At 40.4% G+C, this 144,179-nt stretch overlaps 4 protein-coding genes across 8 annotated transcripts in view; 2 read left to right on the top strand and 2 right to left on the bottom strand.

Annotated features, from left to right (window-relative positions):
- Positions 1–745: 745 nt before the first annotated feature.
- Positions 746–20,629, top strand: acta2 (actin alpha 2, smooth muscle). The gene is made up of 9 exons (XM_003224366.3): positions 746–825; positions 7,008–7,179; positions 10,156–10,284; positions 11,139–11,249; positions 13,601–13,685; positions 13,777–13,938; positions 14,698–14,889; positions 19,274–19,455; positions 20,233–20,629. The coding sequence occupies exons 2-9, from the start codon at positions 7,051–7,053 to the stop codon at positions 20,374–20,376; spliced, it is 1,134 nt and encodes a 377-aa protein (XP_003224414.1). The 5' UTR covers positions 746–825; positions 7,008–7,050; the 3' UTR covers positions 20,377–20,629.
- A 4,640-nt stretch (positions 20,630–25,269) lies between these two features.
- On the bottom strand, positions 25,270–72,430 carry stambpl1 (STAM binding protein like 1). 2 transcript variants are annotated; one of them, XM_008116284.3, is made up of 11 exons: positions 71,838–72,430; positions 52,370–52,454; positions 50,500–50,717; positions 42,818–42,893; positions 41,551–41,646; positions 40,361–40,703; positions 38,115–38,197; positions 28,918–29,055; positions 27,902–28,014; positions 26,625–26,724; positions 25,270–25,597 (listed from the first exon to the last, which is right to left on the bottom strand). In XM_008116284.3, the coding sequence occupies exons 2-11, from the start codon at positions 52,448–52,450 to the stop codon at positions 25,541–25,543; spliced, it is 1,305 nt and encodes a 434-aa protein (XP_008114491.1). In that variant the 5' UTR covers positions 52,451–52,454; positions 71,838–72,430; the 3' UTR covers positions 25,270–25,540. The 2 variants fall into 2 exon arrangements, with proteins under 2 accessions (XP_008114491.1, XP_003224415.1); XM_003224367.4 differs by having other exon boundaries at positions 38,073–38,197; positions 71,838–72,422.
- An 18,450-nt stretch (positions 72,431–90,880) lies between these two features.
- Positions 90,881–115,241, top strand: ankrd22 (ankyrin repeat domain 22). 2 transcript variants are annotated; one of them, XM_062976193.1, is made up of 6 exons: positions 90,881–91,261; positions 106,846–107,037; positions 108,491–108,598; positions 110,461–110,538; positions 113,175–113,273; positions 114,289–114,832. In XM_062976193.1, the coding sequence occupies exons 1-6, from the start codon at positions 91,241–91,243 to the stop codon at positions 114,334–114,336; spliced, it is 546 nt and encodes a 181-aa protein (XP_062832263.1). In that variant the 5' UTR covers positions 90,881–91,240; the 3' UTR covers positions 114,337–114,832. The 2 variants fall into 2 exon arrangements, with proteins under 2 accessions (XP_062832263.1, XP_003224416.1); XM_003224368.4 differs by lacking the exon at positions 114,289–114,832 and adding an exon at positions 114,839–115,241 and having other exon boundaries at positions 90,891–91,261.
- Positions 115,242–121,226: 5,985 nt separating this feature from the next.
- Positions 121,227–144,179, bottom strand: part of LOC100553655 (lipase member M) — a 29,676-nt gene continuing 6,723 nt past the window's right edge. For all 3 annotated transcript variants that reach the window (XM_003224375.4, XM_008116287.3, XM_016995706.2), the window contains 7 exons: positions 143,559–143,757; positions 140,570–140,679; positions 133,763–133,899; positions 132,978–133,118; positions 126,254–126,325; positions 124,678–124,749; positions 121,227–123,621 (listed from right to left, as the gene is read on the bottom strand). In XM_003224375.4, coding sequence (XP_003224423.3) covers positions 123,388–123,621; positions 124,678–124,749; positions 126,254–126,325; positions 132,978–133,118; positions 133,763–133,899; positions 140,570–140,679; positions 143,559–143,757 — 965 coding nt within the window. In that variant the 3' untranslated portion in view covers positions 121,227–123,387. The remainder of the gene's footprint in view (positions 123,622–124,677; positions 124,750–126,253; positions 126,326–132,977; positions 133,119–133,762; positions 133,900–140,569; positions 140,680–143,558; positions 143,758–144,179) is intronic.

Consider the following 144,179-nt stretch of genomic DNA (forward strand, 5'->3'; position numbering starts at 1 on the left):
TGGGAGCAGGCCTTTGAGAAATAGTACAGTGCAACAAATTTACTGGAAATCATGCAATTGATTATGGAACGGCCTTAGATCTTGCCTTTGGATGATGTGTCCCAACATTGGATTGTATCTTAACTATGTCTTTTTGTATGTTCAATTTTAATTTAATCTTATTTCATGTTTTATGTTTTAGGCACCATGTTGTGCTCTTTGTAAGCTGCCTTGAGTCCCCAAGGGGTAGAGAAAGGTAAATAAATAAATAAATGCCCTTTTGAAACACATCTTTTTTCGCATGCAGCATGTGCCATGAGTTCTTCTTGTTATTACCTTCCATGCCAGGCATCTACTGACACAAAGGTTGGAAGGCATTTGGGAATACAAGGTATCAAAAGGCAAGTAATATCTAGCTGCCGTTCTTCTTCTTAGACAGCCTCTGTGCGTGTGGCAAACACAGCATGGGGCATGTTATTGAAGCCTGTGTTCCTTGCCAGGAGCTACCAACCGCTCGTGTGCAATCCCACATCAGTCTTTCTGCAGCTCCTAAAATTTCAATGTTGATCTGACAGGCAGCTGCAGCCTCCTCCTGCCTTGCAATCTCCGGAATGGAATGCAGCGTGGAAGAGACCCAGGGCCTGGTGGCCACCCAGATCAGAGGGTTTTGTGTAGAAGCCCCTATATGGCTCTGTTTGACAGAGAGACAGAAACGGGGCCTGGGTTTGCTCCTTGTTTGGGAAGCTGGTGGGAGGGGAAGAGCCCACAGAGCTATAAAACGGGAGTTTGCTCCGTTTCCCAGTGCACCATCCCAGAGCAGCTCTCCCCAGCCAAAGCACAGACAGGGTAAGTGGCAGTGAACCAAAGGAGAGATTGCCAGATTTGCATGATTTGTTTAGATAGGAATAGCTTCCTTAATGAAGAGCTTTGCTGCCTGAAAAATCTCACTCTAAAACACAGAAGTAACCCTCACACATTAAAAGGCACTTGCTCTTTGTGACCATAGGATGTGATGCCCATCCTTAAGCCCTGCTGCCTTAACATTGGGCATCACATCCCATCTTTAAGGCTGGGATGTGGGACTGGCTTCCAACAAAATGCCATAAAACTTCTTTTTGAGTTAACACACATTGGATCCAGTTCTTTAGAATAATCCAAACCAATGTTTTAGTTTTCATATATTTGATGGGAGAGTTTAGGCACAAACCCAAGGGATTGAAGGGTTTTTTTTTCTCTGTGTGTGGATTTGTCTTGTTCCCTTAGCTTTGCTGTTTCAATTCATATTAAAATTAAAAATTAAGCAGCTAGGATAATATCACCCTTCGTCAAGATTTTGTACAACCTTCCTGTCAATATAGGCATTGCAGGAAATTCAAAGGGAGAAATCTACTTTGCAAGAATGCTTTTTAATAGCGTTTCAAAAACAGCTGTCGTGTCTGGTAGATTCCAGTAGATGCAAAGTGCATTCTCCTCATTCAATTACTATAGTCCACTTTCTTCTTTCTTATGTGCATCTTCTTTTTGGATGCTGTATCCTTCTGTTGTTCTTGAACTTGATCTTTATTGTTTCCTGGAAATTCTTTTTTGTAAGGTTTTTGACAGTTTTCTGAAGACAGAGCTTTTGAAATACTATTAAGAATTGATTTAGAGCCAACAGAGATATGTATGCTCTATATTTTACCTCATTGTTGCTTTACCAAGAGGAGATTCATTTGAATTTAGTGATGAACTTGAATTCAGAGCAAGCTGAGCTACCAGAGCTTTTGGGGGTCAAAGCTTGTGTTTTTGTTATTCACATTGATGATAAGGATAATGTTTATTTGATTCTCTAATGCTTATTGCTGTTACCTCTGAGTAATATCTAAGGACCCTTCCACACAGCCATATAACCCAGAATATCAAGGCAGAATAACCCACAATATCTGTTTTGAACTGGGTTATCTGAGTCCACACTACCATATATCCCAGTTCAAAGCAGATAATGTGGGATTTTATTCAGCTGTATGGAATCCTGTCGGGGCATTATAATTTCTCGCTGTTTTCAATTTAGCATCAATTGAAGCTGGATCTACACTTTCATATAATCCAGTTTCTAAATCCAGATTATCTACTTTGAACTGGAGTATATGAGTCTAAATTATATGAGTTTATATGAAGTAGACAATCTGGATTCAGAAAATGGACTTTGTCATCTAATTTCATCTAACTCTAAGGAGTAAATGCTGCAAAAATACCCATTGTTCTAGATTCTCAAGGACAAACATTTGGGATTTATAGGGAGTGGAAGATACAGAATCCTATTTCTGATACTGGCGCTGAGTAAAAGAGTCTTCACTTTATCTCCATTTATTAGAAGTCCAAAGGCACCGTTCTATATCTAGAGACCTATTGAGGGAACAACAAATGCATAAGACTTTCTGTCAAATTCACAGATATTTGGAGCAGACTAAATAGAGTGTGATTACATGTGTGTAGGAGCCACGGTGGTGCAATGGGTTAAACCCTTGTGTCAGCTGGACTGCTGGTCTGAAGGATGGGTTGCTGACCTGAAGGTTAACAGTTTGAAACCATGAGATGGGGTGAGCAGGGACATGAGAGAAGCCTCCCAGCAGGATGGTAACACACCCGGCCATCCCCTGGGCAACATCTCTGTAGACAGCCAATTCTCTCACACCAGAAGCAACTTGCAGTGTGTTTTCAAGTTGCTTCTGACATGATAAAAATGTGTGTGTGTCACAGTATTGAGTTTCATCATTATAAAGTTGGTATTTTCTCCAAGATCTGACTTGGCACTTGTTGAATTGGGTAAGACCTGCTTAATGTAAAATCTTTCTATGTCTTGGCACTAGAGAATTGTATGGTTGATGTAGCTGCTTTTTTTTAATGAAATGTTCATTATAAGAAGCCTACTATTGGCTTTTCCTGCATGGGATTCCTGTCAGTGTCTGTACAGCTCCAAACATCCTTGCCTCTTAGAAGTCTTTCAGGGAAGACCTGGTCTACAGATGTATTTTCAACTCATATTAGTGTTGGTATGTGAGTCTTCAGTCATGCTATCTGATCTTGGAAGCCAAACAGGATTACCCTTGGTTAGCTCTAGGATGAGAAAGTTTTATGATTTTATTTTCATAAGTTTAAAATGTATTTATGTGATTGTATTTTATTGTGTATTGCTGGGCTTGTCCCCATGTGAACCACCCCAAGTTCCTTAGGGGTGATGGGCTAGATATAAGAATAAAGTTATTATTATTATTATTATTATTATTATTATTATTATTATTATTATGACACAGCAAACAAGATAGACATGCTGGATTTCGTATGACAAAATTACAAGTCGAACACTTCCCAAGTGTCTAGGACTGTGTGATGTATTTTCGGATGATGCGTGCAGATCCCAGTAGGGTGGCCTTTTGCAGTTGGCAGATCATAATTTTGTCAATGTCTATTGTTTCCAAATGCCTGCTGAGATCTTTTGATACGGCACCCAGTGTGCCCATCACCACCGGGACCACCTGCACTGGTTTCTGCCAGAGTCTTTGAAGTTCAATCTTGAGGTCCTGATAGAACTTATAATAATAATTATTGTAATTATAATACCAGAGGCTGTTGGCTATAACTTAAAGGAAGAAACTGACAAAACCACTTCTGAGTCTTCCTTGCCCAAGAAAACTCTATGAAATGCATGGGGTTGCCATAAATTAACAGGTGACTTGTGGGCAAGACACTCTTCAAATATAGTGGGACCACTACATTTGAAGAACATCTTGCCATGAAAACATAATCTAGCTAGTTCATTTCACAACTTTCAGGAAGGCAAGGTACAAAATTGTTGTCTTTTTCATAAGTCAGTTCAGAACAGCAGTTTTTGAGATGCTAATATCAAGTCATTGCTAAAGTTGTGGTGTTTTAGGTCTTCTTGTTGCTGTTGTGTTGTTTTCTGAGACAGTGGGGTGGATTCCAGTTTGTATGTTGGATACTTTAACACGTTACAAACCTGAATCCAACTGAAATATTGCATAATATCAGAAGGAAGCAATCATAGTAAAAATAGTAGTGGTGGCTTTAGGTGAGTAAGGAGTCTCTGCTTGTACAGAGCTTACTATTCTTGGTTGCAACTCCCAGAGGTCAGTGACTGGGTTCTGGGAGATTTACAGACCCTAGACTCACAATGTTCTGAGGTTACTAATCCAAAACAGTAAAATTTCCAAACTCTGGATTGCAAGCAGTATATTTTGAATGAGGTTTGCTTTTGCTCTTAACATCCTGTGCAATACTGTGCACTGGGAGCATTTTTAGTCATGTCTGGGAGCAAAATGATTAACAGCTAATGGCATACCTTAATCATCTTTGGAGAAATACACATGCCAGGTTTATTGCCAAGCTTGGAGTTAAAGGAGCTACTGCAAGATCATCATTTCAGCAGTCTGGAGCAGCTCAGGATTTTAAATCACTGCTTTAATGCCATTAGAGGACTTGATTTAAAGGTCTGATTTTCTCGAATTTCTCACATTTGCTACTTACTAAATATGGCTTTCATTTAGAACTCACCATGCACAGGCAGAAACGCTGCCTCCCCTCCTCCTTCCTCGAAGGATTCCTTTTGGCTCAGTTGACTTGAGTTTGAGGGGGAAAAAACTTGACCGTTCCAGCTCAGTTCCAAAAACAGACTTTTGAAAGACTTTGCTTCCTAATTAGGAAATGGTTTGTTCCAAACGGGCTAGAGAGACTCACGTTAGGTAATGTTTCTGTGCTTTCGAATAAATGCTGAAATAGAACTATCCTCTGTCACTCTTAAAGATATGCTTTCAAACATTTCGCATATTTATTTTGCCCTTCCTCAGTGCATTTCATTTTTAAAAATTAAAATAAATTTTCTAACTTTCTTCCAGAAGTTCAGAAAAACTATGCTTAATGCTCATCCAGATTGAGCCTAGAAGCAGTCAATGAAAGACAGAAAGTCCCCAAAGCACGCAATGATGATGTCTAGATAACATGTTTTGAGGGGTTCACCTAAAAGAGCAATATTAAAATGTAACAAGATGGGAATATATGGGAAATATCTCTTTTTATTTCTTTTTTGAAAACCCAAACTTATATTTAAATTATTCTTTTGGCTGGAGAAATATTTCAAACACTAGCCAAAACAAGTATTTTTTGCTTACTGGATCATGACAGCAATAGTTAAGCATTGCCCCTTGCATCAGATTTCTGTGTCCCAAGGTATATATTGATTAAATCCAATGGAGTCACAGATGGACTGGGACAGGAAGAGAGATCCTATAGATGCCATTTTAAGGGCAGTGACAGAAGAAAATGTACTGAACCAGCAATAGGAAACATGCCTCTCCAGATGGTATTGAACTACAGCACCCATCATTGGCTATACAAAATCAAGGCTGATGAGAGTTGCAACTGAACAAATGGAGGCCAGCTGCTCCCCATCCCTATACACTACTGGACAGACAGGAAATAGGCTCTAAGTTTTCCTAGGATAAAATTGTGTTGGGCTATCCTGGCTAAGCTCTTTGGAGATAAGATGGTATCTTAAGGTAAACCACTACCACCACCATCTTCATCGTCATTGAAGCCAGAAAGGATTAGAAATATTCTGTTTTTTAAAGCGGAGTTTTACATGGAGATGTATTATGTGCACCATGTTTTGTACTCAATAATTTCAAAGACAAATCTGCAAACTGTATTTTTTTACCACTTTTCTCCAAAAAAATGGCACAGATAATCGCACCACAAACAACTTTTTGAGCTTTGGCAAAAGTCTTAGTACTTCATCCAGGCATAATCCTTCTTTGGCCCCTTCTGTACTGCCACATAATCCAGATTATCAAAGTAGATAATCCGCATTATGTGCTTTGAATTGGATTATATGAGTCTACACTACCATATAATCCAGTTCAATGCAGATAAACTGGATTTTATATGACAGTGTAGAAGGAGCCATAGAGCAGACTTGTTGACATTAATGGGATTTAAGTTATTCATGACTAACTGAAATTCCACTCATTCCAAGGGAGCCGGTTTTGCTCTAAGGCAGTGGTTCTCATCCTGGAGTCCCCAGATATCTTTAGTCTTCAACTTCCAGAAATCCTAACAGCTGGCAAACTTTCAGACACTTGGCTTTGCTTTGTGAGGTGTATCTGCAAAGGTGGTTGTCATTTAGCTGTCAGCTTGTTATTGTATGCCTTCAAGTTGTTTCTGATTTATGACCCTAATGCATGCTGCTTTTCCAAGAATATCTAGTGGGTTTCCATGGTCAAATGGGAATTCAAACCCTGGGCTCCAGGCTTGTAATCCCATGAAATTGCTAAATTCTGCTGTCAATAGGGCAGTGCAATCTATCAAACAGTTCTGAACTGCTAAGAAGTTCTTAGATGGATACCCTGTACAACTGTAAATAAACAAGAACCACTGAAATGGAGTGGGAAGCAAACTCCATACTTGTGAAGGACCTGGGACCCTTTGAGTCTGGACAGAAAAATAAGCAACACATTACAAATGTGTAAATGTTGGTGCCCCAACAGCCCAGAGACAATCTGTGACATCCCTGTGACTAAATTTAGAGAGGTGGGCCCCATCAAAACTATTGCCTGGGGCCCAGCACTAACTTTCAGTGGCCTGGAGATCCATATTTGAAGGTCAGGTCTATCTTAGTCCCTGAGATTTCAGAGCCAAAACCTGAGACTCAAGGAGAGCTCCTTATGATGTAACTGATGGGCAGGCCTTGATGATATTTCAAGAGTAATATTGAAAGGGGCAATTCCTGGTGATGCCACAATCCAGATTATCTGATTTGAACTGGATTATATGGCAGTGTAGATCCATATTATCCAGTTCAAAACAGATAATGTGGATTATTTGTTTTGATAATCTGGATTATATAGAAGTATAAGTGGTCTCTGTGTGATACCTTAGGCATCAACCACAGATGCTCAAGAACCCCAAACTGCCTTTCATTTTCTGAAAATGAACATCTGTTTTATTTTATTCGGTCACCTTTGCTCTCTTGACAGGATTGTTACCTGTGTGAAAAGCCTAAGAAAGTCATCATAGAAGATGTGTGAGGAAGAGGATAGCACCGCGCTGGTTTGTGATAATGGCTCAGGCCTTTGCAAGGCAGGCTTTGCTGGGGACGATGCTCCGAGAGCTGTTTTTCCTTCCATCGTGGGACGTCCCAGGCATCAGGTAAATATTTAATCCACTTCCTGAAATATTATCTTTGTAAGTACTTGAAAGACCCTTCAAACTTAATTATGCAGAGGGAATTCAAAAGAGTGAGTCAAAAATCATTTAGCATTTCCTTTAGATGAATCCAGATGATGGGGCATCATCAGACAGTATATTGTATTTTTGTTCATTTATACACATAATAAAAGTGAAAATAAGTATGTGTGTGTGACTGGGGTGTACACTTACACCAGTGGTTCTTAACCTGGGGTCCCCAGATATTTTTGGCCTTTAACCCCCAGAAATCCTAATAGCTGGTCAACTGGCTTGGATTTCTGGGAGTTGTTGGCCAAAAACATCTGGGGACCCCAGGATGAGAACCACTGACTTACAAAGACAAGCTCCTGCCTCAACAAACAGCTATAGCTCCCACTACTCAGGGGACACCAATGGCCCTCCCTCCAATGATATTGCAGGTTATAGAGAGCGCCAAAAACATGTCCAAGGGCCCTGCCAGTGTCCTCCGGAAACACTATACTGCCTACCAACCAAGTGAAGGTTTTCATTCGGTTACAATTTCATTCTAGATTTTATGTGTTTCCTCCACCACAGGCATGTCAGTGTTTCTTACTCTCTCAGTTAGTGTGGAATTTGCATGATCCCACCCACTGCCTCTCCCTTAACCCTTTCCTATTCTTTTCTATGGCACAAGCAAACAGAGGAATTGATTAGCAACTGAATATACTAGAGGGGTTTAGGGAGAATTCACTATGATTTATAGGAGTTGTAGGTACTGGGATGTATAGTTCACCTGCAATCCAAGAGCACTTTGAACTCCACTAATGATGGACCTGGAACTAACTTGGCACACAGAACCCCCATGACCAACAAAAAATACTGGAGGTCTTTGGAGAGTTTTATAGGAGTTGTAGTTCACCTACATCCAGAGCACACTATGAATCCAAATAATTATGGATATGGACCAAACATGGTACGTATACCTGATATGCTAAAATTTGAATACTGGTGGGTTTTGAGGGGAAACATTTTGGAGTTGTAGGTATTGGGATTTATAACTTACCTGCAATCAATGAGCACTCTGCACTCAACCAAAGATGGAATTGGACCAAACTTGGCACACAGAGCCCCTATGACCAGCAAAAAATACGGGAGGTCTTTGGGGAAAATTCACCTTGATTTGAGGGAGTTGTAGTTCACCTACATCCAGAGAGCACTGTGAACCCAAACATCAAGGGATCTGGACCAAACTTGGCACATATACCTGATATACCAAAATTTGATTACTGGAGGGGTTTGTGGGGAGGTGACCTTCCTTTCTGGGAGTTGTAGTTCACCCACAACCAGGGAAACTGTGACCTCCACTGATGATGGACCTGAACCAAACTTGGCACACAGAACCCCTGTGACTAACTCAACCTACTGGAGAGGTTTGAGGGGATTGACTCAACATAGTAGGAACTGTAGTTTACCCTACAGTCATAGAACACACTGAACCCCACCAATGATGCATCTAGAGTAAACTTGCACAACATACAAAACTTTAAGTATTGATGGAGTTTTTTTAGGGTTAACCTGACGCGATGTGAGTTGTAGTTCAACCACAACCTTATGCATTTTGTACAATTAAAAACCTACTTTTTCAAATAACCTGGGCAATGCCAGGTACCCAGGCTAGTTTTCAATAAAGTCTTGAGCAGCCATCCAGGAAGTTAGCTACCTTCCACAGGAGATTGGAAAGTCCATTTTGTTTAAGCCAGAGAATTTTTAAAAAGATACAAGGCTTTACTCAGACTAATCAGGTATCTTGATGTATATGTTTCACTGGGGGTAGCAAGAGAGGCTTAAATGAACCAACTAAAATGAAATAGACCTATAGTGAAGTGGAAATTACTTATTAATATTTTGGAGATTTTAAATCCCGATAAAAGCATAAATTACTACAGATATGAGTCTTTGAAGTCCAGGAAAGAAAATATAATGGCCAATTTGACATATACTTTATAGTCTTTAAAAGCCTAAGAAGACTTTGAAACTGCTGAGACTCCTAAACAGGAAGCTCTTAGTAGAGATTTTTGGTCATAAATCCTATCAAAGGAACTGTGACTTTGGTCACATAAGTCTTAGAAGAAAGTATAAATTATTTTGTTGTTTGCGAAGTTATAGTTTTATTTACTATAACTCTGCAGTTCTAAACATACAGTAGCACAACTCCTGTATTCACAGACTGTTCATTCCTGGACTGTGTGTGGCTATGCAAGACCATAGATAATAGCGAACACTATTGAAATGAAGGATTTCCAGCCCAAGAATACCATCGGGTAGTTCAGGAAGACCTAGAAAATGCCTTTAGATTAAGACCATTTGTGTTGGAAGTGGATAAATGAACCTATGGGTTCTGGTCTCACAGATAGGCAGTCATAATGTATTTGCTTGGAACTAAATTCAGTGACGCTTTTTTCTAGTAAACATGGGGGTATTGTTCATTCAGATTATATCTGCTCTGAAATAGTGAACTTGGGTTATATACTGTCCAACATCTGCCAGTAGATGGCTCTCTGTTAGCATTACCTTCACATAGTAGTAGATTTTGATGGATTGTTGCGTAAAATAAAAAATTCTCCAGTTTTCAAAGGAAATAGGAAGATATTCTATTTCAGTGGCAAAACATATTCTTTGTATGCTGAATATCTTAGGAACAAATTCTGGACTTTTTCAGCAACATAGGGACCCAGGACTCTAGAGAGAAAAAATACTACTTTAAATGGATGCAAGATTTCACTCGGGGCAATGGAGCTTGATATATTAATATCATGCAGACGAATTTTCTATTTGCTTGTTATGCTTCAGGAGAAAGATTTTTACCCTTTTTTAAAAAACTTATAATGACACTGAAATAATGTGCCACCTTATTTGCATATTGCCATGGCTTGCTTATGAACCTGAGGCAGTTGTCTTTTTCTCTTAACTTATTAGGGTGTGATGGTAGGCATGGGCCAGAAAGACAGCTACGTAGGCGATGAAGCTCAAAGTAAGAGAGGGATTCTGACACTGAAATACCCCATCGAACATGGAATCATCACAAATTGGGATGACATGGAAAAGGTATATTAACTCACAAATATGGAAGATTTCGCATAAAATGAATAGGCAAAAATGGCTTGACATTTTATATCATCCTTCTGCACCGTAGAGAAGATATTGTTAGAATTTCTTGATGCCGTTCAAATATTTTGTTGTTGCACCAATTTCTTTATTTTTGGAGACTCGAAGTGCAATATTTGGGACTATTGTAGTTCTGAACCTTAAAAGGATGATGATGATGATGATGATGATGATGATGATGTGTGTGTGTGTGTGTGAGAGAGAGGGGGGGTGGTGGTAGATTGGTCATCCTTATTACTTCACACTCCTAGTAACATCTGCATTGTCTCTTCTGGAATGAAACAGCCACAATACAGAGAAGAAAAACAGCCCTAAAATATATCACATGAGACCGTCATGCTTGCCAAGTGTGACTAATTTGTCTAAGTCAATGGCCTCTTCCATACTACCCCTATCTCCCAGGATCTGATCCCACATTATCTTCTTATCCCAGATTATCTGGCAGTGTAGACACATATAATCCAGTTTAAAGCAGATAATGGGATATATTTAAATGCCCTAGGATATAGGGCAGTGTAGAAGGGGCCAGTGTTTCTATATTTTAAAAGTTAGGGGTGTTCCAGACATCCAAATAAAAAAGATATTAAATCATTAGCCCACCCTATTACTACTTCGACTGTAGTATGTTTTGTTCACCTATACATATTGCCTATTTTAGTGTCTTTAATTTTTTTGTACTTACTGCATCTTTTGAAGTATTTTTGAAGCATAGTACAGCAGTGTAGTATCTTAATTTTAGCTGTGGTGGTGTTCATCATAATCATCCAGATATTTCTGTTTGGCTCTTACTACAGATTTGGCACCATTCATTCTACAATGAGCTACGTGTTGCCCCTGAAGAGCATCCAACTTTGCTTACAGAGGCACCTTTGAATCCCAAAGCTAACAGAGAGAAAATGACACAGGTAAAATTGCATCTCCAGTGCTTCAGTTTTTGATCTGGTTTGCCTGGTTTCAGCCACTATGTTCACAGACACTGTGATCCCTATCAATGTTCTCCTTGGCGTGAAACATGATGCCCAGTGATTCCAACAGTATTACTGTTTCCCTGTTGTTTTGTAACTGTGTAAAATAGGTTGAAGGAGGTTAAAAAAGTCTAATGAAATAAGCTAGCTGCTTTAACACAGTTATATACAAATAAATAATAGATTTGGGGATTTTTAAATTATCTGATCTCAGAGCTGTATTAGCACCCCATCATTTTTACAATGATATTACAATGTACTTATGATTTTGATTTAAAGTCTGGTATCTTGAATCGTGTATACATCATTTACGCCATTTCTGGAGTTTGTTTAGATGAAATAATTTCTCCTATGTCTGCCTTGTATAGACCTGGGGGAGATACAGAAGCCCAACTCTGTCAATAACCAAGCTTCTGTTGTTAAAGCCCTCAAATATTAGTTCTACCCACCTTAATCTTCTTATTGTGGGTTCAGAATACTCTGTCACTCTCTTTATATCTTTGACTGGTAGCCATGTAACCATGTTACATTGCCAGAACTTAACCTCACATGTGAAGTAACAATGATGTCAGAAGTTTCTTTCATGCTGTCAATATATTATATATCTACCTGTACATTCTTACCTATGATTAACTAGCATGTTTCTCAAAGTAATCCTGGGAAAAGTAGCTCCATAAGAGAAAGGTAATGACCGCATAGTATAACTTGAACCATTGTGGTTTAATGGTTTGAGTGTTGGATTAAGATTCTAGGAAAATAGGATTTGAATCATGGAAACCTAGTGGGTGACCCTGGAAAAATCACACTCTCTCAGCCTTAGAGGAAGAAATAGTGAACAACCTCTAAATTAATATTATGAAGAAAACCAAATAGTGGGATTATCACAAATGACAATTGAACTGAAGATATATGGACAACAAAGTAGGCATTTATTTTTACAAAGTACTAGCTGTACCTGGCCATGCGTTGCTGTGGCCCAGACTGGTTCAATTGGAAAGAAAGGATAGAGAATCATGTTATTTTCCTGCTAGGAGGGACCATAGGCCTTTCCCGGGGAGTGACCTCAGTGCTTCCTCCTTCCTACTATTGAGAGTGCTTGGCGGTTGCTTGCTCCATTGCTAAGGGGAGGAGCTGTCTGTTACGTCGGTTGCTAAGGGAGGAGGGGACTGATTGGCCATTTCTAAGAGGTATGGTTTTACCTGTCTCTGGTGTGACAGGTTTGTGATAGTTGGTATGTGAATAGCTTAAAACACCTGTCAGTTCAAATGCTACATTGTGTCCAAATTTCGTAGCAAGTGGTGAAATAGTTTGGAAGATATGAGGTCCTCACAAACTGACATTACATTTTTATTTATATAGATTATCACATTGTGCAAGGCATATTCTAAATAATTGACACTGTTAAGAGTTATGTTTATTTGTAAACTGGACTGCTCACAACCCATTACATTTGTTTGTTCTGAATATATGAGAAACATTTGGCCTAACATAGGCTTTGAACTACAATTCCCATAAACTCCTATCATTGGCCATGCTGGCTAGGATTTCTAAGATTGAAGTTCAGAACATCTGGAATGCTAAAGGTTCACTACTCCAGGATTAGTAATGGAAAAAACATTATATTATGTGCTGATAATAATTAAACATACCTAGTATTGATGTGTTATCAAAGGTTTTCGTGGCCGGAATCATTGGGTTGCTGTGAGTTTTCTGGGCTGTATGACCTTGTTCCAGAAGTATTCTCTCCTGCCATTTCATCCACATCTATGACAGGCATCCTCAGTAGTTGTAAGGTCTGTTGAAAACTGGAATGTTCAGGGTGGGAGCAGGAACTCCTGCCTGTTTGAGGCAAGTATGAATGTTGCAATTGGCCATCTTGATTAGCACTGAATAGCCTTGCAGCTTCAAAGCCTGGCTGTTTCCTGCTTGGGGGATCCTTTGTTAGGCAATGTTTTTAATACTGGTAGCCAGATTTTGTTCATTTTCATGGTTTTCTCCTTTCTGTTGAAATTGTCCACATGCTTGTGGATTTCAATGGCTTCTCTGTGTAGCCTGACATGGTGATTGTTAGAGTAGTCCAGCATTTCTGTGTTCTCAAATAATATACTGTGTCTAGGTTGGTTCATCAAGTGCTCTACTATGACTGACTTCTCTTGTTGAGTTAATCTGCAGTGCCTATCATGTTCCTAGTATTGTATTGCCAGTAGTTAGCCTTTCAGAGGGAATAACAAATAAGATATTTTCATTTATCCAATACTTCTCTTGTTTTTTCTTTTGTAATTGCCTTCCAGATTATGTTTGAGACTTTCAATGTCCCAGCCATGTATGTTGCTATTCAAGCTGTTCTGTCCCTTTATGCATCTGGACGTACAACAGGTAAGAAAGTTATGTTAGCTTTGGGACTTCTGAAAATGAAATGGGGTTGGTTGACTTTTGGCCAAATGTTGCCTTTTTGTGTTTTCTCAAGGCATTGTGCTTGACTCTGGGGATGGTGTCACCCACAATGTGCCAATCTATGAGGGCTATGCCCTGCCTCATGCCATCATGCGCTTAGATCTGGCTGGCCGTGATCTTACTGACTACCTCATGAAAATCCTGACAGAACGTGGCTACTCATTTGTTACTACTGGTAAGAGGATTACATACACCCCAATTGTTTTTCTCCTATAATATTTGCCAAAGAACTTTGTTTGTAAACATATGGCTGCTGTATGCTGTATGAACTACTTCAAACCAAGCAGATTCTGAATGTTTTTCTTTGAAGGAACTCTTCAAAGAATTCCAACAATTCTCTGCTGCTTGGTTTTGGAGAATGAAATAAATGAATTTCTGGATGCATGCATTATACTTGGGATTCCAGTCCACAATATTCCAGGACATTCCAATTGTAGATCCTGACCACTGCAAGAAGAACCAAATAATGGTGCCATTCAGAAATGAATTCTAGTTTTCCTGTAAAAGAAATGTGAAAATGTAGTGCTCCCTTTAAAATTCTGACATGTAAAATGGAATGAAAATATCTTGTAATTTTGAAAATTTCAAAAACAAAATTCAAAATTTGGTTCCATATTAAAGCTAGTTATATCAACATACACAATATGGCCAGAAATGGTGAAAGTGGTCTCCCAGGTTCTTCTACAAACTCCATGGCAAATTTTCTGAAATAACATTTTTAATACACCTGAACATTGCTGTCTTTTAAAATAAGATAAAACCTTCTTTACTGATGATAAATATGTAATGTCTTCAAAATATACATTTAGATAATGTAGGCTATTCTGCTGAATTACAAACAAGTATGCCCAGAAAGAATCCCATATTCTTCCTTCTTAGCTTCTTGTGATCAGTAAGACCATAAACGGATCTTTCTTCTCCATCCCATCCACAGCGGAGCGTGAAATTGTTCGTGATATCAAGGAGAAGCTCTGCTACGTTGCCCTGGACTTTGAAAATGAAATGGCCACAGCTGCTTCTTCGTCATCTCTAGAAAAAAGCTATGAGCTGCCTGATGGTCAAGTGATCACAATAGGGAATGAGCGCTTCCGCTGCCCAGAAACTCTCTTCCAACCCTCTTTCATTGGTAAGTTGCTGTATACTCCTAGCCAATAACGTCATTCTCCAGTCCAACATTTGACTGGATCTACACTGCCCTATGTCCCAGGACCTGATTCCAGATTATCTGCTTTGAACGGGATTGTATGAGTCTACAATGCCAGATAATCTGGGATCAGATTCTGGGATATAAGGCAGTGTAGATCCAGCCTATGCAGATAGCAATGCCTAGCTAGCCCTTATTCTACAGTAGTGGCTCCCAACCATTTTTTGACCAGGGACCACTTTGACCAGGGACTACTTTGACCAAGGTCTACATGATCAGGGACCACTTTGACCAGGGACCGCTCTTCAACATTAGTACCAAAAGGGTTGCTAATCAGTTTTTGGTCAACTTTAGATTTGATTTCGTTATTTGGGGTGTTGATACAGAAAATTGCATTGAATAGACCATATCAGCTCTAGTTTCTGATACAGAACATATGCCATCCAATAGTTGCTATCTGCTCAGCCACAGAAAACTATATTTAATAATCTAGAACTGATGTGTTCTAGCCAATGCAATTTTCTGAATCAGCAGTCCAAATAACCCCAGGAACAGGCCTAAAAACAAAGACACCAAGGCACCCCCACTTTCAGGCACCATATGGAATGGCTACTCTGAGGGGGAGGGAGGAGTAGGAGAAGCAGAAGTCAGGAAGCTTGTTGTCACACCTTTTGTGAGTAGTCAGTTTCTCCCCTCCCGATATTCCCATTGTCTCGGGATTATAAGGTTTCGCGAGACAAGTCACTCTCGTTGCAACAGTGTAGTAATGGTGAGACCATGGACCATATTTTAGTTCTTGGGGACTTCACGGACCACAGGTTGGGAACCATTGCTTTACAGTAGAGAACTAGTATTGCCCCAGATGGTTTTGGACTTCAGTTCCAAACAGCCTTGGCCAGCATGCCATGTTTAGGGATTATGGAAGACGGAATTCAATATATTAGGACACATACCCTCTGTCTACCCTGCATTAGATAGGCACAAAAAATTATTCTTGATGTATATCTACTAGGCTTGTCCGATCGATGGAAAAAATGTTTCAATTCTCGTTTCTAAAGTAGGGGGTGCCGGCGCTTCGATATAGAAATTATTTCCGAATTTTTCACCCAAAAATTTCGGATATTTCCGAAAATTCGTAATGATTCTTAATGTTTCTAAAATGGCGGATGCGCATGCGCAATCGCCAAAAAAAAAAAGGAAACCAGGGGGGGACATTTACAGAGCTCTCCCGCCCTCATTTCTTGAGCTATCCTCCTCAAATTTGGTACAGTGGGAGATCACATTCAACACTCTTTGCTCAACAAATTGCAGAACATTTCCTGTCTCCTATGATTTTTGGCGAATTTTCATAACTTTTTATAATACACTATTTTTCAATATTTGAAGAAACCTGTTCCTGGTTTGAAAGTCTTATTTCCTGTTCAATTGGGTTCTTATCACTGTAAAAGTCCCTCTTCTACTTGTGTAGACTTTGGATTAGAAACGCAGCACACGCCAAGCAATACCTTGGCAGGAGTGCCATTGTCCTTTGGAAACTATAAATTGCCTTGGACCTTATTGATTGATGGTGCCCCTGGCTGACCTTGTGATGGCAAAAATAAAACTCTGGCTGAGGACTTTGGATTAGAAACGCAGCACACGCCAAGCAATGCCTTGACAGGATTGGCAATGTCCTTTGGAAACTATAAATTGCTGTGGACCCTCTATTGAATCAAATCAATGTCTGACTTTGTGATTGCAGAAATAACACTCAGCCCAAGGCTTGGGAATAGAAACGGAGCATCAGGAAAGCAATGCCTTGGCGCCCACGTCCTTTTAAAAATAAAAATTGCCTAAAGCCTCAGCAAGGACTCTGCCAGATCCCACAAGCCCCAAGCCAATTTCCCAAAAAATACACACAATATTGAACCAGCAACAAAAGCCAGCCCTTACCAGACCCAACCCTCTCTCAGCCAGAACACTTCGCCCTCTCTCCCCTCAATGCAGGCGGCTTGATTCCTAGCCCAGCGCGAACCACCCTCTCAGCTCAGTAACCCAGCCCAGAATGGCTTGCCTGGGTTAGAGAGAGGTTTTTTATGGAGATCTTCCATGTGGACGCGGAGGACGCTAGCCCCCACCTTTTCCAGCCATCGTGGAAGTCTCTGATTGGCCAGGGAGCGGCAGCCATTTTAGGCTGCGCTAGGCTCCCATTCAAGTTAGGTTGCAGAAACAAAAAATAAAATAAAAAATATTTTTAAAAAATATAAAAAAAATTGGGGGGGGGGGAATTTAACAAAACATTAAGACACAATTAGAGAATGGGCCAACGATGGTTCGAATTACATTGCCAGTTGCGCCCAGGGAAAACGTCTCAATAATCGGTTCAAAAAGCAAGAACAATCCGAAATCAATCCGAATTAAGAATCATTATGAAATTTTGGACAACCCTAATATCTACTCTTTAGAATGTATACAGTTTGACACCACTTTAGCTGCCATGGCTTAATGCTGTCTAATCCTGGGTGTTGTAGTTTGGTGTGGCACCAGGCCTTTGACAGAGAAGGCTAAAGACATAATAATAATAGTAATAATAATAAAAGATCTCAGCCGGCATTTGGAAACAATAGACATTGACAAAATCACGATCTGTCAACTGCAAAAAGCCACCCTACTGGGATCTGCACACATCATCCGAAAATACATCACACAGTCCTAGACACTTGGGAAGTGTTCAACTTGTGATTTTGTGATATGAAATCCAGCATGTCTATCTTGTTTGCTGTGCCATACAATAATATAATAATAATACTTTATTTTTCTATCCCGCCTCCATCTCCCCAAAGGGACTTGGGGAGGCTAACATGGGGTCAAGCCCAAAGAACAGACAATGAAACAAAAAATTAAAAAACATATGTAAACAACACCATCAAATAGATAAAATAAATTAAAAACACAGTAATACGATATAATACAATGATAATATAATAAAATTGTAATATGATATAAAGCAGAGACCACCACTTAATGGTAAAATGGATAAAATGGAAGGGTGGTCTGGACAAAAGTGCAAAGATATGTAATTGTAAACCCCATTTAGTAAAGTGAATGGACAAAGTGCTGAAGTGTTCTCTAGGAGATTTGGGTGGGGTGAGAGGTCAAATTATTTCCAATAAAGGAGCAGAATAAAGTGCAAAATGTAGTGATTTTCATTTAGGAGGGGTCTGTCATGGGGATTGACCTTGTAAAACTACAGCTCCCGTGATTCCATAGCATTGAACCATGGCAATTAAAGTGGTGACAATCTGCCATAATCCTAAAGTGTAGATGCACCATTGGACAACCAGTCCTTGATTCACTCTTCTTGCTGGTTTCTCTACATGTTCAAAGTGATGAGTTCCATTTCGCAGAAATGTGGTTTTTCCAGCAAGTGTAACTATCAGATGACTGTCATGGACATTCTTGGCTCAACAATGGTACAGAAATAACACAAATAACATAGCAATATTGAAGTGCCCCTCCTGCCTTCAGGGGAATGAATATTATTGCAAGTAACATTTTTGGATTTTTTAAAAAGAAAAACCAAAAGTGGGTGCAGGGAAGGTCACCCTGCAAAGCAAACAGTCCAAGGAGTTGCATACCTACGGATTAGAGGGCATGTTTTGAGAAGCTGAGCTCAAATTGTATTTGTAGTGTTTTCGAAGACAGTTTCAATAACCATATAAGGAATTCTTTGCCTGCTGGAAGCTATATTTTAAGACACTTCTCTTCTTTCATCACGGTCATTTCCTTCCAAATACACTGCATTTAAAATATGATTAGTTGTGCTTCAAGTAATCTTTTCTTGAATTTAATCTGATGCAATATATTTGTGCATTGTTTACATACGTACAGTGACATTACAGTGTACTTATGGTATTGATTTAAAGGCTGGTGCCTTGAATCGTGTATACATCATTACGTGCATACATGTTGTACAATGCTTGGGACTTTCTTGGAAGGATGATGAATAAAACACGAGCTGGCAAGCTGGACTTCAAATAATGATTACTCTTTAATGCTTTTTAATACTTTCATTTTATCATTTTGACCATCTCTTTAATAAAAAAACCTCTGTGGTGTTCCCATCCTTTGTCTAGCATTAAAGAGACCCTGACAGATGCTTAAATTATTGTATGTTAAAACTATTCTATCTATCCAGACTTGTAAGATTAGTTGAGCTTTAACAGTATATGATATTTTGTGTGTTGGAACTATTTGGCACAGTATTTTCTGTTAGATTTAATGGGCTGATTTTTTGCATTTGACTATGAACCAGCTCAAATGGTGAGGAAATTGGAAATGTGCTTAAATATTTCAGAATATTTAAATATTTTCTGAAACTTCACAGGCATGGAATCTGCCGGCATTCATGAAACCACCTATAACAGCATTATGAAGTGTGACATTGATATCAGAAAGGACCTCTATGCAAATAATGTTCTATCTGGTGGAACCACTATGTATCCTGGTATTGCAGACCGAATGCAAAAGGAGATCACTGCCCTGGCACCTAGCACCATGAAAATCAAGGTATTGCATTATTGACCATTACCTAGTTGATAACAACAAAGGAAACTAACTTCATGCAGGTAGGCCTTAAAATGACTGAGGATTGAGTCTTGGTTTCACATAGTAACTTCCCAGTAAACAGAATGAGGGGCTACCTGAAAATGGACCCCGAAACGGCATGCCTTTTGGCCAAATTGCACAAGCTTAGTTACAAAGCATTGGTATTATCATGTTGTAGGGCTGATTTGGAAAAAAAATATCAGATGGTTTCCTTCACCATAGCATGATTAAAAATATTCTGCTGAGTTTCCCCTCTTGCCGGAAATCTCTTAAAAACTGAACTGCCTTTAAAAGCAAGGCAGAAATGTAAATCAGACCATTAAGAATACCTTGTCAGGAATGCCAAACTGCTCCAGGTTAAAGAGACCAAGTGTTGACTTTTTTGTGTCAAAGAGTTACATAAGAAAAATTCTGTAGATGTGCCCTGCCTAGGTTCACTGTTTGTTGCACGCAGAGATTGCAGAAGCAGTTTCATCTATTTATGTGCAGATTAGAGTTGGCAGAGGGCTCATTAATCAGGTTGGCTGGGGACTTCTGAGAAGCATATTTTATGTGGGTTGCAGTCCAATCGTGTAACTTTTCAAGCTCTGGTGCATATATAAATCCTTTGTTTACTTTTTTTGGCCATAAAAATAGTGTACAACATCCCAGAAAATAAAAATTCTTTATTTGGTTCATAGCATCCTTGCCTTATTGTAGTCTCATTGGAGCTTTAATTTTCTCCCCAATTTTTTGCAGATTATTGCTCCGCCTGAGCGCAAGTACTCTGTTTGGATCGGGGGCTCTATCCTTGCCTCTCTCTCCACCTTCCAGCAAATGTGGATCAGCAAACAGGAATATGATGAGGCTGGACCATCCATTGTTCACCGCAAATGCTTCTAAGTTACTTTCCCTTCTCCTGTCTCTCTTTTCTCTCTCTCTCTCTGAGCACACTACTGTGAATGTATTCAGGAACAACAACATTCTTCTAACTCCATTCCAAATGCCTTCACAACAATGTCTCTGGCTATATTTCTAGTTAGATTTGTGTGTCATTTAGGGGACGTTGGGGTGGGTAAGGCAAACTGTAAACATGCTATCATTTAGGTGCTTACAATTTTTATTAATAAAACACCTTCAGTTTTTCTTACTCTGATTACTGCAAATTGATATCCCTTTTTTGGAGACTATTATGAGAAGACATGGCTTATCAGAAACAATAATAATACTTCATAAGTTAGAAGATTGTAGGAAAAGAGGATGACCACATTCCAGATGGATAAACTTTGGGCGCATGCAGATAGGGCGCAAAATGTACTCTCCTGGATGTTCGCGACAGGTGTCCAGATAACACCTCACAAAATTGCAAATGCTTTTGGTGCAAAGTAGGAAAACTGCTTTGCACCGAGATTATTAGTGGGTTTGTTCTGTGCCTTCTTGAAAGGTGCAGGGCAAACCCACTATAGCCGCTGTCTGGACTGGCCCCTCAGAAGTCATGGGACTTCTGAGGGGGCCGTCCGTACAGCCGTCTCACATTTTCTGGACTGAATCAAGCCTCTAAAACCTTCCCAACACCCCAAATCCTTAAAAAATAAAAACTTAACTGGCCACCTTTAGTGTGGTGCTGGAGCTTTCCTGGCACTTACCTAACACAAATCTAACTAGGAATGATGCATCAGGAAAAGGGGGCAGGAGGAAAATCTCTTCTGGCCCCCCTTCTCCTGGTGTGTCATTTCTACATGCCAAGAGACCTCCGGCACCACGCTAAAAGTGGCCGGATAATTTTTTTTTCATTTTTAAAGGGTTTTTGGGGGGGGGGGTTGGGGAGGGGTCTGAGTGTATTGCTGTTCTCCTGGTATGTACCAGGAGGACATGTAGACAACAACCACAGAAAGCGCGGGCTTTTGGGGTGGTGTGTGGACTACAGTCCGCTCTGACACAGGTTTTTAAATCCCAGGTTGGGGCAGATTTTACCACTGTCTGGAACCGCCCTTAATTAAGGTAGCTACAGCCTTGGCTTTGCAAAACCTGAGCAGGGCTCAGGGCTCGGAGTGACTTGGTGTTCTCTCTTTCTTTAGGTGATGAGCTGAAATGTACGTGATGCCAATTAACAACAAAAAATATTCTGGCAGTAGATAAACAGAACACTATTCAGTACAGGCATCCCCTGCTTATTCAGTGGTTTAAGGACCAGGGTGCTCTAAAAGATTTGACCAGAAATTGAAATTGCAGTACAAGTGGTCTCTGAGTTACAAACTTCTGACTTACAAATGACTCATTTAAGAATGGGGGTGAGACAACAGGAAATGAGAGAAATCTGCCCCTTGAAAGGGAAATTCACTCCTGAAAGAGTTATCATGGGGAAAAGGTGCATCAATTGAAGCTTTATCACAAATCCTTGTTTCCACACAAGTCAATTTTTTCAAAATCCAATGATCACAGGGATGGAAAGTTAGGTGAAATCATTTGAACAGGGACACAGACAGCAAAACAAACACCACAGGAGTATTAACCCTTCCCTATGCTATCCAAAGCTAATATATGAATATTTGGCTGGGGCTACACTTAAAAATACATCTGTTCCAACTTACATACAAATCCAACTTAAGAACAAGCCTACAGAACTATCTTGTTCATAACTTAGGGACGTGTATATATGTTGAAGCAGTGGAATGTCAAAAACCCCAAGCAACTGAAAAGTTGAAGAGGCCTGTATTTGTACGATTCATTTACATTAAAGAGGTGGCGCAATGGCTATTATCCAGGATAGCTAAATGGAATAATGATCAGTGAAAGGACATAATGGAATACCAGTTTCAGGGGAGGGAGGACACAGCTATGATGAACTATAGCCTCTAGGCCAGGCATGGGCAAACTTTGGCCCTCTGGGTGATTTGGACTTCAACTCCCACAGCTAGTAGGCTGTTAGGAATTGTGTGAGTTGAAGTCCAAAACACCTGGAGGGCTGAAGTTTGTCCATGCCTGCTTGTGGACTTCCTCAAAACAGTTTCCTGGTCACTGCTTAAAAAGAGATGGAAATCAGTTGAGGTTGTTTTTCCACAGGAAAATAATTTCACATCCTTCGAGACTAGCAGTGGAACAGAAGACACATCTTGCCTCTGAAATCTGCATATGCAAGGCTTGTACTTTGGTTTACTTAACCATATATCTGTTCTAAATACACCCTTTATTATAATATGTACTTTAAAAAAATTGCACCAATTTAGCCCCTTAAAAATGTGCACAAAATGTAGTTTTTGGGGAAAAAATAGCAAACCATATTGTTCATATGCTGCAATCTTGAAGCCCAATACAGACACAGACAGAATAAGAATGATAATGGGGTAATATGAAACACAGTGAGAACAAAATGGGAAGCTTTTCACATCTTTGAGAAACAGGTTTGACTGGCTTCAGTCTGCTCTAAAAGGGTCTCATGTTATTTTAACAATAGCAGGATGTCACTGGGACTAGCTTTAATAACATCAATAATGCTTCCTTTGATACATGAGCATACATATGCGGGCTTTGAAGACAGGAAAATCTGTCTTGTGGTGGTGACTCAGTTGCTGTGAGTCTTGCTATTTGAGATAGCTGCAAGTATAGTTCTGCTAGTATTTCAGATTCCTTTCAAAACTAGCAGTATTAGTGGAATTCTGAGAAAAGCCTTTTTTAACGTTCACTACTACCTTCCCTGCCCAAAGCAAAAATCTTCCATGGCCACAATCCTATGAATAATATATTAAAGCAAAGAATCATGTAAATTAATTATCATAATTAATTCTAATAAGACATTGTAAAGTTCAAGAATGTGCAATTGCCAGGAGATTTTGGAGGGTCGCATGTTATGCTAATGATAGAATTAACATTAAATACACACATCCTATTACAAATATAGATGTCTTGGATATAGATCTTAGATGACACACATAAGGGAATTTTCAACCTGTTTTCCACCACCACAATAGTAGCAAAACCCAACCATTTCATTAACATTATGAAAATAACACCGATTAGTGCCAAAAAAAGTGCTGATTGCTTGCAAGGAAGGCTTATAGTGTAACGCAACATGGAAAGGATGCATAAAACTCCCTATATGCTGTTTCAAAGAGCAATTTATGATAATTCCTTTTTTTCCAAAAATGCGTTAGCTAATCATGTCATAACCAGCACATACACTCAGGTCCTTATTTTTTTAAAAGGAAAAGCACTAAGAGCAGATTTTAGAAGGTTCTACAGTCCCATATTTCCTTTCCTAATCCTAAATATGTCAAAATAGTCAAAACCCCATGAAAACTATTTGATTTCCAAGTCAGCACAGCCGGCGTAGGGAAGCCTTTTGCCACCCCCACTGAGGTGAGACCAGCCCTGTTGGAAATAGTCAGTCAGAACTATTTCCAAGGGGGAAGGGCTGCCTTAAGGAGCAGCTCACCCCTCTTAGCTCACTTTGAGTCTTTCATTGACCTGCCCTCACACCCATTAACAGTATAATAGATTGGTCGCCTATTGTGGCCGGGTAGGATTTTTTCCCCCCATACGTTTACAAGGGAAAATTGGGAGTGAAGGGATTTAAATAGGCCATCTCACAGAAAGCAGCCACAGGTTTACATTTGGTGTATACCTAAGGCACCCCTTTCTGGTGTGGGCCAGGAACAGAAACCCTCACCTGTGTTTACGTAACCGGGTGAGGGCGAACGGAAATGGCCTTCAAATGGGGAGAGTTCTGGCTCCGTAACATCCTTTGGACTTGGGGCAGAATTCTTTGAACATTTTCTGAGCAGTCGCCCTGGAGACATTAAAGTTGACTATATCCAGGGACAACCTTAGATATGCAGATGATACCACTTTGATGGCTGAAAGTGAGGAGGAGCTGAGGAGCCTTCTAACCAAGGTGAAACAAGAAAGTGAAAAAGCTGGGTTGCAGTTAAACATCAAGAAAACCAATATTATGACAATCAGATTGACTGATAACTGGCAAATAGAGGGAGAAAACGTAGAGGCAGTGACAGACTTTATATTTCTAGGCGCGAAGATCACTGTAGATGCAGACTGCAGCCAGGAAATCAGAAGACACTCACTTCTTGGGAGGACAGCAATGTCCAGCCTTGATAAAATAGTGAAAAGCAGAAACATCACACTGGCAACGAAGGTCCACATAGTTAAAGCCACATCATGAGAAGACAGGAAAGCTTGGAAAAGATCATGATGCTGGGGGAAATGGAAGGAAAAAGGAAGAGAGGCCGACCAAGGGCAAGATGGATGGATGGTATCCTTGAAGAGACTGGCTTGACCTTGAGGGAACTGGGGGCAGTGACGGCTGACAGGGAGCTCTGGCATGGACTGGTCCATGAGGTCATGAATAGTCGTAAACGACTGAGTGATTGAACAACAAAAAATATAAATTTTTTGCCCATCTTAGCCGAGGGGTAGGTCAGCGAGGGCCACTACCTTAACTTAAAACACACACCAGGTTCATGCCCCTTTAGTTATATGTTCCAAGTCACAAAAGGTTGAGGTAACGTTTTAAATACAAGTTTCCCATATTTCAATCTACATTGTTGTCTGGTCTCTTATTACGGTGGTGGGCTGGCAATGGTTTTTTTAGACCCCTTCTACAATGCCATCTGACCCAGATTAACAAAGCACAAATTCCACATTATCTGCTTTGAACTGGATTATGAGTCTACACTGCCATAAATTCCAGTTCAAAGCAGATAATATGGATTTTATTTGTCAATATAGAAGGGCCTTTAGACCATACAATCCAAGTCAAAATAATCAGAAGCTTTAGAAATGTTTAGTTTTTCTTCCCTTTTTCAAGTTCATTTTATTTTCATAGTATTCCAGTATAATAACATATCCTGATAGAATGCCACTGTGAACTTTATTTTGACAGAACAACAAAATAACCTCAAAATGGGAAAGGGTAATAAATATCAAACTATTAAATCTAAAATGTATAAATATAAAATGTCAATAACATTTGGAAAACACTAGGAAAAATCTGGCAGCCACAGAGTCCTTTGGGTGTTGGTTTTCTAGAAAGCTTCTTTTCTTCCCATCTGTATCACCTCAGATCCAATACAGTTATGTTTACATCTTTCCCAATTATATGTTTGCACATCTGTAAAAGAAATAAATACCATATCATTAAACGCCAAAGTCAGATTCATCCAGTATCTCTGATTTCTTCATACTGTTATGAAAACTCAACAGCGAAGAAAGCTTACAGGAGGAAAATTAACTCATTTGAGCTGGAGAAGAGTTCTGTAGATACCAGGGGCTTCCAAAAAGATAAATGTGTGGGTCTTCGAGCAAATTGAACATAAACTCTCCCTAGAGATTATTATGGCTAACGTAAAGCTTCCCTATTATGAAAATATTATGAGGCAATGTAATTTTCTGGAAAAAAATGATAATGCTGGGAAAAGTAGAAGACCTCTCATTTGGTGATTTGAATGTTATATTAGTATTTTGGGAGAGAAATGTTCAAATCTCCACTCAGCCATGAAAACCTATTGGGTGATTTTGGGCAAATCACACTCTCTCAGCCTTAGATGAAAAGGCAATGGCAATTCCTTCTGAACAAATCTTTCCAAGAAGACCCAGAGATAGGGTTGCCTTAGCCCCCTTATGCAATTCAGATTATCAAAGCAGATAATCCACATTACCTGCTTTGAACTGGATTATATGTGTCTACACTGTCATATAATCCAATTCAAATCAGATAATCTGGATTTTATATGGTAGTGTAGAAGGGGCCTTAGGGTCACCATAAATCTGAAAAATTGGAAAGCAAACAACAAAATGGCTTTAAAAACAGATACAGGTTGAGTATTTGGAAATCTAAAGTGTTCTAAAATTGTCCATATGGATGATTGTGATAGTGATAGTTCAATAGACACAAACTCTTGTTTTATGGAAAGAATTATTAAAAAATATTGTGCAAAATTATATTCCAATTATGGTGTTTATGAAACATAAATGAATTTCATATTAGATTTGGGTCTCATCTCCAAGAGAACCCATTAAGAATATGAAATATTCCAAAATATGGGGGGGAACAAAATTCAAAACACTTTTGGTCCCAAGCATTTCAGATAAGGAGAATTTAACCTGTATAGAAATACAAAGTGATTTTTTTCCCTTACATTAAATAGTCTAGGGTCCTTGGTATGGGGATGAAAGCCCTTCTTCTTACAAGCAGAAACTTCCAACATACCAGCATTAGTAAGTCGGAAGACTCCCGTGCTAGAAAGCAAAGCAAAAGTTATGTCACTTTCAGTACCTAGCACTGAAACTCTTCAGTGTAAGAAAATCAAGTGAATCTTTCATGCAATAATAGTCATAGTAAAATACTATCCACAGGGACATCGTTTGTATTTATATAGTTCTTGGTACAATGCTGCACCAGCTGAACTGCAGTGCTACAAAGAGGCAGAGTTACTTCAACAGTTAGTAGGTCACTATGGAAGAATAATGTGTTTCTTTGTGGTGAAAAAAAATCACATTTACAGCTGCATTGTTTATTATTTAAATTCTACTTCACACATTGGGAAGTATGTGATACTGCTGACATTATTTTACTACTGTAGGTTAAAACCATAAGTAAGTTCAGCTGGTAGTCTCAATATAGGTCCAGTTTAAAAAAAATAAAAAATCTTCCCTCCTTCTATTTCATACTATGTATTGAAACGAAAAGAAGATGACAATATAAACAAGCATGCTTAAGCTTTTCAGAGGCAACAATTAAATTGAATAACCCTACAAGCCAAACTATCCAACTCAGAATTTTAAACCTGTGAAAGAATGAAGCCAGGACAGAAGCCAGGATAGGAAAATGCAAAGGACCTACGTATGTCTTCAGAAACAACCTGTGAGTTGTGTCGTGGAGCACAAACTTCCTCACTGTGAGAGCTGTTCGACGATGGAACTCTCTCCCCCGGGCCGTGGTGGAGGCTCCTTCTTTGGAGGCTTTTAAGCAGAGGCTGGATGGCCATCTGTCGGGGGTGCTTTGAATGCGATTTCCTGTTTCTTGGCAGGGGGTTGGACTGGATAGCCCATGAGGTCTCTTCCAACTCTACTATTCTATGATTCTATGAAATGGCTCAAGGAGAGCTTGCTTGAACACTATACACAAACAGTAGACTATTCACCCCTAATACCAAAACCACAGTCAGTACACCTTCACACTTAACAGAATATAGTAAGTAAAAGCAGAGTTTGAGGCAAACAAACACACAAATAGAAAAGCCACATTCTAAAATTAAACTGTCATCTAACACCAGCTTATATAAGTTAACAATACAAATGCTTCATGTTTCAACTTTTCCTCTTTACCTTATCTGACATCTAAGTGATTTTGTGGGCAACTGGACTCTAGCATAGTAACTGATAGTAATACAAAACAGAAAATGGGAAAACTCACTCATTATGTTTTGGTGAACAAACAATTGCAATAGCTTCTGGTAGCATTAGCTGATAAGAACAATGTGTGTGAAGATCAACACTAGATAAAAATGCAGTCTGTGTTGGATGTGTCTACAAAGTAAAAAAAGAGGAAAATCAAGGTCAAATACAAACCAAGAGCAGCTGCGATTAAGCTGTGCATTTGTTTTATGAACGTCCAGCAGAAAAAGAAACCATCAAAGCTCTTTTTTCCTTTCATCAGAAAGGACTTCAATTAAATCAATAAGTACAAGGAACATCAATGCTAGTACTAAGGCACTTTCTGAAAGTCACTTGCTTCATTATACATGTGTTGTAAACATGAGGGAGAAAGGGAGAAACTCTGACATAGAAAACAAAGGCTTTCCCCATGCAATTATTTATAAGAAATGAAAAAAAATGCAAAGCTACTACCCACAGTAGTATTTTTTTTAAAAAAGTTCAAAACAATTGATCAGGGTTTATAAAAAAGGAAATAAAAGGAACTGGCCATATATGTTTTAATAGGAAAGATTTGATTTAACTGTCAAGATTTTCGGGGCAAAAGGCTAGCGGGAGCCCATTTGAAGCATGGGAGCAGAAAAGATAAAATTACATTATGTAACAAAATTTGAAAAAAAATCTGTTCCTGGTTTGAAAGTATTATTTTTTGTTTAATTGTACAGTACATACTTTGAAAGTAGTTGTTATACTCAAGAAACTTCATTTTTGTTGAACTCCTATAGCAAAATGTGCTGCAGGATGTCCTGCAAAAACAATTTTTTTTCAGTTTAACAAACCTTTTCCATTTGTTTATAACAGAACCAATTAGGAAATGACATTTATAACCCAAGAACAAAAACTGTGTTACATAGTGTTATCACTGCTACCACTGGCATGTGACCCCCAGAAGATTAGCTTAAGAGGGTTGCAGCTTGTGGGCTAGAGATGTTCCCTGGCCCCTTTTATAAGAAATGCTCATTTCCTACTTTTCCACCAAGGTTTATATGTACTTACATGGATCCAGCCCAATGTGAGGAGATCATGCTGATCTTGGACACTGAACAGCTCTTCCACATTCTCCATGTCACAGTAGTCTGGGCCAGCAGACTGCTTTGGCACTATCACGTGAGTAATAGTGAATTCATTATGGGTCTGAAAAATACATATGATGGGTTTTAGAAGAAGCATTAACTTAAAAACCCTGAAATTATCTTTCTTATTACTAATTTTCATATGAACTGCCACAGAAAATAATATGGATATTGCATATAAAAATATTAAATACATTGTAAAGGGATACAAGGAACACAGGAAATGATCTCATCAAGTTATACTATTTGTAGTGTTATCTCCACAGGGACAGAAATCATGTAGGCACACATATGTTGTTGTATTACAACTCACAAAATTTTCAATGAGAAGGAACGCAGGGGGTTGAAGTACAACAGACTCCAGAAGACTGTGTGATTCTCACACCTTGTTTACACCGACTGGCAGAACACTTTCCCAAACCTATTTGGAAATTCCAGAGACTGAAACTGTTTTTTTTTTTTTTTTCATGTCAGGAGCAACCAGAGTTGCTTCTGGAGTGAGAGAATTGGCCGTCTGCAAGGACGTTGCCCAGGGAACGCCCAGATGTTTTGATGTTTTACCATCCTTGTGGGAGGCTTATCTCATGACCCTCTCGACAGCAGTACGCATGAAAAAGACCTTGGAATCCTTGTGGACAACAAGTTAAACATGAGCCTACAATGTGATGCGGCAGCTAAAGAAGCCAATGGGATTCTGGCCTGCATAAATAGGGGTATAGCATCTAGATCCAGTAGAGCCATGTCATCTGCAAATTGCAGAACAGCAAATGACTATGTCAGGCATGGGCAAACTAAGGCCCGGGGGCTGGACGAGGCCCCCTGGCTGCTTACCTCAGGCCCTCGTTGTTTTCCCTGTCTTCTCAGCATAAGGACATGGTGGCTCACTGCATCCTTATGCAGAAAGGATGGGGAAGGCACATAGCAGCTGAGAGCCACAGCATGTCTCGCCCTCCTCCTGGCATAAGGACTATGCGAGGATGGCTCAAGGAAGGTACACAGTGAGTGAGAGACTTCCGGAGTACTCTTGCCCATCATCTGTCCGCCCTCCTCCTGGCATAATGCTGAGAGGACAGCCTGAAGATTCGTGGGAGGAGAATTGGGGCAGTCCCCATGTGACTCATTTTCCTCCCGGCATAAGGATGGAGCAAGCAGCCCCGGGGCTGGGCTGTGGCGCAGCTGGCTAGTAACCAGCTGCTATAAATCACTACTGACCGAGAGGTCATGAGTTCGAAGCCCGGGTTGGGTTAAGCCTCCGACCATAAAAAAAAAAATAGCCCCGGCTTGCTGTTGACCTAGCAGCCCCGAAAGACAGTTGCATCTGTCAAGTAGGGAAAATTTAGGGACGCTTTATGTGGAAGGCTAATTTAACTAATCTACAACACCATAAAACTGCTCACGAGGAAAAGAAGAGGAAGAACAGCCACCAATGGACGGTGAAGCAACATCTCCCCCTGTGGCCGGAATCGTGAAGCTGGAAAGATGTTAAAAAAATGCCTCTGTGTCTGTCTAAAACTGAATGTTGTTTGTCTGTTTGCATTGAATGTTTGCCATATATGTGTTCATTGTAATCTGCCCTGAGTCCCCTTCGGGGTGAGAAGGGCGGAATATAAATACTGTAAATAAATAAATAAATAAGTCATGTTACCCCGGTATTCTGCCTTGGTCAGATCACACCTGGACTACTGTGTCCAATTCTGGGCACCGCAATTGACAAGCTAGAATGTGTCCAGAAGTGTCACGACCCAGGCGGCAGAGGCACCAATAACCATACACAGAGGCCAGAATCTATCTAATATCTTTATTGAAGGAATATATAAAGTTAGTAAAAGCAAATGTAAAAAATAGTCCAGAAGCAGACCTTTCAGGAAAGGTCAAAATTAGTCCAAGGAAATAATGTCCAATATGAAATATTAAGGTCCAAAGTTGTAATCCAATAACCGAAACACTCACTTTGCCAAGCAAAGTGAGGGGAGATGACAAGGTCCTTTAGTCCATAAAACTTGAGCGTGGCTAGGAAATAACTTGATACTTGAAACAAGGCTTGAACGTGGAACAAGGTAACTAAGAACAAGAACAAGGTCCGTGGAATAACTTGGTAAAATCCGTGAAACAAGGCAAGGTTTAGTCCTGGGAAACAAGGCAAGGTCCGCAGGTAAACAAGGCTGGGAAGCAAGGCGAAGGCTGGATAGCAAGGCAAGGCTTGAGCAAGAGCGAGGCTTGAATCGGAGCGCGCTGTCCAGACACGACTCGCTCCGTAGGCTGACGAATTGACTCCGCGAAGTTGCTACGCGGGCAAAACACCTATATAGAGTCCAACTTTCTCACCAAAGCGGTTCTCTGGGAATCAGAAACGAAAGCTAAACTCTGAGACCAGATGTTAAACTCCTTAAAGATTCTCACGAGAACCAGTGTTAATTGGCAACATTCTTAGCTGCTATCCTCGCACTCCTGCGCGAAGCTGAATCCAAACTTCTCTGTTGTTTACAAAACTCCCGGCGCAAGAACACGGGAGAAGTAGGCTCTGGGGTTGTTTGACATACTTCTGGGAGACAACTTTCTTGCAGGTGCAAGGTTCCCAGATCTGCCTGGGAAGGATCTGGCTGAGAGAAATCCAGTTCAGACTGGGAAGGTAAAAAACCCAAGTTTTCATCTTCATCAGGAATAACCATGTCCTGAGCAGGACTACAAGGCCCATGAGACATCACACTATCCCCCTCCTCAAGGCCCCTCCCAAACTGGGGCCCTCTCCCCGAGGCGCGAGGTCGCGGTTTGGTGGGATAGGTCTGATGAAAGCGACGGGTTAGATCAGGAGCATGGACTGTGGAGGCGTCTTCCCAAGAGCGTTCCTCAGGGCCAAAACCCACCCAGTCTATGAGATATTGTAGGCGGCGGCGGTGAAAGCGAGAATCCAAAATGTCCTCAACCTCGAACTCCTCCTCCCCATTCATCAAAACAGGAGGGGGGGCCGGTTGGTCTGTATCAGGACGCACACCATCCGCCGGAAGGAGCAGGGAACGGTGAAACACTGGGTGAATGCGCATTGAACGCGGAAGTTGGAGTTTGAAAGTCACAGGGTTTAATTGCGCCACCACTGGATAGGGACCAATGAAACGGGCATCTAACTTCCGGCAAGGACGGTGGGAGGGCAGGAAGCGAGTGGACAGGAAAACCCGATCTCCTACCTTGATTTCGGGGCCCGGCTGGCGATGTTTGTCAGCGTGGCGTTTATAGTCCTCCTTGGCTTGATCCAGTTGCTGGAGCAAAAGTTGTTGCACCGCTGTGAGTTCCTGCAGCCAATCCTCTGCTGCGGGAACCTCTGAAGTTTCAATGACAGGGGGGAAGAAACGTGGATGGAAGCCGTAGTTTGCAAAGAACGGCGTTTCTTTTGTAGAAGCTTGAATTCCATTGTTGTAGGCAAACTCAGACAGTGGTAACAAAGAAGCCCAATTGTCCTGTTGATAGTTTACATAACAGCGAAGATACTGCTCCAAAGTGGCATTGGTGCGCTCCGTTTGCCCATCTGTTTGGGGATGATGAGCTGAAGATAAGCGAGAGTCTATGCCCAATAGTTTTTGTAGTGCCTTCCAAAAACGAGAGGTGAATTGAGATCCACGGTCTGTGACTAAACTCTTGGGCAATCCATGTAGTCTGAAAACATGTTGAAGAAATAGATCCGCAGTTTCCTTGGCCGTGGGGAGGCCTTCGCAGGGAATGAAATGGGCTAACTTGGTGAATAGGTCCACCACCACTAAGATCGTGGTGAATCCACAGGAAGGTGGTAGGTCAGTGATGAAATCCGCGGAAATTATTTCCCATGGGCGAGATGGGGTAGGAAGGGGGTGTAATAGCCCTGAGGGCTTCTCCCTTCGTATCTTGGAGCGCTGGCATACTGGGCAGGTGTTGACATATTTTTCCACATCCTTGCGGATCTTGGGCCACCAAAAATCTCTTAGAATCAAATGCATGGTTTTAAATAGTCCGAAGTGTCCTGCTGGTTTGCAGTCATGACACAGACGAAGCGCTTTTTCCCTGCCCGGTCCGGGTGGGATATAAACATGATTTCTATAGCAGAGCAGCCCATCTTTAAGCGAAAAGGGAAAATGCAGACCTTGGCGAAGTTGGTCCTGCGCCCAGGCATCTGCTTGCTGACTAGCCCTGATTTCTTGAGCACAGATGGGTCCTGGAGTAGGGGAAGTTGAACCAATGGGACTGGATTTGGTGTTCCCCACTGTGAGCGTGGCATACCTTGGCTACGAGGCAATGGTTTTGGCAGTACGGTGAAGCAAACTGCAGTTCTCTGTTGGACCAGGAGATGTTAGGGTCGTGGAGTGTCAGCCATGGAATTCCCAAAATCACAGGGAAATGGGGAACCTCGGTAACAAAGAAGGAAATCTCTTCCATATGTTCCCTTATCCACATCCTGGTGGGTTCCGACCACTGGCTTACGGGGCCCGTCTTGAGGGGACGGCCGTCTATGGCTTGCACCACACGGGCATTCTTGAAATCATGATATTGTAATCCCAGAGAGTCGGCATACTCTCTATCGATGAAATTGTTGGTAGCTCCAGAGTCTATCATGGCGTGGATCATGACGGGTCCCCTTTTTGCTGACCATAATGTGACCACGAGAAGGAACAGGACCCCGGTTGGCGGCTCTTGGATGGATTTTTTGACCGGGTTGGCGAGCCTCTCTACACCCGGTCGTTGGCTTCCCCCGCCGGCTGTGTGCCAGTCGGCTCAGACGCCTTCGACTCCGTGGAGGACGCCGCCGCAAGACGGGCGGCAGGCTTTCCTTTGGCTGGGCACTCTCTGGCGAAGTGGCCCCCGTTCCCGCAGTACCAGCAGAGGTTCAAGCGTTGACGACGGGCCTTCTCGGCGGCATCTAGTCTGGGACGCACATTGCCCAACTGCATCGGCACCTCCTCGCCTCCTCTGGGGTATGGGGTTGGCGGTGGGGGTCTCCACACCGGACGTGGCTGAACACTGGCGGGAGCGGGGGGTTTTGCCCCGGCTCTACCGCCCTGGCCTCGAACCCATTGTTTCCTGTTGGCAATCATGACTTCAGCCCGTAAACATTGATCAATGAGTGCCTCGAGGGTCTGGGGAGGATCCACCTTGGAGATTTCTTCCAGCATTTCAATGTTGAGACCCTCCCGAAATTGTCCTCTGAGGGCTACATCGTTCCAGCCGGTGTTGTGGGCCAGCACGCGGAACTCGGCTATGTACTGAGACATGGGTCTGTCTCCTTGAAGGAGGCGCCGGAGTTTGTGACCGGCTGCCTCCAAATTGTCCTCGATTCCCCAGGTCTCCTTAAGGTGATCCAAGAAGCGTTGTGCTGAACTTAGGTGAGGGGAGGCTTGATCAAACAGGGCCGTCGCCCAGCTAGCCGCTGGTCCGTCTAGAAGACTGTAGACCCACGCCACCTTGATGTCTTCTTGGGGAAACTCGGCATCACGGGCCTCTAGATAAGCTTGACATTGGCGGCGGAAAACATGAACCTTAGCAGCTTCTCCAGAAAACTTGGTAGGCAACGCCATGGCCGGGAGGCGAACTCCGCGCTCCCTCAACCCTTTTATTTCTCCATCCTGCGCGTTGAGTCTGTCACGGATGCGGTCCACTTCGTCCTTGCTGATGGTGTAGCTGAGCGGCTGCCCAGCCGGCGCGGCTCCGGTAGACATCCTGGCCTCGGTTAGTTGGTGCTTATGGTTGGCGGAGTCAAACTGTCACGACCCAGGCGGCAGAGGCACCAATAACCATACACAGAGGCCAGAATCTATCTAATATCTTTATTGAAGGAATATATAAAGTTAGTAAAAGCAAATGTAAAAAATAGTCCAGAAGCAGACCTTTCAGGAAAGGTCAAAATTAGTCCAAGGAAATAATGTCCAATATGAAATATTAAGGTCCAAAGTTGTAATCCAATAACCGAAACACTCACTTTGCCAAGCAAAGTGAGGGGAGATGACAAGGTCCTTTAGTCCATAAAACTTGAGCGTGGCTAGGAAATAACTTGATACTTGAAACAAGGCTTGAACGTGGAACAAGGTAACTAAGAACAAGAACAAGGTCCGTGGAATAACTTGGTAAAATCCGTGAAACAAGGCAAGGTTTAGTCCTGGGAAACAAGGCAAGGTCCGCAGGTAAACAAGGCTGGGAAGCAAGGCGAAGGCTGGATAGCAAGGCAAGGCTTGAGCAAGAGCGAGGCTTGAATCGGAGCGCGCTGTCCAGACACGACTCGCTCCGTAGGCTGACGAATTGACTCCGCGAAGTTGCTACGCGGGCAAAACACCTATATAGAGTCCAACTTTCTCACCAAAGCGGTTCTCTGGGAATCAGAAACGAAAGCTAAACTCTGAGACCAGATGTTAAACTCCTTAAAGATTCTCACGAGAACCAGTGTTAATTGGCAACATTCTTAGCTGCTATCCTCGCACTCCTGCGCGAAGCTGAATCCAAACTTCTCTGTTGTTTACAAAACTCCCGGCGCAAGAACACGGGAGAAGTAGGCTCTGGGGTTGTTTGACATACTTCTGGGAGACAACTTTCTTGCAGGTGCAAGGTTCCCAGATCTGCCTGGGAAGGATCTGGCTGAGAGAAATCCAGTTCAGACTGGGAAGGTAAAAAACCCAAGTTTTCATCTTCATCAGGAATAACCATGTCCTGAGCAGGACTACAAGGCCCATGAGACATCACAAGAAGAGGGCAACTAAAATGATCAAAGGTCTGGAGAACAAGCCCTATGAGGAGCGGCTTAAAGAACTGGGCATGTTTAGCCTGCAGAAGAGAAGGCTGAGAGGAGACATGATAGCCATGTACAAATACGTGAGGGGAAGTCATAGGGAGGAGGGAGCAAGCTTATTTTCTGCTGCCCTGCAGACTAGGACACGGAACAATGGCTTCAAACTACAGGAAAGGAGATTCCATCTGAACATAAGGAAGAACTTCCTCACTGTGAGAGCTGTTCGGCAGTGGAACTCTCTGCCCCAGACTGTGGTGGAGGCTCCTTCTTTGGAGGCTTTTAAGCAGAGGCTGGATGGGCATCTGTTGGAGGTGCTTTGAATGTGATTTCCTGCTACTTGGCAGGGGGTTGGACTGGTTGGCCCATGAGGTCTCTTCCAACTCTACTATTCAATAATTTTATGATTCTATGATTCCCGCATGGAGCTGGAGCTGATAGAGGGAGCTCATCCACGCTCTCCCCAGGTGGGATTCGAACCTGGCAGCCTTCAGGTCAGCAACCCAACCTTCGAGTCACAAGACTTTTATCTCCTAGGCCACCGGAGGCCACTGAAACTGTGATCTTATTGATACAAAGCAAGGACCCTTCTACACAGGTCCTAAAACTCAGAAGAAACTGGGATAAAAGGAATGGTGGTGGCTAAATGACATTTAAGGGAAATGCACACTGATTCAGATTAATAGCTAAAAAACACATGTTAAAATGTGTGCTTAAAAATTATTTTGCCCCCAAAATGCACATATTTGCATGATTGTATATCCCTGCAGTCAAGCAAATTTGTGACTTCGTTCCTATACCCTGGTGTGGACTGCTCCAGCGCATGTCCACATTTTAAAAATCCTGAAACAGCTGATCAGGGCTGTAAACAAATTGAAGCATGGATATACAGGAGGCTAAATGGAAGCATAATTGGAAAGCAATTACAATGAGAACACTCTGCAACCTCTCCTTTTTCTGATCTTTATGAAATTAAATGGTGTGAATGTACATTAGGGTGAGGAGAGATAATAAGAAATCTGCTTGCGTGCACACTTAGATATCTACATCACTGCATATGAGGTTCAGCGCATGTCAGTGGGTCTATTTTTTAAAAAATAAATATTTGCCGGATGTCCCCTGTCCAGCTTTTAGATTTAATAATAATAATAATAACTTCATTTATACCCCGCCACCATCTCCCCGTGGGGACTTGGGGTGGCTTACAATGAGGATATGACAAAATAGCATACAATGCACACAATCAACTAAAACAATGAAATTTAAAAACAATGCAATACAAGATAAAAACAATATAATAGTTACTTAAAAACCGGAACATCAAATTGTTCTGCACAGCAGAGGGTGACTAAAATCTCCATTTGTTTCAAAGGTGCTACAAGATCCCTGCACATACGGATTCAAACTAGTATGGTCATGTCTTTGAATTCTACCACATCATTTCAATGTATCTGTTCATTCTCTTGTGGGTCAGGTTGTGTTTTAGATACAATCCAATAGTAAATTTGGGCTGTAAAATGAATAGTATGCATTTTAAGTAGAAAAGGAAAACATAAACATTATGCAATAATACTTACCATATATTCTCATGTATATGCTGATTTTTTAAAATAAAAACACCAACCCTCTAAAACTGGGACAATGCTGGAATAAGGATCCAGCATGAAGACAAGGGGCAATGCTGGAATAGGGACATAGCCTGAAGACAGTGACAAATGGCAAAGATGAGAAGCTCCCACTTCATTACCCCTTCCTTGCTCAAACTGGAGAAGGAAAGGCAGTTCTTCCTCCTTCCCTCTCTGCCCTCAGAAGAAATGGACTCAGAAATCTCCACAGAAAGGCTTATGCACTAAACCCTTCTTTAAAATTGCTGTGACATTCAACTCCACTTCAAATCCCCCAAATGGTGACATCACTGTATTCCACACACTCCTCACGTTGCTGCTGAATGGCACTTGGGCTGCCTTTCTTTGTCTGGTTTGGGCATGGGAGGAGTAGGAACTTCTTTCTTCTACTTTCTGTCACTCTCTTAGTGCTGGGTACCTATTAGTTAGTATGGTGCTCCCCTTGCTCTTCTCCTCCCTCCTCCCACACTAACTTTTTAATCAGGCCAAATTCTCATTCTTTTTTTCTCATTTATATTCCTTTCACTATCCGTATTTGTATAAATACAGACATTGGAAGATCAGCAGATCACAGTCCAAATAAGAATTTCTGAACAGACCCATACAACAGCACACTTACACTTCAGATCTGCTTTTGCTCTGATACCAGTTCATTACAGGAAAATACAGTACTATCAAAAGAGACATCCCCATACAAATGTGAAGGTTCAACTGTACCAGTTTTCCACAGAGAATCCCACATGTCTCTATTCCTCTTACTGTATTTGCCTCTGCTAGCAGCAGAAATTTGTGACAAAGATCCCTTGGCAGTACCACACTTCGTAGCCCTTCAGCCACATTGTCTAACAGAAAGAGAGAAGTGGGAGAATGTGATCAAGAAAGAGAGATTTATATAAATGTTCTCATACAATATGATTCGAAAAGCACACAATTGCCTATCTGCATAGTCTACTGTGGGAGCTTACTTCTCAATAAGCACTGTTCAGGTTACAGAAAAAGTCCTCTATATGTGACGGACTAACTCATAATAATAGTTTCTCTATATTGCCAGTTGAAACCATCCTCTGCTCATGACAATTGGTTTGTTTGACTTCTGTGTCACTAAAAGAAATTGTAATTTATGTTATACAGGCAGTTCCCAAGTTACAAGCAAGATAGGTTCTGTAGGTTTGTTCTCAAGTTCGATTTGTATGTAAGTTGGAACAGGTACAATATTAAGTGTACCTCCAGCCAAAAATAGATACACATTAGTTTTGGATTAGATACATATTATAAATAGATGGATATTAACTACATATTATAAATAGGTACATAAATAAATACATATTAGCTTTCGATAGGAGCCCCTGATGGCACAGTGGGTTAAACCGCTGAGCTGCTGAACTTGCTAACCAAAAGCCCAGCAGTTTGAATCCAGGGATCCGGGTGAGCTCCCACTGTTAGCTCCAGCTTTTGCCAACCTAGTAGTTTGAAAACATACAAATATGAGTAAATTAATAGGTACCACTTCTGTGGGAAGGTAATGGCACTCCATACAATGATGCTGGCTACATGATCTAGGAGGCGTCTACGGACAACGTCGGCTCTTCTGCTTAGAAATGGAGATGATAACCACCCCCCAGAGTCGGACTCAACTACACCTAATGTCAAGGGGAAACCTTTATCTTTAACTTTTTAGCTTTGTATGGCATAGGTAAGGGTTAATACCCTTGTGGTGTTCATTTTGCTGTCTGTGCCCCTGTTCAGAAAATTTAACCTCACTTTCTGTCCTTGTGATCATTGAATTTTGAAAAATTTGGATAGTCGTGGAAAGAAGGATTGGTGTTAAAGCTTCAGTGGAGACACATTTTCCCCCTTGGTAACTCTTCCAGGGGTGAATTTCTCTTCCTATGGATAGATTTCTCTCACTTCCTGTTGTCTCACTTCCATTCTTAACTATGAGTCATTTGTAAGTTGGATGTTTGTAACCCAGAGACTACTTGTACAGACTTTCAAATATGCCTGAAAGAAGAGGCAAAGCATTCATGTGAAACAAACCAGGAAAAAAGAGTATCTAGCAAATCACTTCCACCACTAGACACACCCACAGACATTTCTGTTCTATTTCTGAGGAATTCTTTTGGACCACTTCATTGAGTTCACCTTCCATCCATTGTTTGTTTTTTTATAGTAAAGGGGTGAACAGCTGCCATAAGGTGGGGACTAATTGTCGTTGTACAAATGTTCAAGGGCTGCACATTATGTTTTCATTTTTCTTTAAAGTTAAAATAATAAAAAATAGTAATATATAAATGTAATTTTTCAAAATCTAATGAGTTTGAATATTGAATCCCATTCCACTACTACTTATTACACTTTTAGTTCCATATAAATGAAACCAAATGTTGAATCCAAATAAAGTCTAGCCAATAACTGTACTACCCATACACATCACTACATCTTGTACTGGATACTAAAAAGTATTAAACTTTTAAAATATGAAAACTAACAAGATGAATGTTTGTGTGCTTATATCAAACTTGAAGGGGATAGACAATTGCATTTGGGGGTCATTTTTCCTTCCTGTGCTCAACTGGCGGGCTTCACCAGCATTTTTTGATATGCCCAAAGACACATTACATTACTTCCAGCCATTATTTTGGCCAATTTATGCATGCTTTTTGGTGGTTTGAGAAGTTTGTAGGATTAGGAGGAGCAAACTGCTGCATTGCAAGAAAGATTTTGGCTAAGTGTGAGGCAAAAAGAAAAAAGCAAGACTGAATTTTTAAAAGACAATACAAGAAGAGGTCCGGGAGCTTTGCAGAGCTATACTTTGTGCACCCCTGTTTTAGAATATATAGTAACACTGCTTTTTAAAGGATTCTAACGATCAACACAATGTAGGTTTTAGATCAAATATCTTATCAGTTTTGATATATAAGGGATGTCATCTACCCTGAACATTTGAATTTCAAAATAACATTGGAACAACATCAGACGAAAACAAAAAGAAGGCTCTTTCTTACTCTGTACAGCACTTAGTGTAGCAGCTGGCTTTAAGGCCCGACTTATAGGAGGAGACTGACCAGCAGAGGCATCACTCTTGTTTGCTTTTGTTGTGGAGAAAGCACTGTTCAGATGTGCTGAAATGCATGATGACAGTACACTTCCATCAGTCTGCTCAGACATAGCTGAACCATCCTTCGTTTTCAGATCACGGGCTAATTCTTGTTTCTTCAACTGATCTTCAAAGAACTGAAATTGTTCCGTCTCCAGCTGCTGTTGACGTAACTGCGCAATCCGTTTTTTCTCTGCATCAATCAATTGCTGTTGCTCCAGCTTCTTTAGTAATTCAGATTTGCATTTGTTCTAGAAAACGTATTAAATGAAAAGAACTGATTGAGAGATGAAAAAAAAAGCCAAGCACTCTAGATCTATTGAGCAGGTCCACTGGGGCTCAAATTGCATGTGATGAAATAGACCCAATTTTAAAATGACTAAATATATTCAACTGTTAAGTTGACCTCATTTATAAGTTAAGGAAAAGTTTGGGGCCAAAATTATAGATTTTGATATGACCCATGGATAAAGGGACAGAGAAGGGAAAGCACCAAAGCTGCTTTATGGGGCCATCCGCCCTTAGCCACCACTGGTATTTCCCGGTCCACTCATTTGAAAATGCCAGAAGCAGTGCCATAGCAGAGAAAGTAGAGAATGTCAGTGCTATTTTTAGGTTCTCTAGAGATGGACTAGGCTCTTGCTTTTTGCCAATCTCCTCAGAGAATGGGGTGGTCCCTTAAAAAAAAAAGAGATAAGGTGCTTCACATTGACCCACAAATAAACTGAACCAGGTTTTTGGGGTTGATTTTCTCGCTAAAATTTCTAAACTTATATGTGAGTATACTTGACTGTATCCCCTCATGTGTTCAAGGCAGCATACGTGGTTCTCTACTTTCCCAGTTTATCCTGAGAAACTTGGCTGACAAGGAGATCATTGACCAAATATTATCCAGTAACCACCATATTTCAGTGGGGACTTGAACTCAGATGTCCCAAGTTGTAATCCAACAACAATCTAGCCATGACATCACATCTATCACATATACTAATAAAGATATAATTAATACAGTTTAATACACAACTGAATTCATCATTTGCCTGTAGGTGCTTCCCTCCACACAGTGAAGTTCACTTTTAGCCACTGTCTTGCATTTACCTTGTCTTGCATATATTCCTGGTATTCTGCATTGTATTTCTTTAACAGAGCCTTCTTTAGTTCATCTGTCCTTGGAAATGCTACATCTTTCAGTTTCTTTGTTGGGGGAATAAAAATGACAGTCCGGTCATATGTGCAAATAATGATTTGTTTTCCTTCTGTTCCAGAAAATGAAATTGGCCCCATGACTGAAGTAAATAATCAACTAGCATAAAATTAAGTGAAATGGTACATGGAACCAGTTTAAAAGCAATGTCACTCTCAAATACAGATGTAATTCATTGCCAATTTCATTCTCAAAGGAAGAAATGAGTAATTTTAGCAATTTTCCTCTGGCTATATAAAATCTTCAAAAACAGCAGAGGTATCGAAGATGATTTGCAGTTCAGGACTTATTCTGTGCAAAATTCACACACACCCATCTATGTGCCTTTCTTACACAGTGTAAGCTCAGGACTGAAAATTCTCATTCGTCCATGCTTCTTCATATACTTGGAAGGCATTTTCAACCATTTTCAAATAATATTTTCAAATATTCTTACCACCCTTAAATACTTTTCTTCTGTTCCAAACAATCAGATTGAAGCCCTGAAGTGAACCATTCCCTAGCATAAAATGTTTTATAGTTTAGGATTTATTCTTCTGAATGTCTTTACAATATTATTATCATACATACTATCCAAATAGTTCTGTGGCATCTTAGGATACATTTACACTGTAGAATTAATGCAAGTTGATAGCACTTTAGCTACCATGGCTCAATCCTATGGAATTCTGGGAGTTGTAATTTGATGAAGCACCAGTGCTCTTTGGAGGGAAGGATGAAAACCTTAAAGCTAAAATTCCCACTGAATGATGGCTATTAAAGTGGTGTCAGACTGCATTAATTCTACTGTGTAGATGCACCCTTACCATGAAGAATAGAGACCAAATGATTTGACCATGTCACCCAGAAAATCTAACTAACTACAGACCTACACATCAAAAGGGAAAGCTGAATTCTGAACTCTGTGCCATACCATTCAGACTGTCACTAGATAGTGGCACCCATAAGCATCTGCCAAGGCCATAGGCAGATCATAGGTATCTGTCAAATAACTTAATAGCACCAACCAGAATTGCTATTAGTTATCAGCAGAGGTATTACTTTTTGGGATTACAACTCCCAGAATTCTTTAAGCAGCATAGTACCAGGAAAGAATGAAAGAACAAACATACAAACAGAAAAAATTTCCTCTGAAATGATGGTAAAGAAGACCAACTCTACCTTCAAAATATCCTGTTTTTCTGGAACTGCACATTGCTGGTAGTCTCGATGAGAGGGCAGCTTTTCTACAAACAAACTAGAAAATGAGACACACACATTTTTCCCCTTTCATGTCTGATGAATGTCCACCACATCATTGTTTTTAATGCTGGGACAAAAGCAGGTTGCATAAATCATATGAGGCTCATTCACAGCAGCTTTCTAAAGCCTCGGCATACAATTGTTGTACATTTCAAGTCAGTATCACCCATTCCAATGGAACTATTCTGGAAGAGGTGGTTGATCAATGATTGCCAATGCAAAATATTTTAAGCAATATAAAAAAACAAAACACCGGAATCATCCCTTTGTAAATTCACCTTGGCCTTTATAAAAACCACAGCACCTCTCGCTATTATTCTTCAGTGCAGTCTATTAAAATATTTTAATTTATATGATGTATGTCATTTGACTCTTTAGTAAACAGCTTTCTGAAAACCAATTAAAGACAGCCCCTTGTTACTGAATTTGGGTTATCTTATGAGTAGAAAGCTCATAACATATTGCTTCTCGGTTCTTAATCTAGTTTGTGGCTAGGCTTGGTAGACAACAGAAGCCACAAACGTGATTCTATTTTTTTCTTTCTCCTGAGGAAATGCTGATTGGACCTTATGATCTTAGTGAAAGACATGGAGAATGCTTTATTAAGCTCTTGTAGCTCTTCCTCTCTTTAGAACTTCAACTTTGCTTTTGCAAGTACAGGCAGTCCTCAAGTTATAATCAAGATAGGTTCTGTAAGTTTATCCTTAAGTTGGATTTGTATGTACTGTAAGTCTCTATCCGCCCCCCCCCCCTCTCTATAAGCTTTGAATAGCATAGATAAGGGTTAACAGCCCTGTGGTGTTTGTTTTGCTGTCTGCTCCTGTTCAGAAGATTTCACTTCATTTTCTGTCCCTGTGATAATTTGATTTTTTTTTTAAATTGGCTTGTTGTGGAAACATGGACCGGTGATAAAGTGTCAGTGGAGATACCTTTTCCCTATGATAACTCCTCCAGGAATGAATTTCCCATCCTGGAGCTATATTTCTCTTACTTCCTGTTGTCTCTTCCTGTTCCTAACTATGAGTCATTTGTAAGTCAAATGTTTATAACCCGGGGATTGCCTGTATTCTAAAATCAGTTCAAGAAAGCAGGCTCATTGATCAAACAAACAAATGGGAATACTTTTCCCAAGCCTTTTTCTCAAAATATCCTACTGCTTTTCACAGTCAGCTCCTTTGCTGAGATAAGGAATTTTCCTCCTACCTAGGGCCTTTCCAGAAGGGTCCTATATCCCAGGATCTGATCCCAGGTTTTCTGTCTATTCCATATTATCTGGCAGTGTGGACTCATATAATCTAGTTTAAAACAGAAAACCTGACATCTGATCCTGGGATATAGGGACTGTCTGGAAGGGCCCTTAGAGTTATTTTTGTTATCCCTGCAGCCCAACAGGGATCACTTTCTGATTTCTGTGATTTTCTTGCTTCTTGGCAAGGGGTTGGACTGGATGGCCAATGAAGTCTCTTCCAACTCTATAATTCTATGATTCCTGAACAAAATATGGATCTAATGTGCTATAACTAATAATTCTAGCCATAACACATGGCTTTTTTGGGGGGGGGGGATTAACAAAGGCATGATGAATTTATTTTCACAGATAAATGATCTGCTACATTATTTTTTCTAGCATAAAAAAACTGAGGATGTCACTTTGTGGCAATTATGATTAAATCCCCTTTTTCCTATTTAAGTATACTTTTGTTCTGTTCTATAAAAGGGAAAACGCAACATATCTATCTATCTATCTATCTATCTATCTATCTATCTATCTATAATGTACGTTTGTAGGACCGAGTAAACAACAAAACCACTGAACCAAATCACACCAAATTTGGCCACAAAAGACATAGTCATCCAATCTATGTTTTTCAAACAAAAAAAGATAGAAAAATAAAGTCCAAATTAGAAGATGAGGAAAAGCCATTTTCAACCCTGGCTACCGGTTAGAAGGGTAGACCCTGCCCCCTTTAGGCCCCACCGACTTCATCTCCTAGCAACCCCCTTGGCCACAATGGCACTGAGGAACAACCAGCGTTTGGGCCCAGGGCACAGGCAGAGTGCACTTAGGCCTCATCCACACTGCCTATAAAATACAAATTATCTGATCTGAACTGGATTATGGCAGTGTAGGCTCAAGGCCCTTCCACTATATAACCCAGAATACCAAGGCAGATAATCCACAGTATCTGCTTTGAACTGGATCATCTTGAGTCCACACTGCCATATAATCCAGTTCAGTGTGTATTTTATACAGCTGTGTAGAAGGGGCCTCATATAATCCAGTTCTAAGCAGATGATATAAAATTATAAATATAATATATAATAAGTACCATGGTATAGTAATACAGATCAATATAATCTAAAATCAGGACAGTAAATAAAGAGCAACACTCTGAAAACAGGGAAATTCCAGACAGGAAACAACCAGGGCCAGCTAACACCTCCCAACAAAGGATTCCCCCAGGCAGGAAGCTGCTAGGCTTTGAAGCTGCAAGGCCATTAAATGCTAATTGAGGTGGCTAATTGCAGCATTCATGCCTGCCGCACTGAGACTATTAATTGCTATTCAACATGGCCAACCAAGGATTCCACAAGGTAAAAAGCAGACAGGTTTGCAAGCAGCAAGGCTATTCAGTGCTATTCAACCTGGCCAACCAAGATTTCTCCTAGATGTAAAACCCCCAGGCTTTGAAGTCATGAGGCTACTCTGTCCCATTCAACCTGGCCAAGAAAGGATGCCCCTATGTAGAAAGTGGCCAGGCTTTTAACCTGCAAGACTATTCAGTGCAAATCAACCTGGCCAAACAATGATTCCTCTACAAAGCAAGTAGCCAGGCTTCAAAGCGGTTCTTTGATTGAGGGTACTATTCCAGCTAGCCAAACAAGGATTCCCCTTGGTATAACACAGTCAGGCATAGAAGCTGCAAAGCTGTTCAGTGCAATTCAACTATACCAGCAAAGGATTAACCTTGGTAGAAGGTGGCCAGGCTTTGAGGAAGTGATACTACTCTGTACTATTGAAACTAACCAACCAAAGATTCCCCTAGGTAGCAAGCAGCCAGGCTTTGAAGCAGTGAGGCTATTCATTGCAATTCTAGCAGCCCAAAAAACCATTCTCCTAGAATGCAAGTACCCAGGCTTCCAAGTAGCAAGCCTATTCCATTGTATTCCACCTCATCAAACAAGGATTCCCATAAGAAGAAAACAGCTAGGCTTTGAGGCTGCAAGGCTATTCATTGCTATTTCATCTGGCCAACAAATGATTGCCAAAAGCCACAGCAATGCGTGGCTGGGCACAGCTAGTAAATATATAAACTTAATGTGGGTGTAATACATTGTGTATTGAGTTACAGCCCCCCTTTTAAAATAACGACTCATTATTTTGCAAAATAAAACAACCTTCCCTGCTCTTTTCCTGATTATATTCTTTCCTTCTACCAGTGAAATCTCTTCCATGTTTTTCCTTCGTCTTTGGAGAAACTTTCTTTACCAGCCCCCCCCCCCCAACACAAAACAAAAACCAAAAAAGGCCTCTATTCTGCTACAAAGAACTGCTATGATGAATTATCTAGGGATTCTGTTTCCTGTCTTGGGAATGGTGGTGTGGATTTAGCTTGTGTGCAACCAGGGCCGGCCGGAGATATTTTTTTATGTAAAGCGGGGGTGCTGAAAAGCGCCCCCGCCACCGGCGCCCTGGCCCCGCCCAGCGTGCCCTGGCCCCGCCTCCCACGCTGCGTGGGAGGCGGGGCCAGGGCGAATAGTGAGGGGGCGGGGCCAGAGTTGGCCCCGCCCCCCGTGCCCTGGCCCCGCCTCCCACGCAGCGTGGGAGGCGGGGCCAGGGCACGCTGGGCGGGGGGGCGGGGCCAGAGTTGGCCCCGCCTCCCACGCTACCCCCGCTCGCCCGTCTGGCCTTTTGTAGCAGGCCAGACTCAGTCTGGCCTGCTACACAAGGCCAGACGGGCGAGCGGGGGTAACGTGGGAGGCGGGGCCAGCTCTGACGCCGCTCCCCCCCCCCGCCCAGCGTGCCTTGGCCCTGCCTCCCACGCAACGTGGGAGGCGGGGCCAGGGCACGCTGGGCGGGGGGGGCGGCGTCAGAGCTGGCCCCGCCTCCCACGTTACCCCCGCTCGCCCGTCTGGCCTTGTGTAGCAGGCCAGACTTAGCGGAGGTTTCTCCAGGCCGCGATTGCGGCCTGGAGGAACCTCCGCTAAGTCTGGCCTGCTACACAAGGCCAGACGGGCGAGCGGGGGTAACGTGGGAGGCGGGGCCAGCTCTGACGCCGCTCCCCCCCCCCGCCCAGCGTGCCTTGGCCCTGCCTCCCACGCAGCGTGGGAGGCGGGGCCAGGGCACGCTGGGCGGGGGGGGCGGCGTCAGAGCTGGCCCCGCCTCCCACGTTACCCCCGCTCGCCCGTCTGGCCTTGTGTAGCAGGCCAGACTTAGCGGAGGTTCCTCCAGGCCGCAATCGCGGCCTGGAGAAACCTCCGCTGAGTCTGGCCTGCTACAAAAGGCCAGACGGGCGAGCGGGAGTAGCGTGGGAGGCGGGGCCAGCTCTGACGCCGCTCCCCCCCCCCCGCCCAGCGTGCCTTGGCCCCGCCTCCCACGCTGCGTGGGAGGCAGGGCCAAGGCACGCTGGGCGGGGGGGGGGGAGCGGCGTCAGAGCTGGCCCCGCCTCCCACGCTACTCCCGCTCGCCCGTCTGGCCTTTTCTAGCAGGCCAGACGGGCCAGGGCGCACTGGGCGGGAGGCGGGGCACCGTCAGGGCGGTGCCCCGCCTCCCGCCCAGCCTGACGGCGCCCCCCCGGGCCTGCGCCCGAGGCGGCGGCGTCAGCTGCCGCATGAGTGGGGCCGGCCCTGTGTGCAACCATAAATCTAATTTTCATCCGAAGACCAATCATGTTAAAGCGGTGGATTCCTGAAGTGAGATAGAGATTACCCAGGTGCAATTTCTTATCAGTAGTGTCCTTGACAGAATTAAATTCATGATTGTCATGGTGACAGTGACAGCTGCAATTGTTGACTATTCACTGACATATGCCTTGGCAGATTGCCCTGGTATATGGCAGAATTAACTGAAAAAGCCAAAATAAATCACAATAATAGAGTTGGGAAAACATACTTTTCACATAGCCAGAGCTGCACCTCTGATTAAGTCAGAGTCCTGCACAAACTCCTAAATCAAGCCTGAACCCTGAGTTTAGGAAGTCCTGATCTCAACAGTGGATGTCTGAACCCTCTTATTACACTATGTAACAAAATTTACTGTTCCTAGTTTGAAAGTGTTATTTCCTGTTTAATTGTGTGGTACAGTAGAGTCTCACTTATCCAAGCCTCACTTATCCAAGTTTCTGGATTATCCAAGCCATTTTTGTAGTCAATGTTTTCAATATATCGTGATATTTTGGTGCTAAATTTGTAAATACAGTAATTACAACATAACATTACTGCATATTGAACTACTTTTTCTGTCAAATTTGTTGTATGACATGATGTTTTGGTGCTTAATTTGTAAAATCATAACCTAAATTGATATTTAATAGGCTTTTCCTTAATCCCTCCTTATTATCCAACATATTTGCTTATCCAAGCTTCTGCCGGCCCGTTTAGGTTGGATAAGTGAGACTCTACTGTACTTACTTTGAAATTAGGTGTTATACTCCAGAAACTTTCTTTTTGTGGCTGCCACAAACTATGTGTAATTGGTTGAGACTCTATGTGAGATATTCATTGATAAACTATAGAAAATGTGCTGCAGGGTGTCCCACAAAAACAAAGTTTTTGCAGTTTAATAAACCTCTTCTATGTTTTTTTTAATGATAGAGCCAATTAAGAAATGACATTTATTACCCAGGAACAAAAATTGTGTTACATAGTGTTATATGTCTTTCATCTTCCATTTTTCTTGATTTTTATAAACTCCAGTTACAGCAAAATTCCAGTGTTGCCCGGGCAATTCCAGTATTGCTCTTACACTAGCAGGGCGTTGTGAATCCTATACCTAATTCACATCATAGTGAAACTAACATTTATAACAAATTCAAGATGCTTCTGAAAACAACAGACAAGTGGCAACTAATAAACTGGAAATTGGCAGGCTGCCATTGTTTTGCATTTTGGCAAGCCATCATCTTTTATGAAGGAGAAAGAAGACATGGTTCTGGTTTGTATTGGCAAGGCTCACTTCTATATATTGTTTTGAAAAGAGGAATGCATGCATTTACTCTAAATTGGCAATTAGTACAGCAATGATTACATTGTACGTTACTAGTCTCAAATATATATTGGAACAGACCTCTGTGGCACTACTTTAGTTATGCTCCACAAAATATTCCAGACAAAACTGGCTATTCAGGGACAAAATCAGAACCAGTTTCGCAAAGGTGACGAAAATTATGAGTAGTTATAGTATGATCCTTGTGTCTATCAAAGAGGGGCTCCTTTCCTCAACTTTGCATGGATTGTATACATAAAACCTGAAATAACTGTAAATCCTATTGAAATGAAGGGCTTAAAAGAATTCCATAGTTGCACTGGAGGACCTAGAAAATACCCAAAGAGGCCAATTATAGGATTGTTGTATGTCTTTCGGGCTGTGTGGCCATGTTCCAGAAGTATTCTCTCCTGACGTTTCGCCCACATCTATGGCAGGCATCCTCAGAGGTTGTGAGGTATGGAATAAACTTACCTAGTTTATTCTATACCTCACAACCTCTGAGGATGCCTGCCATAGATGTGGGCGGGACGTCAGGAGAGAATACTTGTGGAAGATGGCCACACAGCCCGAAAGACATACAACAAGCCTGTGATCCTGGCCATGAAAGCCTTCGACAACACATTGAGGCCAATTATGTTGGATGTGGATAAATGAAACCATGAGCATCCAACCCATGTAGATGAGGCCATACTGTACTTTCAAAAAATCTGTGTGCTACAAGCTGCTGACTCTGTGCTACACTCTACATCCCCTTGTTCTGATCTCAAGACCCACTACAAAGCATGAGATAGGTGCAAGTTTGAGTACCCCAACCATAGGATAGTCCTCCATCTTTTTATGATGCTATACCCTTGGAAATGTAAAATAGCAAAAATGATACTTTTACACAATAAAAGGAAAGTGAAATTATCCCTCTTTGTTATGCTTTAGTTGTTAATAAGGATTAAAATACAAACTGTAAGTTATTTTAATTAGCTATTTCCAAGTTGTAGAAAAAATCGTAAATATTTGTGTGAAGGAAAAAGCAGTATCTTTGAACAGCTACCAATATGTTCTACCCCTAAGAACATCACCTGAATGTCATTTAGCAAATGAGCCTGTAATGTGATTCAAGTCACCTTCAACTCACGGCATATCATTCCTTTCTTAGGTAAGAAATACTTAAGAGGTGCCGTTGCCAAATCTTTCCTATGAACTATATAGCCTATAGCATCTGGTATTCACTGACAGTCTTCCATCCAAGTACTAACTAGAATTGGCACTGCTAAATATACAAAATCAGAAACAATATGTTGCTTTTAGGACCCAACAAATGAGTATGTTGTTCTTGAATTTCAAAGTAATTATTTTGGATAATCAAGGCAAAAAGCATAATCTCTAGATCGGTTCTTACGTTATAAACTTATTGTAGAGAACAAAGGCATTTTCAAGATTTCCTTCGTCCATGTATACAGATGCCATGCGCTCCATCTCCACTCCAGATCGAAAGTAGCGCCGTGGTGTAATGTCTTCATTTATTGTGATGTTACAACCAAGCTTGCTTAAGGCACGAACACGCTCTTCTGGGCTCAGCGAAACATCAGTGTGGTCAGGTACAGCTGCTAGCCTTTTCTGTTAAAACAGAATCACAAACTGCCTTTCACTTTGATGACTGACTCTGTTTGTTCATTCATTAATGCATTCTTCTCTCATATGTGTGTTTGCATATATGTGTATATGTGTGTCTATGATCTTATTTAAGGAAATGGTGTGAAGTCCTGAGGTACAATTTTAATTAATCTTCCTTGAAACCAATACACAACGATGGAACTTTACATCAAAATAAACCTCAATTTCAAAATTACATTCCCTCCAATGTCTCTTGCAACTGATTATTTATTTATTATTTATTTGTTTACAGTATTTATATTCCGCTCTTCTCACCCCGAAGGTGACTCAGGGCGGATCACATTGCACATATAAGGCAAACATTCAATGCCATAACATAGAACAGAGACAGAGACAAAATGCAGGCACGGGCTGGCCTCGAACTCATGACCTCTTGGTCAGAGTGATTTGTTGCAGCTGGCTGCTAACCAGCCTGCACCACAGCCCAGCCTGGTGAGCTCCTTTTAATGCTCATTTTGCTGCATTTCCTGCCTTTTAATTTAATTTTTTATTTTTCAATAGGTTTTAACTTTTAAACCTTTCAGTCAGCATTTTCAAAACCAAACTTAGAATATTATTATTATTATTATTATTATTATTATTATTATTATTATTATTATCTTTAGTTATATCCCGCCTTTCTCCTCAAGGGAACTCAAGGCAGCTGGCAGCCACACACTTGATCTTACAAAAAGAAGAACAACTGAACACATTTGAAAATGTGACCCTGATTAAAACTTGAGATGGGTCCCATCTACACTGCCCAATTAGGTTGGTTTAGATGAAGATCTGTCCTGCCGTGATCAAACACCACATGGGACTGATTTGCAGTAACACTGGGCAAGACCATCTTAACGTGGCATTGCCCCATGTTACCCAAAGTCAGAGGGAAATTCCAAAGTCTGCTGTAGAATTCGGACTTTCCCCCAACTTAGGGCTTGTGGGTAAAGGGGCCTGTCGGGAAAATATTTTTGTATTATACACTTTGTATTATTGTGAAAAGGGGATGGAAGAGGAAGTGTAGATTAAGACCACATAGTCTCAAAAGCAACCACTAATAATCAACTATCATGTGTCCAAATGAACCCTAAAGAGCTTTAGTGATCTCTATTGAAGATTTGTGGCCTTATTACTTGAGACATATAAATTGCAATTACAGAATAATAGCGAGACTCCTTTCATTTACAAAAGGTCATTAATGGATTATTTGTGTTTGTAAAAAGAATGCTTTCCAAACAGTCTCCCACAGGGAGAACAACAGAAGAGGATAAGTGGTAAATCTCAGCCAAAGATGCTATTATCCTACTGTAATTGCGATTTACCTGTGATAAGCTCCTTAGCCTGAAAGGCTGCCAGAGAGTCATGTAAGACAGGTTTGATAATTGACAAGGAAAGGGGACATCAGAAAAACTCACAGAAAGAGCAGTTGAATTTTAAAAAAATGGAAATTATTTACATGCTTGCAAATTTAGAAACAGAAACAATAAGGTTCACGATACATTGATAAGAAAACAAACAAAAGTGCTCACACCAGTTTCTATTCCATCTAAACAGATGTGTTGTCTGATTAGCAGCTTTCCATGCATTATGAAGCATTTGTCCTCAGTACTACTTACCAAGGAACTCACAGTGATTGGCTGCTCCATGTTACTTGGCGCTGGCAGACTAGGCTTACTGTTTCTTTCCAGTCCTTCCATCTGGCTACAAAAACAGAAGAGGAAAAAATATATGTAGCACTCAATAGCAACAGTAATCAGATCTGATGTATTAATCACCAATTATTAGCCAATGAAGGCATTCCACAGAAAGATAATGATGATTTGTCATATGCTGATGATCTGTCACCGATTCTCTCATCAACTGTACCAAAGCAATATTTGTTTTCAGAAACACATAACATTTGCACTAATTCATAATCAGGACTACACTAAGCTATTTTGACTCCCCAGATAGAAAACTAAAAGGGTAACCATGAACTTGCACAACATATGCTGGATCCTCCATTGACTTGACCATGCACATAAGCCTGTTGTACACTGCTAGGAATTTGTCTGAATTGTACTAGATTAGTAGTTCCCAGCCTGTGGTTGTGGATCACCAGTGGTCCCTAAGAACTAAACTATGGTCCATGGCCTCACCGTTACTACACCACTGCAACAAGAGTGACTGGTTTCACAAACCCTCTTACAGTGCCAAGGCAACGGGGATGTCAAGAGGGGAAAGGCTGACTACCCACAAAAGGCATAACAACAAGCCTCTTGACTGCTGCTTCTCCTCTTCCCCCCTCACCGAGTGGAGCCGTTCCATGTGGCACCTGGAAGTGGGGGTGCCTTGGTATCTTCATTTTTAGGCCTGTTCCTGGGGTTATTTGGGGTGCTGATTCAGAATATCATTGGATAGACCACATCAGCTCTAGATTTTTAAATATGGTTTTCTGTGGGGAAGCAGATGGTGAGTATTGGATGGCATATGTTCTGTATCAGAAACTAGAGCTGATGTGGTCTATCCAATGCCATTTTCTGAATCAGCACCCCAAATAACCAAACTGAATCTAAAGTTGACCAAAAACTGATTCGTAACCCTTTTGGTACTAATGTTGGAGAGTGGTCTCTGTCCAAGTGGTACCTGTTCAAGTAGTCCCTGGTCAAAAAAGGTTGTGAACCACTGTACTAGATGGTTGTGTTAATTTTAAAGATATTTACTAAGGTCAACCAAGTCACCAAATGAACAACATGTATCTTCACTCCAGGTTGAGCAACCCTTAGCTTGAAATCCAAAATACTCCACAATCCAATACTGTCTCTACATGGGTGGGTAAGTAAGTAAAACTTTATTTCTATCCCATTGAGATACTGATGAGATACTGATGATAGATGAGATGCTATGAGATACTAGTTGAGATACTGATGCCTTTGTTTTTTGATGCCTCAGTGCACACAGACTTTATTTCATGCCCAGAACTATTTAAAAGGTTATATAGAATTATGGTTCACTATGAACATATATGCAAATACTAGTATTCCAAAATCCCTAAAATCCAAAATCCATAAGACTTTGGTTCCCAAGTCTTTGAGATAAGGGATACTCAACCTGCATAAATAAATGCAGTATATGTGAGGTTAACAGCAAGAATAAAATAGAGAATTAGACTATCCAGTTTTGATCAGTAGCTATTGATTTGAACACATATCAATAGTATGCCTATAGACCTTCAACTATCTTATACGGCAGAAACAGCTCTTCTAGATATATTGGTTTCCATAGTATCTCTAGCCAAGAAAGTGTCGTCTAAATCAGCAAATTGTTGGAGATGTAATACTGCTAATGTTTCTTTAATTCATATATTTTGTAGCTGATACATAGTAGTTACAGTTCAAGATAACATAATTACATGAGTAAATTTACTTTTGGAAAGTTCTTTGATGTTCAGGGACATTCACATTCTTTTGAATGATTTACCCTTGGAAATTAAGAAATGGTCAAAGGAAGTGAATTTTTGTTTCCTTTTGACTGCTAAAAGATTAATACAACACTTCATTACTGGCAAGATAATTTTCTCCATCTGTGATCCAATAAAAAGATCAAATAATGCTTGCAACATTAAAAAATGATATATAGAAAAAAATATAAAAATAGACATATTTGGTCATTTGGTCAGCTTTTATAGAAATGTATGGATCATGTGGTTATTTTTTTCTCCTTTTGTATTTTATTTGCCTGCTTTTGTTATATTGGAACATCATTGTAAATGTATATCACAAATTTCTTTTCAATGTGCAGTTCCCACTTCTCTTCTGAAACCTGTGACTCCATATCTATGATTTTTATCGCTTTTTCATATAAAGGGTTGTTATCATAATTGAGAAAATAATTCTTATTTTGTAAACAAGACCTGTAAGCTAGGCAGCTCCACTCTGACCCCGAGACATCAAAAATGATTTTCTCAAGGATTTGAAAAGGGGAACTTCATTATATGCAAAAGGTTTCAATTTTCAAACCACATTTGTTCCAACACCTGCAACCCACAGGTTTAAGGAAATGATTAAGAATTGGCACATGAAACTAAAAACACAAGAAGTGGTAAGATGAAGGGAAAATATAGCTATTTCTCAGACATTAAGATAAGCACATACATACACTTTCATGGCCATCGACAAAACTGGAGTTTGACAAGGAATGTTTTTCCCAATTTCATGTTCTGCCATTGCTTAAGCAACGAGAAATTGCAAGGGCAGTGCTACCAAGGCTTTCTTTTCTTACAAACAGGTCATTTCTCTCCTAGAACAGGGATAAGATTCTTGCAAGCTTCCAAATGTTATTGAACTACAACTCTCAACATTTTTCATTCCTGGCTATGCTGGTGAGAAGGCGTAATTGGAGTTCTAATCTAGCAAAATCTGGTAGGTTACAGAATTATTTTGCAACCACGAGAAAAACAAGCAAGCAAGCAAACCAACAAACACACAAAGACACACAACTATCTTACAAGCTTCCTTAGTTATGGATTAGTGATAGATTTTACTTTTCCAGCTCTGGCAGCTACCAAAAACACTATTTCCTGATTATCAGCTCCATTTACAGAAACATCTATGAATCATCCTAGCAGCTGCATCAATACTGACCAAGATTTGATTATGTCTGAATAATTTTCCAGGATTTGAAGGGAATGAAATTAAAAATTTTGCTTTGGGGTAAAGGTGCTCAGGCTGTTATTAGGATGGTAGCATTACACCTTGTGCAGTGTTTTGATGTGCTTATAATTGTGCCACATTTGTATAGAGCAGAGTTTCTCAAACTGTGCTCCTTCAGATGTTTTGGACTTCAGCTCACACAATTCCTATCAGCTGGTAAACTGTATGGGATTTCTGGGAGCTGAAGTCCAAAACATCTGGAGGGGCACAGTTTGAGAAACACTGGTATAGAGTATGAGCCCTTTATCCACGGGATTGCTATGTGTGGTTTAATTTATCCATGTCTGATAAATGTCCTCTTTAGGCATTTTCAAGTTCCTATAGCAGTGGTTCCCAACTTTTGGGCTTCCAGGTGTTTTGGGCTTCAGCTCCCACAGTTCCTAACAGCTGGTAAGATGGCTGGGATTTCTGGGAGTTGAAGTCCAAAACACCTGGAGTCCCAAAGGTTGGGAACCGCTGTCCTATAGCAGGACTCTATGGTATTCTTTGGCCAGAAGTCCATAATTTCAGTAAGGTTCCCTATTATTCATGGCATGTCCAAGAATATACCCTCTGGAGATACAGGAGCTGTACTGTACTAGGGTTTTGGTTTGATGTTGTTTTTATTTCATAGAGGCATAGAAAAGTTGTGCAATGGGTTAAACCCTTGTGCTGGCAGGCCTGCTGAACAGATCAAATCTGGGGAGAGCGGGTGAGCTCCCCCTGTCAGCTCCAGCTCCCCATGCGGGGACATGAGAGAAGCCTCCCATAGGATGGTAACATCAAACATTCCAGCATCCCCTGGGCAACATCTTTGCAGACAGCCAATTGTCTCACATCAGAAGAGATTTGCAGTTTCTCAAGTCACTCCTGACACAAGAAAATAGAAACTCTAGCAAGATACCATATACTTGGAGTAGAGTAAGTATACAAAGGTTTTGAATAATCCTTTTATAAACAGCCATTTTCTTTCCATTTTCAATGGAAGCTAAGTATCTTACCCAACTCCAGCAATCAAAACTGTCAATTTCAATGGAAACTTACATTATTGTTTTGCTGCTTTTGAAAAGTGAGTCTAACGATAGATTATTTATAGGCTGTACAAGAATAATTCCAGTACAGCCTACTTACATCATCTCTATTCTAAACAGAAGACATGTGTCAATAAATTGGCACGTTGTTTTCAAAAGGAACTGACAATTAGCATCCTTCAACTACCACAAAAAGGACATTATCCAATTATCTCACTATGCACCATCTTTCTCAAAAATAATACAATACTGAACACCCAGTAGTCCAAATAATCTGATGGTGGAGAAGGGGCTGAGCAAGTTACAAACTGTGCCCAAGATGCTCTCATGGTAAGTCTATTACCAATTCTGCTGCAATACATACATGTATTTTATGAGATAGCATTTTGTTGCTGCCTTAGACAGAGCCCCCGGTGGTGCAGCGAATTGAAACGCTGAGCTGCTGAACTTACTGACTGAAAGGGTGGTTCAAATCTAGGGAGCAGGGTGAGCTCTCGCTGTTAGACCCAGCTTCTACCAACCTAGCAAATGTGCAAATGTGAGATCAATAGGTATCACCCAGAGGGAAGGTAACGGCGCTCCATGCAGTCATGACCTAGGAAGTGTCTGTGGACAACGCCGGCTCTTCGGCTTAGAAATGGAGATGAGCACCAACCCTCAGAGTCAGACACAACTACATTTAATGTCAAGGGGAAACCTTTACTTTTACTAGACCAAATGGGTCTCACTAGGAGACCATGAAATGCTGCATACTCCCCCCCCCCCCATACACAGTTTTGCTTCCTAAAAGCCCTCAGTTAACGTAAGGAACTTCCATCACTTTCCTCATCATTTTAGGTGTAGGATAGACCTGTGTCCAGCACAAAGTGACTACAAAGATGACCAGGATGGTTAAATGTGGTGGAACTACTCCACCCCCCAAAAGCCCTATGGAGTGTCTAGGAAATTTTGCAGTGAAGATTTTAGGAGCACTGAGGGTCAAACGTGGACTTTGCTTAGCTTAGAAGAAGAAAATGGTTTGGCATTTGACTAAAAAAGCATACTCACATATTTGAAAAAAATATTTATTACAAGGGTAACAATGGAAAGGGGGAATTCTACTAATTATACGTAAAAAAATTATCTTCTGGAACACCCTACATTTCTCCTTAGAAGCTCTAGTTGTCAGATCACATGAGCAAATCTCAACACATCAAATGCAATGGGTTTTACCAAGAATCATGATTGCTAATCAAGGCTTTCTTCTCTTGTGACAGTTGCTTGTGTACTTAGAATGCCAGTTGTGCACTAGCCACTTTTCCACAATCTGGAATAGCAGGAGCCCATCCATATTTTCTTTTATGAGCTTTTAAATAATGAATGAATAAATAAATATCTTTATTTGTATTATACCCTATCTTCCTGAAGGGACTTTGAATGAAGTCATTGTAAGGAAAAAGCATCCATGTAGGGAGGCAACAAGCTTATGATTTAACAGACCAGGCGGTGAAGTTCTGGGAGAACAGCATGTCATCTGAATGCTTTTTCCTATCAGCCTTTCCTTAAAGTTGCCATGAGCAAAGAAACAGCTGGCAGGGAGAGGGGGGGATGTTGCATGCTTTTCAACTAGTATATAAAGAAGTGAAACTTTGAAAAATGATTTTATCGGCAGGTTTTTTCTATCAGCCTTTGGTAAAAGTTACCATAGCAAAATAAAACATCAAAAGCAGCAAGCTTTTGAAATTAGACAAGAGGTAAAGAGTTGCGAAAGTTTGCAAGTTTGGTTTTCACCAGACTTTGCTGAAGTCATTGTGAAGGAATAAAATCAACCAGCAGGAATAAGGCAACAGGACTTTAAGCCAATATATTTAAGCCAGTTTTAGGAGAGTATGTGCTCACTTGCATAATTTCTATCATCAGACTTTGTTGTTTGTGGGTGCAAAAAAAAAAGCCATCAGGCAGAAGAGGCAACTACTGAGCAAGGAGAAGAAGAGACAAAAATGTAGGCTAGTCACATCTCATCTGTGTTCTATTTCTCATCAGCTTTTGCTGATTTATGAGCAGCAAAGTAGCCATGTTTGGGAAAAACAAGCAAAGAAGGAACACTGGGATGTGTAAACTATATGAATATAATATCACCTGAGGACAGTGCTAGGAAAATAAGCGATGAAGATGTCACTTGCACTTCATAATCTCCAAGAACCAGAAGCCTCTCTCTAAGAAGTGATGCAACCAGTGTATTATGGAAGACTGGATGTATGAGTCCCCTAATAAGTTCTGTCACTCTTACCACTAACCCATACCACCTCTTCCCTTTAATCTGTGCACTTTCTTCATGTCTGGATTGCTTGCCTCACCTTTGCTTCCCACACTTTAGGGCTTCTTTCATTTTTCTCTTTTGTCGAAACCCAGGTGGTAAAAGAAAGTCTTCTTTTGCACCATTTCCTCATTTCCTTAAAGGATATGCATACATACATACCTTTGCCCAACTCTGAAAAATTCTTGCAAAATTAGCAGGAAACAATGGCTCAAAAACAAAAGTCCTTGTTTCATTGGAGAGTGCCCTCAGACTTACTGCCTTACTGCATAAAGTGAGCCCAGGAATCTTCAGGGAAGGAGCGAAACTGGACTTTGGACCCATTTAGGGAATGATTGGTGGGAACTTTGGATTGTGAGAACAGCGTAATGCCAAACTGGGACTTCTCTGGAAGAAGACTGGGAAGCTGAGACAGTGATCTCTTTGGAACCATTCCTATCCTTTCTCCTGACGAAAAAAGATGCACTGAATCAGTCAGATTTACACCAATAAGATTTCAGCCTTTGAAAATACCCCCCCCCCCAAGTGCAAATTGGAATCATAGAATGGAAAGGGCTGTCCAAAGAACATCTACTCCAACTCACACTCTCATGAGGTGGTCATGCAAGCTCTCCTTAAGATTCTCCAAGTGAAAGGCCATGCAAATGCCCAGGAGAGATGCCTGGATGTGGAGAAAGGCGCAATCATTGATCATGGCAACTGTCTGTCCTGACACATATATTCCCCCAGCAGACTTCATCAAAGATTACTTTTTCCTATACTCAGGCTCTTATTTCTAGTACGCTTTCCAGTACAAATATGCTCAGAACAATTTTAAATTGTGGTTGCAATGCATTATTGAAAATGATGGTTGTGTCTTCTAGTTCTGTCTGGTGTACACATAGAGTTAACTTTCTAGTTCAAAAGTCACACAATGAGAAAATGTATCTGACACACCTATTATTTGAATGCAGTCAAATATTCCTGGAAGCCAGGAATGGCAATGTGTACCTTTATCATTTATAATTATACAATGTAACTGCTAGCAAGGAAAGAACTAAAATTGCTCCTCAATAGCCCTGCAGCAATCAGGGGAAAATCTAGCAGCATAGCAAAGGTTTTCCTTTCAATTACCTGGTGTAAGAAGTATCTTCAAACAAGAATGCTGCCAGTTCTCAGTGGCAAAGGTCCACAGCCTAATACTGTACTATCCAATAGCACTACCTCACTTGCTAAATGGATTCATATCACTACATTATTTGTCAATAGTTACTGCAACTTTGTTTGACTGTTTAAAATGTAATTCTGGAGTTTCAGAGTAAAAGCCAAAAGAACAGTATGTTTCCATGCTGCGTATTTCAAAATATCCGTTGCTAATTACTATAATTTTCAAACCTGTTGATGATCAAACCACCTTTTTTTTACTATTTCAATCAATTTAGTGTTATAAAAGTTGTATCATAATATTTTACTGACAACTTTGAACAGTCAAATAGATGTTCTATATAATTTATTTACAGAAGCACTCCATTGCAAATGAAAAGCAACAGGTATTTCTACTTTTTGGCAGCAGTAGATCACATTTAAGAAAAACAGTAATTTGCCTAGTTATAAATGCAAAGGTTTGTTATATATTTGTGGGCTGCTAATGTGCCAGAAATAGCCCATGATGTTTATGTGTGGAAAGATGCAGTAATAAAATAATAGTAGTAACAGACATAATTAATGAATGAAGTAACCAAAATACATTCAAAATTATTGTGGTTTCATTCAAATCAGTAACCGCACATAGTGAACAAGAGCATCTATACTAATACTTAAACAAAAGATAACACCCATATTTTACAATAAAGAGATGTCATATATCATGACCATTAGTGGCAAATAACATTTGAGTGCAGTTCTGATCATAAGCTCAGATGTTGCTCTGTGCTTTCAAGTTGTTCCTGAGAAGTTTTTCTGAGAAACTACACATTTTTGTAGAGTGGGAAGGGAAATACTTTATCCATGCACGTTACTATTGTGTATTTCCCTTTCTTCCTTGTAACTCTTAAATAAAACTGAGATATGCTGAACTTGCTGACTTAAAGGCCAGCGGTTCAAATTCAGGAAGCAGGGAGAGCACCCACTGTCAGTCCCAGCTTCTGCCAACTTTGAAAACATGCAAATGTTAGTAGATCAATATGTACCGCTCCAGCAGGAAGGCACAGTACTTCATGCAGTAATGCCGGTCACATGACCTTGGAGGTGTCTACCTTTTGTATACGAGACACATAGTGAGACAACAAAGACACAATTCATAGTGAGAAGTCTGGAGTGTTTTGACAAATAAAGTACTGGTAGATATGATAACTAGAGGTGAACAATGTGTGGCCTTCCAGATAATCTTGAATTCATCTCTCATAAGGATTAGCTGCAAGAGATGATGGGAGCTGCCATCCAGCAACATCTGTGTTGTTTATCCAAACATTACGCCAGTGCAAAAGTAACATGGCTTTGGAATTTTTTAATAAAAACAATAGTAATAATAGTAATTTCTAATTTCTAAACGTCTTTTGTTTTGAGCAAAATCATCTATAACATCATATATGGACACACATATAATAAGTAAAGGTAAAGATTTTCCCTGACATTAAGTCTAGTTGTGTCCAACTCTGGGGATTGGTGCTCATCTCCATTTCTAAGCTGAAGAGCCAGCATTGTCCAAAGACACCTTTAAGTTCATGTGGCCGGCATGACTGCATTGAGTGCCGTTACTTCCCACCGGAGCAGTACCTATTGATCTACTCACATTGGCATGTTTTTGAACTGCTAGGTTGGCATAATCTGGGTCTAACAATGAGAGCTCACCCTGCCTTCTGGATTCGAACCAGATTCAAACCGCCAATCTTTTGGTCAGCAAGTTCAGCAGTTCAGCAGTTTAACCCGCTGTGCCACCAGGGGGCCCACACATACAATATTGGTTTCTAAAAATATAATTGGTTTATCCAGTTTCCCTCCACCTCACTAGGACAAAAGGATTCATCTGGTTGTACTCACTACATACTTATGAGAGATAGATTAGGTTAAAACAAAAAAAGAGGACCCTTCCACACAGCCCTATATCCCAGAATATCAAGGCAGAAAATCCCACATTAGCTGAGTGTGGACTCAGATAACCTGGTTCAAAGCAGTTATTGCGGGATTTTCTATCTTGATATTCTGGGATATAGGGATGTGTGGAAGGGCCCAGAGAGAGGCTCAAGGTTACACATCTGGTTGCACATCTCAGAAAAATTATAACCCAGAATTCCTTAATGAATCACCAACTTTAGTTTGTACTCCACATTCATTATATTTACTTAATCTTAATGCCATACAGAAAGGTACTTTCACTTAAATACGACTAGCATTTTATTTTTTATTAAGACAGCTGTATCAACAAATGAAAGATTATGCTTTTTGCTCACAGCTTGTTTTAAATATGACCCATGTCTAGATATGTATTCTCAACAGCATGCTGTTTATGCACTGCTACAGTTATACTGTAAAGTCTGACAGAGCAGATCACCTACTCAGTAAGTAGGTTCAGTTTCGCTCTTCTTCACAATGGGAAACAGGAAATAAGCAGAAAAGTAATTCTGTTGCCCACATATGAAAGATTAAGGCTTTGTGCGGTTCCTAAATTGGAATCAGGCATTCTATAGAGCCCTGGACTGCCCAATTAATTATGGCATTAACACCTCCACCTGGTTAAACAGGCTATGTATGTAATTAATCCAGAATTAATTTTCTCATTAATCATAAGGTAAAATATCTTTGAATGCCAGACAGAAAATAGAACTAATCCTGATCAAGACACTTGTACTGAAGTACCAGTGAAATCAATGGGACAAAATCAATGCTCAGAGCGAAGGGGAGATGTTGTGTGGTTGCCACTGGCACACTGAGTACCATTAGTGTATTATGTCAAGCATCCATAGTTGCTTATGGCTGTGCCAACATGCTAAATGACTAACTATACTGAACTTAGCACATGCTGGCAGCAGACTCACAGCCCTCTCAGGCCAACTCATCAGAAGCTGAGTATTTTCTAGAGATGACAGAGAGCTGAGGGGGTGTATGACTCAGGTTTCAAGCACATGCAAATCTAAGCCAAAATTACTTAAATCCATGTTTTTAATGGAGTGATTAAACTTGAGTGGCCCCAAGCGCCACTGAATTAAGGGCATCACTTTTAAAGGAGACACTTAAGAGTGTGGAGAACAATTTGTTACAACCTGAAATGTTGCCTGGCACTGAACATTAGCATATTTCACTATACACATTATAAAAGTGAAAATATGTATGTGTGTGGTTGGGGTGTCCACTTACATAGACAAGCTCCTATTACCACAAATAGTTACAGCTCCTACTGCTCTAGAAACACCAAATGGTCCTCCGTCCCATGCCATAAACATGTCCAAGAGCCCTGCCAATGTCTTCCACAAACACCATACTTCCCATCACCCAAGTGATATATTTCTGATATAGAACCTTCTATAGAAAACTATGACCTGTTTGTAGAAGCTGTGAAAAGATCCTCGAGGCTCTCAATCCCTAGAGGCTGTCGCACAAGCTACCTACCAGGCCTAAACGAAGAATCACTAAATCAGCTACAGGAATATCTCAGACTATTTCAAGAGAATCCATACAGTGATGGGACTATAGCAGCAGGCCAAAAACTATCTACAGCCTTAGCTAATGCTAAGAAAGACCGTTGGATAGAGCTGCTTGAGAACCTGGACATGTCCAAGAGTAGCCGAAAAGCATGGCAACTGCTGAGACGCCTGGATAGTGACCCTCTGGTCAACCATGGACACGCAAACGTGACACCAGATCAGATAGCTCACCAGCTAATTCAGAATGGGAAAACCAACTGAAGCAGAATAAAGATGAAAATCAACAGGGTGCCAGAACTTGAAACCCACCAGTTGTCTTCTCCTCTAAACCTGAAAGAACTCAGAGAAGCCATCAAGCGATGTAAGACTGGTAAAGCACCTGGCCTAGATGACCTGATGATGGAGCAAATCAAACACTTGGGCCCCAAAGCTGAAAACTGGCTTTTGAAATTCTACAATCAATGCCTGGCACACCAACAGATTCCCAGAGCATGGAGGAAAACTAAGATAATTGCCATCTTAAAACCTGGTAAAGATGCCTCCAATGCCAGGAACTACCGACCCATCTCCCTCTTATGTCATCTATATAAAGTCTATGAGAGGATGCTATTAAATCGACTAGGGCCTGTTATCGAACCCAAGCTTATTGCACAACAAGCAGGTTTCAGACCAGGGAAAAACTGTACAGGTCAAATTCTTCATCTGACTGAGCATATCGAGGAAGGCTATGAGAAAGGCTGCATTACGGGAACAGTCTTTGTGGACCTTACGGCAGCCTATGACACGGTGCAACATAGAAAAATGCTGCATAAAGTCTACCATATCACCTGGGACTTTGACTTTACAAAAACTGTCCAGACCCTCCTGGAAAACCGCAGCTTCTATGTGGAGTTTCAGGGCCAGAAAAGCAGATGGAGGAGGCAAAAGAATGGTTTACCCCAAGGCAGCGTCCTTGCACCGACCTTATTCAACATCTTCACGAATGATCAGCCACAACCACCACTCACAAAGAGCTTTATATATGCTGATGACCTTGGCCTTACAACACAAGCGAAAGATTTTGAAACAGTTGAAAAGCAGCTCACTAATGCCTTGAAAGATCTCTCCAGCTACTACAAAGAGAACCACCTGAAGCCCAACCCTTCCAAGACACAAGTGTGTGCTTTCCACCTACGTAACCGTGAAGCCAACAGGAAACTGAAAGTTACTTGGGAAGGCCAAGAGCTCGAACACTGTTTCCATTCTAAATACCTTGGTGTCACCTTAGATCGAACACTAACATATAGGAAACACTGCATGAACACCAAGCACAAAGTAGCTGCACGCAACAACATCCTGCGGAAACTGACTGGCAGCGCATGGGGTGCAGACCCACAAGTAATAAGAACATCAGCCCTGGCCTTGTCTTTCTCAACTGCTGAGTACGCCTGTCCTGTTTGGCACAAGTCTGCCCGTGCAAAGAAGGTGGACATAGCACTGAATGAAACATGCAGAATCATCACAGGATGCCTTAAACCTACACCTGTTGATAAACTCTACAAGTTAGCTGGCATTGCCCCTCCTGATGTGCGATGGGAAGTCGCTGCTAACTGCGAGAGAAAAAAGGTTGAACACTGTGAAAGCCACCCACTGCATGACTATCAGCCTCCTCCCACCAGACTCAAATCAAGGAAGGGCTTCATGAGAACCACCACTCCTCTTGATGTTTCTCCAGCAGCAGCAACGGTGTCTCTCTGGGCAGCTAAACCTGGCAATTCTAACTGGATGGCCCCCCCATGAGGGTCTTCCTCCCGGGGCAAACCAAGAATGGGCAACTTGGAAGTCCCTAAACAGACTGAGAAGCGGAGTGGGCAGATCTAAAGACAACTTGGCAAGGTGGCACTACCTGGAGGAATCCTCTACCTTGTGTGACTGTGGAGCAGAACAAACAACTCCTCATATGTATGCTTGCCCACAATGCCCTGCCTCATGTACGGAGGAGGAGTTGTTTAAAGCTACGGACAATGCGGTTGCTGTTGCCCGCTTTTGGTCCAAAACTATTTAGTTGCTTGTGATTTTCTCCCCCCCCCCCCCCCCCCATCATTGTGGAATGTATTTGTCGTGAAATGCTTTTGACACGAAATAAATAAATCACCCAAGTGAAGGTCTTCATATGGATACAATTTCCACCTAGATTTTCTGTATTTCCTCCACCACAGACTTCCCAGCGTTTCTGACTCTTTTCATTGGTGTGGAAATTGCATGACCTCACCAGCTGCTTCTCCCATAACCCTTTCCTATTTTTTTCTATGGCACACAGTAAACAGAGGAATTCATCAACAACTGAACATACTAGAGAGATTTGGGGATAATTCACAATGATTTATAGGAGTTGTTATACTGGAATGTATAGTTCACCTGCAGTCTAAGAGAACTCTGAAATCCACCAATGATGGACCTGGAACTAACTTGGCACACAGAACTCCCATGACCAACAAAAAATATTGGAGATCTTTAGAGGAATGTATAGGAGTTGTAGTTCACATACAGCCAGAGCACACTATGAACTCAAACAATGATGGATATGGACCAAATTTAGCCCAAATTTGAATACTGGTGGGTTTTGAAGGGAATTGGCCTAGAAATTTTGGAGTTGTAGGTACTGGGATTTATAGTTCGCCTGCAATCAATGAGACTAAACTCTACCAAAGATAGAATTGGACCAAACGTGACACACAGAGCCCCGATGACCAGCAAAAATTACTGGAGGTTTTTGGGAAAAATTCACCTTGATTTGGAGGAGTTGTAGTTCACCTACATCTCACTCCAGAAGCGACTTGTAGTTTCTCAAGTCGCTCCTGACATGGAAAAAAAAAACCTACATCCAGAGAGCACTGTGAACCCAAACACCAATGGATCTGGACCACACTTGGCACACATACCTGATATGCCGAAATTTGTTTACTGAAGGGGTTTGAGGAGAAGTAACCTTCCTTCCAGGGAAACTGACCTCCTCCGATGATGGACCTGGTCCCAACTTGACACAAAGAATCCCCATGACTAACTCAACCTACTGGAAGGGTTTGAAGGGACTGAATCCACCATAGTGGCAGTTGTAGTTTACCCTACAACCAGAGAGAACTCTGAACCCCACTGATGATGCATCCAGAGAAAACTTGCCCAACTTAACAAACTTTAAGTACTGATAGAGTTTTTCAGGGTTGACCTGGCATGATGTGAATTGTGGTTCACCCACAATCTTACGCATTTTGTACAATTAAAAACTGACTTTTTCAAATAACCCAAGCTAATCTAAAATAAAACAGAAGTCCTATATGTGCATATAATATCAAAGAAAAATGTTGTCTTGAATAGGAAGACAAAACATCAATATAACACTTAGCTTTATATTCCTAATAACAAAATAGGTGGAAGGTGAAAAAAATAACAACTCACCACAGCATATCAAAATGTCAACAGTGTAAAAACTTTATCATCAGAACTCAGTTTTACAATTCCTGTAACAAACAGTAACTACCTGGCAGAATGATTTGCTTCCAGGCACATCTCACCTTGAGCAACTGAATTTCTCAAGATGATTATCAGCCTCAAGATACGATCAATTTTTATATCAGCTATTCATTAATCGCTCATATTAACTGTTTTGCTTTGTGACATCCAGTAAAAAACCACAGCAGTCCTTTTTATATGATATTTTAAAATAAAAATACATGATAATTTTATTAGTCTATACAAGCATTTTATTGCAAATCAAGCCTTTGTTTTAGCAACTTGAGACTATGACTACATACAACCATTACTTCCTTCCTGTCTTCCTCATGATTTGTTCTTCATTTTCTGACAATGTTATTTACAGGAATTATTTCAAAATTTCCATGGCAAAATGTTAATTAGAACAAGAGCAATTACAAGGGCAGCAGAATCTGATCTTTACTGTGCTAATCATTCTTAGATTTATAGTTGTTTCTTGCCAAGATTAGTCAGCCTGGAATCGTGACATTAGTAACGCCAAGATGTAAAGCCAGAATAAATTGTGAAGGCCATACATTATACTCAGGGCCCCTCCACACAGCCATATAAACCAGAATATCAAGGCAAATCATCCACAGTAACTGTTTTGAACTGGGGGCCCTTCCACACAGCCATAGAACTCAGAATATCAAGGCAGAAAATCCCACAATATATGCTTTGAACTGCATTATCTGAGTCCATATATTCCAGTTCAAAGCAGAACAGATAATGTGCATTTTTATTCAGCTGTGTGGAAGGGGCCTCAGAAGAGTCCTTTAAAAAAAAAAGAAGAAGAAGCAATTTAGTGTAAGAGGTTTAAAACATTTCTTCAGGCATTTTAAGCAAAGGGCCTTCCTGGTCATCTCTGCCAGGCTTCTGTATTTCTTAACCTCATTCCATTACAAAGCCTTCATGATGGAAACCACAAGCCTTTCAGAGATCAATAAAGTAGCTGTGAAACTGCTGAGGACAGGCAAAGAAAAGGCTGCAGTCCCGACATGAAGAATGAGCTGAAACAGTGATGCAGTAAATCACCAGAACAGACACTACTTCCCAATATAGAAAGAGCATGAGGGCTTGCTAACCCTACAAAAGGCTAGATGTGTCCAGTGGGTCAATTAGAGTTGTGAGCCCTGTTATATGGAGTTTAATGTTACCAGGCAACTCTTATTATAAGGAACATTTCTTATTTATGGTCTGAGAAACCTGCCTCTTGTAAGAGCAGCAGGTGTTTCCTATCAAACAGGATGCCCCCAATTTGAGAGTTGGAAAGCTTTCTGAAGAAATGAAGAAATCCTTATATATCTTCATAAAGATGGAAATCTGTGTCATGCAATTTATTAAAGTAGATAGCATGTTAATTTTATTTTTAAAAACCCACATCCCGCATTGAACTGAAATCAATATTTTATGATTTGGAATTCAGATAGATAACAAATATACAAGGCTACTGACCAGAGCCAGCTATAGGGAGTTTTCAGACCCAATTCAAAGTGCTCATTATCTATCTATATATATAAAAGAGTGATGGAATCCCAGCGACCGACAAAACAACAAAACTACAGGCACCCCAACTTCGAAATTTGACAACACAACCCATCATCCACACCTCTAGGTTGATACAACAAAAAGAAAAGAAAAATAAAGTCCTAATTAGAGGGAGAGGAATAATTGTTTTTATCCAATTGCTGCCAATTAGAAGGCTAAGCTCTGCCCACTTGGTCTCCTAGCAACCCACTCAGCCCAGAGGACAGGCAGAGTTAGGCCTCACTTAGGCCTCTTCCACACTGCCTATATAATACAGATTAGCAGATTTTAACTGGATTATATGGCAATGTAGACTCAAGGCCCTTCTACGCAGCTATATAACCCATTTATAATGGACTTAATGTCAGGGGAAAACCTTTACCCTTTACCCTTTACCAATTCCTCAATACTTTATTTCCCATACCACCATACTTTGCCGCAGCAACGCATGGCCGGGCACAGCTAGTCACTTATAAAGCACTAAACAGCTTGGGTCCTGCCTATTTTTGTGACCGCATTACACCCTCCCCCCATGAACCAACGCGGGCTCTAAGATGTGCCAGGAAGGCCCTCCTCACAGTCCCGTCACCGTCACAAGCACAATTAGTAGGGACAAGGGAGAGGGCTTTCTTGGTGGTGGCCCCTCGGCTTTGGAACTCCCTCCTCAGGGAGATTTAGCCCCTAGTTGTCCTGCGTAGTAAATAAACATCCTACACTTTATCCCATGCCCTCTCTCCATTACTGCAACTGGCACTTACTTTATTCCAATGTTTACAGCCCAGTCATGGTGCCAGTAATTTACCACCATGGTTAGAGGGTTGCAGCTTAATTGAGTCTGAATTGATGTTTTGTATGTTGTATGGGTTTTCATTTATATTGTGTTCACTTTTACGTTGTTTCAGGCACCTTGTGCCATTTGTAAGCCGCCCCGGGTCCCTTTGGGAAGTTGGTGGCGGGATATAAGAATAAAGTTAGATAATTATTATTATTATTATTATAGCTACTTATCAATCTTGCATGCTATGATATTCGGTTCTCTCTTAATGCTGTTTTGAAAATCTGGCAACACAAATACTGTTCCACTGTTCTGAAAATTTGAGGAGAGCATCTATCATGTTGTTCCTGAAGACTGCTCTGATCTGAAATGAGCCTTCCTTTTGAAAGAACAGTGAAAGAACAGTACAGTATTTCTATAACAACAGGAGCCATCTGGCAATAACTGCAGGGATGGTTTCAGTTCTGTTACAATTTCAGCCTGGGGAAGGAGGGGGAAGTGGTGTTGCTCTTTATTCCAGATCAGCTCACTTCCACATCACAGAACCCACCAGTAGCTTTTCATCCAAAGGGAAATATAATAACTGAGGAAACCTTTATGGCAGGTGAACACATTCCTGGTGATAAAAAGAGGGAAGGGAGAGGAAAGGGGGAAAAGAAGGAAATATAGCAGCACTGTTAAGACTAAGGCCCCATTTACACAGTCATATAAAATCAAGATTATCTGTTTTGAACTGGAGTATTTAAGTCTATACTGCCATATAATCCAGTTCATATCAGATAATCTGGATTTTATATGGCAGTGTAGAAAGGGCTTATCTCTCGTGGATAAAACCCAGTTCTTCAGATATAGTGTGCAGTGACATGATATTTATGTATGTGTATCTGTATCTATATCTATACTAGTTTTATTCTTCATTGTTCTGATCGTATATTGTGTATTACTACTTGCATTATTTTACATTGTTGTATGGTTCTGTTTATTATGTGTATTGCATTGTATTATATTGTTTTTATCATGTTGGAAACTGCCCTGAATCCACTGAGGAGATAGGGAGGTATATAAATAAAGTGTTGTTGTTGTTATTATATAGGAGTGGGATCAAATGTAACAGGATTCAGAAAAATGCTAGTCCTGTCCCTTGCCCAAAATTTCTAACGAATCCATAAAATGATATGGTCTTTACAATAGTCAGCTAGTACAGCTGAACTTGCTGACTGAAAGGTTGCCGGTTCAAATCCGGGGAGCAGGGTCAGCTCCCACTGTTAGCCCCAACTTCTGCCACCCTAGCAGTTCGAAAAAATGCAAATGTGAGTAGATCAACAGGTACTGCTCCAGTGAGAATGTAAGGGTGCTCCATGCAGTCATGCTGGCCATATGACCTTGGAGGTGTCTACAGATGACACCGGCTCTTCAGCTTAGAAATGAAGATGAGCACCAACCTCAGAGTCGGACATGACTGGGGAAAACCTTTACTTTTACTACAGCAGTCTCTGTTAACCAGAATTACAAGGGGGGGGGGGAATCTAAGAAATAAATAATCTGGAGGTTTTTAAACAGAGGCTAGTGCTCTGTCCAGAATGCTTTGATCCCATGGCAGGGGGTTGGACTGAGTCAATGAATACTTTAAATAAGAGAACTGTGACACAGTAAACAGTGTCACATTAATCTTATGTTTATTTGCCTTTATTTGCTTTTAATTATTGTACCTCAATATTAATATTAAATCAGTACAGAGCTCGTGGCATAGTGTATAGTATGAGGCCTCTTTTTAGTAATGATTCTTAAGCAACCAGAAAATACACTCATTCAGCAGCTAACAAATCCCAAGTGTGCCAGTTAACTGGGGCCCCTTCCACACAGCTGAATAAAATCCCACATTATCTGTTTTGAACTGGGTTATATGGCAGTGTGGACTCAGATAACCCAGTTCAAAGCAGATATTGTGGATTTTCTGCCTCGATATTCTAAGTTATATCGCTGTGTGGAAGGGCCCTGGGGCCCCTTCTACACTGTCATATAATTTGCATTGTCAAAGCAGATAACCCACATTATCTGCTATTAACTGGATTATATGAGTCTACACTGCCATATAATCCAATTCAAAGCATATAATCTGGATTTTATATGGCAGTGTAGGAGGGGCCTGAGGCTGGCTCTACATTGCCATATATTCTGATATCAGAATAATAACAATAATAATAACCACACTTTATTTTTAACCCACCCTCTCTCGCCGAAGGGACTTAGGGCAGCTTCTAAACTAAAATGGCAAATATTCAATGCCATTACAGAACATAATAGACAACTGACAAAAAATTAAGCATGAATCAGTCAAAAACATCATATAAAACCTATAATGTAAATATATCAAAAATAAAAATTGCCCAATGTGTTGTCAAAGGCTGGAATCACTGGTTGTTGTCAGTTTTCTGGGCTGTATGGCCATGTTCCAGAAGCATTCTCTCCTGACGTTTCACCCCCATCTATGGCAGGCATCCTCAGCATGAGATAAAATTAGATTAATATTGAATACATACATAAAAGCATAGTTAAAACACATTTCAATGTTAAGAAAATGTGGGATTTTATCCAGCTGTGTGGAAGGGCCCTGAGAGTCGATTGTATTGATGTAGGAAAGCATGCATCAGCTTACCCAAAGTCCGTTTGCCTGGCTTCCAAACCTTCTCTTTCGTCACATGTTCAGCAGCAGCATCAGTCGTGTCTTAAAACATGCCATGGTCTTGCCTGGCCGGCTTTCCATCCCTTGTCATGGGCGAGCCTCCAAACGACGCGGGCATGTGCTTTCCAAGTCGCCAAATCAGTGGCGTGAAGGAGATCGAATCCCTGGCTTGGAGGCTTTCCTCACAAACCCTACAAAGCGCCAGGCTTTTGGCGCAGTGTTTTCCCTTCAGGAAACCTCAAGAGCTGGTTCTGGCTGATACTGAAGGTGTCTTCTTCTCCAAGGGAGACGAGAATGGAGAGGACCATTCGCACGCAGCCCTCCTCCCTCGCCCTTTTCCCCGCCTCAGAGAGAGAGACACACACAAAAGAAGAGGGCGGCGGCTTGCCAATGGGAGAGGAGGACTCTTTCCCTGCCAGACAGAAAAAGGAGGAAGGGAGCAGCTCGTCGCCAGGTCGAAGGGAGGGAGAGGCGCGGCTTGCTCTCAACCTCGCCTTCCCGCCCTTGTGGACCATGAGCTGGGAAAGGCTTTCTCGTAGGCCTTTGGGTGGCCTCAGGTGCGCAGCCCCGGTGTCAAAAGGGTGAGGCGACTCTGCACCAAGTTCAAATATCTCTTTGCCCTTGAAAAGCCACAAAGTGATTGACCTTGGGCACGTGACTAAACCAGGCCCTGGCAGACTTTGACCCTCCAGGTGTTTTGGACTTCATCTCCCACAATTCCTAGCAGCCGGTAGGAAAGGCTACAATACAGTAGAGTCTCACTTATCCAACATAAACGGGCCAGCAGAACGTTGGATAAGCGAATATGTTGGATAATAAGAAGAGATCAAGGAGAAGCCTATTAAACCTCAAATTAGGTTATGATTTTACAAATTAAGCACCAAAACATCATGTTATACAACAAATTTGACAGAAAAAGTGGTTCATTACACATTAATGCTATGTAGTAATTACTGTATTTATGAATTTAGCACCAAAATATCATGATATATTGAAAACATTGACTGCAAAAATGCATTGGATAATCCAGAACGTTGGATAAGTGAGACTCTACTGTAACACCTTTCCTGGACAAATTATTAAAGAAAAACTCAGGAAATCTGTTTAAATATACAGACTGCTCCAAGGTAGAGAAATATGAAAGAAAGAGAAAATAAATGGCATTTTTAAAGGATGAATTCTTTTTTCTTGGTTCTCTTTCCTTCCTCCCCCCCCCCCCCCCCACAATAAACTGAGAAATAAGAAGAGCCAATTTATTTTATGTTTATGCTAAAAAAAATTACCCTCTACAAAGAAACTTTTACGTAGAATTAAAAAAAAAACAAAGCCACAAATGACTAGATGGAAGTCACCATCATTTTTATTTTTATTCTTTATTATTACAGTAGAGTCTCACTTATCCAACACTCGCTTATCCAACGTTCTGGATTATCCAACACATTTTTGTAGTCAATGTTTTCAATATAACGTGATATTTTGGTGCTAATTTTGTAAATACAGTAATTACAACATAACATTACTGCGTATTGAACTACCTTTTCTGTCAAATTTGTTGTATAACATGATGTTTTGGTGCTTAATTTGTAAAATCATAACCTATTTTGATGTTTAATAGGCTTTTTCTTAATCTCTCCTTATTATCCAACATATTCGCTTATCCAACGTTCTGCTGGCCTGTTTATGTTGGATAAGTGAGACTCTACTGTATATATTTTATATTTTTATTATATATTTTTTTCTTTTTCTCTTTTTTCTCTTTTATTGATTTCCTACTATCTTATTAGGGGCCCCTGGTGGCACAGTGCATTAAAGCGCTGAGCTGCTGAAATTGCAGACCAAAAGGTGCCAGGTTCAAATCCCTGGAGCAGAATGAGCACCCGCTATTAGCCCCAGCTCCTGCCAACCTGGCAGTTTGAAAACATGCAAATGTGAGTAGATCAATAGGTACCGCTCCGGCGGGAAGGTAATAGCACTCCATGCAGTCATGCTGGCCACATGACCTTGGAGGTGTCTACGGACAACGCCGGCTCTTCGGCTTAGAAATGGAGATGAGCACCAACCCCCAGAGTCGATCATGACTGGACTTAACGTCAGGCGAAAACCTTTACCCTTTTACTACTATCCTATTACATTATTTTTCTCACATTTGTAAAAAAATGCCCTTCCCTCTCCCTTCTGCCCCTCTCCCTTCCCTTTTGATCCTCAATAAAAATATATTTTAAAAATAACACCTTTCCTCAGCTCATGGTCCACAAGGGTGAGGAGGCGAGGGCCGAAGTTTGGCCATGCCTGGACTAAACTGGAAACCAGAGCTTTCCAAACTGTATGTTGTGTCACTTTAGTGAGCGTGTCAGCTGCAGTGTCCCCACAATGCCAGGAGAAACCTCTGAGGCCCTTGTACACTACCATATAAGCCAGGTTATCAAAGCAAGTAATCCACATCAAGTCGCAGCCAAGTGAGTAGTTTAGGGGTTCGAAAGTAGGTAAAGGTTTTCTCCTGTCATTAAGTCTATTCATGTCCAACTTCATGTCTCCATTTCTAAGCTGAAGAGCCAGCGTTGTCTGTAGACACCTCCTAGGTCATGTGGCCGGCATGATTGCATGGGCCATCATTACCTTCCCACAGAAGTGGGTACCTATTGATCTACTCACATTTGCATGTTTTTGAACTGCTAGGTTGGCAGAAGCTGGGGCTAATAGTGAGAGCTCACTACACTCCCTGCATTCGAATCACTGACACCAAAAACAGTACCATCAGAACAGCTTGTTCTTGATTAAAAACTTCTTGTTAATTCACAGTGGAGAGCATCTTGATATCTCATATAACTCATTGTCATGAGAAATGAAATAAGAAGAAAACAGAAATAAACATCTGACAGTTGTGAAAACTATTGTCTTTAGTGGCTGACAACTGATTTAAAGAGGGAGCAATGATCCAGGACCTATTACCTGTGAAGAACCTTTGCACAATGATGGTAATTTCAGGGCCTTGTTGTGATCTTGTGCCAGATTAGGAGACACTGACCTGAAAAGTCATCTTGGAAAAAAAGTTTCGACCTCTCCTGATTCCCCCCCCCCCCCCCCCCCCCCCCCCCCCCCCCCCGTCTATGGTTTTCCAGTGCTAAAAGATGAGGTGGCTCTGCACCAAATTCACATGCCTCCTTGTCCTTGACAAGCCACTGGGTGACCTTGGGCAAGTAACTAAATCCTAAACCAGAGCTTTCCAAATTCTGTTGCGACACATTCGTGAGTGTGTCAGCTGTAGTTCTACCAGAATGTCAGGAGAAACCTCTGAGCCTGTGTGGAATATGAAATACAGTAGAGTCTCACTTATCCAAGCTAAACGGGCCGGCAGAAGCTTGGATAAGCGAATATCTTGGATAATAAGGAGGGATTAAGGGAAAAGCCTATTAAACATCAAATTAGGTCATGATTTTACAAATTAAGCATCAAAACATCATGTTATACAACAAATTTGACAGAAAAAGTAGTTCAATACACAGTAATGTTATGTTGTAATTACTGTATTTACGAATTTAGCACCAAACTATCACGATATATTGAAAACATTGACTACAAAAATGGCTTGGATAATCCAGAGGCTTGGATAAGTGAGACTCTACTGTACATACACAGGGTGTCTGTAAAAGCTTTTTACCATTTAAAAGATTTCTCTTGAGGAGTAGTCCTATTTTAGGGGTTTATTTCAAGGCCCTTCTAGGCGGCCTCAAAATCCAGGACATGAAATAGGTTTAAAATTGAAGGACTTTAAGGAGAGTCAAGACAGGGAGCTGTCAGTCCCGTTAAATTCTCCCCTGGCATCCAGACAGGTTTAGTTGTAGCAGATGCTGGAAATCTGCTGGACATAAGAAATCTGTTTGAAAGGTTTTTTTTTTTTTAAATCATTGACTCTAAGATGTGCTGGACCGCATAATCTGCTGGGAGAGGTCATCCGTAGGTATGGGACAGGGCGTTATCATTATGCTGATGACACCTAAATATATTTCTCCATGTCTACAAAAACAGCTTCAGCTAAGAATAGTGTGTCTCTTCTGAATGAATGCCTGGAGGAAGTAATGGGTTGGATGAGAAAAAAAATGAAACTGAATCCAGACAAAACAGAGGTGTTTGCCATCAAGGGTCCTATTCTGGGAATGGAGGGGGCCTCTGCTCCTGCCTCCCAGAAACTGACTGGCAACCACCACCCAGATGACCTTTTCATTGGCTGCCCCAAGGCTCTCAAATGATCTGCCAATACCATTTTAATGTGTATTTTATGAAAATGCAGTTTTAATGTGGATCTTTTTTAGAATTACGTATATTTGCTGAATTTCTGCAATGTTCATGGCAGGTATACAAATGAGCACACAAGCAGATTTCTTATCATTATCTCTTTTTGCTCTTTTGCTGTCTAATAATAATAATAATAATAATAATAATAATAATAATGTCATTGACTTGAAAAATAATCATTTTTTCATGTTAAATATTACGTAGGGGTGGGGGAGATACTAACTATTTAAGAAGTGAAGTGCTGTTCCCATCACTTTACAGTTTAGACAATTTGCTCTATTTCTAGGGTTAGGTTTGGGGAGGGGGCAGGAAGGGGACAGTTTGAGAGGATGAACAAGCCATGGTGTCATGGATTGAATGTGACTCTGAGGACAAGTGTTCAAATGCCTGGTCATTCACAGAAACACATTGGGTGATCTTGGGTAAGACACACTTTCAGCCTCAGAGAAAGGCAATGACAAACCTTTTCTAAATAGATCCTGCCAAGAAACTCCTGTTTTGGGTTTTTCATAGGTTGTAAACAACTTGAAGGCACACAACAACAATAAGACAGCATTGGAATTTGTATGCACACTTTGGAATTTAGGAGTCAAAAGGGTTGTTCCAATGCAAGATGAACTCAAAGGCATATATATACCTTTACCTCTAATTATCTCTCAAGGTGTCTAAAAACAGACCATCGCTCTTAAAATACATTAGAATTCACAAAACAAACCACCAGTAGTTTGAGTATTTTTATATAATCATTATATTAAACAACCTGTTCCACGTGCCTGGGGCCATGCTTTACCTACTGAAGACACACCTGGATGTGGTAGCAGTGTTAAGGTTTATAGTCAACAATTGCAACTTCCCTTAAAGGATATGCAGAGTCCTAAAATAGCAATTCAGAAAAGTAGGCTATGAAGTATTCCACTGTACCCAGTGAAACACTGTATCAGTAATTTATCAGTTTTCAGTTTTGGTCTGAATCATATAATCAACTAGATACAGTATGTGTCCCTTTTCCATGGGGCATAGGTTCCAAAACCTCCTATGGATAAGAGAGAATGCTATATTTTGACTATACTTTAGTTAGAAGCCCACCATGAAATAGTACTGGACAGGCCCGTATCCAGGATTTTGTTTCGGGAGGGGCTGGGATTGGGGGGTGGGGGGCTGAGTCTGAGCGGGAGAGGGTCTACCCTAGCAAACCTTTTGTATCGTTATCCCAATACCCCCATGCATATGGGATATATTGAGCATGGTGCTCAGATCATGATATGAATAAACATAACAGTTTAAATAATAAATGTAAGGCCTTCTCGCGGACCACCCTGAGAATTTCGGGGGGGGGGGGGGCTCAAGCCCCTCAAGCCCCCCCCCCCCCCCCGGCTATATGCCTGGTACTGGAGGACCTAGAGAGACCCACAATCACTTCCAAGACGGACTTTTCTTTTAACAGTGCAGAAATAAAAACATTAAATTGAGTCAGCAGATAGGGGTATAGTTTTGAGCAATGTATCTGGTTGTTTCTTGCAATTCATTTAGATCAGGAATGTCATGTGTGATATGGCTGAGAGCCAGGATTTTTGAAGGACTGCATTTTTCCATATGAGCCATCCTAAGCTTTAAGATATGCATGAAGAACACCTCTCTCTATCCCATCACCTTCACAGATTCAGGTCCCTTCCAGACAGGCCCTACATCCCAGGATCTGATCCCAGGTTTTCTGTTTATCCCAGATTATCTGGCAGTGTGGACTCATATAATCCAGTTTCAAGCAGAAAACCTGGGATCAGAGCCTGGGATATAGGGACTGCCTGGAAGGGCCCACAGTTGATGGGAATGCAGGAGAAGGCCTTCTTTGTTGCCAAGTTAAAACATTTTTCCCCCAGCCAACCTTTGGAAATTTATTATGAATGAGAAAAGGGATTTTGTGGTCCTATATGGTTTTCAGGTTTTGTTTTAAAATTAAATTTTACATGATGTCAAGTCTGTTGTTATTTAATACCATTTTGTCCTTAATTTCGTATGTTCTTAATTAGACAGTAGGTCCTTCATATCTGCTGCGGTTCATTCCAGATCCTCAATGGAGACCAAAATTCATAGTCCCAGTATACAAACTCTTATAGTAAAACAGAATAGCAAAATCAAGCTTTATTTTTGTATTATTTTTTTAAAAAAGATTCTCAAGACATGAATGGTTCAAGCCATCGATTCAGAATCCATCAATATGGCCAGCTTTGTTTTATTGGGTTTCTGTTGTTTGTCCCCCCTCTCCTTTTTCACATTGCCTTGAGTCCCAATCTGGGAAAAGGTAGAATATAAATAAAGTGGGGGAAGGGATGGCTTCAAAGACTTATTAGCAATAATTGGGTGCAGGGATTGTTGAAGAAGTTTGTCATTTGTAATGCAAACGACAGGCTTGAACTTTTAAAACTACAACATCGAATAATAGCATGTATCCTTTTTTCCTAAATATGAGTGCATCTGTGAGTCATAGATATAAACAGTTAAATCATGTGACTTTTGTGACCTAGAGCATGAATAATTTCTGTGTAGACAATTGAATTTGCCCTTTAACACTAGCATGACACTTTTTCTTGCAAGAAACATTTTTCTACGTAAGGGTTTTCCGCCCTCCCTGACCTGACCATTGTCCTCAGCTATACTGGCTGGAGGTCAGATAAGGAGAGGTTACTCTGATATCTCTGGAGGGTGTTAAAAGACAATAATATTATTTGCTGGTTAAACTCCCATACCATTTGTAAAATGATTGTATGTGCTCAAGGCAGTGAAGGTAAATATTTACTGATTCTAGTTTCCAGGGCTACATTTGTAGCTGGAAGGCAATGAATACAGAATGATACTTTCTTGCCAGTGTAGTTCCACCCTGCATCTTTGAAAAACAATATTGCTTGTCTGCTAAATTGCTTCCTCCCTCTCTCCCTCCCCTCCCCTTCCTTCTCTCTCTCAATTTCTCTCCCTCCCTCTCTCAATCCCACTTTCATGCATTTTAAAGCAGCTCCACTGGCTTCTGACAGGTTTCCAGGCCCAGTTCAAAGTGTAGGTTGACACCCACAAAGCCCTAAATTTCGGGTCTTGCCTACCTTTGTGACCGCATCTTCCACCATGAACCAGTGCGGGCTTTAAGAATGGCCAGGGAGGCCTTCCTCTCACTCCCAGCACCATTTCAAGCACAGTTGGTGGGGACAAGAGAGAGAGCCTTCTCGGTGGTGACCTCCAGCTCTGGAATACCCTCCTAGAGAGATTAAGTTAGCTCCCACTATCCAAGCCTTTCGGGCTAGTTTAAAAACATGGTATTTTAGACAGGCCTTTGACCTTGTGTAATATTTGGTTAAGCTTGAGGGTCCACCAGTTGCTTCACTTTGCACTTCGATCTATTACTACAGATAGCCAGCTTTGTTTGCAGTTTCTACTCCATTTTAGGAATTTTACCATTTATCAGATGGATTATATGTGTGATATGTGTGTTGTTTTAAAACTTGTATTGCTGTTTTATGCTTATGTACTGTTTTTATATGCGGCACTTCAAAGTGCTTCTGTGAACCACTCCAAGTCCCTTCGGGGAGATTGTGGTGGGGTACAAATAAAATGTATTATTTATTACATGCACAGTGTAGTGGCATTGCAAAATGGTATCCCTTGTATAAAATGGCAAATTCAAGGTTTTCTTTGGGAGGATGCCGGGGGGGGGGGGGGGGGGAGATTTTCAAGCCATGTATGTTTGGACCTTACAGTACATATCTCAAAGTTTCCCTGGGTAGTTTTATCCTCCACTAGGGTGAGAATGAAGGAATTCATCCTTGGGTAATAGTTTATATAATATATCCATCTCCCATGTTTTACAAACTTCACTTCCTTGATATCATTTATTTTACACAAAAGGCCTATGTTATGAGGTCAAATATTCCCACTGTACTAAACTACACATGTCTCCACCCAGGTGAACCTTCATTAAAGGCACACCATTCTTTGGGTGCCATGCTGACTACAAGATCATAACTTAGAACTTTTCATGCATTCGGGGGGGGGGGGGGGACGTTTTGCATGACTTTAGGGCAAAAATGTTCCTCAAAACACACTGATTTTTCATTTTTAAAAAAATGAGAAGTTGGATGGCTTTAGTTATGAAATGAGGTAAAGAACTGTAACCTGAAAGCAGGTCTGTGAGGGCTTGTGAAGTCCAGCTGAGGACTCTGATCTGGCCAATGCCACCCTGCGTCTGGAGACTGGCTTCCTGAGAATTGAGGCCAGAGTGTGAATGGTTACACTGAAGTATTGGCTTAGATTATCCCTCTCTCCCCATGGCCTTGCACCTCTTACTATATCAGATGACCTTCAGTCCAGATGGGAAAAAGCAATAGCAGCCAAAATTTCATCCTTGGGCTTCTCTCCAGGATTGCTAACCAGTATGTGCTACGACCAAGCCAAATCTCTGATTAAACAATGAATAACTGACATTGAGCACCAATTAGACTTAGCCAATGCGCCATACTTTATTATCGATGGAGTCAGTAGGTTTTGTACCTCCCCTATGTAATATCTAACAACGCTAGAGGTTTCCAGCCATCAAAGGGTCTTCACTCTGTCACATTGCCAGGTCCTCCCATCTGCTGTATTAGAAGGTTGTTACCGGAAGACCCCATATGCCGAGAGACTGTGCCCCTGTGACTCAGGTCACATAGAGACAACAGAACATGTGCTTCTTCAGTACCTGTTCTATAGAGATATTCGATCCCCCCTTATTACGCCATGGGTAAACACACACACAGGCGCTCTGGACAATTTTACATTTCTCTGCTGCTTTCAGATACAAACTCGATTACAACTTATAAGGTTGCCAAGTTCTACACAGCAGCGATTAAAATACAGCATTCGATGACTAATAACACAAGCTAGTACAAGTCAAGATTTTATCCTAGCAGGAAATTGGAACTAGAGTATTTTAATTATAGTATGGATGTTGTTCCCTCCTCTGTTTGACTGGACTTCCCTTCCTTGTGCCACATGAGCACCCCAATTCCCTTCCTTCAGACTATTTTAATTCCACAAATTATGTTGGGTTTTGGTATAATCCTGTATATGGCTTTGGCTTAGATTCTTGGCTTAATTGGCTTGATGTCCTGGCAATGCACTTATTTTAAAGTTTTAAATTTCCTGACCCTTAGACCTGATGTGTTTGTGCAGGACTGTGTCCCTCTTCTTATGAGCTGGTCATTGACCGTAATAAAGTGAACTTTACATGACTCTGATCTGGAAGAGACTGTGGTTAGTAGTATTTATTTAAAAAAGGTACCTCCATGGTTGTGGCTGGCCATGTGCTGATTTTGTAGAGACATCTGGAAAGGCAAGACATACCATATTGTTGAACATACAGTGGACATGGGTCAGCTCACAGGAGAATACCTCTAGCAATACAGAAAGCATTGTACATTTCATAAGTCAGTACATCTTCAAAACCACCTGGGGCATTTTAGAGACTCAGATATTTCACCATCTCATTTGGATTTGTGCACTAAAGAACATGACTTAACATGGATGCATTGATTTGACTGCAAGCACAGTTTGGCCCCTTCCACACAGCTGAATAAAATCCCACGTTATCTGCTTTGAATTGGAATATATGGCAATGTGAACTCAGATAACCCAGTTCAAAGTAGATACTGTGGGATTTTCTGCCCTCATATTCTGGGTTATATGGCTGTGTGGAAGGGCCCTTTGTGACTTTGTACTGTGTCATTCCCAATCACAGAGTACATATCATAAGGCATCAGCTGTACTTTGCAATTTGGTAAAGATTGAGTTAACATGACATAACCTTCACCTAATATATGCAGAAATGTTATATAATTTATGAGAATTTGGTATTTGGGATGTTTTCTATATAACATAAGCAGTTACTTAAGAATAGAGTGTCCTTATTTTCATTTCTATATAGGTATTTTTCTGTGTCACATATTTTGTTGCTTAATGTGTTCAGCATTTTTACAGTAATTTATTTTTTTCCCCTGAAATCTGTATCAGATAATACTTTGTTTTCTGGTTTTATTCAAACCTGGACATTCCAAAATGACTAACAGTTATTTCAGCAGCTTGACACCAGGTGGCAATGTTCAGCTTTTGTGCACTTTAAAATATATTTTTTTCTAGAATGATTTGTCTTTTTTAACAGTAAAGAAAAAAGCAACATTTTTAGAACATTCATTTTATGTATGAAATAGGAACACCTACACCAGACAGCACATTTCCAATGGAGAAAAATGTTACAATCTCCCTATGAGTCACAGCTCCTTTGGGACATTTCTCTGGTAGGTAGGTGTAAGGGGCAACAAGCATGTTTGAACTAAGGAATCAAAGAACACAGTGGTGGGGACACCTATGTCTACCTTTCTCTGATTGATGTTTCTCACATTCCATGTTGCTATCTAAGCATGTCAACAGCTGAAGATCCTTTCTGCTTGAGTCCAGTTTCGTCACTAGTCACAGTGCTAATGTTGTCCTCTTGTACCCCAGTAGCTCAGTGAGAGCCGTCAGAACTTGAGTATATACTACTTCTATGTCTATGATGAGAGTTTTTGTGGCAAAAGACATTCAAAATGCCTTTATTTAGTGCCTCTTTGGACCTTATCCTGTGTGTGTGTGGGGGGGGGGGGGGAATAGCGTCATGTAATCATTGCATTTAGTCCTGTAGTGTTGCAAATCACTATATTCCATTATTCATTACTTATCACATGTCATCTGAATTTTCTGGTTTCTCTGTTACTAACCACTTTCAGCCTTATCCCACAAGTGAATGGATTGTCCACCCCCTTTTCCATTTTTAAAAAATAGGTGTTACTTTGACATTGCAAGGGATCAAACGCTTGCTAGTTTAAGAAAGGATAGAAAAAGCAGAAAACCTCACCATTAAAGGCAAAGAACAATAGCAAAGTAATGTTATTTCTTAGTTTAAAATGTAAAAAAAAAATACTGAAAAGCATCAGGCAGCTTCATTATGGCAGAGTTTTATTTATTTATTTCGTGTCAAAAGCATTGCACGACAAATACATTTCAAAATGATGGGGGGGAAAAAGGAAATCACAAGCAACTAAATAGTTTTGGACCAAAAGCGGGCAACAGCAACCGCATTGTCCGTAGCTTTAAACAACTCCTCCTCCGTACATGAGGCAGGGCATTGTGGGCAAGCATACATATGCGGAGTTGTTTGTTCTGCTCCACAGTCACACAAGGTGGAGTACTAGGGACTCACTGCTGTTTAGGAGACCACTCACAGGACCGCGCATTTATCCACATCATAGATTCAATTCAATGCAGCCGATTCTGACAGCTCTTATTTCAAGTGTTTTTGTACTTTTGAAATGGAATATCCCAGTTCCTGAGTCCAGAAGATGGTCTCAAACCATCGCCTTCCCCCTCCCTTTTTGGGGACTGTTTATAATGTTTGACTACCGAAACATGACAGGCACTGACAGGAAGTCCTTCTGAGTCATAGAATGGACTCAGTTACTTTTCATTACTAGTGAGCATCTTGTTTCACTATGTAATTTTACCAAGATGGAAAGGAAGTGATATAAATTTTGATAGTTCCACTGAAATTTAATGAGGTTTCCTCAATATTCCTTGACTGTTTTGTCTTAAGGAAGAAACTTCAGTTATGGTTCAGATTTTATTTCAAGAGATGATTCACTGTATCCTTTTGACTTGACTGTGGGAAAGAGATATTTTGATAGGTCCTTATCATGTACCTGGAAACCAGTTTTCCCAGACTCTTACAGAAAAATATGAGTGTACATGTCATAGAATCTCACACATTTGTCATCTTACTTTCCTTACATAAAATAGTGAATTGTGGCTTGCTACAGTTTATGAGAAGAACAAGAGAGTCATTGAAATTTACTGTCTGGGACAGATGAACCAGAAACAATAGATGGTTTTACTAGCATCTTACAAGCTAGTCTTGTTTATCTCTGTATCATCTTGTTCTCCATACTGATAAAAAGACATGCTAGAAGAATGGAATGACCTTATCACATTAAGCCCTTGATTTGCCATAGATCGTGGCGAATCCGGCAGAACTCAGCAGTGGGCATGGGGAACCTGTCACCCCATACCCTGCATCGCTCACCTTCCCTCTCACTTCTTTCCATGGGGGAAGCATTGCCACTCAGCTTCTCCTGTTTTCAGTGCAACACGGAAAGCCTCTCATGTTACCACCACTACTGCCTATGCCAATTTCACCCCTCTTCAGGCACGGTGCCCTGCCGGAACTAGATCAAGGTCATCCGTGCCTAAAGAGGGGTGAAATTGGCATAAGATGGGCAATTTTGCCTGTCTGATGAGGTGGTAACACACCAGGTACTTGTTTCATCTTGAGTAAACAAGAATTGCTGTGTGGTCAGCTTTTATTATCCTCCAAATATCCTATTAGATTCAGGCAGCATGGTTGATAAGGTAAAGGTAAAGGTTTCCCCTGACGTTAAGTCCAGTCGTGTCCAACTCTGGGGGTTGGTGCTCATCTCCATTTCTAAACTGAATAGCCGGTGTTGTCCGTAGACACCTCCAAGGTCATGTGGCCAGCATGACTTCATGGAGCACCGTTACCTTCCCGCCGGAGCAGTACCTGTTGATCTACTCACATTTGTATGTTTTTGAACTGCTAGGTTGGCAGAAGCTAGAGCTAACAGCGGGTGCTCACTCCGCTCCCCGGATTCAAACCTGTGACCTTTCGGTCTGCAAGTTCAGCAGCTCAGTGCTTTAACACACTGTGCCATCAGGGGCTCCAGCATGGCTGATAGCTAGGGAGAATATGTCTTGCAGTTGGAAGCATCTGGAGGGCAGAAGGTTGAGATCATATGCTGGACATTACTTGCATAGGAAAATGTGGTAACTGACTTCCTTAAAGGTCTCTTGCACATTGAGCATAAACTCAGTCTCTACATTGGGAAAAAGCTGTATAGTTACACCACTTTTATAGAATAAGAAGAAATTGCTCTACATCTTCATCATAGAATATTTGGTGCATTATCCATTTCTATCTTGCAAGTCACTTCTGGTTAGATGACAAGATACAATCTGTCACCTCAATCCCTGAGGAAATAGTAAAAACCTGCTCATGGGCCTCTATACCGAGAGACTGCTGAATACACTACCTTCAGGGCATTACTCCTGATACAGCTGCCTTGTTAGAAGACTGTTATTACAGGCTTCTTAATGTAGACCCATTTTGTGAACAAATTCTTCAGGCAGTGCAGAGCATTCTGTCCTTCATCTCTGAAGTCAAGAAGAACAGTGGATAAAGCTGATAATAGAAGTTGACTTGGGCAGTAGCAGTCACAAGGCATGGAGACTTTTAAGACAGTTGAGCAATGATCCCTCACAAACTAATACCCATGCCAACATAAAGGCTGATCAGATAGAGCATCAACTTCTGAAGAATGGAAACCCAACCTTTCCATCAAAGTAGGGAGGAAAACAATAGTCAGACAACCAGATAATGAGAATAACAACCTTCATGAACTTTTTACATCTACTGAATTGAACATGGCCCTCAATAAATGTAAAAATGGCAATACAGCTGGCCAGGACAATATATGGACAATCAAAGCTAGGTGCTGGCTGCTGAAACTAATGAACAACTGCATTGCATCCTGTCAGATTCCCAAAATCTGGAGGAAAGCAAGAGTCATAGCCATCGTGAAACCAGGCAAAGACCATAATGATCCAAAAAGCTATAGACCATCTCCTTGTTGTGCCATCTTTACAAGTTCTGGAGAGACTTATTTTGCATATAATTATGGGGGGAAAAGACCCATGTATGATTCCATAGCTAGCTGGCTTCAGGAAAGGCAAAAGCTGCACATCACAAGTGTTGAACCTGACTCAGCACATAGAAGATGGGTTTGAAAGGCAGCAGATTACAGGAGCTGTGTTCATAGACCTGTCAGCAGCTTATGACACTGTAAATCATCGCCTTCTCCTGAGAAAAAAGTATATCACAAAGGGCTACCACCTCATTTGCTTCATAGGAAATCTGCTACAAAATAGCTTTTTTGTTGAATTCCAGGGCCAGAAAAGCAGATGGCAAAAACATAAGAATGTCCTGCCTCAGGGGAGCATGCTTCCTCCATCAATGTTTAACATTTACACAAATGACCAGTCACTGCCAGAAGGGACAGAGAGTTTCATCTATGCTGACGATTGTGCTATCACTGCTCAAGCAGGGAGCTTTGAAGTGATTGAACAGAAGCTCTCTGAAGCTTTAGGTGCTCTTACTGCCTATTAGAGGGAAAACCAGCTGATCCCTAATCAATCTAAAACACAGATGTGTGCATTTCACCTTATGAACAGACAAGCATCTCAAGCTGTGAGGATTACCTGGAAGGAATCTTACTGGAGCATTACAGCACACCAAAACACTTGAAAGTTACTCTGGACTGTGCTCTGACTGACAAGAAGCATTGCTTGACCATCAAGCAAAAAGTGGATGCTAGAAATCTCAATAAATACATAATATATAAGAAAAAAAAAGAAATAACCTTGAATGAAAGCTGACTGACACAACCTGGGGATCACAAGTGAAGGCATCTGCCCTTACACTTGCTACTCTGCTGCTGAATATGCATGTCCAATGTGGAATACATTTTACCACAATAAAACAGTGTATGTGGCTTTTAATGAGACACACCACTGGAGAAATTATACTGTTCAGCCGGCACTACACCACCTGACATCCTCTGGGAAATAGCAGCCAGCAATGAAAAGACCAAGGCAGTGACATCTCTGGCCCATCCCCTGTTCGGATATCAGCCAGCCTTAAATCAAGAAATGGTTTTCTAAGATCTACAAAGATACTTTCAGGAACACCTCAGCAAGTGAGAGTCCAAAAGTGGCAGGCTAAAACCCAAAACCTCAATCAGTGGCTGACGCCAGATAAGAGACTCCCTCCTGGGCACACAGAAGACTGACTTGGAAAGCACTGAACAGACTTTGCTCTGGCACCACGAGAGGCAGAGCCAACCTGAAGAAATGGGGCTACAAAGTGGAGCCCATGACATGCGAGTGTAGAGAAGAGCAAACCATAGACCACCTACTACAATGTAGTCTTAGCCCTGCCATATGCACAATGTAGGACCTTCTTACAGCAACACCAGAGGCACTCCAAGTGGCCAGCTACTGGTCAAAGGACATTTAGTATAATGACAAGTTTTTAAGACTTTGTTTGTGTTCTCAAATACATAACAACTTGTACCCTTGGTTTGCTTGTGACATGAGAAATCAATCAATCAATCAATTTTCATAGCAGCAGGTCTACAAAAATATGTCAAAAGTGCCACTCTTCCCTCCACTTATATATCATGCACTTAGTAAATGATGACTGGCATTCTGTTAGTTATGATCTTGCAAATTAGACTCATAAAGTTGTAATTTCTTTGTAGTCTCTTTTGCAATCATGGCGTTATTGCCAATAGGTTAATTTCACCTACTGTACTTTTAACTAATGTAGGCAATCTCAGCTTTGTAAATTTGTGAATCACACTTTTTGGCTGCCCAGTTTCACCGTGTGACTGACACAGAATGATAAACCATTAAACTGTATCACAAAATATTTATAGACTTGCAGAACCAGTTCAGCCAACTTGCTTTAGTTTTGTGCACATGTTAACCCATAAGCCTTTAACAAAACTTCTCCTCGGGCAGCAGTGTCCATTCTACCCTTCGTCTTTCTCCTCTTTTAGGGCTGCATTGGTTAAAGTGCTTTCAACCTTCCTGTCTTTTTTCTACTAGATCTGGAAGAGCACCACTTGCCTGCAAGTTATGTCTCCTTGAAAGGAATTAAAAGGAAAGGGATGGGCTTCTTGTTATTTGCTGACAAGTGGAGGAGAATTTATTCTTTAGCCTCCAGGGTCTTATTAGTGTCTCCTTCCTCTTTACAAATTATGGTACTTTGACTTATGGCAACCTTGTAAGTGAAGGACCTCTGAGAACCTTGAGCATCAAATACTCTGCTCAGATTCTGCGTCTTCTTTTTTTGAATCAGTGCAACTGTACTGCAATATTCTTGTTTTTCTACAGATTTCCACATTATTGCCTTTTTAAGTGAGCCACATCATCTCATGATATATCCAAACTATGCTGTCCTTGTGTTTTAGTGAGAGTTCATGCCTAATTTGCTCTATGATACATTCATTTGTCTTCTTAGTGGTCCAGCACAACATTTCCAATGAGTAGATTTTCTTCCTCTCAGTTTTCTTCACTGTCCAGATTTTGGAGTCCCATATAGAGATCTGTGATACTATGGCATGGATGTTTCAGAAACATGTTACAGATGTTTTTCAGCAACCTCTTACTCATCCATGGTCACTTGTGGGTGGAATATATTTGCACACTGGATGAAAGTCTGTCTTCAGGAGGAGATAGTATTGTATTTCCACCACTACAGAAGTTTAAATACTTCTCTAAATACAGAATCTTTGTCTCATGCTATCTGGTTTCGATGGGTTTTAAACTGGTTAACTTTCATCATTCGGTCTGTTTCTCCACACTTTTAAATTGATGTATTTTTTTATAAAACAGGTTTGCAATCATGTATCATTTGGAAACCCTTTTGTTGAAGAAAGCATGACTGATATATACTTATAAATGCATTTTGATAAACAGTTTAATAAGTTTTTATCATAGCCAGCATGGTGTAGTAGTGGTTTGATCATTGGACTAAGACTCTGGAGACCAGGGTTCAAATCTCTGCTCAGCTATGTAAACCCACTGGGTGACCTTGGTGAGTCATACTCCCTCAGCCTCAGAAGAAGGCAAAGATACAGAATGGGGGACGCCTGGCTTAACAGCAGTACGTGTCAAAAAGATCTTGGAGTCCTTGTGGACAACAAGTTAAACATGGGCGAACAATGTGATGTGGCAGCTAAAAAAGCCAATGGGATTTTGGCCTGCATAAGTAGGAGTCTAGTGCCTAGATGCAGGGAAGTCATGCCACCCCTCTATTCTGCCTTGGTCAGACCACACCTGGATTACTGTGTCCAATTCTGGGCACCTCAATTGAAGGGAGATGTTGACAAACTGGAATGTCTCCAGAGGAGGGTGACTAAAATGATCAAGGGTCTGGAGAACATGCCAGGAGCGGCTTAAAGAGCTGGGAACGTTTAGCCTGCAGAAGAGAAGGCTGAGAGGAGACATGATGGCCATGTATCCATATGTGAGAGGATGTCATAGGGAGGAGAGAGCAAGCTTGTTTTCTGCTGCCCTGGAGACTAGGATGTGGAATAATGGCTTCAAACTACAGGAAAGGAGATTCCTCCTGAACATTAGGAAGAACTTCCTGACTGGGAGAGCTGTTCAGCAGTGGAACTATCTGCCTCAGAGGATAGTGGAGGCTCCTTCTTTGGAAGCTTTTAAGCAGCGGCTGGATGGCCATCTGTCGGGGGTGCTTTGAATGCAATTTTTCTGCTTCTAGGCATGAAGTTGGACTGGATGGCCCACAAATTCTCTTCCAACTCTTCGATTCTATGATTTTATGATTCATAAATGACTTGAAGGCAAAATTGTTTCTACATCATTCAGTAGCAATACTTCACATCTACATTTAAAATTAAAACCATGGAGATACAATCAACAACATCTTTCAGCCTAATTTAAATAAAAAATATTTAATGTTGATATAGGGTGGTGCTCCCATTTTTTTTTAAAAAAAACTGGCACATCTGGTTGCTCCTGTTGATTAGCAGTTCACTTACTACAAGCGTAACAGTTTGAAAAGTTCCAATAAATTTTGCCTACAGGGTACTCTAAAGCTGACAAAATCTTAGGAATTTTGAGCATAGTAAAAAAAGGCCTTAAATTCCTTAAAGGCACCAGATTCTGTCTGATCTTGGAAGCTAAATGGGGTCAGGCCTTGTTTTTACTTGGATGGAAGACCGCCAAGGAATACCAAGTGCTGTAGGGTATGTTTCAGAGGAAGGAACTGGAAAAACCACCTTTAAGGATTCCTTGCATCAGAAAACCCAATGGAATTCATGGAACCTCCATTAGTCAATGGAGACTTGAAAGTACAGTCAAGATGTAAGGCTATGCTCTCCTGTCATATACTTTGTAACACAGAATGATGGGATATGCTATGCAGCTGGTGATGCTGGGAAATGGAATTGTTTTGCAGTTTGGGATAATGAGAAAATGTGCTGGGAAACTAAAATGAGCTGCAAAGTTGTTCCTATAAGAAATGTGGGATATGCGAGGAGTGAGGTAAGGCCTAGGACGGCAGAATGTTTTGGGTTGTTGACAAATAGCAGAAAAAAATGCAAAAACATTTAAACTGCTTTGTGCGTTCAGTATATCATGTGTAACAGAAAGGTTTTCAGTTCTAACAATTGTGTGCTATGATCAATTCTTGTTTCCTGATTAAAGCTATCTGAATTTGTTGAAAAAAGTTATAAGTGAAACACCTGGCAGTAAAGGCAGCCCAATATATTTTTGCAAGTCACTATATGGTTTTTAATTGCCAGTTGTATGTGAATGGGTGTGTATGTTATTTTTTAAAAATTGTTTTGCTGTCCATGTGTATTATGTTCTATTGCTGCCAATAAACTATACAAGAGTAATGTAATGATTCTGCCAATTCTGGTTTTACAGCTTCTCTCACATTGGCAGTCTGTTTCAAAAGAGACCGTTTACAAAGTGGATAAGTCCTAATTCAACCCCTGCTGTTGTTTCGACAGCTTCCTTCCCAGGAACCTCTAATGTAGGTTGCTAAACTGATGGTGTGAGTCAATCCTCTCTCTGTTGTAACTTGTATTAAGTAGTGAGCCTTTACTAAATTGACACTCCCCTCTGTCTCACTGGGCTGGGCTTCTGAAATACAATTTCTTTGCCTGCCTGAATAAGAAAGCACTTATGGCAATCGTAGGGTGTACTTGTTGAAAGCATACATTCCCCGAGTCTTTTTCTTGCTCAAAGGGGACGTTGCAGCTTATATTATAATCAACGTTTAAACCAATTGAAGGGTGATAGAAAGTCAAGTGCCTGCTGCTTCAACCAGGAGGAAAGGATTCCAGTAATAGTAAGAGAAAACGATGGGGATATTATATTCACAGGTATGTAACCATTTCCTAGACTGCTGTCTTTTATATTCAAACATTAAATGGGCTTGCTTGAAATGATTTAAAACCTGATTCAATTTTTTATCAGATCTAAAACATATCTTAAATGTAACTTACTACATTGGGTGTGAGCAGTACAGAGATTTTCATACTATGAATTAAATGGAGACTATGAAGAGGCCCCTGATGGCACAGCCTGCTATAGCGCTGAGCTGCTGAACTTGCGGACCAAAAGGTCACAGGTTCAAAATCGGGGAACGGAGTGAGCACCTGCTGTTAGCCCCAGCTTCTGCCAACCTAGCAGTTTGAAAGCATGCAAATGTGAGTAGATCAATAGGTACTGCTCCGGCGGGAAGATAACGGTGCTTCATGCAGTCATGCCAGCCACATGACCTTGTGTCTACAGACAACGCCGGCTCTTTGACTTAGAAATGGAGATGAGCACCAACCCCCAGCATTGGACATGACTGGACTTAATGTCAAGGGAAAACCTTTACCTTATGAAAAAACTATTTGAAGGTTCATTGTGGCTTATGGCAATCACAGTCCTCCATTCCCAGATATTTGTTAATGAAAGGAGCAAAAGTGGTGAACATTACTTTTTTTTTCTTTATTTCCATCATCAAGCCTCTCAGTCAAAACTGTGTTTGGAGAACTGCAAGCTGTCCTATGAGATAATGAAACATGTTCCATGCTCGACAACACACATGTTCCATAATGTGTACCATATTTTTAAAACAAAAATACATATCTGTTAATTGTGTATTTAAATAGTTGTTCAACTCCACACAAAATTATCTCCATTGATTTGAAAATAGCCACTTTGATTCTGAACTCAGGTGGTTTGAATGTTGATAGGTCTGGATCCAAAGTAGGGTGTCTTAAGAGTAAAGACAGCCTGCAAATTTTGTTCCAAGACCCAAGTGAATACATTTATTTTAAAATTTAGATAATAGTTTATTGGTGATTCTGTTTCTGGGATGCATTGTTATACTGTTCAAGGAGGAAAGATCTGTTCTTCAATTGAAAAAGTCATATTCTCAACTTGTGAAAATGTGAACACTTATTAAAAAGTGAATAGGAAGAAGACAGGTCTGTTGTATTTGCACACAAATGAGCCTACAAACTTGTTGGACTGCATTCCATTTCAGCCTCTGACTTGGTAATCTAGTCTTGATGTTGTCTGTTCGATTCTCCCATTTTTATTAAAATGTAAAAGATATGGAAAAGTAGACATAAAATTCATTGTAACCTTGTATTTTAAGTGAAGTCTAATGACATCGGCAGTTAACCCTTTTGAGTACATTCACAACATTTGTACTTCACTGTTCATTCAGAAAAACTCCTGGAAGAGTTTACAGATTATCTTGTACCTCACCTTTCCTTCTATGGGGACTCAAAGCAGATAACACTCCACACTAAACAAGTTTAAAAGATTCAGTATAGAAGTTAAAAAACAATTAAATAGCAGTGTGGTGAAAACAGAATTAAAATGCAGTAAATACACTAAAATGGCCTTTAAAACTCATATTCCCCCAATTGCACCCAACCTAACCAAAGCCCGCTCCTTCCCCTTCCCTACATGACTGTAGACATAAAAAGGTCTTGACCTCTTCAATCAATCAACCAAGACTTTATTGCAGTCCATGACCAGCACCTGTTTGCAGAAGGCCAGCAGGGATGGGGCCATCTTGGTCTCTCTTAGGAGGGAGTTCCACAGTCTGGGAGCAGCCACCAAAAAGGCCTTCTTCAGTGTTCCCACCAAGCACACTTGAGCAGGTGGTGGGACCGAGAGAAGTCCCTCTCCAGTAGATTATAGATGTCTGCCAGGTTCATAGAAAGAGATGCGGTCTTTTAGATAACCCAGACCAGTTATCCAATAATATAATAATAACTTTATTCTTGTATCCCACCCCATCTCCCCGAGGCGGCTTACATGGGGACCAAGCCCAGCAATGTACAATAAAATACAACAACATAAAATACATTCCAATTACAACAAATGAATACATCAGAACTATAAAATCACAACATCACACAATAAAAGCCTATCCAGTAGCCAAGGGTGACACAATGGTGATTCAATCTTGGGGGCTGAGGAATAAAATGATAGTTGTGTAATATATTAGGAGTTCTAATAACATGGGCAAGTGATAAAGTGAGGAGTCTAGGATATGGGACTCAGTCAATTGTTCATCTTAATCAAAGGTGGCTTGAAAAAAATAGATTTTAAAATCTTTTCAGAATGAGACCATGGTAGGAGCTAATCTGATTTCTCTCGGAAGGGAGTTCCAGAGCCAGGGGGCCACGACTGAGAAGGCCCTCTCCCTCATCCCCACCAGCTGCATTTGAGACAGTGAAGAAATTGTCCAAGAAATTTTCTAGACTGGAATTGCCTAGAGCAGTGTTTCCAAGCCATTTAGGACTTTGTAGGTCAAAACCAGCACTTTAAATTTTACTCGGAAATACGTTGGCAGCCAGTGGAGTTGTTGCAACAGGGGAGTTGTATGCTCTCTGTAGTCAGACCCAGTTAGCAGTCTGGCTGCTGCTTTTTGGGCCAACTCTAGACCTGCTTAAAACAATATTCTCTGACAACCTTTTCATATGGACTTGGAGAGCAACAGTGATTTTCTGTTCCTTGATTTGTATACACATTACTTTTTCTAGGACTGTGCAGTTAGCACAGTACAGTAATTGCATACGAAAGGGTATTAACCCAGATTAGGTGGCCTCTAGAGTACTGAACTATTATTTTCTGTTCCACAATCACAATTGGTTAGAATAATAAGACTCTGTACAGATCCTTTTTCCAGTGTATTCTTTGGCATGTGGCACTGATGAATAAATATAATTTTTAGGATTTTGCTTTGCTTTTAAGTGCTTTTAAAGGCATAAAAGTCTTGCACAAAATGGAATCAATAAAATACAGTTATTTTGTCAGCCTATTTTGTTGTTTTCACTGCTGCTATTTTGTCATCCAGCCAGCTTTGCTATATGGTGGCCTTATGAATGAGACACCTCTAATAGCTGTCATCAATACCCTGGATCAGATCTTGCAAACTTGGTCCATGTGTGTAGTTATGTGTGTATATGGAATAAAAAAATACCATCATCATTGTCTGTTATCACCATCTTCAATCTATATTGTGGTGTCCATCTTCTTATCACTTTGCTAAGTAAGGGTCACCTGCTTGTTCTACCTTGAGGAATTTGTTTCAGTTGGTTCAGCCTAAGGACATGGACAAGATTCTTGGAACAGTGAGTGTGACCACATGTACTCCGGATCCTTGCTCTTCTTGGCTTACTAAACAAGCTAGAGGGGGTTTGGCCAATTGGATCTTGAGGATCATCAATGACTCACTGGGACAGGGAAAAATACCATCCTGCTTCAAATCAGCAGTTGTTAAACCCATCCTAAAAAATCCATCCCCTGATCCTATATTACTTAACAACTATTGGCCTATTTTGAACTTCCTCTTCTTGGGCAAGGTTCTGGAATGTGTGGTTGCCACCCAACTCCAGGTAGTCTTGGATGAAGCTGATTATCTAGACCATCGCAGGCTTGGTTATGGGACAGAGACGGCTTTGGTTGCCTTGGTGGATGACCTTCTCAGAGAACTAGACAGGGGGAGTGTGTCCCTGTTGGTTCTCTTGGATTTCTCAGTGGTTTTCAATACTGTCAACTGTGGTATACTTCTGGCTTGAACCTCTGGGATGGGACTGTTTTGCAGTGGCTCTGCTCATTCCTGGAGGGCTGGACCCAGAAGATAGTGCTGGGGGATGCCTGCTCAGACCCCTGGACATTGGCTTGTGGAGTCCTTCAAGACTCGATCCTTTCCCCCCATGCTGTTTAACAACTACATGAAACCGCTGGGTGAGGTCATCCAGAGTTTTGAAGTTCAGTGCCAACTGTTTGTAGATGACACACAACTCTATTACTCTTGTCAACCTAAAGCCAAATCCTCAACCAATTCTTGGCAGCTGTGATGTGCTGAGGGCTAACAAACTGAAACTGAACCCTGGCAAGACAGACTTCCTTTTGACCAGTTGCAGGGCCAATTGGAATATAGGGTAGTTACTTGCTCAACGGAGGCTACACTCCCCCTGAAGACTCGGGTACACAGTTTGGGTGTTCTCCTGGACTCAGTGCTGATGTTTGAAGCTCAGGTGTTGGCAGTGGCTGGGAGAGCTTTCACACAATTAAAACTTGTGCGCCAACTGCGCTCATACCTCAAAAAGTCTGATCTGGTCACAGTGGTCCATCCCTTAGTTAGATCTCAGGTGGTTTACTACAATGGCCTCTATGTGGGGCTGCCTATGAAGACGGTTCGGAACCTGCAATTAGTGCAAAGAGCAGCAGCCAAATTTCTAACAGGAGCTGACTACAGGGAGTATACTACTCCCTTGTTAAAGCAACTCCATGGGCCCAATTTAAAGTGCAGGTTATCACCTATAAAGCCCTCTATGGTTCGGGTCCAGCCTATTTCTGTGACCACGTCTCCCCCTATGAACCCAAGGAGGCCCTTCTCACAGTCCCACAACCCTCACAAGCATGACTGGTGGGAACGAGGGGAAAGGGCCTTTTCGAAGGTGGCCCCCCAGGTTCTGGAATGCCCTTTCCAAATAAATCAGATGTACCTTCTCTCTAACCACCTTCAGGAAAGGTGGTTCAATTCTGGGCACCGCAATTGAAGGGAGATGTTGACAAGCTGGAAAGAGTCCAGAGGAGGGCAACTAAAATGATCAAGGGTCTGGAGAACAAGCCCTATGAGGATTGGCTTAAAGAACTAGGCATGTTTAGCCTGCAGAAGAGAAGGCTGAGAGGAGACATGATAGCCATGTACAAATATGTGAAGGGAAGTCATAGGGAGGAGGGAGTAAGCTTGTTTTCTGCTTCCCTGCAGACTAGGACGTGGAACAACGGCTTCAAACTACAGGAAAGGAGATTCACTGTGAGGGCTGTTCGGCAGTGAAACTCTCCCCCCCGGACTGTGGTGGAGGCTCCTTCTTTGGAGGCTTTTAAGCAGAGGCTGGATGGCCATCTGTCGGGGGTGCTTTGAATGCAATTTCCTGCTTCTTAGCAGGGGGTTGGACTGGATGGCCCATGAGGTCTCTTCCAACTCTACTATTCTATGATTCTATGATTCTATGAAAAAATGGACATGGAAACAGGCATTTGGAAATGATTAATTATAACTTATCTTGATGTTGGGACAATGCTCACTACTACTGAAGTATGTTGGTAGTGTTTCCCCCATGAGAGGATGAGGGACCTTGGACCTCCTAATCACTGTCTTTTTTAAAATCATAAAATGATGCAGATTATGTCCTTCCCTTTAGAAAAAATTAATAATAATACTGATAGTGGAATGAGATACCATGCTTTTTCCTCTTATGTTGAATGCCTTCATAGTTGATGTGATAACCAGAGGATTATCCCAAAGGATCTCAGGGTGCAGGAAATTCATTGACCCACTTTTCTAGTTCAGGTAGGAAAACAGTGATTCTGGAATGGCAGATTGTTTACTTCCAAATCATTACAGGAGGTATCAACAACTGTGTCCAAAAGAGGCTATTGTGATTTTGTGGTCCCTTTAAGGGTCAAAAGAAGTTCAGCTGACCAGCTATCGAACACCCATGGAACTGGACGGTTTCCTGAGAAGGCTGTCCTTCTCACACTCTAGTTTATATTTTGAATTCAGAGATAATCTTACTGCTAGATATTAATGTGTGCTGAAAAATCCTCATGCCATATTTGACATGGGGCTGTTCATGGTTTTCTAAAACATGGCAAATGATGTCTACTTTATGTAATACTTAGCCACTTCATCTTTCAAAACTCCACTGTCTCTGGTGCAAATTACTTGAATTCATTCACCTTGGTGATTTAATTTTGTCATCTCCAATTTTGGAGAAAAGCAGGACCTGACTCCATATTAAATAGAATAATGCACATATATCCTCTTCCACTGATGAAGAGCCAAACCACCTGTGTTGGCTTATCACGTATTTTCCCATTAGGTGTAAGGTTCTGTTTAAATCTCTGCTCCCACTAAATGTGAAAATGTCCATAATGTTTGCCATTAGCAGTAAGAAAGAGGGTGTTGTCGAAGGCTTTCATGGCCGGAATCACTGGGTTGTTGTACATTTTACAGGCTGTATGGATATGTTCCAGAAGCATTCTCTCCTGACGGTTTGCCCACATGTATGGCAGGCATCCTCAGAAGTTTGTGAGGTATATCCGAAAGCTAAGAGAGAGAGGTTTATATATCTCTGTAGAAGATCCAGGATAGGAGAAAGAACTCTTGCCTGTTGGAGGCCAGTTCGAATGTTGTAATTAATCACCTTGATTAGCATTAATGGCCTTGCAAGCTTCATTCCTCCCTGGGGGAATCCTTTGTTGGGTGGTGTTAGCTGCCCCTGATTGATTCATGTCTGTAATTCCTCTGTTTTCAGAGTGTTGCACAGGCAAGAAACAATCAGGGCCAGATAACACCTCCTAACAAAGGATTCCCCCAGGCAAGAAGCAGCCAGGCTTTGAAGCTTCAAGGCTATTCAATGCTAATCAAGGTGACAAATTGCGACATTCACACTTGCCTCAAACAGACAAGAGTTCTTTCTTCCACCCTGGACCTTCCACAGATATATAAACCTCTCTTGCCTAGTTTCCAACACACCTCAAAACCTCTGAGGATGCCTGCCATAGATGTGGGTGAAATGTCAGGAGAGAATGCTTCCGGAGTATGGCCATGCAGCCAGGAAAATGCACAACAACCCAAGAAAGAGGGTGTTCCCCTGCCCCCACTTTCTTCCACCAAAGTAAAGTCCGCTTATCTTGGTTGCTAACTACTGTAGAGACATCCTAGATAGTACCTGTGTGAAATATTATGTAATTTATATTCCCATCAGACACAACTCTCTATATTCATGTCTGAATCCAAGCATTGTCATATATAGTATTTGTGGAGACCAAAAGCATATAAATATCAAAACAATATTTATTAGCAGATGTGGAACATAAGACAATAGCTCAAGTGATTAAAATATTTTAAATACAGGCAGTCCCCAAGTTACGAACAAGATGGGTTCTGTAGGTTTGTTCTTAAGTTGAATTTGTATGTAAGTCAGAACAGGTACATTTTCAAGTGTGTATGTGTCTCTCTCTCTCTATATATATATACAGAGAGAGAGAGAGAGAGAGGGAGAGAGGGAGAGGGAGGGAGGGAGGTTTGGATATTATAGGAACAGTTAATACCCCTGTGGAATTTGTTTTGGTGTCTGTGTCCCTCTTCAAAAGATTTCACCTCACTTTCTGTCCCTGTAATAATTGGATTTTTAAAAATTGGCTTGTCGTAGAACCCGTGATTTGTGATAAAGTATCACTGGAGACACCTTTTCCCCATGTTAACTCTTTCAGGAATGAATTTCGCTTCCAAGGAGCAGATTTCTGTCACTTTCTTTTGTCTCATCCCCACTCATAACTATGAGTTGTTTGTAAGTTGGATGTTTGTAACTCGGTACTCTCTCACATTCCACCCCTATTTAATTTGGACTTTTACATGTCATTCGTTAATTCTTAAACCTGAATGTCTGGCTCTCTGAATGCTAATCCTCCATTCACTCCTTTCTTTTTTCTCTGATTCTATCAACTTTCATTCCATTTGTCATTCATCAACCTTATTCAAATCATTTCAGACATTCCACCAATCACCACTCACCCTTAACATTCCATTCTTTTACCCCCTTCCACAGCTCCTTACCTTATTACCTCTAATACATAGTGCATACATAACCCAATTACCTTAATATATAGGGCATTTTGTAATGACAGACCCAATTTCAAAGCAGTATATTTCACTTTGGCCACATAATAAGAAGCCAGGAAAGCTCAGAGAAGAGAATGATGCTGGGGAAAATGGAAGGAGAAAGGAAGAGGGGCCGACCAGTGCAAGATGGATGGATGGATGGTATCCTAGAAGTGACTGGCTTGACCTTGAAGGAGCTGGGGGTGGTCCATGAGGTCACAAAGAATTGGAAGCGACTGAACAAATAAACAACAACAACAACAATAATATTTCACAATGGCAAGAAGTTACAGTTACATAAAAATTTACAAACAGTTTAGCGAGTTTTACTCACCGTTTTGAGCCAGAAAGTAATCTAAAAAAAATATGTTGAGGAGGGTTGCCATCTTGCAAATGACTGAGGCTAGCAGCTGTTTGTGTGCTGGAAGAGGCATCAAGTGGCAATCATTTGAAACTCTATGCATCATCCTTTCAGGTGGTAAGACTCTCATTCATGGGAGATTTGAGGTTGTAGAGATACAACAAGTTGAAATCAGGCCCATCTTTTTGAAACATGTAGTATATATAGTAAATTCAACAATATCTTACACTTTTAAAAATCGTGTCAGAATAGACTTGAGAACGTACTGCAAGTTGCTTCTGGTGTGAGAGAACTGGCTGTCTACAGAGACGTTGCCCAGGGGATGCCTAGATGTGTTACCATCCTGCTGGGAGCCTTCTCTCATGTCCCCACAAGCTAGAGCTAACCAACAGGAGCTCACCCCATCTCACAGATTTGAACCAGCAACCTTCAGGTCAGAATTTCAGCCGGCACAAGAGTTTACCCCATTGCACCGCATCTTATACTAAATGTCCAAGACATCACATCATCTCCCAGGCATTAATGGGGAACTTGCAACAATGAATTATCTGGGTTTATGATTGAATCATATGGAAGAAATTAATCTCAGAATGACAGGCTAGAGACATTGAAAGGCTTTCTCTACCACTGGAGGGAGAAAAAATATTTCCCATCAAAAAGTGTGTCTGTGTGTGATAGAGAGATTTACTCTACACATATATCTAAAGCTTGACTAGAGTTTACAACTTCAGCAGTGTGAATTAGGAGAGCTTTGAGGAAGGTGATCTTCTTTATAGGGGATTACAGCTAGAACCTCTGCACCTGTCATGATTTTTTCACTAATTATCTTGCAGATACAATAATTAATATCCACTCTGCTGTGAATGCCATGTTGAATGTATTAAAAAAAATACTGTATGGCTCCTTAGTGCCATCTAGTGACCACTAGAGCAAATGCCTGTTGATATAGTTGAGAATGTGAAAAGGTTGTTTGAAAAGGCACAGCCAATTATATGAAAATCTTAAAAGAACAGATCAGCTTTTAGGCACACCTTTCCTTTTTTTTCATCTTTGAACAAACACTTTTTATGGGGGAAAAACCATAACACAAAATAAAGCAACTTTGCTTAGAAGCAATAATATAAAACATGGTTCTGTCTCACGAATGTCTACATTGGACGTTAGTCATTTATTTATTTATTTACAGTATATATATTCCGCCCTTCTCACCCCGAAGGGGACTCAGGGCAGATCACATTGTACACATATAAGGCAAACATTCAATGCCTTAACATAGAACAAAGACAAGACAAACACGGGGCTCCGAGCTGGCCTCGAACTCATGACCTCTTGGTCAGAGTGATTTGTTGCAGCTGGTTGTTCAACAGCCTGCTCCACAGCCCGGCCCACTTGCTTAGTAGAGCTGCAGTGGCACAATGGTTTAAACCCTTGGGCCAGTTGGACTGCTGACCTGAAGGTTAGGTTGCTGACCTGAAAGTTGCCGGTTCAAATCTGTGAGACAGGGTGAGCTCCTGTCTGCCAGTTCTAGCTTGTGGGGGCATAAGAGAAGCCTCCCAGCAGGATGGTAACACATCTAGGCGTCCCCTGGGCAATGTCTCTGTAGACGGCCAATTCTCTCACACCAGAAGCAACTTGCAGTATGTTCTCAAGTTGCTTTTGACACAATAAAAAATCCACTTGCTTTACCACATCCTAAGCATTCCATCACTTTGAATTCATTTTGCAGTCCATCGTATTTATGAAAACGATACATATAAATATGCATTTTGAAAGAAAATAAATTTTGTAAACCAGATCTGAATGTTAATTTGTATGCAGATATATATATATTTTTAAAAAAGCCACCAGACAATGCAAGTGGCAGAAATGGATGAAGTTTGTGGGAGAGAGTCATATTACCCTTAGGTATCTCCCCAGCTGTTTTGATTTCCAAATTTTATTCCAGGTGTCCAGAAGCATTGGAATGTGCTTCAAAGGAGGCTTCCAGTAGCTTTGAATCCAATTCACCTGGTCACATGTACTCTTTGTTCCAGTGGATTTCCAGTGTTTTCTTTCTGTTGCTAAACCCCAAAAGGCCTAGTAATATTTATGAAAAGTAAATAGTGCTTCTTCTGCTAAATGATGGGAGAGGGGAGAGAACTGGCAATCTACAGACTTCACACTCAACTCCTGGAACGATTCAACCAGCGTTGCCTCCGGAAAATCCTACAAATCTCTTGGGAAGACAAGTGGACAAATGTCAGCATGCTGGAAGAAACAAAGACAATCAGCATTGAAGCAATGCTCCTACGCCATCAACTCCGCTGGTCTGGCCACGTTGTCGGAATGCCTGGTCATCACCTTCCAAAGCAGTTACTATACTCCCAACTCAAGAAAGGGAAACGTAATGCTGGTGGACAGGAAAAGAGATTTAAAGATGGGCTTAAAGCCAATCTTAAAAACTGTGGCATAGACACTAAGAACTGGGAAGCCCTGGCCCTTGAGCACTCTAACTGGAGGTCAGCTGTGACCAGCAGTGCTGCAGAATTCGAAGAGGCATGAACGGAGGGCTTAAAGAAGAAATATGCGAAGAGGAAGGCGCATTAAGCCAACTCTGATCAGGACCATCTTCCACCTGGAAACCGATGTCCTCACTGTGGAAGAACATGCGGTCAAGAATAGGGCTCTACAGTCACCTACGGACACACCCCCAAGACACTGCACTTGGAGTGCCATCATCTTTGAGCTATGATGGAATGCCTAAGTACTGTCAATAATCTGTGGACCACCACCCTTAGTTGCATTGTACTAAAGCACATAAATCTCAATGTTTTTCTATTTTTGCTCTGGGAAACACATCTAAAAAGAAGTTCCAAAAAGAAGCAAATTTGCATTTTTGTTTTTGAAATCCCACAATCAGCTGTGACGGCATAGGCTTTTAGATTTTAACTAATCTACTAGCACCATCTAGTGGATTTAAATTGCAAATGCATTAATAGTGCTTCTCTTCTGTTTTGACTTCATACATAAGGAAGCTCTGGTTCTAAAAAGAAAGTAAGAAAAAAACAAGTGTCCCTAAAGCACCCAAGATATGTGATTAATTCATATTATCATATTTGTGTATATCTATAAACACAGAGTATGATCCCCTTATCAACAGATTCGATATGCACAGTTTCACTTACCCATCCCCAACCAAATATTTGCCCATCTTCACCAAATGTTTGTGGGCCTGTCTAAGTCTTCCACAGCTATTCCTTTTTGGAAAGCACCTTTTGGAGATCATAACTTTTAAAGAAAAGTATGGCCTTTCAGAGAAGAGCCAAAAACCCTTTAGAGTAGAATCTTCTCTTGCGTTATACAACCAGATGTAATTATGCTAGGCAATGGTTTCAGTTGTTAGACTGAATAACTTGTTATCTCTGATCTGTCAGGAAAACAGATTTTACCAGAGCATAAAAAACAGCAGTGCTTCAGGAGTGTTTCCCGGTGCCCTATATATATATACTAGCTGTGCCCGGCCATGCGTTGCTGTGGCGAAGTATGGTGGTATGGGAAATAAAGTATTGAGGAATTGGTGGTAGTTAAGGTCAAGGGTAAAGGTTTTCCCCAGACATTAAGTCCAGTCATGTCTTACTCTGGAGGTTGGTGCTCATCTCCATTTCTAAGCCGAAGAGCCGGCGTTGTCCGTAGACTCCTCCAAGGTCATGTGGGATGACTACATGGAGTGGCGTTACCTTCCCGCCAGAGCAGTACCTATTGATGCACTCACATTTGCATGTTTTCGAACTTCTGGGTTGGCAGAAGCTGGAGCTAACAGTGGGGGCTCTCTCCGCTCCCCCAATTCAAACCTGTGGCCTTTCAGTCCAGAAGTTCAGCAGCTCAGCGCTTTAACATGCTGCGCCATCAGGGGATATTATTTCCTAAAGGTTGTGAATATACAATAGTTCTGATTGGTTTTTTTTTGTTTGTTGGAGGCAAGTATGAATGCTGCAATTAGGAAAAATGATTAGGATGTAATGGCCTTGCAGCTTTAAAGCCTGGCTGTTTCCTCCCTGAGTGAATTTTTTGTTGGGAGGTGTTAGCTGGCCCTGATTGTTTCCTGTCTGGAATTCCCTTGTTTTCAGAGTGGTGTTGTTTGTGATATTTTATGTGCTTCTACTGTCTGTAGCCCTGAGAAAACAGAGGATTTTCCAGACTTTGATGATGGGAATACTTTGTTGGGAGGTGTTAGCTGGCCCTGATTGTTTCCTGTCTGGAATACCCTTGTTTTCAGAGTGATGTTGTTTGTGATATTTTATGTGCTTCTACTGTCTGTGGCCCTGAGAAAACAGGATTTGCCAGACTTTGATGATGGGAATATTTTGTTGGGAGGTGTTAGCTGGCCCTGATTGTTTCCTGTGTGGAATTCCCCTGTTTATTTACTGTCCTGGTTTTAGAGATTATATTGTTCTGCATTATTCTATCCCAGTAATTATTTCATATTAAAGAAGAATCTCACTTATCCAACATTTGCTTATACATTGTTCTGGATTATCCAACGCAGTCTGCCTTTTCATAATCAATGCTTTTGTAGTCAGTGTTTTAAATTCATTGTGATATTTTAGTGGTAAATTTGTAAATACAGTACAGTAGAGTCTCACTTATCCAACATAAACGGGACGGCAGAACGTTGGATAAGTGAATATGTTGGATAATGAGGAATTAAGGATAACCCTATTAAACATCAAATTAAGTTATGATTTTACAAATTAAGCACCAAAACATCATGTTAGACAACAAATTTGTCAGAAAAACTAGTTCAGTACACAGTAATGCTATATAGTAATTACTGTATTTATGAATTTAGCACCAAAATATCACGATATATTGAAAGCATTGACTACAAAAATGCGTTGGATAATCCAGAACGTTGGATAAGCGAGTGTTGGATAAGTGAGACTCTACTGTAAATACTACATAGCATTACTGCGCATGGAACTACTTTTTCTGTCAAATTTGTTATATAATATGATGTTTTGGTGCTTAATTTGTATAACGATTACCTAATTTGATGTTTAATTGGCTTTTCCTGAATCCCTTCTTATTATCCAACATATTCACTTATCCTGCCGGCCTGTTTACGTTGGATAAGTGAGACTCTACTGTATATTTCTAATCTTATATTATCTGCTCAGAACTGGATTATCTGAGGCCCCTTCTTCACAGCTGTATAAAATGCACTCTGAAGTGGATTATATGGTAGTGTGGAGTCAAAATAATCCAGTGCAAAGCAGATAATATAAGATTATAAATGGGTTATATAGCTGTGTGGAAGGGCCTTGAGTCTACACTGCCATATAATCCAGTGCAAATTAGATAATCTGTGGAAGAAGTCTAAGTGAGGCCTAAATCTGCCTGTCCCCTAACTGAAACCTGGCTGTCCCTTGGTTGCTAGGCAACCAAGTGGGCAGAGATTAGCCCTCTAAACTGGCAGCAATTGGATAAATTTTTTTATTGCTCTCCCTCTAATTAGGACTTTATTTTTCTTTTCTTTTTGTTGTATCAACCTTGAGGCGTGGATGATGGGTTGTGTTGTCAAATTTTGAGGTTGGGGGGCCTGTAGATTTGTTGTTTTGTGAATTGCCGTGATGCCATCCCTCTTTTATATATATAGATATATATATATATATATTCCCATAAAGCAACTTGTTTTATATCATGCACTCAGGAGACAAAAATGAAGTAGACTTTGATAAAAAAAATAACATATTTGGTTTACTCACAACCTTCGTGTGTTCAGCATACACAGGTACAAAACTTATCAATTCAGTTTCAGATATGTTTGAGATAATTCTCCAAGGTCTGAAGTAGTTTGCAGTTATCATGTGGTCTGAAGCTCCTTTTATATCTTCTCAGGAACCATGGAGTAAAGTAAGCTGAACATACATATAGGACACAGTAAGCAACAGGATCAAACATAAACATTACTAGAGAAGGCTTGGAGAAGCTTGTTATTTCCAACGATTCTATAATGTGCTTTTGCCCCCCCAAAAATCTTGGAATATATCCCCTACAAATATGGCGTCATACTGACTATGTATATGGAAAGGTGTAGTTTCAGCCTTGGATTACACTATGTAACATAGTTTTTGTTCTTGGGTTATAAACGTCATTTCCGAATTGATTTAGCCATAAAAACATGTAGAACGTTTATTAAACTGCAAAAACAGTTAAAAATGGCATATGCAAAGTTTAAAATGGGACATTGAAAGGTTTAAAACGGCACCCACAAAAATGAAATTTCTGGAGTATAACAACTACTTTCAAAGTAAGTATTGCACAATTAAACAGGGAATAACACTTTCAAACCTGGAACAGAAAAAAATTCAAATTTTGTTACGTATATTATTGGATTCATCTCTCTCCATTGTACAATAAGTACCCAAACATAATTGAACCACTGTTAAGTTTTAGGATATTAACAAAAATGTTATTTGTATATGCATTGTATTCTCATAATTTTCTTAAGAGTGAAAATATTTATAAATAGGGGTGTATTCTAAAGGCAACAGATCCTATCTGAGTTTGGAAGCTAAGCTAGGTCAGCCCTGCTTTGTATTTGGATGGGAGACCACCAAAGAATATTAGATGCTGTAGGTTATATCTCAGAGGAAAGAACTATAAAAACCATCTCTGAAAATTCCTTGCTGAGCAAATCCTATGAAATTCATGGGGTTTTCATATATGGACAGACAACATGAAGATAAGTAAAGGTAAAGGTTTTCCCCTGATGTCAAGTCTAGTTGTGTCTGACTCTGGGGGTTGGTGCTCATCTCCATTTCTAAGCTGAAGAGTCGGCGTTGTCCACAGACACCTCCAAGGTCATGTGGCTAGCATGACTGCATGGAGTGCCGTTACCTTCCCACCATAGCTGTACCTATTGATCTACTTACATTTGCATTTTTTTGAACTGCTAGATTGATAGAAGCAGAGCCTAATAGTGGGAGCTCACCCCGCTATCCGGATTCGAACCACCAACCTTTCGGTCAGCAAATTCAGCAGCTCAGCAGTTTAACCTGCTGTATCACCAGGGGCCCAACGTGAGGATTCACATACATATACATTTTCTTTAAATATTTTCTCACATGGGCTAGTTGACTGATGGATGAGTGATAGTAACAGCTTTCATATCATAGTAAAGTTTTAATTTGATTGTTCCCAAATTTCTACTGAACTTGCTGTGTGTTGAGCCAGGTTCAAAAGTATTGCATGTTTATGAAGAATCATAAGCAGCATGAAATAGTGAAACAGTGAACAAGTTTCTGAAAATTAAGAACTTCCCGAGAAGGAATTGGCTGACTACTGACACAAATCTATGACTATTTGGATAATTTGTTATGTCCAGAGAACTTCATTAACCTATACTCTATTACTTTTCTTTTCATCCTCAGCCCATTTGTCACGCAGCTTATCGTAATGATTTGAATGAAGTCCAACTTCTGCTGGAAGAAGACATCAATAATCTGAACGTCCAGGACAGTTTTGGTGGAGATACACCATTAATTTGTGCTTGCAAACAGGGGCACAACAGAATAGTGAGTTACCTTCTAAAAATGAATGCAGATGTCAACATCAGAAATAAGGTGAGGAGAAACAGCAACCACAGAAATGAGAAGATCTTCTATGTTACCAAATTCAAAATATGATTTGTATATAGCAGGGAAGAGGGAACATTCGCTCACAAAAGTAAGGCTTTTAACAAAATGTGGTAGCCAGCAGGCAAAGCCTAAGGCACACAGGGGAAAACTGAGGAAACTGTGGAAACTGTCACATCTCCCAGTGGTTCATCTAATCCAAGCCCTGCAAAGAAACCATGGAACAGGAGCAAAGAGAAGATGCTGTGTCATTGTTAGACCTTTGTGTGAACAAGACTGTTTCTGATGACCACGTGAAAGCTCAATTAATGAAAAATTAACAGATTCCATTGCCAGGATATGTATTTCCTGTGGATAAGTACAGTAGAGTCTCACTTATCCAAAATAAACAGGCCGACAGAACGCTGGATATGCCGAAATGTTGGATAATAAGGAGGGATTCAGGAAAAGCCTATTAAACATCAAATTACATTATGATTTTATAAATTAAGCACAAAAACATCATGTTTTACAACAAAGCAACAGAAAAAGCAGTTCATTACACAGTTCAATACATGGTAACGTTATGTAGTAATTACTGTATTTACGAATTTAGCACCAAAACATTGCATTGTATTGAAAACATTGACTATAAAAACATTGACTACTAAAATTTGACTAGAAATAAAGATAGAATTGCATAAAATGAACTTACAGTAACAACATTGTCAGAAGTTAAATCCTTAAAAAGTCAGTCCTGTAAAGGCAGACTGCATTGGATAATACCTTCACAGGACTGAACTTTTTATGGATGAGTGAAGGTTGGATAAGTGAGACTCTACTGTAGAGCTATCTAAGATTTCAACCCAAATGGTTCAACAGATTTCCCTGGTTGCCTACTCATTTCATGCACAAGGTGTGCTCTGTAAGTATGGTGTGGTGTTTGGAGGTAATGGTGGTCATTGGAAGCTTGGTGCATTGCAATGGAAAAATGCAATAGAAGTCTTCAATGGACACCAAAAAGCAAAGTACCATCAGAACGATTATGCTTGGCTGAAAACTTCTTGCTAATTCACAGTGGAGAGCATCTTGATTGAAACCATCATCATGATAAAGCAGAAGACAACAGAAATAAACTTCTGCCAGTTGTGGAAACCATTATCCTTTGTGGCCAACAAGAACAAGCTTAAAGACGGAGCAATTATTAAGGGTCTGTTACCTATGAAGAACCTTTGCATAATTATTATTTCAGGGCCTTGTTGAGATCTGTGCCAGATTAGGAGACACAGACTGAAAGTCATCTCAGAAGAAAAGTTTCAACCCCTTCCAATTTTTTTCTGGCTATAGGGCTGCCCATGACCACATTGTGCTATGGAGAAATGGTGAAAATCTGTATAAATTATTCTGTTTGTTTTGCATGTTAAATAATAAAATAATGAAACTGCTCTTTTTTTCCTTTAAGAAACAACGAACGTGTTTGCATTATGCTGTCAAAAAACGGTTTGGCTTCATTGACTACTTGCTTATTATCATCTTAATGCCTGTTATGCTTATTGGATATCTCCTCATGGTAAGTTCTCTGAAAAATAGACATGAACACTGCATATTTATATAAATGGACTATCCCTTATCAAAAAGGCTTGGGACCAGAAACAGTTTGAACTTTGGAGGGTCACTCCAAAAGTAATGCACATTTAAAAAAATCCATTTTTTTCTATGTCTTTGCTATTTGTACAGTACATGCTCTAGGAACAAAATGTCACTTTCTCACATGGGCTAGTTGACTGATGGATGAGTGATAGTAACAGCTTTCATATCATAGTATAGTATAGTTATGTGGCAGTGAGAATCATTATAGAAAAATCTTGGAAGGAGTAAAAAGAATTACTTATTAAGGATTGGAGAAAAAAAAGTAGTAAAGTATATCCAAATGGCAGTGATCTCCAATGGCATAAGGGGAGGAAACAAAGAAAAAATTGCTAGAAAATGGAGACTGGCCTTTGAGTATTTAAAAAAGAAGACAAAAATAGATTTTTGAAATAGTTTAACAGGGGATTTATTAGTGTAACAATAAAGAACGATTTTTGTTAGAAGCTAGTTCCATATGGTGTGGTGTCAGAAATCATGGGTGGTGGCTCATGGCTTCCTTAAAAAAAATTGAATAGAAGTGGGAAGGATTTGTCTGTGCCCTCAGGAAATAGCAAGGATGTAGATAAAATTTGGATTAAAAATGTTGTGCATTACTTTTGGAGTGACCCTCCAAAAGGTAATGCATGCACAATATTTTAAATATTTTTTTTCATAAAACAGTTTGTGTACATTTAACTATCCATGTGAACACTTACAGATTTTTGAGAAATTTTGCCTTCCAATCCTTCCTTCAATTGAGATGTTTTCTATGATGATGAAATTTAGAACTCTCTCTGCTACAGCCACCTCTTTATTGTGATACAATTTTACTTTGACTTAAATGTCTAAACCTTACAATAGTCTATTTGTCTCACTTCCAAATTTATTGATACAGAAAGTAACATATAACCATTATATTTTAAGTGAGGAATGGAATTAGTGGACATCAAGATGAATCTCTCTGATATCTGGACCTACTTTAATATACTTAAGACCAGAGGGACTGTCACATGTGACAATGGGACATATATTTTCTGACCTGTGATGATTTAGCATAGCCAATCACAACTCCCTAGCTTACAGAAATGTATTTGGAAATAGCACATAGAAGCATCTTCTAGATAAGAACTTTTGTACATGATGGTAAACATACCTTTGAACATGCGTTTGACTATACTAGATAGAAATCAATAAAATAGAAGCTGATACACAAAAAATGGGGTACCAGGAGTTCACCTCTGTAAAGGGGCTGAGGACTGAAAATCAGATTCCTGAAGCAGGTGCCTTTTGCCTTGGAATAATCCAGTGCCGGAAAAATTGTGAATATCAAAAAATAAGTACCTCCTTTCCCACAAAGTGCTGAAATACAGTAGAGTCTCGCTTATCCAATACTCGTTTATCCAACATCTGGATTATCCAAAGCATTTTTGTAGTCAATGTTTTCAATACATCGTGATATTTTGGTGCTAAATTCGTAAATACAGTAATTACTACATAGCATTACTGCATATTGAACTACTTTTTCTGTCAAATTTGTTGTATAACATGATGTTTTGGTGCTTAATTGGTAAAATCATAACCTAATTTGATGTTTAATAGGCTTTTCCTTAATCCCTCCTTGTTATCCAACATATTCACTTATCCAACATTCTGCTGGCCCGTTTATGTTGGATAAGTGAGACTCTACTGTAATGTCACATTTGTTTGACTCTGTGAAGAAAAATCTTCAGTATTATTGTTTTGCAAAATAGTATGATTGGTCTTCCTGACAATCTTCCATTTCTCTCTCAATCTGATATCCAGGTATCAAGAAGTAAGCAGAATGAAAACCTCATCAAGCTGTTACTTAGAGCCGGTGTAGACGTTAATGCTATTGATGATGTAAGTGGACCTTAATGCACAGTTTGTGCCATTTTCTAGACTTTACCATATACTGCGTAAAGTGGCAGGCATCAATATGTATGTTCTGCTTCAGAAAAGTATTTGCACTGCTGAGTGAAATCCTATTCTGAATGCATCTTCTGTTTGGAAAGGTGCACATTTAAAGTACTGGTTAACAAAGGGATGCAATGACTTCCTCAACTTTTACTGTAATACTGTAGGAATCTTCAGCTTCTTTTGACAATGTATAATCTCACCTGGAATGGGAAAACATACATGGATTTGGAATATAAACCTTGACTGCAAAAACAAATGCTTTCTTCTTACTGTTTTTGCAGTATATCATACATATTCATATATCCAGGAGTTCTGGTTCTTTATTCATTGGAGAATTGGATTCAAGTCTTTATTCCTCCATTAAAGACAGCTTGACATAAAGTGCATTACAGTTGTGTTGGGAGATTACTTGTGCATGGAATAGTGTGGCTAGGTTATCTCTGTCTAGGAAAGGGCATAGCTGGGGCATTAGTTAAAGCTGCCATTAAGCACACAGAGTACACTTGGACCACCAATAACAAATATGAATCTAAGAGTACTCACATGCAACATGACAGCTCCTTCAAAGGAAGGGCAACCCCAGTTTGAATAGGCTGTTTACCCAATACCTTTTATTTATTTATTTCGTGTCAAAAGCATTTCACGACAAATACATTTCAAAATGATGGGGAGAAAAAAAGAAAATCACAAGCAACTAAATAGTTTTGGACCAAAAGCGGGCAACAGCAACCGCATTGTCCGTAGCTTTAAACAACTCCTCCTCCGTACATGAGGCAGGGCATTGTGGGCAAGCATACATATGCGGAGTTGTTTGTTCTGCTCCACAGTCACACAAGGTGGAGGATTCCTCCAGGTAGTGCCACCTTGCCAAGTTGTCTTTAGATCTGCCCACTCCGCTTCTCAGTCTGTTTAGGGACTTCCAAGTGGCCCATTCTTGGTTTGCCCCTGGAGGAAGACCCTCTTGGGGGGGGGGGCATCCAGTTAGAATTGCCAGGTTTAGCTGCCCAGAGAGACACCCTTGCTGCTGCTGGAGGAACATCAAGAGGAGTGGTGGTTCTCATGAAGCCCTTCCTTGATTTGAGTCTGGTGGGAGGAGGGTGATAGTCATGCAGTGGGTGGCTTTCACAATGTTCAACCTTTTTTCTCTCGTAGTTAGCAGTGACTTCCCGTCGCACATTAGGAGGGGCAATGCCAGCTAACTTGTAGAGTTTGTCAACAGGTGTAGGTTTAAGGCATCCTGTGATGATTCTGCATGTTTCATTCAGTGCTATGTCCACCTGCTTTGCATGGGCAGACTTGTGCCAAACAGGACAGGCATACTCTGCAGTTGAGAAAGACAAGGCCAGGGCTGATGTTCTTATTACTTGTGGGTCTGCACCCCATGCGCTGCCAGTCAGTTTCCGCAGGATGTTGTTGCGTGCAGCTACTTTGTGCTTGGTGTTCATGCAGTGTTTCCTATATGTTAGTGTTCGATCTAAGGTGACACCAAGGTATTTAGGATGGAAACAGTGTTCGAGCTCTTGGCCTTCCCAAGTAACTTTCAGTTTCCTGTTGGCTTCACGGTTACGTAGGTGGAAAGCACACACTTGTGTCTTGGCAGGGTTGGGCTTCAGGTGGTTCTCTTTGTAGTAGCTGGAGAGATCTTTCAAGGCATTAGTGAGCTGCTTTTCAACTGTTTCAAAATCTTTCGCTTGTGTTGTAAGGCCAAGGTCATCAGCATATATAAAGCTCTTTGTGAGTGGTGGTTGTGGCTGATCGTTCGTGAAGATGTTGAATAAGGTCGGTGCAAGGACGCTGCCTTGGGGTAAACCATTCTTTTGCCTCCTCCATCTGCTTTTCTGGCCCCGAAACTCCACATAGAAGCTGCGGTTTTCCAGGAGGGTCTGGACAGTTTTTGTAAAGTCAAAGTCCCGGGTGATATGGTAGACTTTATGCAGATTTTTCTATGTTGCTACGTGTCATAGGCTGCCGTAAGGTCCACAAAAACTGTTCCCGTAATGCAGTCTTTCTCATAGCCTTCCTCAATATACTCAGTCAGAGCATACCCAATACCTGGGCCTTGGAATCACCAGCCCACAGGGTCTCTGTCATCTAGGCAGAGGTCCAGCATTTGCAAAGCCATAGCTGATTCTGAGAAATGGAGTTACGTGTCATCCGCATACTGATGGTACCACATTATAAATCCCTTTGTGAATCTGCCAGCCTATATGTGAAATGTTACTATGCAATAATGTACATGGTTCCCAGTAATTCAGGAATGAAGAACAGTTGTATTCCTATATCAGTATATCTCTTTATCTGTATACTCTCCATTGCTTTAGTATGGAAATGAGGGCATTGCATGAAATCACAAAGAAAATATGAAATCTAGAACTAATTCTGAAATTCTCCATATATTGAGCAGGTTATAAGTTGACTGAGTAACAACCCTACTTTAAAGCAACACTAAGGTTTGAATGTACCTTTGCCTATACTATGCGGAACAATTTGGAGAAACTGCTCAATTTCATTTTTACGAAGCAAGCTAAATTATTGTAAATCTGTTGCAACTTAACAGTGTGTGTTCTTGTTCTTTCTAGTCAGGAAAAACAGCCTTGCACTATGCATGTGAAATGAAGAACCAGTCCATCATCCCTTTACTAGTTGAAGCAGGAACAGATCTGTCCATAAAGGATAAGGTAATAATAAATAATAATAATACACTTTATTTATATTCCGCCCTTCTCCCCAAAGGGACTCAAAGAGGATTACAGTATATATAAAGCAGAAAAGGCAAACATTCAATGCCTTATTTACAATCACATACAATGAGACACACAACACAGACAAAAGCAAAGAGTTCTCCTTTCATTTCCGGCTTTGGAGGCAGTGGTCATTTCATCAATGGAGATGCTCTTCTCCATTTTCAAGCCAAGGAGCCTGTGTTGTTACCTCCTGGTCATGTGGCCAGCGTGATTGCTTGGAGTGTATTTTTTACCTTTTCCCGCTGAAGCAGTACTTATTTATCTACTCACATTTGCATATTTTTGAAATGCTAGGTTGGCAGGAGATGGGGCTAACAGCAGGAGCTCACCCCATCCCTTCAGGTCAGCAGTTCAGCAGCAGATAAGTTTAACCCATTGCACCACCACAGTAAGATAGACACAGCTTTAAATCGATACAGTTATGACTCTGAAAAACTAGAACTCTGGATCATTCTATGCTTTGGACCTTTGCGAGGGAGAAAACGTTCTTCTGAGTTGCCATCAGTAATGCATGCATAGTGATGCATACTATTTCTTAACTCTAAACTCTTTTGCAATATGAGCAAACTAGATGGTTTAACAAAACAAAATACCACGAGAATGCTTTTAAGATGTCAGTAGTATCAAGCAGTATCATTTGGAATAAATGTATTAATTTATTCTTTCTTTCTTATGGAATGTCATTGATCAACTAATGTTAAAGAAGATAGTATTACTCTTCTCCATCAAGCCCCCTTCCCCAAATCCATGCTAGTGAAAAGTGAATCTAATATTGTGAGCCATCTTGGTCTCCTATATTGGAAGAAAAGCAGGATATGAATTAAAAAGGTAAATAATTATGAAAATTGGTTCCTTTCATTCTTATTGTATACTGACTTCATAAATAGAGATCAACTTCAAGTGCTAATGACTGTGTAGAAAGGGCTGAGATTGTTGGCTTCCTTCCTAGATTCTAGGTCAAAGAATCTACCTGGAATTTGCATTGAAACCCAGTTAGCCATAGTGAGTATATTTCAAAATAACAGTCTCGTGCACAATTCACACTTCAAATACCTTCAAGTCTTTGGAACTATGTAAATAATTCCAATAGGGAATACATGCAGCATTTTCTTGGAAGAGTAACTCTCTTGGGTTTGATCTTTTTGAGATTCACAGATTCATACCTCTTAACTCAGTGAGAGCTTTTCTCCTAATAAACATAAATGTGGATTTGTGTATTTTCCATCAAATGTATGCATTTTTGTGTGCATACACTTACTGACTAAATGTATTAGTGCACATTTTCCTACATAATTCACAATTGAACCATGTCAAATACATTTTTATGGAATGTTTCACACATTCAGAAATATTCTGATTTCTGGCCACAAATTGTGATCAGTTGTGAAATGAAAGTTGGGTGAATCTATTTAACCAGCCATCCCCAGTCCGATGTGTCACTCACTGAAGAAAGAAATACCAAGAAGGAATAAGTTTTACCATTTAATTATCTTTATCAGGAAGAAGAAACTCCACTGGACATAGCAAGAAGATTGAAGTTTACCAACATAGAGTCCATCTTAAAGAAGAAATCCTAGACTGTAGTGGGGTGTTGTCATGGCTGGGGCTACTAGATAATTCACTGTAATAAGTGTCCTTGCATTCCCATTTTAATGTGAGCTCATTTCTAGAGCCGATGGCATATTTATGCAACACAGACATATTGCATTTATTATGCTGCTCTATAGTGATCACTGACGGGATTTGACTCAAAGAACATGTTCACTTTTGTGAATAGTAGAACGTGTTAATGATTTTCATTGCCATTTTCCCTCCCAACACATGATGTCTGTAAGAGTATTTATTTGTTATGCCTTATCTGTAAAAGCAGAATCAATTTCAGCAATAAAGTAATCTTTTGTACACTATGTCATTTCACTTTGTCACAAAAGATATCTGATATGGTTTTCAAATGTAGAATAGCAATATTGGAAATAATAATGTAATATACTTTATTTATATTCATTTCTATCTCCCCGAGGGGACTCAGGTACATATATGGCAAACATTCAATGCTGTTATACAATTGACAAAGACGAACAGTACATAAACAGAGGCAAGGCTTCCCTCTTTTCATCTGCAGCATCTGGCTGTGCTTGACTCGGCCATGGGAAATACTGTTGTTTCATTTTCCATGCCAAGGAGCCTGTCCATGGACACCTTTTCTGATCAGATTTTTGCTGGCATGTTTTTCAGGGCATCTTTTACCTCCCTGCCAAGGTGATACCTATTTATCTACTTACATTGTTGTTTTCGAAATACTAGGTGAGCAGAAGCTGGGCTGACAGCGTGAGCTCACCCCAACCTGGGCCTGAATTGCCAACCTTCCAGTCAGCTGGATCTTCTACAGCAGGAGGTTTAACCCGCTGTGCTAGCCTGGTCCAGTTAAAATACTTTCCTGTACAAGAATTGCCAAATAAATATTTGCAGTAGAATTTACCCCCTTTTTTCACCAAATTTCAATTTTCCAACTTTCAGGAGATTTGAAACAAAACTATATGAAAACATCAGGGCAAAAGAAACAAAATGAATAATGATTGAGTATCCCTTTCCAAAACTCAAAGTACTCCAAAATGTAAAAGGGTCCTCATTGGTTGTTGAGAAAATGACACCTTGGCTTTTTATTTTATTTATTTGTTTCCTTTTTTTTCCTGCCCTTATCCCAATATCAGGACTCAAGGTGGATAACAATAAATATAAAACAATGCTCATAAATGCAATGCAAAATCAGTAAAATATAAATAGACAATTCAAGAAACAATGTAACATTAAAATATTAAAATGTATCTACACCTTAAAATTCCAATCACACCACCTTCAAAAGCCCAAACCTTGTCAGGTTGTAAACATCTGATAGGAGAAAAATGTTTTTAACTACCAATGAAAAGTGTGCAGGACCAGGACATTCTGAGAGTTTGTGTATAAACATATTAAAATATGGTGAATAAAATTACCTTTATGCTATGTGTATGATATTTATATACTGTAAACACAAATTAATTTCATGTCCAGGTTTGGGGCCCATCTCCAAGGTATCCAATTATGCATATGCAGGTATTCCAAAATCCAGAAAAATCCAAAACACTTGTAGCATTTCAATTAAGGGATATCTAACCTGTATGAAGTTACATTTTTAGAGAAGAGTTGAATATGAAATGGTGGTGAAGGAAACACAATAAAAAAGAAGATAACCTTTTGACCAGAATTTTCACATAAGGGGAGAAAGAAATTCTGAGATTTATGTATTTACTATTACTGTAGTGTCTCAGAGACCTCCGAGTCGTGACCCCGTCACCATTACGGAGCAGACCGAAGAAGAGATGGGGTTTGTGCCATTTCCGCATGATTCCGCTCCCTTCCAGATGTCCCCTGTTGACAGTTTTAGCCCACAGTTAATTAAAAAGGGCCTTGACTCACAGGCCGGTTCTCTAGAGAGCACTATGTTTGACTGCAAATTGTTTTGGGAGGCTTCGCGCGTGGAAAAGCAGATTTTGAGGAGAAGCGCTAGATTAGCGGAGAAAGCAAGCGTTAATTAAGCCGGTTCCCTTGAGAGTTCTCAGGGAGGATTGCAGCTGGCAAGTTGTTGACTTAGGCATTTTCCCTTGGGAAAGAGTTCAGACACCTGGCTGGAGAGGAGAGCAAAGTCCCATAAAAGTTCTGGGCACCAACTGGCCTATGCGGTGTTCAACATGTCAGTTGAGGAATTCACATCTACTCTAGTTCTGCAGCGCGCTACTCTTGAGTAGACCGGCGTATCTCGTCTCCCTGTCAAGCCTGGACAGCGATTAAGCTTTACCACGATTAACTTTGCCTTGCCTTGCATCCTAGCCTCGGATTGAACCCTGGAGCTCTTGACAGATCTTGCCTTAATCCCCACTCAAACAGCCTAAAGGTTTGAGTGTGTTTCGGTTATTGGATTTAAAACTTTGAACTCTAATACTGGACATCTACTTTCATATTACTGGACTATATTTGACCTTCCCTGAAAGGTCTACTGCTGGACTATATACTCTGCTTATTTTTAGTTGTCTCCTTTATTTCCTTAATAAAGATATTAGACTGTTTATTGGCCTTCGTGTCTGATTCCCAGTGCTCACGCTGCCTGAGGTGTCACAATTACTATATTTATACCCCAGTCTTTCTCACCCCGAAGGGGGTTCAGACCAGCTTACATAATTTGGCATAATTTGATGCCGCAATTCAACAATGTATAAACAAGCAATATAAAAAAGTAAAACAAATTATATATATATATATATATATATATATATATATATATATATATATATATATATCATAAAACTTTAAAAAGTAGTACCTAGTCCTGTCTCTATCATTAGTGTTGCTATGCTGATTCCATATTGTACTACTAAAATGCTTGAGTGCATAACCAAATTTTCACCCTTTTCTAAAAACCAGGAGGGAGGGGGCCAGTCTGATCTCGCTGGGGTGGGAGTTCCATAGCTGAGGGGCCACCACTGAGAAGGCCCTGTCTCTGGTCCCCACCAATTGCACCTGTGATGGATGTGGGACTGAGAGCAGGGCCTCCCCGAAGATCTTAACATTCTCACTGTTACAAGACATGCAGATGTAGATGATGATGGTGGCCGTGGCTTGCCATATTGAATATATTACACAAAAGGAAAGCATCTATATACATTATTAAGTATTAGCAAAGTTATAAAAATGGCCCTATTGCAAGAAGTCAAAAAAGAAAAAATGAAAAAGCAACAAATAGATTAGCATCAAAGCAACATCTGATAAGATTAGATTAGAAAGATTAGAAACATTGCTTCATCTTCTTGATAATGTCCATATTGAATATGGATATTTTTAACAACTAAATCATCTGGCCCCTTTGCAGTCAGACACCAAAAGAGCATTGGATGGTGTTAATGGATTCATAATCTCTATGTACATGGTAGTATTTCTTATGCTACTTCAAGATCTTGCTGATAGCCATGTTAAATGTGTTGGGTTGCAACAAGTGACTAGATAAGGTGTAGGCGTTTTCCATTCCCAAAAATGCTTCCCATAAATGAAATGACCATTGCTACATCTCTTGGATCTGCAAACAAGTCTTTCTTTACACCTCCCCACAATGCAATTTGCATTTTTATCTGCTCTATTTTGTAGATGGGGGAGGTTTTGGAAGTAAAAACAATAACAAAGAGCTTGGTAAAATATATAACAAAATGAAGAATATCAGGTATGTAAACTTGCAGTACTAAGCTTCTTTATAATGTCCAGTCATCTTCCATGAGGATTGCATACTTCCTAAAATGCTTGGTTTTCCTGAAAATGAAAAATTAGGAACTGCTCCCAGGACTTAATGTAGAAAGATTTGGTAGTCCAAAATGCAGTCTATGTGTGGATTATGTTGCCACTACAACCTGTCTACTATCTAATGATCCAGAGCTTTCCAAACATTTCATGTTGGTGGCCCATTTTTAGACCTGCATCATATTTCTTGTCATCTATGAAGTTGGTCCTTTGAATTCTTGATTTCTTTCCCACCCAAATAAATTTTGATAAATCTTTATTCCAATTTTGAAATGTTTGTAAATTATGGGGAGAGTTTGGAAGATAAATAACATCCTTGGTAAGATGGTCCTTTTGATTGCAGCGATTCTTCCCAAAAGTGATACATTTAAATATTTCCAGTTTTTTAATTCTTTATTTCTGTCCATTTTAGGTCATAGTTATTTTTCATCAATTGGGAGTTTTTGACTGTTATTGTTAGTCCTAGGTATTTTATTCATTTACTACCTGGATGCCCACAATTTCTGCTAATTCTTTCTGTCTTTTTTGTCATGTTTTTCGTTAATAACATAGTTTTATTCTTATTAATATTTAGTCCTGAAAGCTTCCCAAATGCCTCAATCTTATTCGTCCAGTACCTTATTTTTTAATCAGGTATTCTATCGTACAAATCTGCAAAATTTAGTTTGAAATTTCTGGTGGATATCCCGTGGCAGCCATCTTGCGGGCTTCAAAATCCCAGGACAAAGCAGCAAGTCTGGACATCGGAGACAGAAATCCCAGGACTAACAGGTCTGTATGTGAACTTCTTCTCAGGTCCTGGGGGTTTTTTTTCCCCTGAGGTAAAATCCATAATTTGGTACAGTCTGGAAGTGCCCTGAAGTAGAAATAGACACAAACCCAGGAACCCCTTTGAAAGTTGCTTGTATTCATATCCTGGGGGTTTGTCTTGATGATATCCTTGTGATGCACCACACACTTAGGCATTCGGTTTTCCCGTCAATAGACACTGACCTCCATTCCAAACACAGTGCCATAACATCGGATGTGTCAGATTACAGCATGATGGATGATAGGAGTCGTAGTTCTACAAATCTGGAGCAGATCTAATTGAAGAAGGGCTATTTAAGCCTTGCTTTTGAGCCGATTTCCTGAGAAAACTAAACGGAGACCACAAAAGACAAAGCAAAAAACACCACAAGGAGGTTTAAACAGGCAAAAGCGTGACTCCTGGGAGGATATCCCATTGCTCACAATGTAATAGTGATTGGGAACAATTCTGAATGTGGAAGCAAGGTTCAGAGCTTGACTTAAGTAATAATAATAAGAATCCTTTAAAGCTAAGCTAGAACTGACACTTCACCATAAACAGCATCCAGGTTGTTGTGAACACGATCCCTTTGCAGCCTTTTTAAACGGAAACTTCAGGCCTGAGAGTCTGAGGATCAGCCTCATAGGCACTTTTGTGGCCGAAGTTGGGAGACGGCTCTCTTCCCAAACGGAGATGGAGAAGAGCGAAATGGCACTTGAAGGGCAAAGAAGGCTTTCAAACTGGGAGGAAAGTCCCTTGGGAAGCCGACCACTACCTGAGGCTGACTCTACAGGACAGAATGACATGTGTTTGACACCCTTTTAATTCCTGTGGCTCAATGCGAAGGGCTCCTGGGAGTTGCAATCTGGCAAGGCAGCAGCACTCTTTGCAGGGCCCTGGTGAAACTAGGACTCCCAGGATTCCATAGCACTGAGCCACAGCAGCTGAAGTGGTGCCTGATTTCCGGGACTCAGGTGCTTCAAACATTGGGTGGCAACAGGAAGAACCCTATTCACACTTGAAAAGGGCCATTTTGGGTCACCGTTTCCACAAATTCCTCTCAAAAACCTCTCCTTTGAGTGGTTTCTTTGCTTATGTATTTATTTCCCTGATATTCACTCAAGACTTCAAACAAAAGACATCATAATGCAGCTTACAACAATGTCAATGCATTTGAAATAGAAACACAGAAATTACAAAATGAATAATTTGTGTTTAACTTGGGGTGTGAACCATCATTCCTCAAGGAAGCAGCCTTGGCTAAAGATTAAACCACTGAGCTGCCACCCTTCCTTCTTCCTTCCTGCTGGGCCCCCCTCCCTGCCCCACTCCCAAAAGCACTTCCAGGCTGGTGGTTGTTTTCCTTTGAAAAGGTTCAAGGTTCCAGGTCTGGTGGTGTTTACCTGGTTGCCATGGAGACCGGGAGTTCCAAGGGGCCTCCAGTCAGTTGGTCCTGCCATTGCCTTCCTGGCAACCAACATGGGCAGAGGGGTCTCAGGCAGGTCCATCCGGGGCTGCCCCCCACGGATGCCTCTCTGGCCCAAGCCCCTCCACACGCCCCTATCAGGATGGCACTGGACAAGTGGCTCAGGGTAAGAGCCACACTACCTTGGGCCACTACCTGGCTCTTCCAACAGGCCTTTGGTGACTGACTTCCTTAGTAAATGACTGACCTGTTGCCTATTTTTTAACTGCATTTTATTCCATAGCTGGCCATAGTTCCCTTGTTTATGCCTCCCCTAGCACTTTAATTGGGACAATAGTTTTGGTATTGCCCCCCCTCCCCCCCGATTGTATCTAACACTACTGACATTTTCTTTGGCCCAGTTTCTTTTAGGAGCCAACCCAGGATTTTACCCCCAAAGGGAATTTTTATTAATCATTATTATTTTATAATACATAATCATAGTTACCATAACATTTTCCTTTTCCATTCCCTTCCCCCTCCCCACACCCATCCCACCCCCTTCCCTGTTGACAACTTAAACCTTATTTTCTTGTTACATGAGCCTTCTTTCCATTCTTTCCAATTTTGTCTTCCAGCTTTTGTCATATGGTTTAACAGTCTGTAGCCATCTGGTAAATGGAGTCCATATTTCTTTAATTTTCTTCTGTTTGTCTGACCATGGTTTTTTTTGCTTCTTATAATGTCCATAATATCCAGTTGTATTTGATTCCACATATATTCATACCATTTTTCAAGTGTCCATTTCTTTTTATCGTTCCACCCCCCCCCCCCCCCACGCTATTACTGCTTGTGCAGCTCTAAAAATTATCATCAATAATTCTTGGACTTGGTCCTTAATTCTTCTATCCCCATATATCCCTATTAACAGAATTTGCATATTTATATCAAATTTTGTTATAGTATGTAATTCAACCTGGGTTAGAATTTGGTTTCAAATTCTTTTTGTCTCTTCACATTCTCACCATAGATGTGAGTACCATGCCTCCCGACCCTGACAATGCCAACATTTGGGATTTAATCCCTGAATCATGTGTGCCAGCTGAATTGGTGTCCTGTAGCATTTCGTAATTATTTTCAGTTCTAATTCCTTATATTTTTCTATTTTTATTTAAACTATTGATTATCTTTTCTATATTTTCTTTTCCTAGGCCCCCTTCCCTTTCCCACTTATTTTCCATTATTCTATACATAGATTTCTTCACTTCTATCATGCTTCCATATATTTTATTTAATCCTTTTTGCCACAAAGTCTCTTTTAATATCTTGCCTGTTATATTTTCTCCCTCATTACTTTCTTCCTTCTTGATTTGTTCTCAAATTCCTCTTAGTGTTAACCAATTTATCCTACCCCCTAATCTTTCCAATTGTTTCCATTCCATTAATTCCTTATTTTCATTATTTTCACTATAACCCATCTGTTTCAATTTTTTTTATAATACTCAAGTACACAGAACTTTACAATGAATGTCTTGAAGATAATGACACACCGATGAAAGCTTTTGAACTGTGATGTAGATAATTGAAAAAGATTGCACCTGCAGAAAAACCATCAAATGCACTGGAAGCAAATCTTGTCTGTGATGGACAGTTTTTCAAAATGTGAAGAAACTTGTTCTGCAGCATTGCCAGTGTCAACAGCTACAAATGAAAGGCCATTTTCAACTCTGAAACATTTGAAAACATACATCAGGAGCAAAATGGGGCAAGAAAGACTGACTGGACTTACACTCTTGAGAGTCCACCAAAGTTTATAGATGAGGCCTCATTTCTGTCAAAGTGTATTGAAACTGTTTTCAAGTGTTTCCAGCAGACAATGTGGTATTCTTTTGCAACTACTAAATTATCAATTAAGTTATTTTTGGGGGGTTTTTAGACTTTAAACTTTGTAATTAAAATAGAAATTTGATTTAATTAAGTCTATATAAAATATAGAATAAATCATATAATTTAAATTATTTTGTGTTCTGCACCTAGTCTTCATGATTCGCTTAAAAATATTTCATTCCCCCCACCCCCCGAATTTTTTTTCTGGTTACAGCCCTGCCTCCAAGTGTTGTGCAAATCATAAAATAAAACATACAACTATTTTGACTTTCCAAAGAAAGGATGGCTGATGATCCAGATTCCCAAAACCTAGATTGTCATTCAGACTGAACTTCAATATCTTGCCTTTCTCCCAGCACATTACAATAATTTGAGAACAGAGTAGTGAAGTAAGGAATTAACACACTTTCTTCATTCAGCTTTTAGCAAATTCATCTTTCCAGTAGTCTTTACACTTTAACTAGGGTTCACTGATAAAAACTATAAAGAAACGATGGACATAGATTCTGGATATTTGTGTATTCAGTCTATTCGCTCTATTAGAATATGGTTTTATGACATTATTGTGTAGTATTGTGGACTCCCCCCCCCCCCAAGTGTACTTGCATTCATTGTTGAAGACGTCTGCTTTTCTTTTATGGGAATTATGGAAACTTCTTTGCTATTTTAATGATATCCATGTATAAGCGCTCAGGTGCATCAAGCCCCCAAATAAAGTCTAGATGTTCCCATTCAGGAATTTGTTTTTTATAAATGAGATTACTAATCTGAGAAGACAACATTGCTGCATCTTCTGGAACGACAAAAAAGTCTTGTCCACCTGTCCAAATGGCAATTGGTATTTTTATATTTTTTATTTTGTAGATAAGAGGTGCTGTCTGGAAAGAAACAACAATAAAAGATTAGATGACACTAGATGTTCAAATATATAACAACATAGCAATTTTTGCATCATTTAAAATTTCTCATGGAAATATTTGGAGCTGACAAAATTGGAGAAAGGAAATATAACAAACTTTTTGTAATTGCTCTCCTTTTTGTTTGTACTTACTATTCTTTGGCATATAGAAAGAATAAGGGCCTGCTGTATTTGTTTGCTCTGCATGCTATGATCATTTGACTAGAATAATGCACAATTAGAAAAACAAGGGGATGTATGAACTAATAACACAGTTATATATTTGAGCTTTTTGCCTAATAGATAATTAGCTGGAAGGTGGAGAAAAATAGCATAATTTAGCTGTATCAGGATCAGTGGCTTATTAGGTTCACAGATCTCTACTTTTTCAATTTTACTCATAAAGATTGTCATTTGTCTACTGCTAGTAGCAATCTGCATCAAGATCACTGAGAGAAGGGTGAAGTCCAAGCCTACTTCTTCTTCCAGCACTTTCAATTCTGAGATTTGGATTTTCCCATCATTAGAAGCATGAAAACAGTAATTTGGAAACAGGAGGTGCTGAAGAACTTCATCCACACCAAAGTGATCTTGAGAAAGATTTACGGTTAATAGCCATGAGGTATTTCACCCAAGTCCCACCCATTCCCTGGCAAAGAGGGAAGATACAAACCATCATTTTCTCCATAGTAACATGTAGGTTTTTGTCTGTGAGGTCATTCATGAAGCATGTTGCCCAGCATATAACCCCAGGACTCTGGATGTAGTCCTCAGGAAAAAAATATCCAGGATGGATGTGATGTTTTATCATTTGCTTGTTACATGAGAAAATACAACTTTGAACATGAATACTAACTATTGACATTCTGTGGATCAATAGCTGATCTGAGTTTAAGCAGAATGCCTCTGAAATGCACTGTGGGGACAAGGCATTTTTTCTACCAGGTCGAGTCAGGATCTCAACTGAACTTATGTACATCCACAAATGCAGTACATCTATCTATTATTTGGCACATAATCTATTTTACAATCCTACCTGATTGTACTTTTCCATATTCTTTTTTGGGCATCCATAGTCATATGCTCGAAACGGCTTTGTACGATGGCTCTAGAGGGTATAGAACTGTGGTTAAAAAAAAGGTAAAGGTTTCCCCCTGACGTTAAGTCCAGTCGTGACCAACTCTGGGGGTTGGTGATCATCTCCATTTCTAAGCTGAAGAGCCGGCGTTGTCCATAGACACCTCCAAGATCATGTGGCCAGCATGACTGCATGGGGCACTGTTACCTTCCTGCCGGAGCGATACCTATTGATCTACTCACGTTTGCATGTTTTTGAACTGCTAGGTTGGCAGGAGCTGGGGCTAACAGCAGGCGCTCATTCCGCTCCTGGGATTTGAACCTGGGACCTTTTGGTCCACAAGTTCAGCAGCTCAGAGCTTTAACACACTGTGCCACCAGGGGCCCCAGAACTGTGGTTAGAGTTGGATAATAATTAGAATTTACAAGTAATTGAAGCAATGTTTGAATGTATTTAAAATGTTTGGAAATATTGTTTTCAGGCCTCAGGAAATCCTTCTGAGGACAATCCTGGATTGCCCACCCTTAAATTAACAATATTTTTCATTGTGTTTATAAAATCAGTATTCTAAAAATGGACAGAGGGGTGATGGAGATGGAACACCTGGTCACTGTAACAAGATATAAACCAATATGGTGAACATGTGTACATAGTAGAAGCACTCCCTTGCAATGATGTGGTTACCTAATGTGGGTCATATATATGGCTTTCCAAAGTGAGTTGAGCTTGGATTAAAATATATGTGAGCGGCAATAAGGTGTCACCTGGACAGATATACTGGAATGGAGTAGAGTATACCAATTAATATGTAGCTAATACATGTCCTATCACATTAACTGGGTGTATTCTAATTGTAAGCACGGTATGGTGGTATTAATATTAGGCTAGGACTACAGAAAGCCCTGAATCAGATATGTAAAACTAGTAGGTGACCCTGGGCAAGGTAAATCTGAAACAGAAGGCAATGCAAACCTCTTTGGAACGTACCTATTTCAACACATAAGAGTAGCGCTTTTCTTCTTTTTTTAGTGAAAAAAGGGGATGTGATGATTACATAGTGAAAAGGTCCCATCTATGGGCCACCACTTAACTGGGAGTCAAGTCAAGACCCATAGCTGGAAAGGGGGCAGAGGCATGGGAGAGTGAAACTTCACTCCCAGCACATCTGCTCTTTTGGTGCTATGGGAATTGACTAAGCCATGCAATCGCATGGAGGAGTGAATCCACTTCCCCCTCCCCTGCTTCTTCTCTTTGGTGGTAGAGAACTTGACTTGGTTGCCAGCTAAGTCAAGTTCTGCAGCACCAAACTAAGAATGAGGCTATTGTGTAGGAATTCAAAAATATCAATTTTGCCACCTAGAAAATGGAAGTACAACTATTATGTGATGGTGACTATTATGTGGTGAAATATGGTATTTTGCCAATAAAATCCCTGGATAATTATGTTATAAACTGTTGAACACATATAACAGCAATTCTAATATTTGTAGGGCAGGATTCCATTCATAACATAATGTTTGAAAACTCAGTGTACCTGACGCCAATGAAGACCACTTTGTACAGAGGTCCCAGCAGGATTATGTGCTGTATATATATCAAGTCGGCTCTGAAAGAAAGCATTAAATAATCATGTCTTAAGGAATGGCTTATATGATTAACAAAGATACTGCCACAGTATGGAAGACAAGGGATTAGGCCCTAATGTGAAGTAAAATACAACAAGAGCCGATTAATTTACAACAATAATATGAATTGCTAATTACAAATGAGATAGAAAAGAAAATAATGCATAAAAGACACAGTTTCTATGAAAATGCAAATAAACCAGGTAGATTGTTAGTGTGGCAACTACAGGACCATAAGAGGCAGCAATTAATTGTTAAAATAAAGAATAAAGGGAAAATGGTTACTGATATGCGATTGATTTATAAGATATTTAAAGATTATTATAGGAATTTATATAAAAATACTCAGATAGATAAAAGAAAAACAGACCAATACCTGGATGAATTGAAACTGACAGGACTAATGGAGGAAATGGAAGTGGAATTAGTTAATTATTATGGAAGAGCTAGGTAATCAATTGAAAAGGTTAAAATAAATAAAGCACTGAGCCCAGATGGGTTCTCTGCCTTGTATGATAAGTAATACAAAGACAAACTGGCTCCAATTCTTCTCTGAGTAATGAACCAAATGCCCCAATAAGGAGAGATCCCAGATTTGGAGGTCACTACAGTATTCATTCCCAAACAAGATAGAGATATGGAGCAAATTAATAACTTTAGACCAATTTCCTTACTAAACTGTGATTATAAACTATTTGCAGAAATTTTAGCAAATAGATTAAAAGTAATCCTAGCTAAGATTTTACATGAAGATGAAGTAGGCTTCCTTCCAAACAGGCAACTAAACCAAAATGTGGAAACGATCCTTAAAATATTAGAGGTTGCTGAACAAGACCCTAACAAAGAAGTAGCACTGTTTCTAGATGTGGAGAAAGCCTTTTATAACATCCACTGGGAGTTTATAGAGAAAGTATTGGCTTGCTATTGGATTGGTAATTAATTTTTAAAAAGCTAAATTAAGGATAAAAGGCCAAATGTAAAATTATATTGAGATCAAAAAAGGAACAAGACAAGAGTGTCCTTTGCCACCTTTGCTTTTCATATGGATGTTCTAATATTAAATATTAGAATTAGGGAAGACAGCTTTATTAAAGGGATGAAAATAAAAGTACAAGAATTCAAAGTTAAAACATATGCTGATGATATGGTATGCATTATAGAGGACCCATTAAAAAGTATTCAAAGCTTGATGGAAACTATTAATAAGTATGGGAATGTAGCAGAATTCAAAATAAATAAAAAGAAGTCCATGTTCTTTTTTTTTAATATTTTATTTATGAGTTTAACATGTACACAAAATTGAAAAAAAAAGCAGATGATCACAGAAATAGAAAAAACAGAAACAAAAACAAAGAAACGGAAACAAAAACAAACCCAATACCCTGTCCACTTCCAGCTCCTCTACATTGCTTGGTGCATCGTCCTATGAATGTTGAATATATTGCAGCAAGCTACCGTTTATCCCAGAAGTCTAGGAATTCCTGAAAACAAAAGTCACAGAAGTTCTATGTTACTTCTTGCTAAGTATTGTCTAAGTTTGCTCCAGTTGGTCCGGTGTTTTGGCGAAATGTTCTGTGATACTTTTTGTGTCAATAAGTCCATGTTTTTGATGTCAATTAACTTCAGCAACCATTGTTCTGTTGAGGGTATTTCTTGCGTTTTCCATACTTTGGCAATACATATCCTGGCGGCTGTTACCATATATACAAAAAGTTTTTCCATATTGGAGTCCATTTGAAAATCCACCATACCCAGTAAGAAATATTCTGGTTTTGTATATAATTTGATTTGCAGTATTTTCTCCATTTCTCTTTTTATTTCCTGCCAATACTTTTTTATTTTTCTGCATCCCCACCACATATGCATAAAGTCTCCGTTATGTTTCTGACATTTCCAACATTTCCCATCTCCTTTACCTTTACTGAACTTCGCGAGCCTCTCCGGGGTGAGGTACCATCTGTAAAAGACCTTGAACCAATTCTCCCTCAGTTCAGTTGCATATATAAGTTTTTGGTTCTTCCTCCATATCTTCTCCCACTCTGAAAACATGATCGTACGTCCTATCTCTCTAGCCCATTTAGTCATTACCGTTTTTACCTGCACATCTTCTGTGTCCCAAGCTAATAATTGTTGGTATAATGTTTTTGTTGTTTTAATTTCTATTTTTTGTAGTCTATCCCAGCATGTTTCCTTTAGTTCGAAACCTAATCTCTTATCCTCTTGGAAGATTCCCTTTATTTGCCAATAGTTTAGCCAAGTCATTGTGGGGTCCATTCCCTTAATCTCTTCATATGACTTAAGACAGACCTCCTGATTCTCTACTTTTAATATTTGCCTATATGTCAACCATGTCTCCCTTGGCATTTCTCTCATGTGTTCTGCTTCGAGAGGGGAGCACCACATTGGTATCTTTTTATAGAATCTTCTTTTGTACTTGTCCCAGGTTCCTATGAGTGCTGCTCTTAAAAAATGGTTTCTGAAATTTCTTTCTTTGCTGGATTTCTCTCTGCACAGATAGCTGTGCCACCCTTTCCTTAGATCCTGACCTTCTAATGCTAGTGTTTTCCTTTTAGTTAGGGTGGTCCAGTCTTTAACCCAGGTCAAGGCAGCTGCGTCATAATATAGTTGAAGGTCAGGTAAGCCCATTCCCCCTCTCTTCACATGATCCTTTAGCTGTTTGAACCCTATTCTGGCTTTTTTACCCTCCCAAATAAATTTCTGTATGTCCCTATGCCATTCTGCTATAGTCTTTTTTGTTCTTAGAATTGATAAATTTTGGAATAGAAAGTTTACATCAGGTAGTATCTTCATCTTCACTATTGCTATCTTCCCAAGAAGTGAAAGCTGGAGGAATCTCCATTTCTTCATTTTTTCTTTTATCTCCCTCCACTTCCTCTCATAGTTGTTTTTATATAGTTGAGCGTTGCTTCCGGTTAGTTCTATCCCTAGGTATTTGATTTTCTTGACAACTTCTATGCCTGTGACCCTTTGCAGTTTGTCTTTTTTTGTGTGTGACATGTTCTTTGTTAATATTTTAGTTTTCCCTCTGTTTATTTTCAGTCCTGCTACTTCTCCGAAGTTCTGAATTACCTTCCACCATTTTTCGAATTTGTCAATTGGGTCTTCGATTAGACATACCAAGTCGTCTGCGTATGCCCGCGTTTTGTAACTATATTTCTTTGTTTGGAGGCCTTTTAGTTCTTTGTTATTCCTTATCGCGTTCAGAAGGACCTCTATTGTCAGAATGAATAAGGGCGGGGATAAGGGGCATCCCTGCCTTGTCCCTTTGTTTATATTTATTGTGTTGGATATCTGGCCATTTGTGATAACCCTTGCCGTTTGCTGAGAGTATATGGCTTTAATCGCGTTCGAAAAATAAAATCCTACGTCCATTTCCCTTAAGATTTCAGCCATACAAAACCAATTGACATTATCGAATGCCTTTTCGGCATCTAGAAAAAGGAGGGCTATCTCCTTTTGTCTGTTCTTTTCATAGTATTCTATGGCGTTTAGGATGTTCCTAATATTCTCTCTCATTTGCCTACCGGGGAGGAAACCGGATTGATCCTCTTCTATTCTTGCCTTTAATACCTCTTTTAACCTTTCTGCTAGGATACTGGCAAAGATTTTGTAGTCCGCATTTAAAAGCGATATAGGCCTATAATTCCTAACCTGTGTATTGTCAGCCTTGTCTTTTGGTATTACTACAATATTAGCGCTAGTCCATGTTTGCGGAACTTTCCCTCCTTCCAGAATGCTATTCATGACTTTCTGTAGAGGTGTGATGAGTATCTCCTGGAATATTTTGTAGTATGACATTGAGAACCCGTCAGGTCCTGGTGCTTTATTTGAAGGGAGTTTCTTAATTGCTCTGCTTATTTCTTCTTCCTTAATCTTCCTATTTAGTATTTCTCTTTGCATATCCGTAATTTTGGGAATGTCCTGCCTCCCTATATATTGCGTTACTTTTTCTTCGGCAATTATGTCCTTTTTATATAGTTTCTCGTAGAAAGCGGTGAATTGTTGGCCTATTTCTTCGTGACTATAGTATGTTTTCCCGTCTTCCTGTATTTTATTGATATATAGTGCTTGTTTCTTTTTGTTTATTTTCCTAGCCAGCCACCTCCCAACCTTATTCGCGTTCTCAAAATGATGCTGTCTTACATATCTTAGCTTCTTTCCCATTTCCTCAACCTGTAGCGTCTCTAGTTGTTTTTTGTAAATTTCGAGGTTAAGCTGAGTTTTCTTGTCCTTGGGATTTCCTTTGAGTGTTTTCTCCAGTCTTGCTATCTCCCCTTCTATCTTCTGGTGTTCTAATCGCCATAACCTTTTCTTCCTAGCACTTTGTTGTATTATCTGGCCTCTCATATAAGCTTTGCTGGCATCCCAAATAAATTCTATTGCTGTGTCCTCCTCCTTATTAAGTTTAAAATATTCTGTCAGCAATTTCCTATATCTGTCCTGATCCCCTTCGTCCTTTAACAATGATTCATTTAGTCTCCATCTGTATTCTCCACTTTTCGGATCCTCCTTGTCTAATGTAATCTCCAGGGGGGCATGGTCCGAGTTTAGTCTTGGAAGTATATTACATTTAGTTATTCTGTTTACTATTGATTTGTTTCCCCATATCATATCGATTCGGGTCCAGGTCAGATGTCTGTTAGACAGGAATGTATAATCCCTTGCACTCCCGTGTAAGTGTCTCCAGATGTCCAGCAAATTTAGGTCTTGTTCATGTCCATGTAACAAAAATCTGTCCAAAGCAATATAAAAAAACTGGAGACTTTATCAGCTTGTAAAGTAGCCTTGAAAGTAAATTATCTAGGGTTATGACTAACTAACAAAAATAACATCTTATTTAAAAATAATTATGAAAAACATGGAAGGAAATTAAAGTAACTTTTGAAAGATGGCAAAGATTTTGATTAATGTAGATTGGGAGAATAGTGATGATAAAAAATGATGATTTTACCCAAAATGCTTTTTTTATTCCAAAATCTAACAATAATTAAAGGAGTGAGAATTTTTGAACATTGGAGGAAGGATTTGACTAAATTTCTATGGAATGAAAAAAAGCTAGATTTTCTTACAGAAACCTAATAGATGACAAAGAGAGAGGGGGCTTAATGCTACCATGAAGCAATACAAATTGGCTAAAGGAGTGGATTAGCTTAGAACATCAAGCTTTATTCAACCTATTAGTATAACCTTAGATTTGACTGGCATGCATATTTATGGTACGAGAAATATAGAATTCATAAAGATGTCCATAGACACTCCATAAGAGCAAGTCTATTAGCAATTTTGGAAAAGATATAAGGTGGGAATGGAATAAAAAAAACCCTCAATTACGGCTACAACCCCTCGAAGCAACATTGAATTCAATTTTTAACAAGGAAACGAGAACCTATAATTAAATTAAGAATTAAAGAATTAAAGAAAAAGAGTATGGGAGACTAAAAGAAAGAGAAGGTTTCACTACCACTAAGTATATGATATTTTTAAAAAAGATAATAAAGTAGGATTTGCTAAAAGAAAATGGGAATAGGATAATATTTTAGAGAGGAGAAATAGGTACATCTTAGAATACAACTTAGAAGCTATGTAACACCTGAGATAATAGCTAAAATATACAAATTTCACCCGGGAGGGGAGGGGGACATTATTAGAGATGGAAAGTACAGAAAGGTACCATATGTATTCAAATATAAGATGAGTTTTTCAGCCCTTTCTGGGGGTTGAAAAAGCTCCCCTCAGCTTATATTCGAGTGAAGGACCTCCTCCGTGGAGTCCTCCATTGGATGCGGAGGCATGCGCTGACTGCAGAAGTCTGCACTCACAGCAAGGCCTCAACTCATTGCGGCCTGCCTGGTTGCCTGCTTGACTTCAGGGGCCAGGAGGTGCTTTCATTGACTAGATGGCCTAATGGGGTCTTTTCCATCTTTATTATTATTATTATTATTATTATTATTATTATTATTATTGATGAAAACAACAACACAGTGATTGTGGCCATGAAAGCCTTCGACAACACATGTAGAAGTATGTCAATATAGTTTTGTTGCAATGAGAATATTAATAGCAAAATCTTGGAAAGGAGAAAAAGGGCTATTGCTAAAGGACTGGAGAGAAAAAGTATTAGAGTATATTCAAGTAGCCAAGCTATCCAATGCTATACAGGGAGGAAGCAATGAAAATTTTGTCAAGAAATGGAGGCTTCCAATCGAATATCTAGAAAAGAAGACAAAAATAGATTTCAAAATAGTCACAAGGGGAATTTATTAATGTAGGATAAGGGTAGGGTTTTTTTTTTTTGAGACACTAGTTTCCTACTCGGTGGTGCTGGAAGTCTGGGGTGGTTGTTCGGGAGTTTGGGAAGGGGCGGGGGGTTCAGAGGAATGGCATACTTGTAATATGTGTGATTGATTGTCTATAAATGTTTTTTCTTTCTTATATTCTGTATGCCATTAATCCACTTAATTACAAATTCAATGTTTTCTTAAATTTTACCAAGGTGCACAACAGCAAAGAAAATATTACCTATCTTCTAATTTCATTCTAAACCTATTGAACCTAAACACAAGCCTCCTTCAATTTTCTCTTAAATGTCAGATAAAGAAGATTCTCACTCACCATGTTTAAATTTGGGGCGTTATATCCTGCCACAAAAAATAGAACGCTGGCACATAATCGAGGGTGATAAACACAGAGTGTTGTGAATGGTTTTCTTAAGAACGTAGGATACTGAAATAATCCTTTGTTCCCGAATATCATCTGAAATACATAGAAAAGAATAAGAATGTGAATGTTCGGAAGTGTGGTTCTCACCAAATTTCTGAATTTCTGACCATCATGTGTACTCAATTTCATTTCTGAACCTGGTTGTGAGAAATATTCTAGCCCTCAACAGCTGTATATTCATGACAGCGGCTTTGTGTGTGTGTGTGTGTGTGTGTGTGTGTGTGCATAGCATTTTTCTAAAGTAAACATTTTGTCGAATTTTATTTTTCACAAGAGAATATCTGTATGCAAACAAAGAAACCAATACCTTGCATTGGTTGTTATCTGGAAAGAATGAGGGGTTTGTTTTTTTTGCATGGAAAAAATGCATTTTCTATGCAAAACGTTCAGATCTTTAGCACCAAAACATGACTACCTGGAAACAATATTGTGTTGATGAAAAGCTAACAAGTTTGTGTATTATTCCAGACCTAGGCAACAACATGAACAAATAGAGTGCTGTGCTGGCTTCCATATAATTCCATATTAGCTTATTTTCGTATATTTCTAATTGTGTGTTATTGTAAGCTGTTTTGAGTTTGCTGCAAGAAAACATTGGGGGCAATGTTTAAATAAACCCTATGACTTTTGAATGTAGTATTCAATGGTCATAGAAGGAAAGCCCCAGAAAGACTTACGCGAAATGTTGTTTCAGAAAGCCGTGCCAATATTGTTAAAGGGGTTGTAGAAAATGGGATTGAGGTTGGAGGTGCCAAGGCAAAAAATACTTTGACTTTTTCAGCCAATTTTGGCCTAGTAGAGAATGCGATGAATCCTGAGAAAATCAAAGACACATTAAGGAAAGAAATGTACAGTTTCCTCAAAAAGAATATTGAAATTTTCCAACTGATTAGCCTGAAAAAAAAGGGAACTGTTGGGATCACATTAGCAGAGAACACTAAGTGACATTGTATCACCTCTAGGTCCGATTTTTGGTAGTCTGTCCTTTTGGGGTAGGTTGGAAATCTAAATCAAGTAAATGGCCACGCTTGGGAGTTATTGTAACCAGTATGAAGGGATTTCCAAACAAAAAGTAGATCATTAAAAAAAATAAACATATGCTCCCCAACCTTTTCCCAGTCTGGGACTAAAAGTAACCTGGAAAAGCTAAAACAGAGACTGTTAAAAATAACAAAAATATGAGTAAAAATAGAATTAAAAAGCAGCTGAAAGTATAAAGAAAGTTTGCTTACCTGTAACTGTATTTCTCTGAGTGGTCATCTGTGAATTCACAAAATTGGGTTATCTGTACATGCACAAAGGATGTTTGGAGCCTTCTTGAATTACTAGGCAGAAATTTTTTGGCGGTAACCCCACCCACCACCCTGAGGCTATATAAGGCCCAGTTGCTGCTGAAATCCCCCGAAGTGGGTGGCACAGACAAGGGGTTAGACGGGGATGCCTTCATCACCTGCAGAAAGTCAGACCAGGATGTTTTCATCACCTGCAGTATGTAAGATGTAAAAGGCAAGTAGGAAATTGAATATCAATGACGAGACCATCAGTTCTGGCAAACAATCAGGAAAGCAGTAGTTCAAAGATAAATAGGAGTCAACCTCAGACACGAAGGCAAGTGGGATTCATAGTCATCATCAGCGAAGTCCCCATCTATGGAATGACCCAATCTTGCTGCAGAGTCATGCTTGCTGGTGTGATGTCTCAGGGACCCTCGAGTCATGACCCCGCAGCCATTATGGATCAGACTGAAGAGGATATGGGGTTTGTGCCAACTCAGCAAGATTCTGCTCCCTTCCAGATGTTCACTGTTGACAGTTTGAGCCCAAAGCTAATTACAAAAGCCCTTGAAACAGAGCCTGGTTCCCCGGAAAGTGCTCCTTTTGATACGAGATTGTTTCTGAAAACATTCCGCTCTGAGAAGGAGAATTGGAGACAAAGCTTGAGATTAGCGGAGAGAGAGGACGCTAATTAAACCAGTTCCCTTGAGAGTTTCCAGGGAGGGTTGCATCTGGTAAGTTGTTGTCTTCAGTCCGTTTCCCTTGGGAAAAAGTGTTCAGGCACCTGGTTTGAGGGGAGATTTGAAGTCCCATAAAAGTTCTGTGCGCAGCCAGCGCGGTGTCAACGTGTCAGTTGGAAAGTTAACATCGACTCTAGTTCCTGCGGCGCGCTACTCTTGAGTAGACCGCGCGTTGCATCTCGTCTCCCTGTCAAGTCTGGACTGCAATCAGTTCCACCATGACCAACTTTGCCTTGCCTTGTTATCCCAGCCTTGGACATTGAACCTGGAACTCTTTGAAAGACCTTGCTTTATTCCCCACTCAAACTGCTTGGAAGTTTGAGTGTGTTTCGGTTATTGGATTTAAAACTTTGAACTCTAATACTGGACATCTAACTTTATATTATTGGACTATATTTGACCTTTCCTAAAAGGACTATTGCTGGACTATATACTCTGCTTATTTTTGTTTGACTCTTTTATTTCTTTAATAAAGATATTAGATTGTTTATTGGCCTCCGTTTCTGGTTTCCAGTGCTCACACAGCCTAGGGGCGTCACAGCTGGAGGCATGCAGCAATGCCCATCTGGGGGAGGAGTTGGGGGTCTTGGGAGTATGTGGTCCAGCCACCCTTTTCATGGTGTCAAGTGACTAACTGAGATTTCTGGTTCACATGGTGGTGTGGTGGCACAAGGGGGGGAGGACGTATGCTCAAACAGGCCAGTCTTCTGAAACAGCACACAATCTCTGCTGAGATAGAGACTTGGCTGGTACTGGCTCAGTCTCATAGTCAGACGGAGAGGTAGGCGGTGGTGCCTTGGCAACTTCTGTGGGGTGCTGAGCTTCCTCACCCTCAGGGTATGGCTTGATAGTATTAGGCCTTCTTTTCAGGGGCAAGTGCAACAGGAGATTCTGGGCCACTGGTAATTCAGTAGTTAGGACTGGTAGTTCACTATAAGACACCTGAGGTTCACTTTTTAGAAACTTTTTTTGGCATTTTTCAATCTAGCCTCTTCAGCTTTGTAGGCCTTCCCTGGTGTTGGGGACTTCTCAGGCAAAGGAATGGGCTTCTTGAACTTATTTTTCTTCAAATTAGAGGAAGCCTTCTCCTTGGCCCAATGTTTCATAGTGGCCTTCATTAAAGTCATTGAAAGAGGGATGGGCTTTCCTGAAGCAAAAGTGGGTGCAGACTTTGATGTGCCGCATCCGACTGCTTCGACCCGCTGAGGGATTTTGAAGTTGGGGCAGAAGCCTTGGACGAAGCCAATAGGGCCTGCTGGTACATATCCTCCACTGAGGTATAAAAGGATGGCAATGAATACATGACTGAACTGAATTGCCCTCTCCCAAAAAGGGAAGGCAGTTAGAATTTCTGTCTGTGTTAGGAAGTTTTTCCGCACACTACTCACAACACTTGGCCTCAAACACTGTACTCACTCACAGAGTGGACGAACTGAAATTGGGAGCCTCAACAACATAAAGCTGAAATGGAAGGTGCTCCCTTAGAATTAACAGAAGTTAAACTTGCTAAAGAAACAAGAATAAAATTCCAAGAACTGATGAGCTAAATGAGCAAAAATTCCTAAAACCAGCTGCAGCATGGACAAAAAAGTTTCAGTGGCCTTATATAGCCTTCTTGCTGTGGCTCAGTCTGATGGTGAAGGAGGATTTGGGGTTTCACAATCTGAAAATGTTGTACAGTCTGAGCAGCAGGAGACTCAGGCAGGGAGCCAAGATGAACTAGCAGGCGAAGATGAGATTAGCAGAGGCTTCAGATCAGTGTGACCCTTCACAGCTTTCAGAACGGGAGTAAGACAGTCAACAACAGCTGGGTGTTTCACTTTCAGATAGGGATAATGAAGGAGTGCAATTAGACAGAAATGCGAGGTTGCTTTTGAGAACCAGACTCCCCAGCCGTTCTCCAAGGATTGTGGCCAAAAGACTGGGAACCCAAGGCCAAAGAAATGCGTTCATGTCTTGCAAAAGTGAGTAAATAGAAGAGATGTGAGGACAGCATTTCAGATCAAGCAACTTTGCTTTTACAGCAAGATCTCCTGCTTTGTTCCTGTTTCAAGCCTCAAGTCCTAGTTCAGGTTTTGCCTATGTATTTTGGGAAAGTATTCTTGCCTTCATGTTCCTGTTTGTGTCATGTACTTTGGATTCTGCTTTGAAGATCATGTTCCTGTTTTAAGCCTTGCAATCTGGGGATTTACGTACTGTTTCCTGAGACATTGGATCCTATTTTGATTATTGCATTTTCTTATTGTATTTTTGCCTTACTTTTTGCTACTTTTCCCCCAATAAACTGTTTATACCAGGTCTGTTTCAGTGGTGTGTGTTGAGAGCAAGGTAGACCTTCGCTGGAGTGCAACACTTGAGATGGTGGGTGGGGTTATCGCCAAAACTTTTTTGCCTAATGATTCTAGAAGGTTCCGAACAGTGTTCCGCACAGGCACAGATTAACCTATTGTGTGATTCACAAAGTCCACGAAGAAGAACCACATTAATTTGTGGATTATTTGTATTAGCTACTCAAAGAATACACCTTTGATGAGAAAGATGGCAGTAGAACCAGGGGTAAGGATGTGGCAAAAGTAGATGAAGAGGAGATAGGAGAAGGTAGCTTGCTAGACATAAGATTCCTGATAGGTTTTGTGTTATTTCCACAGTGCAAAAGATTCTTGCTGTCATGTGCTTTCCTCCCTATGGCTGTGATATTCAAGAATTTTTACAATTTGGGTGGCAACTCTAGCTTGCCAACAAAGGGGAAAGCATTTGGAGATGGAAAGAGATCCTAGCAATGCAAACTTCCATGATCTGCAGAAAGCGAATGAGCAACATAAAGCAACCAAAGCTCTATCTCACCATAAGTTTACTCAAAAAGTCAAGAAGGTAGCATTACTTTGTCCCACAAAAACCAGTGAAGACTGGTGGCAAAACCAAGGAATTGAACAAGAGAACATGTAGATTTGCCCCATCCTCACCCACCTTTCTCCCAAAAAACTTTGGCAAAGTACTATGGATTATAAACATTTCAGAGTCAGTATAGCAGTTTATATAGACAACCAGCCATTCAGTCTGATTGTCTGAAGCACCTCATGAAGCTTGAACTGTCAAGAATGAAAAGGTGCTTGGGGTATAAATTAGTGAAGCAATTGTTGTACTACCAATCAGTCATGAAGGATCTACAGATATGGCATAGCTCTCCTCTGAAATCTGGAGCATCCAAGGGATAATAATAATAATAATAATAATAATAATAATAATAATAATAATACTTAATTTATATACTGCCCTATCTCCCAGATGGGACTCAGGGCGGTTTCCAATCATAAAAACCCCACATACATTACTTAACAACATAATAACACATTATTAAGCAAGGTAAAACAATACAATTATATAGCAATAAATAACACTTACACAACCTGATCAAGGGGACGGGAACCATAAACCCAATATATTAAAATATATCATTGTAGGCTAGATAAATCTTGTGCAATATATTCAGGCCCAGAGCTTGGCGGTATTCCAATGTAATTACTCAAAAACCTGCCGACAGCACCAGGTCTTCAGTTCCTTATGAAAATTGGATAATGTAGGGGACTTTTGGCAGTGCATTCCAGAGCTGGGGGGCCACTGCTGAGAAGGCTCATTCCCTCGTCCCCATCAGCCGCACTTGAGATGGTGGTGGGAATGAGAGGAGAGCCTCCCCGGATGATCTCAAGGTCCGCACTGGCTCATAGGAGGAGATGCGATCATGGAGATAGGTAGGGCCTGAGCCGTATAGGGCTTTATAGGTCAAAACCTGCACCTTGAATTGGGCCCGGCAGCTTATTGGCAGCCAGTGGAGCTGCTTTAATAGGGGCATTGTGTGCTCCCTATAGCTGGCTCCAGTTAGAAACACATGCCTACTTCTCCCCAGTAGGAATTCCTGAGCACATTAATTTGTTGTTGTGTTGTTGTCATAGAAACCAAAAAAGAAGGGATTTAGACAATTGCATAGCAATGGGCCCACCTCTATGCAGAGGTTATGGGCAAATGCCATGTAGTGATAGAGATAAAAGCAGTCATTGATCTAATGGTGAAAGGCTGGCAATGTGTGACTTTTATTTAAAGCAACACTAAAAGATTTATCACCAGCATGAGAATTTAAGAAAAAAAACAGTAGAATTATAGAATTAGAGAGATGGAAGAAATCACACAGGCCATCAAGTCCAACCCCCTGCCATGCAGAAAATACATAATTAAACCTTCATCTAATCTAAGTATATATACAAATGTAATGTGCATAATTCCCATGGAGTAAACAACAAAACCACTGGGCCAAATCATACCAAATTTGGCCACAAAAGATATAGTCATCCTATCTATGTCTTTCCATCAAACACCCCATAAAATTATGTCCAAATTACCGACCCCCCCCAACTAAAAATTACTATCCAGGAATGCACAGACCCCCCCCCCAGGAAACTTAGTGACGTTAACCAGGTGGGTGGGGCTTCAATGGCCAACATGCGCCGATGGAATGGCTTCCTTCCCTCTCCCCGCCCTTTTCCCCCTCAGGAGAGAGCACCCGCAACAAGGGGAAGAGAGCTAGAGGCCTTGAAAGGCCTCCCCAACATGGGAAGGTGGCAGATGGCCAGTGAAAGAGGGAAATGGAGCCCCAAATGGTTCCAAGATGCACCACACACAACTTGACACCTCAAAGGACCTCTTCCCACCTGGGGAGGCAACGGATGGGAGGCAAAGACGAAAATTTAGCTCAAACGGCTCCCCCCCCCAACTTGAGAAGGGAGTGAGTGGGTGGGGGAAATGGAGCCAAATGGCTCCGCAAAAATCCCACACCTGATCCGGAGCCATGTAGGCTCAACGACCTTCTCCTGCCCTGGAGAACAGCGGACGGTATTGATACATGGCTCTCATGTCTCCTTTCAACCTTCTCTTGGGTAGGTAAACAGACCCAACAATTTAAGATGCTCCTCTGAAGGATTACTCATCCTTTTAGTTGCCCTCTTTCTCTGGACACTTCCCACCTCGGAGTCATTACTACTACTACTACTACTACTACTATTAATATTACTATTATTATTGAGTTGCTATGAACCATGAAAATGAACAAAACCAGGACAGTAAATAAAAATCAACACTCTAAAAACAGGGGAATACCAGACAGGAAACAACCAGAGCCAGTTAACACTCCCCAACAAAGGATTCCCCCAGTGAGGAAACAACCACGCTTTGATGCTGCAAGCCCATTCAATACTAATCAAGGTGATTAAGCACAACATTCATATTTGCCTCCACAAACAAAAACCCACTTAGGACGGTGCCACAGCAACACGTAGCCGGGCACAGCTGGTAATTAATAAAGATGTTGAACAGCACAGGGCCTAGGACATACTTGAGATGCTAAAATTTCCAAGTTTCTTTGCTTTTTCAGAAATTACAGTTGAAAACAATCATAAAAAGAATAATGTCAGTAACATGCCTGCTGTTGAGCCTTCAGAATGTCCTATGAAATATAGTTGTTCTTGGGCAGTTTTCTTCAGGATGAAGTTGATGACAGCCGGAATGTCATAGTATCCCATCTCATGAAAACTAGATAAAGAAATACACATAGGAATGTACAGGCAGTCCCCAACTTATGAACAAGATAGATTCTATAGGTTTGTTTTTAAACATAATTTGTTTGTAAGTTGGAACAGGTACATTTTTAAGTATAAGACCAGCCATATGTTAAATATAGATAGATAGATAGATGATAGATAGATAGATAGATAGATAGATAGATAGATAGATAGATAGATAGATAGGTAGGTAGATAGAGGTTGCACATAATTTAGAATAAAAATCATAATATTTTGGCATACAAAGGTGAGTTCCAAGGCATGCAGAAAAAATGAGCGGGGAATTTAGAATTTAAAATAGAATGTTGGATAACCGAAAGTTGGATAAGTGAGACTCTACTGTACTTTTACTTTGGCCCGATTGCTCTAAGCCAATCTCTGTGCTGGGCTGTAAAAAATAATGACCTATATGGATGGGTCCTGGGATCCCCTCCAACTCAATAGAAGAAGCAAATGGATGTCAGGATAGTTTGGGTAGTGCCTTTCTGCCCAGAAGATGGGGAGTCAGACTAGCTGTCCCTTGATGGTGTCTGTACTATGTTCCTGTGTTATAAATGTCATTTCCTAATTGGTTCTGTCATAAAAACATGGCAAAAATTTATTACACTACAAAAACTTTGTCTGTGCACAAGAGGAATCGTCCTATAGATAGCACATTTTGCTTTGTTGAATCTCCACCAATTTAACATAGTTTCTGCCACAAAAACAAAGTTTCTGGAGTAGAACAACTACTTTCAAAGTAAAGACCACACAAAGAATCAGGAAATAACACTTTCAAACCAGGAACAGATTTTCTTTTTTATTAAAAATGTTTTTATAAAAACTTTGAAAATTCGCCAAAAATCCATGGATATATCAAGTGTTCTGAAATTTGGTGAGCAACAGTGGTAAATGTGTTCTACCACTGTAGCAAGTTTCATCAGGATAATTCAAAAATGAGGGAGAGAGAAGCCCCTGACGTTTCCCCACTGCCAGTGATGTTTTCCCTATTGTACATGCAACCGCCGTTAATGAAGTACTTACGAAGAATTGTAAGTCTCATTAGAGTTATGAAACTTTTATCCCAAAAATTCAGAAAGAACTATAGAAAAAAAGCACCAGTGCCCTCTACTTTTGAACACAGTTTAGAACCATTATATATATGGCTTTGGATTGCATAGGGAAGGGTGAACACCCATGTAGTGATTTATTTATTTTTTTGCTGTCTGTGCCTCTGTTCAGAAGATTTTACCTCACTTTCTATCCCTGTAAAAATTGAATTTGAAACATTTGGCTTATTGTAGAAACAAGGATTTGTGATAAAGCTCCAGTTGAGACACTTTTTCTGGTGATGACTCTTTCAGGAATGAATTTCCCTTTCAAGAAGTAGATTTCTCTCACTTCCTGTTGCCTCCCCCCATTTTTAAGTATGAGTCATTTGTAAGTCAGATATTTGTAACTTGGGGACTGCCTGTATACACAAATGTTAATGGTGTCTTTGTTTGCAAAAAGGACCTTGTAATACCTTACTACCTCATCACACAAAGACGTTTTGGCCCCTTACTCCTCTTCAGCCATGGATTCTGCCAAGCACCACACAGGCCATGACCCCACCTCATTGATGGCTGAAGTGGTGAGGAAGTGTCGCAAAATGCTTCCTCACCAAACATGGTAAGTAAATTGAGTTTTGGGTAGTGCCAGTGGAGCTACCCACTGTTTTTGGCCTTTCCCCCATGTGAGGAGGGAAATTGCAACACTGCAATGAGCATTGCTACAGTTTCCCCTGTATGATGGGTAAGGGATAGGGCACCAATGCGCATTACTCTGATGCCCCCATGTGATGAGGGATGGAGAGAGGGTGTGCAGGCTGTCATAAGGCACCACATGTGCCTTCCATTTTGCCTGTGATTGTTAGAGAAATAGAACAAAATGGGGCGGGGGGGGGATCAATATGATTAGATCCAGAGAGATTAACTGCATAGGCTGTTGCCATGCCCTTTCCCTTGCACTCATTAGTGTAGGCAAAAGATATAGATTGTGCCCATGTAGTTGCTTTCACCATGCTCCTAATTTCTGGTAATTCACAAGCATCTGCTGATATCAGCATGATGTACTCACAATTGTGTTCTGAGCACCTGGTGCATGCCAGAATTGTTGCTAATGCCAAAAACACATTTGATGAGATCTGACAGACCCATGTTGAATCATTTCAGTGACATAGAGGAATGGCCATTCCTCACCACTTAACTTTCACTGCATTTTCAACTTAATAGTAATCAATGTTAAAAATTATACTCTTGCTATCATTTTAACATAACACTGGAGGGAAGGAAAGCCTAGCAGGAGGGGATCAAGGCAAAGTGGTTTATAAATACACTGATCTAGTGAAGGGAACCACAGACTTGCAAGAGGGGATCAAGGAAAAGTGATTTATAATTACATTGGTCTAATGAAGGGAGTCACAGCCTAGCAGGGGGGGATCATGGCAAAGTGGTTTATACAGTGGTCTATACATTATAATGGAATGAATGAAGGCATGAGAAAGACCAATAATGGTAAAGAAGTTTAAAATTCCTCCGCTTTCCCTCCTACCCTACAAATGGGATGAGGTATAGTAATCTTGGCTTTCAATATTGAAGTCTTCCCTGATTTTTAAAAAATAAGTAATAAGGAGAGGGCAGAGAAAAGGATTCTCCATGTGATTGTTTGAATGTAGGCAACAACATGGGGAAAACCGAAGAGGGAAACATGTGTGATGGGAAGACAAAACTTGAAACAGGATGATAGATGATCGAAAGGTACAATTCCGTTTGCGACACATTAAGCAACCCCTTTCAATGTGATGGTGGACATTATTATGAGTATCCTTACCTAAATTCCCAGAACTTCTGCTCCTTGGGATTCAGAGTCTTATGGTTTAAAGAATAGGTGTTTCCTCTACTATTCCCAAGGAAGACATCATAGCCAGCATCTGCTAAGATGAAACCCAAACTGTTTTGAGGTAGGTTTGAAACCCAATGAGAAGCATCTCCAAGCACAGAATGTAGCAAAAATATGGTAGGCCGTGAACCTGCAAAAAACAACAACAACAACAAAGGAGTTATGTTTTTATTGCATTGTTATGTTCTCACTCAAGAGCTCCAGTTTTCAGTGTGGTCAGGACACAATTCACTTACCAAAGCTTTAGCCAAAATTATTTCAGTATTCAAAATTATGTGTTCTATGCCAATGAAACTTCATATTAAACACTAAATTAGTGTTCAGGAAGTGTTACTTTAATGTGCCTTGCATCTTTCCTCCACTCATCTTGATAACAGGACACTAAGTGTGTTCTTGAACTTCCAAGACAAGATTATTTTTGTCTTGAATGTGAACTTGGCTGTCTCCCTACTCTCCTGTCATCCTCTAAAGACATTTTAATTCAAAAAAGCTCTGATCATCAATTAGCTATGAATAAGGTTTTTATTTTTAAACTAGAACATACATGCTGCA

Source organism: Anolis carolinensis, chromosome 3, assembly GCF_035594765.1.
Source record: "Anolis carolinensis isolate JA03-04 chromosome 3, rAnoCar3.1.pri, whole genome shotgun sequence".
NCBI classification, from domain to species: domain Eukaryota; kingdom Metazoa; phylum Chordata; class Lepidosauria; order Squamata; family Dactyloidae; genus Anolis; species Anolis carolinensis.

Bases quoted from the DNA above. Each gene is read 5' to 3' on its own strand.
- ankrd22 (XM_003224368.4), top strand. From the start codon at position 91,241: ATGGGGATATTATATTCACAG. The intron at 108,599-110,460 runs GTAAGTTCTCTG...TCTGATATCCAG, and splicing joins TTATTGGATATCTCCTCATG to GTATCAAGAAGTAAGCAGAA. The intron at 113,274-114,838 runs GTAATAATAAAT...TATCTTTATCAG, and splicing joins ATCTGTCCATAAAGGATAAG to GAAGAAGAAACTCCACTGGA.
- stambpl1 (XM_003224367.4), bottom strand. From the start codon at position 52,450: ATGGAAGGACTGGAAAGAAACAGTAAGCCTAGTCTGCCAGCGCCAAGT. The intron at 42,894-50,499 runs GTAAGAACCGAT...CTCATTTTCTAG, and splicing joins CTCTACAATAAGTTTATAAC to TTTGTTTGTAGAAAAGCTGC. The intron at 25,598-26,624 runs GTAAGGGAAAAA...TTTCTTTTACAG, and splicing joins AGGACCCTAGACTATTTAAT to ATGTGCAAACATATAATTGG.
- acta2 (XM_003224366.3), top strand. From the start codon at position 7,051: ATGTGTGAGGAAGAGGATAGCACCGCGCTGGTTTGTGATAATGGCTCA. The intron at 13,686-13,776 runs GTAAGAAAGTTA...TGTTTTCTCAAG, and splicing joins TGCATCTGGACGTACAACAG to GCATTGTGCTTGACTCTGGG. The intron at 14,890-19,273 runs GTAAGTTGCTGT...GAAACTTCACAG, and splicing joins CTTCCAACCCTCTTTCATTG to GCATGGAATCTGCCGGCATT.